Below are 144,179 nucleotides of genomic sequence, written 5' to 3'. Positions count from 1 at the left end.
ACACAAAGCCTCAGCTCTGGTAATCAGCTCTCTGGCAACAGTTTACAATATGGAAATGACAGAGTGACCTTGTAATGTAGTTGATACACCTATAAGCTTTGGGTTTTAAAATCACTTCATTTCATATATACAAATATACATTTATTTTCTTTTTACAATTCTACACGTTGTTAAATTTCTTTGAGTAAAATGTGTCTCAATATAATACTGACCAGAGTATCTCCAGTGTACAGTGTGGACTCTTCAGTCCAACAGAGAGCAGCTTCACTCCTGAATCCTGCAGGTCGTTGTCACTCAGGTCCAGCCATCTCAGACTGGAGGAAGTAGAGCTAAGAACTGAGGCCAGAGCTTCACAGGATCTCTCTGAGAGTTCACAGCCCTCCAGCCTGAAGGAAGATGGATGTGAAGGAAACCAGAATGAACCCAGCATGCAGGAAATATTTATTTATACAGGTAAAAAGTAGTCAGTAGTCATTAAACCAACCCTAACACTCAGTAGAGCAACTGATTTACAGTTTCCTCTCCTGCAGCAGAAAGAAAATATATAGAATGTAAATAGAAAATAGAACATCTTCAGAGAATTTTTTTCAGAAATTACTTTCAGAATTTAATCAAGGGAATATGACCTAGACATTATCTAGACAGCACACAAATAGATAGTATCTAGACAGAACACTTCATTTTCTACATATTATCTAGACAGAACACTAAATGATCTAGATATTACAGAACACTTACCGAGCTGTTAATTATCTAGATATTATCTAGACAGAACAATTCATTATCTAAATATGACAGAACACTTACAGAGCTGTTAATTATCTAGACAGAATACTTACACAGCTGTACTGTAGGCTTTGACCATTGGCAGCAGTCCCAGAAGACCCTCCTCTGATGCAGAATATTTCTTCAGGTCAAACTCATCCAGGTTATTTTCTGATGTCAGGCAGATATGGCCACATTTATTCAGCAGACAGATAATTTACAAAAATCAATCACCACTAGAGTCTCTCCACCTACTGTACATCAGGATAAATTAATTTAGAATTAATATTTAATTTACCAGTTTTAATGGGTCCAGATGCTTTGGAGGTTGATCCTGTCCCATCCCTGACTGCTGAAGAACAAATAAGACAAAATAAGTAAGAACACATCTATACAGAACAGAGAAGACAGCTGGAACACATCTACACAGAACAGAGAAGACAGCTGGAACACATCTACACAGAACAGAGAAGACAGCTGGAACACATCTACACAGAATAGAGAAGACAGCTGGAACACATCTACACAGAATAGAGAAGACAGCTGGAACACATCTACACAGAACAGAGAAGACAGCTGGAACACATCTACACAGAACAGAGAAGACAGCTGGAACTCATCTACACAGAATAGAGAAGACAGCTGGAACACATCTACACAGAACAGAAAAGACAGCTGGAACACATCTACACAGAACAGAGAAGACAGCTGGAACACATCTACACAGAACAGAGAGGACAGCTGGAACTCATCTAGACAGGCTGACAAGAATACCTGTTTGTAGATCTGCCACCAGATCATTCCTGCCAACCAGCTTCAGTATCTCCTCTGTAGTCTTCAGAGCTCCATCAGGACCATAGGTCTGCACCATCACCTCCATCATATCCAGTCTGATAGTGTTCTCTAGCCGGCATGTTGGGATGGGAATGTAGCCATGCCCTTTACCCTTCAAATAAAATATGAACTTCTTCAGCTCCTCCTTCTTCAAGTCATCCAGAATGGTGATGAGTTGATGTGACACCATTGTTGATCACTGGAGAAACAGAGCAGAGCTTGTAAATGTTCTCATATTGAGACCCATACTGAGTCAATTCAGTATTGAGAGCTTGGATCCAAGCTCTTTCATTCATTCTAGTTTGTTGTGTGAATTTCAAAGCTATTTTCTATCAACAATGCAGTCATTAGAAGTGTGCATGTTTGTTTGAATTATGACCAAGATGCATAATCTTAATTAATGAATTGGGCAATAAAGAATTAGAATCTGAATATATACTATGAGTAAAGTATAGTAAACAGGCCCGGACTGGCCATCGGGAGCACCGGGAGTTTTCCCGGTGGCCTGGCCTGTACAGATTAAAAAAAAAAAAAAAACGTATATAAAAAAAAGAAATTTTAATTATTTTTTATTATAATTATAATTATTTATTTTTTCCAGGCCATTGTTTCCAGTTGTAGCGGCGGCGAGGTGTGATAGTTAGATAACCATAGGTGGGTGGGGAACAACCAGGATTTTACTGTCTGCGTCACTTGCCGTCCCACGATTGGCGCACATGTCACATGACCAGAAACGTCAGTGGCCAATCAGATCGCGCAAAAGTACAACTGGCTTAGGGAAAGTATTCACGCGTCTGCGACAGAGTTGGAGAACTATCTAGTGAGCCAGGTAGTGAGGGACTCGGGAGAGATACAGTAGAGCGAAAGTCAATTAACGTTGATGTCAAGATGGACAGTGGAAGAAAGAGAAAGGGTGGAGCAGAGAGGGATAAAACAAAGAAAAAGAAAGGCCCTTACAGGAGATGCTGCTAAATCCGGCAACATTTATCAAATGTTTTCTTGCACCAAGGTCAAGGAACCAGCAGGTTAGTCAGTGATAAAAAATAAACATGTGGATGTTAGCTAGCTAACGTTACCATGCAATGCATCATCTCCCCTGTCAAAAGCCCAATGTTAAATCTGCCAAGAAACAAATAAATAATTTAACCCTTGTGTCTGAAAACTAAAGTGTTATACTCTTACCATATTAGGGGACTAAATTGAAAAACGCCATAAAAAGATTATATGTTGCAATAATTTCCCACTTTCTTTTCCATAAATATTTTATTCAACTTCAGATAAAAAATGAAATACTCCCACTTTTCTGAAATAAGTTGTTAGATCTGACATCAATATGTGGTGGTTATGATTGGGGCTGAAGTTGAATAAACAATTTATGAAAGAGAAAGTCAAAATAATTCCAAGATAATTCAAAGATTACACACCTTTGCCACATATATTGGCTACAAACATAATCACTGCAAAGTTATCAAAAAAATAAGAATCTGATAAGACACAAGGGTTAAGTTGTTGTTCCCTTTCTAATTTCCTCAAAAACATCTAGTTTAGTTAATGTGATCAATATTATTTGACAATTGATGCTTTTTGTTGGAAATTGAGCTCATACGTTGAGCTCATTTTATAGTTAAAATGATTGAGACAACGCAATCTTCTGTCTTCATTGTGCATGCATGCGTGTGCTCACCACACACGATACATGTGTCACTATTCTGGCAGTGGCTACTGTTATTATAGTATTGTAATGAAAGGTCTGTTATTTAATGTTTGTGTAAAGGGCTATTTTAACTGTTGGTGGGTAGTGCATCAGTAAAGTGAATATGGTATTGTGCTCTTGCTCTGTTTGAATAGGTGGAGAGAGTGGTTAACGTTAGGTTATAGCTATAACCAAGTTCTGTTAATTAGGGGTGACGCTTGGCATCACACTGCACTCCCTCGCGTACGTGCACGCGCACTGAATAAATTCCACAAATGTACCTTTAATACCAGTATTAGTCTGACCACACCCCTCATCAGCTTACCTTCATAAGCAGGTGTGTGGTCACCTGCTCTCCTCCTTCCCAAGCTTTCACCACAAGGTGAGGTCAAGGGCTGCAGCGGCCGTCTGATGCCAAGCGTCACCCCTAATTAACTGAACTTGGTTATAGCTATAACCTAACGTTCTGTTCCATTAGGGGCTCTGCTTGGCATCACACTGCACAAAGGGAGGCCAAGCGGAGCCGCTGGCTGACAAATACACCCCGCTGAAGGCCCCCCACAACCAACAGAACAGGGAGGGCCGAGCCCCCCCGACCCCCCCTAATGGAGGGCACCCTCCCTATTAGAGGTCTACCGAGAGGGCGACGGACCCGACCGCGCGAAGAGGCACTCAAGCAACTCAACGCACAGGGTGAGCAGACCGTGGCTTGACCCCACGACTACACCCACGCACAACCCGCATGCCACCCGGGAACGAACGTAGGAAACCACCTCGTTACTGCCCCCAGAATCACGGGATCAAGGGCAAACCCAACCCCGTGGCAAGGCCGTAGCAGCGGAGCGCGAAGGAAGACCCAGACCCACCAAAAGGACTGGACTCCCTGGAATGGGGGCCCGGAGAAGTCCATGATGCCAGCATCAAGACCCCACCAGGTGGGCACCTAGTGACCCCGCCCCCCACATCGCCAGCGTATTCGGACAAAGGCCCCTCAGCCGAGCGGGCCCTGTCCTCCCCAACAGTACACCGCCTGGAACACAGGCCCTGCAACAGGCAGACAGCATGGTCGTAACACACAAGAGTTAACCAACGGAAGCAGGCAGTGCACCGGGAAAAAAGACCAGGCAACAGGCTGTCAACCCAAGCCTGGAGACTGCGGACGAGGCAGGCGCCAGAAGGACAGCTGAACACAGCCGCCCCGGCGGAAGGGGCGTATGCTGGCGTTGTCGCATAACCAAGCCTCCTCAGAGAAGGCCCATACGATCGGCAGACGTCATGAACGTGCAGGGGCACCCTCAACCGGAGAACCGGGAGTTGACACTGCAGCAACACACCAGAGAACCAACCACCTAGGCATTACCCCATGCAATGGTTGGTCCCATAACCCCTCAGGAAAGAAACCCCAAAAACACACCTGCGGCACCGCCGCAGCCCGCGTTCTGGTTTCCAACAGGGCTATCCCGGGCCTACGGGGTAAACGAACATTACCCCGGACCGGGCCCGGTGATACGGGGAGCACAGGGTGCCCCGAGGAGGTTAAAACCACCCCAACAGGCCCCTCTGCGCCAAGCGCAAGAGAAGAGCGTAAAAAATGGAAGACCAGCCCCAGCACCCCGCACTCGGTATTCCCAGGAGGTCACCCAACCAAGTACCAACCAAGACCAACCAGCACAGCGGCCTAGATCCGACGAGATCGGGCGCGTACAGGTTGGCACGGCCGTAAGCCATTACGATAGTGCAGAATACAAACGCACCCAACAAGGGTTCCATAACGCTCAACCCTGTGACACCCGGACCGACCTAGCATTTTTCCCCCTGAAAAAAACCCAAGTCCCTCAGGGTACCAGAACAGCAGATCTGCATCCCCAGCGGACAACGGGTGCAACTGATCTGGACCAGCGCGACCAGAACCAGTCCCGTGCCCTAATCACGCCGACCTGCCAACCCCAGGAGAAGGGGCAGATATGCGTGTTGATCCCAACATAAAAAGAAGGCGCCACCCAGACGTGTCGGTACGAACCGCGCCCGGTGGCCCACCCCTAGGGCGTGAGACCCTTCCCCATATGTCCAGACCCATTCCGTCATCATCCCCTGACATGAACGGGAACCCATCGACAACCACACAGGGTGTCGGAAGAGGAAAAAACCCCCATCCCAATTGCTTCATAAAAACGCTGTTTCAACCCCAAGCAATCAAGGCGCGCCAGTCAGCCAATGGCCCAAAAGCACATCCTGAGCTAGCACTATGTGTGCGTTTTGACATCAACCCACATCAACAATAGGCCGTTTAGACCACCATATTGAATCCCCAAGACGCCCAGGGGAACGACAAGAGGGGCGAGATGCAATCAACTCCATGAATGAATGAATGAAAAAGTTTACCCAACAGACTGCAGAAAGGGTACAACCCAGTACGGCAATACACACAATTGGTTAAGGGGAGGCAGACCTGAGAAAGACGTTAGTCTTGTTTCCATCAGGGACCCTCATTTCCAATCCATATAGACACATTCAACTCTTTATAAAAATAAAGAAAAAGCATCACCCGTATGACCCAACTGCACAGCTGGGAGTAAAAAACCTGTTCTCACATGATTTTAATCCAGTCACTCTTTTTAATCAGAGTGTAAGACCAGACCCTCCCAGAAACACCTTCCCACATGAGACCATAGTCATGAAAAAGATATGTAAACTGTGAGTCACGTGACCAATCGACTCAAGTTGACACATAAATCGGGCGCAGCAGAACTGTGAGCCCTACGCCCTAACCTCGACATCTTTAAGACACCAGCTCATGGAAGGCGTCGCCATAGCAACACCGCTACAACGGGCGGGGAAACCTGCCGGCCCCTGTCATGTAATAGGAGTCGGTAGAATACCCCTCCCCCCCCCCCCCCCCCCCTGCCAAGCACTGGCTTGGCCCTGACTGGCTCAGCAGAAGAGATCAAAAATCCCCTAAACCAATCAAGTGGGAAAGGAGGGGTTTATTCGACACCCCCTCCCGAAAAAACACCCTTTATCCCTACACACAGAAAAACAACCGTAGCCATCTTGAAAAACCTCCGGTAGAAAGCAATGCATAGCGAAGCCAATACAATGTCCGCTACCCACAAAATGTGTAAAGGTTTTACAACAAAACACAAGTCGCCTGTGCGTGAATCCTATACCCGTTGACTATGTCGTACATAGGAAAAACGCTGATCGAGAGTAAACGGCTAGGCCGTGAAATGTGTGTGTACGAGTATTACTGCAACTAAACAACACAGCATTGTGAAACACATATACTTAGTTCAAGCAATGGAATAACACCAGTTCTACCTGCATGTGGAGGATCAAGCTAAATAGAACCTATTACCGAGTGTACGTTGCAGACCTTGCTTAACCTCGTAACACAACACGACTCATCCCACAACGTAAAAGGGCAGATTCATATATACACAACCCCACCATATGAATTGTTTGAAGAAACACACAGTTTGTTCGGCCAAAACACAGTCCCCCTCCATCGGGGAACTTTTTTTATTTAACTAATTAAAGCGTGTCAAGGCACAAAATCATAGAGGGGCCGGGGAGGGTGTAGAGGAGAGGGGACACAGAGGGGAAAAAGTCACTTTTGACGGCGTCTGCCACCTCGCGCCGCTCGAGTCTTGCCACCCCGAGGAGCCCCGGAGGGACGGTAGGTTACAGTCTGCTGGACACGACGTTCCCTACCGTCTCCTCCGGTCGTGGATGGGCCGGCGGTGGCAGAAGCGCCGTGTCGTCCCCTGGCCCTCTTGGCAGGGCCAGCAGCGGCGGCGGAGGCAGTGGTAGCGGCGACGGAGACAGCTCGACGTCGCGGAAGCCTTCTGACTCCACCGGCAAGGACGGGAGGCGGAAAATGGGGTTGGAGAATGGACCTCTCCTCTGCCATCTCTCTGCATGTTGAGGACATCAACCGCAGGGCCTTCCCGAATAGGCCAGCGTCGGAGAGGGCGGCCGTCAGAAGAGGAGCTCTCTTCTTCTCTGGCACACGGGCCTGCTCCAGCCAAAGGTGACGCTGGCCCAGGGTGGCCAGGGCGCGCACTTTCCCCATGGCTATGGCCAGCACCTGGGAAAGGTGCAGGACAGCTCCCGCAGCCTGGGTGATCTGATCGCATTTCACCTCGTTCAGATCCGTGCCGCCCGTCATTATCCCCGATACAAATCTAGCCAGGTGGGCGATGTTAGACGCCGCAGCTAGCGATTGTGTACCAGCGATGAATGACTGGTCACCCCAATAAGCCAATCGCCTAGCCGATTTCCCCTGGAGGACCGGCTTGCATAGTGGTTCCCACACCATATCCGGACAGAGGAGCGCGGCCATCGGACTGTCAAGCCGAGGCACGCCCTCCCCCATACCTTTGACCAACCCCGACACCTGCGTAACTGGTACGTAGGCAGGAGTTAGTCCCATGATGTTGGACACCGCCTGACCCCGACGAACATAGGCCCCCATCGATGGGAAAAATGGGTAGACAACGTCCACCCCTCTCACTGGGGGACGCTGCCAGGGATGGCCTATGAGGTCATCAGGGACAGGTGCAGGCAATGGCAGCGGCAGCGGCACGCCGTTTGCGGCGGCGGCTACCGCCATGAGCTCGGGAAACAAGGCCCGCAGTTCCCCCTGCGAACCTTCCTCCACCGACCCTGCATCCCTCACATACAGCAGGCTGCGACTGGTCAAGGAGCCACAGTCTGATGTGGCCGACAGTAGGGCATCCTGCTGATGAGGCCAAGGTGGTTCCTCGACATCCTCGAACAGGGCGCCCCATGGAGCCATTTCCCCCCCCTCCGGGGTCTCCTGAGGAGGGATACTCTCCTCCACGGGGCCCTCATACAAAAACCCATCCGCCTCGTCCATGAAGTCCTCAGTCTCCATTGGAAATCCAGAGCCGGACGCATCTTCGCTGGTCTCCAGCAGTTCCCCAAACCCAGGCCGTTCGCGCCTGCACGCCACCATCTTGCGACGTGAGCGAGCAGACGCGAAAAGTTTGCGTCGCAAATCCTCTGGCTCCAAGACAACCCCCCGTTCACCAACGGGCGATTCCCCAGAACCAGAGGAACCAGAGTCGAGATCAGGCCATCGCCGGAGTGACGGCACCGAACCCTCGGCTCTTCGGTGAGGCAAACTATCCACCGGCAGTCTCCCGGGCTGGGTCGGCAACCACGAGAGTGGCAACAGCCCAGCACCGAAGCGCACGACGGAGGCGGGAATGGAGAACCGCTGGTGAAGAGTAGGTCTAGCGGGTCTACTCTCCGCGGAATACATTATGACCCAACTTTTTCTTGTACAACAGATGTGAGAGAAGAAAAAATTAAGCACAATGTAAACCCGTCACAACTCTTTTCAACTAACAACACGTCAAGTGGGGTACTACCGAGGCACTTCCTTGTGGTGAAAGCGAGAAGGAGGAGAGCAGGTGACCACACACCTGCTTATGAAGGTAAGCTGATGAGGGGTGTGGTCAGACTAATACTGGTATTAAAGGTACATTTGTGGAATTTATTCAGTGCGCATGCACGTACGCGAGGGAGTGCAGTGTGATGCCAAGCAGAGCCCCTAATGGAACAGAACTGTATTATAATAGTAAATAGAAAAATATGTTGTGCTCTTGCTTTTTTCTTTTTGAAGGTGGAGAGAGTAGCATTGCTAGTGCCACAACAGTTTTATTTGAGGTTCATAACAGTACATTGTACTAAGCAAGAATGCAGAATGCAGGAAATTAAGTCTTTGTAACAAAAAATGTCCTGGTGGGGGACCTCCAGACCCCCCGCTTAAAAAGTGGCCTGATTGGGGCTATATTTTGGACTCATATCCCCCCAAACACTCAACTAACCGCCTCGGCCAGTCCTTCATACCAGCGGCCATCAGGTTCCACAACAGTGGGCAGGGACTGCTGCCAGACATCCAACTAGGAACCTAAACGGACAATATACTTGCATACCGCACCTAATGTGAATACTGTATACTTCATCAGATCATATTTAGAATTTAGCAGTTTAGCATTTAGCATTTTTAGATGATATATTAGATTATTAGATTATATATTGCATATATTTAGCATTCTAGCATTTCGTTTTTGTAGATTATATATTAGATTAGATTTAAATTATTAGATTATATATTGTAACTATATTTATTGTAGGGCAAACATTTTTAGAGGGCATACATACCCTCATCTCGTACCTTGTTGCCCATATGCGCATCCACTGTACTATAATTCTGTGACCTGTACCTGTATGTCTTCCACTACCTGTACCCCCCCCCTCCCCCATGCTGCTATTAGGACTGGACGGTATGGTCTAAAATGTATATCACGGTATAATTTGAAGCATAGATGGTAACAGTATATATCACATTATATTCATTTATCTTAAAATGTCTATATAAATGCTTCTGAAGGGGTAAAACACTGGCAGCTATTACTGTACTCTTGTATTACTAGGACATATTTCACATAGTACAGAGGTATTTTAAGAACATTTATTGTGCAAAACTTTTTTCATGAAATACAATAAAATCAAGTGGCCCAAAGTGAAAATAAAAACGACTGCAGGATAGGAGGTTTCTTTCCCTCAAATAACTCAAACACAATAAAATTCCCACATAACTTAACTTTAGTGTACTGTACATGTTTGACAACGTAGAGAGAGAGCGAGAGAGCGTGATGTAATATGTTTGAGTGTCCTAAGTTGCCGTAGTTGATGATGTCACACCAGGATGTCATTGTTAACACACAGAGTTGGAAATGAGAGCAGCCCGATGGATAAAGCGATATAAAGAAACGAATAGACAATAAATGTGAAGTTCTCTTCGAACCTCTGTTGTCAAGCATCGTCAACATAACCCCCCCGCCCCCCCTTTCCTCACTAATGGAACTGGTGCCGCAGAGTCACATTAGAACGTTAGCTTAGCGGCTAACGTTAGCCTGTTGCTGCACTAAAGCAAGTCTCTCAGCCTCCTTAGCCTAATTGAAATGCCCAAACTATATGGCAAGGTCCGTAAGCAAGTGGAGAAAAACTCAGTACAATTAAACACTATGCAACGACCACTGCAAATCAAATCATATCAAATGTATTTGTAAGGCCCGACAACACACGTTAATGTCCCCATGGCCCGCACACGTCTTCTTTAAACAAGTCAAGAAGAAACATCACAATGAGTGAAGAACAAAACAAAAACACCATAAAGTCACATTTTTTTAAAATAAATGCAACACTCCCAGACATACCCCACGCGAGGTAAGGAAAAACTCACTAAAACCTAGCAATAGGAAAAAATGCACCGCAGGCAATGTGGAGGAGAGAAACCTTAGAAGGGCCATTCAAGGGGGGATCTTGTTGTACAGTGTCCCCCACCCACCCACCCCCAGTGGCGAATCCTTATGGAAGCCAACGGAAGCCATGCCTCCCTATAAATTCATATCAAATATGAAATATGAAATATGAAAGAAAAAAAATATATATATATATAATTTTTTTTGAATATAGTTTACATTCTTTTTCATCTGTGAATCTGTGTTATATTTTTTTTTATTTTTTTTTAAATGTCTCCCTCTTCTCCTTCTCACTCCCTCTAACACACTGTCAGACTGTGCTCACTGCAGCTAGTATAGGAGAGAGGCAGTGGGTAGGTCTCTTTCTCCAGGCTTCCAGCATTATAGAGTCCAAATCCGATCCTAGCCAATCAGATTCGAGCTGACTGCCACACCCTAAAAGTTTAAAACGGAGCTGGGAGGAAAACACTCAGCATATTTTCCCCCCTGGAGGCGGGGCACTCAGAAGTTCACGTTTCCACCTGACTACCTAAAGTGACATCCCATTAGTAGTATAAAACTGTCACTCAGTCTAGTAGTCTACTACAAACATGTCTGAACATCATCCCCTCGCGGAATTGATTGAAAATGTTATTAACAGAGCGGGCACGTTCGAATCCTCTATTAGTATATCTAACATTTAGCACTTTAATAGTAACTTATTTTCGCCGGCGGGACATTTACTGAGGACCAGCAGAGCACACCACTGTGGATATTATGATTTAACAAATCTATCTGGCAAGAGGAGGACCACATTATTGACCAGGTAAGCACTGAGCAGCCTGACTGACTAACTAACGTTATCAGGCAAGCTTGTATACCCTTTCATGACTGCAATGCAAGCCAGGGGCTGGAATACGCAGTCACTTATTCCTCCGTAGTAGCCAGGTTAATGTGCACCATCAAGCACTGCTTAAAAGCTAGCGGTGGGTCCAAAATATATCGGATATAAATGTCAAAGGTACCCAGCGTTCCATTAGGGTTTCACACACAGATGCGGCGGGGTTTGAAAGCTCGGCGTTGCTAATAAACATTTTAAATCATTTTTATAAACGAGCTGAGGCTGAAATGGCTGCTTCCGCATTTTACAGTAGGAGCGCTCTGATGGCTGGGCGCGCCGCGCAACAGACACGTGAATGAATGAATGAATGAATGAATGAGAACTTTATTTAACAGATTGCAGAATGGGTACAATACAGTACGGCTCAATACACACAATTGTTAAGGGGATGCAGACCAGAGAAATACGTTTGTCTTGTCACGTTTGTCTAATAGACAGTCATATTCTCTCCCGGCCATATGTATATTTCTCCCCCACCCACCCACCCCCTCCTAATGTACAGTCCCCTCCCCATCATATGTATATACTCTGTCAGGATCTATGGGTAACAGTACTGTATATTTGATGTCATGATGTCTTGTATGTCATAAATGTCACTATGAATTGAAAATGGGGGACCCTGATGTAAACAAGACAAACGTCTTTCTCTGGTCTGCATCCCCTTATACAATTGTGTGTATTGAGCCGTACTGTATTGTACCCATTCTGCAATCTGTTAAGAAAGTTTGACTGGCCGCCGAGCCATACTGTAGTGTACATGGTGACTGCTTGACTTAAAAAAAAAGAAAAAAGAAAAAAAAATATTAATAAAAATATTTAATAATTTTTTTTAATAATTGTTTTTGGCTTCCCCTGTTATTTTACCCACGCGACGCCACTGCCCACCCCTCCTACCCAACCCCCGTCCCCCACCCACCCAACCACCTCCAATGTACAGTCCCCCCAACCCCACCCCACCCCACCTACCCAACCTCCTCCAATGTACAGTTTCTACGTCAAATGTATATACTCTCTTTTCTGGACTATTTTCGTATCACAAACAGTACTGTATTTGTCATGTATGTCATAAATGTATAGATGTAGCAGTACTGTCTATCTGTATGTCATGTATGTCATATTATGTTATGATGAATTGAAAATGGGGGACCCTGATGTAAACAAGACGAAAGTCTTTCTCTGGTCTGCATCCCCTTAACAATTGTATGTATTGAGCTGTACTGTACTGTACCCATTCTGCAATCTGTTAATAAAGTTTTCAATCAATCAATCAATCAATCAATCTCCCTTCTTAGATGTCGTCAGTCGGTGATAGTAGTGTTGCAGTAAAACAGGCAAACAGTTGGTAAGCATGCATTCATATGGGTGAGGAGACACAGATAAGTGCATGCGATAGCAACTGAACATTTTGTTTACTGAACACATTCTGCAAACGTCGAGTGAATTGTCAAGTAACGTTAACGTCATCCTACTGCTGTGACTAGCTGCTCTAGTCTACCGGTCACAAGATATGAAGGTATAGTCAAAATCCATACCGTAGCGCAAATTCATACCGTTTATACAGTATACCATTTATACCGTCCACCCCTAGCTGCTATGATATCGAATTTCCCCAAGGGGATCAATAAAGGAATATCTTATCTTATCTTATATGTTATGGGTCTATAGAGAAATACTTTAGTTAATACCTGGCGTATATGTTATGGGTGTATAGAGAAATACATTATATAGTTAATGCCTGGCTTATATGTTGTGAATTTATGGATAAATACATTACAGTATATAGTTAAACCTGTTTTATATGTAATGGGTCTATAAAAACACATTATAGTACATGAATAAAGTATTTGCATTGTCCTAGATGAATAAAGTATTTTCATTATTCTAGATGAATAAAGTCTTCATTATTCTAGATGTATAAGGTCTTTATTATTCTAGATGAACAAAGTATTAATTATTCTAGATGAATAAAGTATTTTCCTTATTCTAGATGAATAAAGTGTTTTCATTATTTCAGATGAATACAATATTTGCTTTATTCTAGAATGTTTTCATTATTCTAGAATAATCTAATATTTTCATTATTGTAGATGAATAAAGTCTGCATTATTCTAGAACAGCGCTACTCAACCCGCGGCCCGCGGGCCTCATGCGGCCCGCGCAACAGGTCACTGCGGCCGCCATGGTAATGTCAATAAACATTTTTGTTCTGCATTCAATCAATGTCGAATAAATATTTCTAGCTTTTCTAACCACAAGAGGGCGATAATGCGTAAGCTATTGAGCTGTTCTCTACCTGACAAAAAGTGTTGATCTACAAGCCCACAGGTAGTGTGTCCACAACGTGTTGATAGTTTGTAGATCGGCTCGCGTTCGGCACACAACGCCGTCATACGAGGAAGTAGGTGCACAACAAGTCACAGGGCGCGCAAAGAAAACAGGCTGCAGCAACATGGCGAAACCAAAACGAAAAATAGCAGATGAGCACAGAGTATTTCAGGAGAAGTGGGAAGAAGAGTTTGCATTCGTGGAAATAAATAACAAGCCAGTGTGTCTCCTTTGTCAGAGGCCAATTGCAGTCGCAAAACGTGACAATATTAAGCGTCACCATAGCACACTTCACGGGGATTTCGGTGATGAATACCCACCAGGTACCAACATAAGAAAGGATAAAATCTGCTCCCTTATTGCAGCCTTACATGGGCAACAAAACACGCTAAGATTCAGCTGTAAAGAAAGTGACAGAATTACAGAGGCGTCATACAAAGTGGCGTGGAATGTGGCGAGAAGCAAAAGACCTTTCACTGAAGGAGAGCTAATTAAAACATGTTGGCTGGACGCGAGTGAGTCACTTTTTGCCGATTTAAAAAATAAGGATGCTATCATCAGACAGATATCCAAACTGCAACTGTCTGACTCAACCCTCTGCCGACGTGTGGAAAACATTTCTGATTATTTGTTTTTAAAAATGATAGAAGATCTCAAGAAATCAAACCATTTCAGCTTGGCCATAGATGAGTCTACTGACGTGTCAGACACAGCGCAGCTCATGATTTGGGTACGTTTTTTTAATGGCACTTGTTTCAAGGAGGAACTTCTGGCACTTCTGCCATTAACTGGTCAGACAAGAGGAGAGGACGTGTGTTTGACAATCATGGACTTTTTCCGAGGGCCAGGGAGAGAGATTGATTTGGGAAAACTGGTGTCAGTTACTACAGATGGCGCACCATCTATGGTTGGGCGTGAGCAAGGGCTTGTTGCATTACTGAGAAAACAACCCGGAGTTCCTAACTTCCTTTCCTACCACTGTATTATTCACCAAGAGCAGCTCTGCTGCAAACTGAGGGGTGGTGGGTCCGTGTACGTTTTGATAGTTCGTTTTTCGTTTCAAACGGAAAAACGAAAAACGAAAAAAAAACTGAAATACGAGGTGTTTTCCTATTTCCGTTTGAAACCAAAATCGAAAAAACTGGGAAAAACTGAAATACGGAGCTGTTTTTCGTATTTTTGTGTCAGAATCAAATGAAAAAAAGGAGTAAATAATGGGCCGTGTACTTTTGATAGTTCGTTTTTCGTTTTTGATGTGAAGAATGGAGAATGGAACCACGTGACAAGTACATTTTTCAATGTAAAAGCCATTCACGATCTAACGTTAACGAATATGTATGTATAACGTTATGAATAAATACACATGCATACAGATCTATACCATTACCAGGGTAACGTTATATACATACATTTTTTGTTTTGTGCATTCCATTTAGACATGATATTGTATGTGAAGTAATAGCCTAATAATATGGAAATAGCCTGTGTGGTCTGTCCCAAGCAGTGTTGTCTAAACGCACGTTATACAGATATCCTAGTTCAGTGCAGTGGTCGGCAATAGGCGGCTCGCAGGCCGAAATAGGTCCGCCAGCAATAATATCTGCCGATCAGATTATTTTGAGAATATGATTTGTGATGAAGACTCGCTTTATTGTATCGGAATCGGGAGACTTAGGTAAAGTTAGAAAGATATTCACAGATTCGAATTTCCGCGTCAATAATTCTTAAGCGAAATGTTTTTAAAACACAAAGGACACCTCTTTCCTATCGTAGTAAGGTAGACAATGAGCTACAACCTTACTTTCACCTAAACGAGGCGAGCCGGCCTCGGAGCTGTACATTTAATAATGAATAATTGTTCTATCGCCCTGCTTTAAGACAAACTCTAACCTTAATCAACTTCGAAAGAGTGCCCGGTGAAAGAAACAGGCGTCACATGATTGGCCGCATATGTCACACGACCCTTAAACGTCAGTGGCCAATCAGATCGCAGAACGCGCACGCGGAACTGGAAATCCGTTGGTAAAAGTATTGACGCGTCCCAATTACACTAAACACAAATTATGACACAATTAAAAGACACAAAATGGAAGCCACAGACTTACAGATAACATCCAAAACAAAAGTCAAATGAAAGTATAACTCAATCCAGTTGATTTCTCTGTGAAGCTACTTACCGTTTTGACTGCTGCTGTGTGTGGCGGAGAGGCAGGAGAAGGAATGTGATCAACAGCAGTGTTCCTGAGGAAACAGAACAGAGAAGTGAGAGGAAGTATGATGGCTGAGCACACCTCCTGAAGTCATCCTACATCCTGAAGTCATCCTACCTCCTGAAGTCATCCTACATCCTGAAGTCATCCTACCTCCTGAAGTCATCCTACCTCCTGAAGTCATCCTACCTCCTGAAGTCATCCTACATCCTGAAGTCATCCTACCTCCTGAAGTCATCCTACATCCTGAAGTCATCCTACCTCCTGAAGTCATCCTACATCCTGAAGTCATCCTACCTCCTGAAGTCATCCTACCTCCTGAAGTCATCTTACCTCCTGAAGTCATCCTACCTCCTGAAGTCATCTTACCTCCTGAAGTCATCCTACCTCCTGAAGTCATCCTACCTCCTCCTCTCAGGGGTCAAACAGGACCACTGTCCACATTTAACAGCTTCTATTGTACATTACATTTCAAAACGAAATCATGTAAAAAAAGTATATATATATTTTGAATCAGTGTATCTATATATCACATTCATTTCGAATAATTAACTACAGAAAAACAAACCTTAAAAAGAATTATGCGTTTTATCACACGTCGTGGCATTTTGCTCCGTTTCTCGGCGAGTCGGCTCCGGGTTGCATTTTCGCCAATCAACCAATACATTGTTGGAAAGTTGAATTTGCCGCCTTTCAATCGTCACACCACTTAACCTATTGCGTGCTTCGGGTCTCAAGTTAGAAGACGAAACATCCAGCAAACGTCATTTGGCAAGCCATTCAGACGATCACGTCCGGTTGTGAGCGGTCTTGAACGAAGGTTATCCTATAACCCTAGTTATATGAGTAATAGCGAGTGCTCTGCTCTATTGGAACATTCCCCATCACATACTGTGAATTTGAAAAATGTCAGCAACAATGCACTTACACCTGTCCGGCCACACCCACACCCGCCCATGGATATAAGCGAGGGGTGTGGCCGTAGTCCTGCTCTTCCCTAGTCTTTCACCGTTAAAACGGAAGACCAAAAGGGGTCCTCAGTGAGTGAGCAGAGCGCTCACTATTACTCATATAACTAGGGTTATAGGATAACCTTCGTTATATTTCGTATAGCTTACGCTCTGCTCTATTGGAACACCAGAGCGGAGCAGAGCGGAGCAGAGCGGAGAGCCCGACAAATGTACCCGCTGAGGTCCTCTACAACCATCAGAATATCGGGGAGGGTCCGGGCCCCCCCACCCCCCCTAGTGAGGGGTGGGGGGGAACAGGATGCCGACTGTGCGAAAGAGGGGACAGCACCCAACAAACGCACAGGTTGAGCAGGCCGCGGGACAGAACGACCCGCGACTACGCGACTGCGTGCCCCGAACGCTACCAGGGAACGTAAGTGAGAAACAAAAAGCCTGCGTCACTGCTCCCACACCTTGTGGGGTTGGGTCGTCAGAGGTATTCCGAGGGGTCGGGATTCAAAAACCCTGACCCCGCGGGTCAAGTCAAGTCAAGGGTGAAGCCGTAGCAGCGGGCCGCGAAGGAGGTCCCAGCCCCAGGCCACACAAGGCGGACTTACCGCAGAGTCCGGGGGCCAGGACCCCCAGAAAAGGGGCCTGGTGAGGTCAACGAGGCCGTGGCATCGAGACCTCTCCAGGCGTTCACTGGTGACACCACCCTCTACACCGCCAGCGTATCGGACAGGGCCCAGAACAGGTGAAGGCCCTTCTCCGCCTGGCATGCCGCGAAGACCCCCTGAGGAAGAGGCTCTGAAATCTCCCGGAGGAGGAGGCTCTGTAAGGAGGTTCCCTCTCTGAGGAGGAGGCTCCGCTGAGGGGGGGAGGCTCCGAAGAACTTCCTGAGGAGGCTCTGAAACTCCCTGAGGAGGAGGCTCCGAGGCCCTCCGAGGAGGCCTCCCCTCATAATCCCGTAATAACCTGCGCCCGAAGGACTGCGAACTACACAGGCACACCTAAAAGGGCTGACTGTAAAAACAGTATCCCGGCGGGGGAGGGGGGGGGGGGGGGGGTGTTCGGCATGCCGTGCACAATGTCATAATCCCGTGGGGCCAGGACTCTGCCAGTAAACTGACCTCGCCACACACCCTGATCCCACCAATTTATTAATCCCGCGGGGTTGGGGTTCAGAGAAAGAATTCGACACAATTGGCAGATGTCATAAAACATGCAGGGGCATACTCTCGGGGAGCCGGGGTCCAACCCGGGCTCTACCAGAGAGTCGACTCCGCTACCGGCATACCGGGGAGACAACCATCCTGATAATGACTGATAATAAGCAGCCCCCCCCCCGACGGCCCCCTCCCATCCCCCGGTTGAGCGGGGAGGGAGGTCCGTGTACGTTTTGATGGTTCGTTTTTCGTTTCAAACGGAAATACGAAAAAACGAAAAAAATACGGAAATACAAGGTGTTTTCCTATTTCCGTTTGAAACCAAAATCGAAAAAACAGGGGAAAACCAAAATACGGAGCTGTTTTTCGTATTTTGGTGTCAGAATCAAATGAAAAAAAGGAGTAAATAATGGGCCGATTTTGGTCTATGTACGTTTTGTTAGTTCGTTTTTAGTTTTTGATGTGAAGAATGGAGAACGGAACCACGTGACAAGTACGTTTTTCAATGTAAAAGCCATGCACGATCTAACGTTAACGAATGTATGTATAACGTTGTGAATAAAATACATAAATACATGCATACAGATCTATACCAGGGTAACGTTATGATACATACATTTTTTGTTTTGTGCATTTCATTTAGACATGATCTTTTATGTGAAGTAATAGCCTAATAATATGGAAATAGCCTGTGTGGTCTGTCCCAAATAGTGTTGTCTAAACGCACGTTACCCAACAGATAGTTCAGTGGTCGGCAATAGGCGGCCCACAGGCCGAAATAGGTCCGCCAGCAATATTATCTGCCGGTCAGATTATTTTGAGAATATGATTTGTGATGAAGACTCGCTTTATTGTATCGGAATCGGGAGACTTAGGTAAAGTTAGAAAGATATTCACAGATTCTAATTTCCGCGGTCAATAATTCTTAAGCGAAATGTTTTTAAAACACAAAGGACACCTCTTTCCTATCGTAGTAAGGTAGACAATGAGCTACAACCTTATTTTCACCTAAACGAGGCGAGCCGGCCTCGGAGCTGTACATTTAATAATAATAATATTGATCTATATGTGCAGTCGGCCTTGAGGAAAGTGCGCAGCCAGGGACCGTCTAAAAAGTGCAACACCGAAAAGAGACACTGCAAAAAGATTCAATAACTTCACTGTCATACAGTGTATAGTGTCACCAAAATCACTGCACACATCATCAATAGTATCCTATTGGTTATACTACAATACTTAGATTTGAAAAAAAATATGCTTTTTCATAATTCTGGGGATTTTGTATTGGAAAAAAACATTAAATATCTTCACTCTTATAGAGTGTAGTGTCACCAAACTCACTTAACAGATCAATTTGATCCAACTGGTTATACTACAACACTTAGATTAAAAAGAAAAAAATATATATCAGGGATGCTCGATATTGGCTTTTCTTTCCGATATCACATTTTAATGCCAATATCGGCCGATAATATCGTTAGGCCGATAATATCGGACATCCCTAATATATATGCTTTTTCATAATTTGGGGGATTTTTTATTGGGGAAAATAGTATAAAATAGCTTACTCTTGTACACTGTAGACTAGTACCATCAAATTCAGTTAAAAAAAGCATTGCAAAATCATCACAGTAGAAAAAAAAGATTGCACATTGGCGGAAAATATTGCACATGAACCATTATTGCACATGTCCCAACATCTGTCATATTGCACATACAAGTAGATCATGAGAAACAGAAATATATACATTCGAAGGGGAAGAAACTGTACATTGGAGGGGGCTGGGTGGGGGCGGGGGTTTGGACATTTACAGGGGCCAGTTTTTTATTGCAGCCACCCGTAGGTGCTCTTTGAGAGCGGTTTTGAAGGAGGGTAGGGATCACGTTATTTTACAGCTGAGGGTAGGGTGTTCCACATTGATGTGGCATAATTGCGAAACGTTAGCCCATTGTTTGAGCCGAATCTGGGTTGCACATGATTTGTGGAACTCCCTCTGGTGTTGTGGTCGTGGTATGGTCGTGGTATTCACTGACCTTTGGGAAGTATTTCGACATACATGGGTATCTTAGTGGTGTAGTGTATCTTGTAGACCAGGCCCATTGCAAATTGCTGTACTCTGTGGTCTACTCTAAGCCATCCTAGGTTGTCAAAATGGGCAGGGGTGAGGTGGGTTTTAGGAGTAAGGTCAAGCAGTAGTCGGACCAGTTTGTTTTGTGATGTTTGTAGGCTTGTTTTTAGCTGAACAATAAAGTATAATATATTGTGTGGTACCCTGTCAATAACTTTGGCAGACAGGGAATATAATTAATTTTCAATACTTAAAAAAAAGTCCTCAACTATACTTTCTCTCTCTCGATGGATACTGTAATTTTGATTACTGTAGTTTGCCTGGTATGTAGCCTTGGTTGGTGGCTGCCCCACCAATGTTTTACATATAAAAACGCCACTGTACGTGCACGTGTGTGTGTGGGGGCCGCCTGTATTCTTAACCCAAACGGTGCATGCTTCCGCATTCCCGTTTTGCGCTCTGATTGGCCACTGATGTTTCTGGTCGCACCAATCGTGTGACGGCAAGTTCTTTCCCCGGTTAAGCTTAGGCACTCTTTCGAAGTTGGTTAAGGTTAGAGTTTGTCTTAGAGCATGGCGATAGAACGGTTAGGGTTAGGGTTTGCTGCTGGTCGAGGCGGAAATGGGTGCGTCATGCGATTGGGCGCACATGTCACATGACCAGAAACGTCAGTGGCCAATCAGATTCGCAAAACGCATGAACCGTTTGGGTTAAGAATAGACGCGTGGGGCAGTGGAGGCTGCTGACCAAATTTTTTGGTGAAGCACAAATTATTATATTATATATTAAATTATATTTTTTAAACATCCCCAACGCTGCAACACCCCCATTTCTCCCAGGTGTCAGGCTCCTCATTCGCTTCCATTCATTTTGGGGACCATGTTTAAATATCATCCTTCTGAAGTATAAACAAACTATACTGCTGTGACGATTTCAATAAAACAGACCTTTCTGAGTCAATGGTATGCAGTGGTGTTGCGCAATATGTCGGGGCCCCCCCGCAGGGCAGACCACTCCCCTAAATCAAACCAAGCAGACCATGGCTCGGCGGCCCGATCAAACCAAGCAGACCATGGCTCAGTGGCCCGATCAAACCAAGCAGACCATGTACAGTATACAGTGGCTAATATACTATCAATACTACTATTGAATATACATACACTATTAATTTCATTTACACTATACATTTCATCAAACCAGCATGTCATGTCTCCCTTAACTGTCGGTGAAAAGAGGGAGAACTACAATGACCAGAATGCCTGGCAATGTTTACTTCCTCCTCCACAGAGGCACTAGTCACTAGATCTGATCAGTGCAACGTACGCTAGCCTAGCCACAAGCTAGCGGCAAACATTCATTCATTTAGGCAGCACCACTAACACAGTGCAAATAAATATTATCTGCAGGCTGCATTAGCAGCCAGCAGCCAACGTGATACATTACATTGTGTTTATAATGTGACATAGCCAAGTTAACAACGTTTCATTCCCTTATTCAAGTCTCTAAACAATTCGACTAGCTAACGTTAGCCATTAGCAAAGAACGCTAGCCTAGCCACAAGCTAGCGCCAACATTAATTCATTTACACTAACACACAGTGCACATAAATATTATCTGCAGGCTGCATTAGCAGCCAGCAGCCAACGTGATACATTACATTGTGTTTATAATGTGACATAGCCAAGTTAACAACGTTGCAATCCCTTAATTAAGTCTCTAAACAATTCGACTAGCTAACGTTAGCCATTAGCAAAGAACGCTAGCCTAGCCACAAGCTAGCGGCAACATTAATTCATTTACACTAACACACAGTGCACATAAATATTATCTGCAGGCTGCATTAGCAGCCAGCAGCCAACGTGATACATTACATTGTGTTTATAATGTGACATAGCCAAGTTAACAACGTTGCAATCCCTTAATTAAGTCTCTAAACAATTCGGCTAGCTAAGGTTAGCCATTAGCAAAGAATGCTAGCCTAGCCACAAGCTAGCGGCAACATTAATTCATTTACACTAACACAGTGCACATAAATATTATCTGCAGGCTGCATTAGCAGCCAGCAGCCAACGTGATACATTACATTGTGTTTATAATGTGACATAGCCAAGTTAACAACGTTGCAATCCCTTAATCAAGTCTACTACAAGTATGTATTGTTCTCTAAACAGTTATCTAACGTTAGCATCCAGGCTAATCAGGCTTTCGTTTTACAAACACTACAACTTACTTTTTTCTGATCCAGGTGCATAAGTCCACTTCTTCATGTTGCTCAGTTGCTGGTTTATACTTTGGTCCTAATGTTGGCGCAAGTTTAATTTAGCCTACTGTGGCTGCGTTTACATGGACAGTTTATTCCCCTTTTCATTCGGAATTAACGTTAAATCCTATTTAAAGTTATCATGTAAACATCTGAAAATACTTAATTCCGAATGAAAATGGCCATTCCGAAATAAAATCCATTCCGATGTAAGTGGCCTGTTTATTCCGTTTATCATTCCGAATTAAAGCTTTTTCTGTCCATGTACCCAGCTTTTCACGCATTTTTCGGAATTAGTTCCCCCCGGTCTTTCTGCGCATGATCGCGCATAGGCTACAGTACACATAGATGATCGCGAACAGGGGCACATATTGTTCCATAGCATACGCCTTCAGTTGATCATGACAAATCCTCTCTTACCTTGACGATTAAAAAGCCTCCATAATTTAGTAAATAAAGCTGTAGCCAGCCAGCTAGCATTGATGCTATACAAAATGCTATCCACATTAGCTACATAGCTAACCAACTAAATACAATGGTATCCTGAGGTAACGTTAAATACAACATTTGCTAGTCGAAATGACTGGACACACACAGGGACAAGTTAAACATCAATCAATTAATTTATTCCAACATGTAGTTTGAGCTGCATGTGAGCCGCGGTATTTCTCTCCTCTCCATTGGAAACTAATGACCAAAGTTAAGTTAAAAAGCACAGAACCGGCTGACAAAAGTTAAGCTGCTAGCAACAGACACTATAATACTTCCGGTCGGGGGATTTCAAAATAAAAGAGCGACGTCTAAAAGCACCGGAAATACGTTTATTTTGTACATTATCTAACGTTAACACGAACCTAAACTAACTTTAGATTAGTTTAGGTTTGTGTAACGTTAGATATTGTAAAAAATAAACGTATTTACGGTGCTTTTAAACGTCGCTCTTTTATTTTGAAACCCCCCGCCCGGAAGTAAAAATTACGCTTGTTTTTCTGCTTGTTATCAATGGGTTGGTTGAGAAGGGAAGCGTCATCTATCTGGGAACCTAGCTACATACGGGGTACAATGTTACATAGGCTGTGCGTCGATGCTTGTTAACGTTAGCAGAGTAGACACGAGAGGTAGCATTAACGTTAGCAGAATAGACACACCGAGAGTCTGGTTAATGTTGTTTGGTACGCTAGCACAGTAGCTGAGAATACCGGTCGCAGCTGTTTGTTTACTTCCGGTAAACGTAATGACGTTAACATCCTGTTTACCCAATCAGAAGCCTTCCCAGCCCCAAACCTTACGATTAGACAGTGACTTTCATGTAAACACCTTGTCGGAATTAAGATTTGACATGTAAACTCGCATGATTTTTTTTTACATCCGAATGATTTGATTCCGAAGTTATAATTCGGAAATTAAAAGTCACCATGTAACCGCAGCCACTGTGTTGTTACAGCTGTACTGTAAACTACTAGCTACAAGTTAGCTTGCCTTCACTGTCCAAGATGGCACGTTCACGTCAACTACAACTACACTAGTCTTCAACTGAGATAAAAAAAAAAGATATATCACCCAGTGCACAACAATAAGTGAACAAGTGAATAAAGATCTTAAAATATGAATGATTATATTAGGCAAATTAATGTTCTTCTTCAGGCAAAATGCACACATGAGATGATGGAACACAACTTTGACTAGAACACTGACGCCAGCCCAGCTGCAGTTCTGCATGTATTTTACCAGGCAGACTCTGATTGGATTTGCAAGGCTGCCAATCATTCAACCTCCGTGTATTGGATGTCAAGGGCTGTCAATCATTAAATCCTCCATTCAATGGCAAGAGTTTAACTGCACAGTCCGTGCTTAGATGAAGTTAATAGCCTATTTTGATTGGCTGTTATTTATTATTTATTTAACAATGGGTCAACCTGTGAAGTATTCTGCATGAATAATTACTGCAGGCAATACTGCAGTGCAGGCCTGCTCAGAGCTGTCAATTTTGGCCATTTTTGAAGAAAAAATAATTCACTGGCATTTTTTTACAGAGGAAAACATTTATAATAAAAAAAAAAATAATAATTAAAAAAAAAATATATATATATATAGGTATATGTAAATTAATAATAATTATGAATTATGAGTGAATTTGTATTTCACGTGTTGTCATAGAGAAACCTCCACTGGCGTGGGGGCCTCCAAGAGTCTGGCCCAGAGGCCTCTGAATTCTTAATCTGGGCTTGAATATGGTCTGATATTAACATTCAGTATTCAATATTTTCTGATTCAATATTAACATTCAGTATTCAAGTAGAACAGCTAGCTAGCCGTTGTGGACACTCACCTTTCCACAGCAAAACGGTAGGCAAGGCACTGTGAAGGGTCATTTCACATTCTTAATCCTCTGGGGCCCCACAACAGGGTTGATCGTGAAGTCATGTTATCCTTCTCTCAAAAACTGTTAAAACACTATATCCATTCATTATATTCAGAGCAGGCCAGATAACGCTTGTATCCAAGGCCGCAGCGAGCCCTCCTCAAAAGCCCATTCCATTTGACTCCCTAAATGACCATATAAAGCCAACCCAATCAGAGACGATCAAGGCGTCTCTATTCCACTGTGTTAAAACACATGACACTTTTGCTTTTTGTCACTTTCACTCTGACAGACCTGTGAATATGCACTCTGACAGACTGAAAGTCCGTCCGTATGGGCATACTGTATATATTTTCTTTTCCAATAAACCTGTATTGTATTCATTTAACGTGAGTATTCCGGCTGTCTCTTTCTGCTCCTGTTTTATTATTTCAGAATATCTGATTCGCAGTGTGACACTGTTTTAGGCTGCTGGATGTCCGTGGAGAACCTGGTGGTTTGCACGCTGATTTAGGGCCAATCTCTTGTCTCTGTATTTCATTTAACCATCCCTGGAGACGTCAAAAATCCACCACATTCTTGGTGTCTGAAGCGGGGATGCCAACCGATCCTGCCGGTGCAGACGGGCTCTTCATCGCTCTACAACACAGCCACGTCTGGGACAGTGAGGAATTGTCTGTCTGCATCGGCTGGTCGGGACGGCATTCCACGGGCATTACATGCAGCGTCGCGGCGAGTTAGGTAAGCAGGAGTGGGGGGGGGGGGCCGTCTGAATGTAACTCTATCTGTGTTTAGTGCCGCGTAAAGCGAGGGATTCTTTCTGAATTCTCTAACCGTCCGCGCGTAAGAGCGTGAGGGATTCCGCGTGTGAATTCTCTAACCGTTCGCGCGTAAGAGCAATGTATTGAAGGTTTCAATGTATTGGAATTCTCTAACCGTCCGCGCGTAAGAGCGCTAGGGATTCATTGTAAATAATGTACTGTGTTTAGTCCGCGCGTAAGAGCGCGAGGGATTCCGCGTGTGAATTCTCGAACCTGCCGCGTAAAGCGAGGGATATCAATGTATTGAAGGTTTCAATGCATTGGAATTCTCGAACCGTCCGCGCGTAAGAGCGCAAGGGATTCATTGTGAATTCTCGAAAACTGATCGTGACAATGCGAGAAGCTCAACTCTGGGTGGGCTTTGGTCACTATCTGTGTTAAGATAAGCTACATACGTGCTTAAAGGGATTGGGTGACACTGCGAGAAGCTCAACTCTGGGTGGGCTTTGGTCACTATCTGTGTTAAGATAAGCTACATACGTGCTTAAAGGGATTGGGTGACACTGCAAGAAGCTCAACTCTAGGTGGGCTTTGGTCACTATCTGTGTTAAGATACGTGTGGGATAAAATCTATTATTTTATGTCCCTAGATACATGTATTTTATGTCTTCCTATTCTGTGGCCAAACTGAGGTGTCACAATCTATTTGTTACCGGAAGGGTCAGTGCAGCTGTTGGTAAAAAGCCACACAGCCCCAAGAACTGATGAGGTGACGGTTTTGGCTGACCACTGACAGGGAGCATTGTCAGGATCTAGAATAATGTATAATACCTATGAATCAATCCATTTATCTATTGTAAGAACCATAAGATATCTACAAATGTGTGTACCATTAAAATGTGTTATTATGATATGGTATTAAAACAGGCCTATGTGTCACCATGACCCCAGCTGTCTGAAACTACCCGGAGACAGATGTAATTCTAGACCCTTGTCATTTCAACTGTTTACCTTATATAGACATTGTTTAAAGTCCAGAACCTTTCTTCATGCTAATTTGGAAGAAAGCCACCTCATTCGCTCAGAACACCAACCAGCTGACTATAAAAATGACAATGTGATTCGGACCGGCCAGAGTTCTGCTCGGCCTTCACCAAAGCTAAGTTGAGCTCTCCACTCTCAGCTGTTTGTGTAAATACTCTGTAATATTGAATATTCACTCTGTAATAAATATTTGATTGCTAACACCCTCTCCTCATCTTTCAAGGTCAATAAAAGAATATGCCTTATCAGATGGTGACCCCGACGTGATTGACCTTGACGTTAAGGACGGACGAAAGGCAACTGGCGAACACTCGTAGAAACGGATCCATATAAAAACGGTGAGCCAGAGCCTGTTTAAACTCAAAATCTGCATAGATTAACTATTGTACATTATAATCTACGAGTGTTGGTCAGAGGCCCTGTCCGTGGGGTGATTTCTATAATTGGCTTAAGCAAAATGGACATATCAGCAAAGGAGTGAATAGACAATATTACAACCCCAGGTTTTCTTATTTTCTATTTTTAAGTCCTGTCGAAGGCCTGCAGCAGTACAATTAAGAAATCTCTCCAGAGGTCTATAGGAAAAGACCATAGTATAAACAAAAGACCTTAGGGCCTGGCTGTAATACAGGGACTTGAATCCTGCCAGAGTTATTAGTAGACAAAAAAATAGGATGGCTGTTCTGGAATGCGTTGGAATTACGAGCAGATTACGAGCGAGCGATTGATCTGCCTCGCTTAGTCCTGTATTAGTCTCTAAATTGCGTCAGCCAACTGCATCCTAGTCTGCAAAATAAGCTTAGTTCGATTAAAAAGGTTAGTGATAATCTTGATAATCTTAACTGCATGACGTGTAAACAGAGAGTAATTGGGTAGGTATTATTATATGTTCTGATGGTGTGAGCAATGGCTCAGAAGCAGTGGTTTTTAAACCTAACAGTGTCTATGCCTTGAAAACTCATGGAGTTCTCAAGATCAGGTTACATTGCAGTGATTAGGGAAGGGTGGGTTAAAAGACAAATCTCAACAAGAAAGACTGGATGAAATAGACATTCTTGATGTATTTGATTCTATCAAATATTAATAGAATTGAAGCCAAAAGCATTCAGAGGTTTCAAGATTTACACAGGGGAAAGGGGGGAATAGCATAGGCTTGACTGGCGAATTGGCATAAGTTGGCATAAATTGTTGTCTTTTCTAACAAGCAAGCACACACACACACACACACACCCACGCACACACACACACACACACACACACACACACACACACACACACACACACACACACACACACACACACACACACACACACACACACACACACACACACACACACACACACACACACACAGGGCATTATTGCCCTTAGCCTATAGTGCAAACAGATTACATATAGGAACACACATCTATAGCATGACAGTGAGATTCATGAGTCTGGAATGCATGGTGAGTGTGAATAAATGTGGAAATTGTTTTTTGTCTGCCTATGTTTGAATAGAATATCCCGGGAACAATTTAGTCGTGAATGAATGTAAAAAAGTTCCTTAGTTAATTGAATAGCCACTAATCAAACCTTGTTTTATTAGTTATTTTGAGCATGGCTCAGTGCAGTAAGTCAGTGTATACACTGTAAGCAGGAAAAGCAGTTATTTGCGCCACAAGTAATACGATCTCATAACAGGGAGTATCAGATGTCACTCACCTCAGACACCTCACACCTCCCCTGTATTCTTCAAAATCACCCTTTCACAATCGGTGTAAGCAATGTTAATATGGACTTCTGTTATGTGTGAGTCAATGATCACACCCGGGTTGTACCAAAACGTACATACATGTCCAAAACACTCGCTTGTTAAGAGTCCACACAACTGTTCGCTTGCGTATATCCAACAACAACATAACTTCCGGTGCCCGTCGTAACTTTTCACGCTGTCACACTTTATTCTTCAAACGTACTTCCACTCTGACACAAGCCAGCCAAACCAGAGTTTAGCCTTGCTAAATTGAGCACACAGCAAGCTTCCGGTTTAACAAAGTAAAAGTCCCATAGATAAATACACCGTATAACTAAAACATTGGAAATCCAAGTTCCTTTATAAAATTATAATTAGGAAACTAAAGTGGATCCTTTACAGTCTGTAAATAACATGTGTTTGTGAATGGTTGTGCTAATGAGTAATGGCATTAACGGTTCTCCTTTTTCGCTGGTCCCATCACTCAAAACATTTATTTCCGTCGTTTTCCAATCGCCCCCTCGCAACAGGAGGTGGTGGTGGGGGCTAGATCCATTATTGTGTTTTGGTTGTATTTGTGGACGTCAGACGCAGCTGTCGTCAGGCCACAGCGCCTGCTAAAACAGAAGTCACATTTCGCTTTTTATTTTTTTAAAACTATATTTAATCGCGTCTGGAGGATGGGGTGTTCTGCCGCAGCGTCTGCCCTCCCCCCCGTGCCAAACAAGCAGGCTAACTCCGCCAATATATATGATACGGGGAAACATAATCAGAGTGGACCATTCGCGCAAATATCATCCGAGTTTAAGAGAGGGGATCGGGGTCCGGCTAACCAGAATAACACACACTAACACTGCCTCTCGCAACTACAATTAAGAATTTATTTAGCCTTTTAAATGTTAAATAGCCTCCTCTTCCGCGGTACTACAATAAGCGACGTGTGGCTAAATCTTTCATTATCAAGAACTTCCTAGAAATCTGTGACAGATGCACACCGAAATACTGCATGTGGGGATTTTAGAATGCCCTGAATGTAACCAGTGTGCAAGGGTGTGAAGTGAATGGGTCAGTCACGTGTGAGGAGCAAGTGGTGGGTTCTAAAAAGGAGGACATCAGCTCTCCTAACCAAATGGATGAAACCTTATTATTATTTATATAACAAAATAATAGCTCTTTTCATACTGGACAAAATAAAGAACTGAAATAATATGAATACCTTTTCTGTATTAGAATCCAGCTTTAGAATATATATTTGTGTCCAATGTAATATGAATGGTAAATTATTATATCATAAGCATCTTATGTCACCATAAATCAAGCCAAACCATATGTTTTAGGAATAAAATAGTTTAAAGTTATTTCAACACTGCAATCAAAATGTCAATTTGAATACATTTATGGTCCCACCATTAGATTGATTGATTGATTGATTGAAAACTTTATTAACAGATTGCAGAATGGGTACAGTACAGTACAGCTCAATACATACAATTGTTAAGGGGATGCAGACCAGAGAAAGACTTTCGTCTTGTTTACATCAGGGTCCCCCAGATTAGATTAGATTATACTTTATTGTCATTATATATGCATACAAAATTCTGACTCAAACTTAAGGTGCAGTAATAAAATCACACAAAATAGGACATTAGTCATGCTGTGCTGAATAAACTCAATAACCCTTAGTTAATTTAATAGACTTTTAAGGCTGTTTGTTTATCACTTATCACAATAAAATACATGTACTTTACGGTAAAATGCTTGCCCCGGAGAGAGTGCTTTTTACAGTATAGAAAACAGTGAATAGAAAAGGAATGCCGTAAATCCTCTAATAGTGGAGAGGACGGGCCTCTTTGATAAATGCAGACAAAATAAATATAGGCCGGCTTCCAATACAAGGTCGCATGATCATGCCGAGATACAGAATGAGATAAACTCTTGGAAAATGCGGGTTAAGCGATGTCTCTCTCTACCGTTCCCACTACACTCTGACCAGGGCCGCCTGGGAGAAATGCGAGGCCCTGTGCGAGATTTAACGCGAGGCCCCCCCCCCCCCCCCCCCCAAAGGTAAAAAAAAAAAAAAAAAAAAAAAATATATATATATATATATTTTTTTTTTTTTTTTTTTTTTTTATATATATACAGTCAACATATTCTTAAATAATAGCGCTGCCCGAGGCGGGGCATGATACAGTCAACATATAGCAAAAGAGAGAGCGAAAGAGAGCTCCCGTTCTACAGTCAATATACAGTGTACAGAGAGAGAGAGAGAGAGAACATGTGTTTGTCATGTGTGTGTGTGTTAGAGAGAGACTAGAGCATGTATGACAGATTCAAAAGGACAAAGATCAAAAGAGAGAGAGAGAGAGAGGGAGAGAGAGACACATTGGAAAGAAATTGAAATGCTATTTGGCCCTAAACAGAGAGTACACAGTGGCAGAATACCTGAGCACTGTGACTGAAGATCCTTGAGCACAGCCTAGCCATCGAGAAAGGCCGCCATAGGCAGACTGTGTGTGTTAGAAAGAGAGAGAGAGAGAGAGAGAACATGTGTGTTTGTCATGTGTGTGTGTGTTAGAGACTAGAGCATGTATGACAGATTCAAAAGGACAAAGATCAACACTTAAATCCAACAAGAAGAGCAGGGTATACCAGAGAAACCAAAGCAAGGAGCCAATGGCCGACATCAGCTAAATAGGCTAGCCAGGTACTCTGTGACACCAGGCCACACACAGCTTTGGCCAATGGCCCAACGCTACACAAGCTACACAAGCTACACAAGCTACACCATTCACACACAGCACATGTCGTATCTCCAAATGTTGTGAAGTAGCATATGTTTTGCCTGGAAAAAAACATCGTTATTAACAAAACATTCGGGAGGGGAAGGAAGTAAGAGTGGGGTAATGTCATGACATTTTCATTAATCTTAGTTACCTGCACGAGGGCGCAGGTCGAAAGGCCGCAACACAGGTCTCCACGTTGACGAAAGGCCTCAGCGCGCCTCCCTCCACCTTCGCTCCCCACCCCCCCCTCCTGGTATAGTACGGGGGGCCACGGCTCCGGCCGAGGAGACTGGGTGTGGGGAGGACGTGGTGGGCCGACAGCCAGCCAGCCAGCCCACACATGGCGTCTGGCTAACAGTTAGCTCAATCAGGCACGTGGCTCTATGTAGCTGCATACAGCCAGGTGCTCTCACCACGAGCACCAGGCACACACCGTTAGCGTTAGCTACTAGCTCGTCGACCAGTTTGGCTCCAGATAGAGAAAGACAGATCCACGGCGGGTATATAATCATATGTTGACTCACGGTCACTCACCATAACGCAGTATCAACGTGGAAGGAAACTTTCTTGGCCCCACGGTGTAATTTCTTCTTCTTCTTCTTCGAGTACTTTCCGGCAGACTGGACACCTTTCGGCGTATTGCTTCTTTTGAAAAGACATCCACTCGCCTCGCCGCGCTCCTCTGGATAGATTAGCTAACGTAAGCTAGCTACTAGCCGGCGACAGCATCATGGCTATCCCGACTGAACCACACGGGATAGCACTCAATATTATAACGTAGCTAAAGCTAACTAGCTGTCCCTGTCTTTAGCCGGGATGGCTAGCCTGACTGAACTGTCTAACATGCAACAACTTTCATCTTCAGTCCATCTGCCGAACGATGTCCTCTTCTCTTCACCTTGGCTCGCTTCTTGAATAGCGCTGAATTATCTACCTCGTGTGTCTTCTTCTTCTATTTGGTATTACGGCGGTCGGCGGACGGGCCGGAAACACTATCCTAAAATCTGTAGAGCAGCAAATCCGCAGAAACCGGAAAACTGCAGTCTGCAGAGCCAGGAAGTCAGACACATTCTACAAACGTGTCTAATGTGAAATATATAAGCATATAAGCAAAACTAGATTTTAGGTCTGTGATGAAAAAGGGCCTCGCGGGAAGGGGGGCCTCGCAAAAAAATAAAAAAAAAATAAAAAAAAATTATAAAAAATTATAAAAAAAATAAATAAAAAATATTTTTTTTTTATTTTTTTTTTATTTTTTTTTTGCGAGGCCCCCCTTCCCGCGAGGCCCTGTGCGACCGCACTGCTCGCACACCCCCTGAGGCGGCCCTGACTCTGACCACATTAACAGGTTTCCCTACTCTCCAACTTCAGTGTGTGAATTACGTTAATCAATATTTAAATAATGTTAGTCTAAATAAATGAAATTAAGGCCTGCCTCTTATATAAGCCTCTAAAGGCCTGGTGCTCTTTGCAGCTGAGGTAAATACAAGACCTGTCCAATATTAGAGAAGATACGGTATACTATACAATACAAAATACAATCTGAAGTATGACTTAAAATCTAAATACAGTGAGGTACAATTATGCAGACAATACAAAACTTTAAGGTAAGGTGCAAATGGGTTATGAATATAGTACAAATCTCTTCAATAATAGATAAATAAAATGTAGTGTTAAAGTGCCTATAAAGTTAGTGTTAAGGTGAGTGTTTGTTTAAAAGATGGCCTGGGAAATTAATAGAAGTTTAAAGGACAAAAGATAGACGTGTAGAATAACTACTTCCCAAAAATAATAGATTATCCAAACGTCAAGTTCCAATACACTATCCTCGGAGGGGTGTGGTCTGCGTGCACAAGCGCCTGTGTGTCTCTCTAGCTCTGAGCAGACAAATAGACGCAAGGCATTCTGGAACTTGTATTTCTACCAACTAATGTGACGATGGACGTAAATAATAGTATCTCTTGGCTTTAATGTAATGTAAATATAAACAATAATCGATATTAACATATAAACTATAATTCATTAATCATGTAACCTGGCCTATTAAGTTACAACCAATAGAAGCACAACTTTGATGGGTGGATTGAGTGATTGAGTATTGACTGCTGACTGGATGAATGGGGTGTCTGATTGATAAATGGATGAGTGGGTGACAATTGAGTGACAGAAAGTAATTGAGTATATTTTTAGATCAACTGTGAGTAAGTAGTACATTGCGGATAAGTGATTTACATCATAATTTATATATTGACGGCTTCCTGTTGTACTGATTAGATGCTGTCATTCTTTGCATAGTTAAATCTCATTATGAAGTGTTCAACCTGGTTGACACGGAATGACAGCTCTGGGGGACTATTGATAAGAGATGTATTAATATGATGGACTACAATGGAAGTAGTCAGTTGTTGTCCTGCCTCTCTCTCTCTTGCCCTGCATGTTCAAACCATGTCAGGGATGGACGTTATATTGTCAGACAGTACCGCTTTGGTTCAACATTTTCTTTCTACCAAAAAACGAATGTCCTTTCAAGGGAACAATTATCAAGACGTTTTGTCTGGACGAGTCCAAAAATTCAACGCAATGACTACAGTGGAGCTAGGATTTTCTGGTGAAAAGATGGCCGCCGGCAACCAAATTCAAGTTAAAGGGGCGTGTTTAGCCTCTATTCTGGCCGGAAAAGATCCAAACTAACCTACCTGTACTGGTTCATCAAAAACTCTCCTACCCATACTGGCCCATCCTAACTTACTATACTGGTCCAATTGTTCATTAAAACAGGGTAAAAGAGGGGTTCTGATTAGGGGGTAAATACTGTAAGTCAACATTAGCATAGGTGTTTGGGTTTAAGGCTGGTTGACAACAGCAGCTGACCAGTGTCCAGGGACCTGGTCTCCTTTAGATTAGACCATTCTGGTAGTCATGGCACGATCGATGTCACTCTCTTTTGGGGAAAAGGTATACTGCAGTTGAATTTAGGTTTTTCATGGATCGGGTAATCAATCAAAAAGTGCATCCTATCATCCTGTCCTATAATTCCATATCTTAAGACTTGGTTCCGATACAAATTAGAAGACAGATAAAATAATTGATATTACCTAATTTTGGCCAAAATTAAGTTGTTTTAATTAAAACCGGTATTGCGATGCTTGGAAAGACAATACATTTAAAATAGGATAAAACCACAGGGATAATTTGGAATGAATAAATAGCTTAAGTATCTTTCATTTACTATGTTTAAATAATAAGGTCATCACAAAAGGGGGGTAAACCCTGAATTACCTTATTGTGCTCTGTTTGTCTGTCTGTTTGTTTCTTTAAGTGAGTCATTAATAAGTGTTTCAATGTGTATCTGTTTTGTTCCTTCTGCTTTTGAAAAATTGAGGAAGCTTGGAAGTAAAGAGTGTGAGGAGAGTATTGTAGGAATATAGAAACCTTTGTAGCACCTTTTTACATTTGTTTATAGGTTCAATTTGATTACATCATTGGAAAAAGAGATGGAATGTAGGAGAGCGATTAGAATAATATTAACAATAATAATTTGACATGGTTGTTCCGTTACCGCGCAGTTTAGATTACATTTTCGGGTTACTGTTTTCAGTGGGAGTAAATTTAAGGTAAATTTAAAGGGGGGGGGGGGATTCCAGGGACAGATACTAAATTAGATTAATTTAGAAAATTAAGAATATATAGACAGAGAATGCCACAATAGGAGACTTTATGGGAAATAGTTCCTAATTAATGGTGGCTATACTTCACTATATTTACTAGACTTATAGGTTGGTTTAGTACTCAACAAAATAATGAACAAGTTCAGAGGTCAATCCTGAATGGTTCTAGAATATAATCAAATTAGCTGAGGAGCCACTAACTGCCCAGAGGAAAAGGACCAAGAAACGTTTGGTTGCTCCATTGCTAGTGTCATCACACATCTAGAACATTTGGCTCACCGGAGGGAGAAGAATCCGATACATGTTACAGCCACAGCCAGGCTCTCTCCCTCTCTCTCTCCCCTGTCTGGCAGCAGTCTCCACGCCCCTTTTATGGGCAGCTTCCTGTCCCTCCTTCTCCACGCCATCTACCTGGTCAACCTACACACCTGAGGCTCATCAGATCATCACCGAGGCTGGATATGAGGCCTGTGCCCCTGCCACTCCCCATCCGAGGGAGGCTTCACCACCGTGGATCACACAAACCGCGGACTACTCTTCACTCGTGGACGTCTCCAGCCTGGACACAGCCCGGTGTCACATGGAGCGACCTCCTTGCTATACATTCAGCATGAAGCAGCGGAGAATACATGAAGGGGGAAAATATGTTGTCTCCCGCAGATTGCAGACTTGGGAAAGGAGTATGGTGTGAGTAAGAGCGGCCACAACACATGCTAGACTGTGAAAAGAACAATGTTGACCACTTTTGATATAGACAATTCATCACCAGTGACCCTTGGACCCTTCATCACCAGTAACCCTTGGACCCTCAACTACATTGCAGGAGTTACATACAGTATATATGTTATCAACAGCAGAAGACTATACTATAACAAGGAGATCATAGGATTTATTTCATTTATAAAAATGTCTCTGCCCCTGGAATCCGATATAAGGTTTGATATGTTATATGAATTAAACTGACGCAACCAGTTATGATATGAGTTATATACGTTATATTATCAGTACATAGGTAAGCAGATGTAGTCTATTTATGCCTTTTCATTTAAATTTGGAAACAGATATCACTGTTGCATACAAAGGTTTACATCGATTGAAAGTGAGTATGAAAAGTATGAAAGTGAACCAGATGGGAAGTCAATAAAGACTCCGGAACATTTTTCCACCCCAGGCTTGCCCTACTGGTAAAATGAAAGGAATTTTTGAGTGAATGAAAGTTCTCCTCATATTGATTGTCATTGCTATATTTTGATTCACCACGCAAAAGGGGGGTGGCATTTTATTTCAATACATAACTATGAGGGTCCCCGTTTTTCCATTCCCTTTTCCTTGATGATTTATAGAGCCAGTGTTTATTTCCTTGTATTATGGATGTGTTATACAACTGTACTATTGATGCTCTTATTGTGTACTATTGATGCTCTTATTGTTCAGTTCTATGCCTTATGTTCTACTGCTTATGCAGTCTCACCCTTTGTGTATTCTGAGGAATACGATCGCTAAGGCCAGTGGGATGGTGAGTAAGAGTTTCCCCTGCAAAAGTAACGACTGGTCGCAGGGGTTTTCGCGCTCATACAAAGGGTTGGAGGTTTTTTCCATATCATTATGGTTGGTGTTCTGAGAGTTTTGGTCATTTTGTTTTATATCTTTAGGTTGTTCACATCATTAATGATGTGAAAGGGGGGATTGTGGGATAAAATCTATTATTTTATGTCCCTAGATACATGTATTTTATGTCTTCCTATTCTGTGGCCAAACTGAGGTGTCACAATCTATTTGTTACCGGAAGGGTCAGTGCAGCTGTTGGTAAAAAGCCACACAGCCCCAAGAACTGATGAGGTGACGGTTTTGGCTGACCACTGACAGGGAGCATTGTCAGGATCTAGAATAATGTATAATACCTATGAATCAATCCATTTATCTATTGTAAGAACCATAAGATATCTACAAATGTGTGTACCATTAAAATGTGTTATTATGATATGGTATTAAAACAGGCCTATGTGTCACCATGACCCCAGCTGTCTGAAACTACCCGGAGACAGATGTAATTCTAGACCCTTGTCATTTCAATTGTTTACCTTATATAGACATTGTTTAAAGTCCAGAACCTTTCTTCATGCTAATTTGGAAGAAAGCCACCTCATTCGCTCAGAACACCAACCAGCTGACTATAAAAATGACAATGTGATTCGGACCGGCCAGAGTTCTGCTCGGCCTTCACCAAAGCTAAGTTGAGCTCTCCACTCTCAGCTGTTTGTGTAAATACTCTGTAATATTGAATATTCACTCTGTAATAAATATTTGATTGCTAACACCCTCTCCTCATCTTTCAAGGTCAATAAAAGAATATGCCTTATCATACGCTATATACGTGCTTAAAGGGATTGGGTGACACTGCGAGAAGCTCAACTCTGGGTGGGCTTTGGTCACTATCTGTGTTAAGATAAGCTACATACGTGCTTAAAGGGATTGGGTGACACTGCGAGAAGTCAACCCTGGTTAGGCTTTGGTCACTATCTGTGTTATTGATTATGTATGTGACAATGCGATAAGTCAACCCTGGTTAGGCTTTGGCCACTATCTGTGTTATTGATTATGTATGTGACAATGCGATAAGTCAACCCTGGTTAGGCTTTGGTCACTATCTGTGTTATTGATTATGTATGTGACAATGCGAGAAGTCAACCCTGGTTAGGCTTTGGTCACTATCTGTGTTATTGATTATGTATGTGACAATGCGATAAGTCAACCCTGGTTAGGCTTTGGTCACTATCTGTGTTATTGATTATGTATGTGACAATGCGATAAGTCAACCCTGGTTAGGCTTTGGTCACTATCTGTGTTATTGATTATGTATGTGACAATGCGATAAGTTCAAGGCTTTGGTCACTATCTGTGTTTATCTCTATCATGCTTTTCCAATGTTATACCTGCTCTGCCACTGCACAGCAGTTAGGCATTTTTTTATTTATTTTTTGGCCTCTATTCCAAGCACTTTTGAATATAAGTGCTATTCAAATGTTCTAAATTCCATAGACACTGTCTTATACAGCTTATTGAGGCACTTGTCTTTCCGCCATCACAGCGTTTGTAATACCAGCGTCCTAAAGTTGGATTTGTCATTCCTTTTGATATTTGATTGCATGTTACAACTTGTAACCCCTGGTGGTCACTATTTCCACATGTTTCAACTTGGGCGACAGCTAACTGTAAACAGTTTTTTCCCCCTTTGTTTCCAGCCAGTACAACTATGAGGGATATCCAGACATGTAACACACTGACCATGTTTGATTATTATTATTTTTTTTGTTGTTTGATTTCTTTTCCTTTGGCCGGCGAGATCATGCAACTCATTAACGCGACGCATGACATCCAAGATGCAGTACTAATCAATGCTGTGGAACTCAGATCTATGGAATGTGAGGGGGAGGATGGTGCGTTTCTCTCAGCGCAGGAGAAAGAAGATAACGAATATGCACCAGGGCCGTACTTCCCACTGCAGGGCCACGCTGTCCCTGGGCAACCACACCATCTGGGGGCCCCATCCCCACAGCAGGGCCGGTGCTACGGAAGCGGGGCCCAGGGATCAGTGGAGGCCCTGGGAGGGCAACTGGGACAGGAACTCCAGCTAAGCTCCCTGTGCGATAGCCCCGCCCTGCCACGAAGATAAGAACGCACCGCTGCTGGGATCCACAGGAACCCCTACCACGCACCCCAGTCGGCAATACAAGCCCTTTTGCATAAGTAGGACCTACCCCACCACGCCAACGACGGCCCCGGCCTGTACAAACTACGAATACCCTACCTCCCTACTCCCTGCACCTGGTATGCTGCTGTATTCAACTATGGGGAGATGACTGCTACTCTACTCAACGGCATCCAGCCTCCTTGCAACAGATATATATCGTTCTGTGTGTGAAGGAGTGGGAAGACACCTGACTGCTACTGAGGACGACAACAAGGGAAGCCAGTGTGCATATTAAAACGTCAAATTTCTGATTTAGATATGGGTACATATTCAGAGTTTGAAAATACTACTTATATTAAGACTGCTATTTTATTTTCTTTGTTTCCTATTAACTGCTGTTGGCGCTTCGGGTCACTGAGAAGCGCTTTATAAGGCGCCAGCGACCAATCTGTCCCCGGCCTGGGACTCCTCCCCTTTTCAATTTGCACCTGAACTTTTTTCCCCCTCTTCTTTCTTTCTCAAGAGTTATTGTTCTACCTTATTATGTTTTTTTTTTTTTTTTTTTTTATTGTACCTAAGGATGCAACATTTTGCAATTACCTGCTTGGAATTATCGTCCTACTTAGCCAAGTATGACATTGTGATGTATTAATGTTGATTGATTTGATGTTCTGCATGGTGTCTTGAGACTGTGGTTTGGTGATATTGATGGTTGAAATTACCAGGATGTGCCAAAAATGGCACAAAGTGGGGAATGTGAAGGGTAATTTCAAATTTTTCTCCCATCCCAATGTTAGTCGTATGCCAATTCCCAGTCCCTTCCTGGTCGCTGCGCACTTACCCCCCACAGTCAGATCATCTGGGAGAGTGGAGGCTACCACGTGCTTCCTCCGACACACGTCCAGCCAATCACCGCTTCTTTTCACCTGGCAGCGCGGATTCTCATCGAGAGGGCGTAGCGTGTGGGAGGACCACACTATCCCCCTCAAGTCCTATCCGCGCTTAGCAGGCGCCCCGACCGAACTGTAGGAGTCGCTGTTTACAACGACCCGGACCCACCCCGCCAGCTTCTCCCACCCTCCAATACAGCCAATTGTATTGGTGCAGACGGCCAGCCAAGCTGGTGACAACCCCGGAGCTGTGAGCTGGATTCGAACAGGCGAATCCAGCTCACAGCTCCGGGGTTGGTGACGAACGCAATCTCCGCTCGGCCACCTAACCGCCCGGTAATTTCACATTCTTAATCCTCTGGGGCCCCACAACAGGGTTGATCGTGAAGTCATGTTATCCTTCTCCCAAAAACTGTTAAAACACTATATCCATTCATTATATTAAGAGCAGGCCAGATAACGCTTGCATCCAAGGCCGCAGCGAGCCCTCCTCAAAAGCCCATTCCATTTGACTCCCTAAATGACCATATAAAGCCAACCCAATCAGAGACGATCAAGGCGTCTCTATTCCACTGTGTTAAAACACATGACACTTTTGCTTTTTGTCACTTTCACTCTGACAGACCTGTGAATATGCACTCTGACAGACTGAAAGTCCGTCCGTATGGGCGTACTGTATATATTTTCTTTTCCAATAAACCTGTATTGTATTCATTTAACGTGAGTATTCCGGCTCTCTCTTTCTGCTCCTGTTTTATTATTTCAGAATATCTGATTCGCAGTGTGACACTGTTTTAGGCTGCTGGATGTCCGTGGAGAACCTGGTGGTTTGCACGCTGATTTAGGGCCAATCTCTTGTCTCTGTATTTCATTTAACCATCCCTGGAGACGTCAAAAATCCACCATAGCACCTTTGGTTGAGAAATGCAGGTTTCAGTCTATGTGTTGTAGGATAGACAGTCTATCTATCCTGTCTCAAGATGCACAATGAGATCTTCTTCTTCTTCTTCTTCTTTAGAATTTCCGGCAGTGTAGACGCATCGTGGCGTATTACTGCCCTCCGCCCTTCTTTTGATGGTCTCTTCTTCTTCTTCTTCTTCTTCTTCTTCTTCTTCTTCTTCTTCTTCTTCTTCTTCTTCTTCTTCTTCTTCTTCTTCTTTCTTGGTGTATTTCTTCCCTCCTCAGTTCTTATACTACACTAGTGGTGTGCCATCTTTAGGCCTCTTCAACACACACTTTCTCCTTCTTCTCTGCTCCTCTTGCCTATCCAATACTAAGTAATCCACTTTCTTCTTCCTCCATGCTGCTGGCCCCCTCACTCTCCCTGTCTGTTGTCCGCCCCCTGCCTATCTGCCCACTTTTCTTCTCATTCTCCTTTGCCCCTAGTGCACCCCACTGTTCACCCCCACTTTTCTTCTCATTCTCCTTCTTCTCCTTCTCTTTTGCCCCTAGTGCACCACTCCTGTGTATCTGCCGTTCACCCCCACTTTTCTTCTCATTCTCCTTTGCCCCTAGTGCACCACTCTGCTGTTCACCCCCACTTTGCGCCTCACTCTTCTTTAGTACAGTGAGAATTGTTGAATATATAGAACACCAAATGTTCTAGAATGTTCTATTGTGACATCACAAATGTTCTAGAATGTGCTATTATGACATCATACTGTGACATCACAAATGTTCTAGAATGATCTATTATGACATCATACTGTGACATCACAAATGTTCTAGAATGGTCTATTATGACATCATACTGTGACATCACAAATGTTCTAGAATGGTCTATTATGATATCATACTGTGACATCACAAATGTTCTAGAATGTCCTATTATGACATCATACTGTAACATCACAAATGTTCTAGAATGTTTGATTATGACATCATACTGTGACATCACAAATGTTCTAGAATGTTCTATTATGACATCGTACTGTGACATTACAACGGACCATGTTTGAGTTTCATTTGAATAATATAAATAATATGTTTGGTAAGGCTGTCCCCGAAGCCTGTTTTTGGGATTCAAACTTTGTCAGGGTTCTTCGAACGGACGATCGAACCTTCGTTTTTAATAAAAGAATTTAAATTTAAAAAAGTATTCTAATTTTTTTTTTTTTTTTTTTTTTTATATCCTCAAACTAAATCCTCAATTTGAATAAAGTGATTAATCTGATTAAATTAGTCTTTTTTCTTTTATTAAATCAACTTTCCAACCCCCTGTCAACTGTCAAATGATGTCAACTGTCAACTTGAATTAACATTCAGTATTCAATATGGTCTGATTCAATATTAACATTCAGTATTCAAGTAGAACAGCTAGCTAGCCGTTGTGGACATTCACCTTTCCACAGCAAAACGGTCGGCAAGGCACCTTGGTTGAGAAATGCAGGTTTCAGTCTATGTGTTGTAGGATAGACAGTCTATCTATCCTGTCTCAAGATGCACAATGAGATAGTGAGAGAATTGTTGAATATATATAGAACACAAAATGTTCTAGAATGTTCTATTATGACATCATACTGTGACATCACAAATGTTCTAGAATGGTCTATTATGACATCATACTGTGACATCACAAATGTTCTAGAATGGTCTATTATGATATAAAATGTCCTATTATGACATCATACTGTGACATCACAAATGTTCTAGAATGTTTGATTGTGACATCACAAATGTTCTAGAATGTTCTATTATGACATCGTACTGTGACATTACAACGGACCATGTTTGAGTTTCATTTGAATAATATAAATAATATGTTTGGTAAGGCTGTCCCCGAAGCCTGTTTTTGGGATTCAAACTTTGTCAGGGTTCTTCGAACGGACGATCGAACCTTCGTTTTTAATAAAAGAATTTAAATTTAAAAAGGTATTCTAATTTTTTTTTTTTTTTTTTTTTTATATCCTCAAACTAAATCCTCAATTTGAATAAAGTGATTAATCTGATTAAATTAGTATTTTTTCTTTTATTAAATCAACTTTCCAACCCCCTGTCAACTGTCAAATGATGTCAACTGTCAACCTGAATTAACATTCAGTATTCAATATGGTCTGATTCAATATTAACATTCAGTATTCAAGTAGAACAGCTAGCTAGCCGTTGTGGACACTCACCTTTCCACAGCAAAACGGTCGGCAAGGCACCTTGGTTGAGAAATGCAGGTTTCAGTCTATGTGTTGTAGGATAGACAGTCTATCTATCCTGTCTCAAGATGCACAATGAGATAGTGAGAGAATTGTTGAATATATATAGAACACAAAATGTTCTAGAATGTTCTATTATGACATCATACTGTGACATCACAAATGTTCTAGAATGATCTATTATGACATTATACTGTGACATCACAAATGTTCTAGAATGGTCTATTATGACATCATACTGTGACATCACAAATGTTCTAGAATGGTCTATTATGACATCATACTGTGACATGACAAATGTTCTAGAATGTTCTATTATGACATCATACTGTGACATCACAAATGTTCTAGAATGTTTGATTATGACATCATACTGTGACATCACAAATGTTCTAGAATGTTCTATTATGACATCGTACTGTGACATCACAACGGAACATGTTTGAGTACCATTTGAATAATATAAATAATATGTTTGGTAAGGCTGTCCCCGAAGCCTGTTTTTGGGGTTCAAACTTCGTCAGGGTTCTTCGAACGGACGATCGAACCTTCGTTTTTAATAAAAGAATTTAAATTAAAAAAAGTATTTAAATTTTTTTTTTTTTTTTATCCTCAAACTAAATCCTCAATTTGAATAAAGTGATTAATCTGAATTAGTCTTTTTTATTTTATTAAATCAACTTTCCAGCCCCCTGTCAACTGTCAAATGATGTCAACTGTCAACCTGAATTAACATTCAGTATTCAATATGGTCTGATTCAATATTAACATTCAGTATTCAAGTAGAACAGCTAGCTAGCCGTTGTGGACACTCACCTTTCCACAGCAAAACGGTCGGCAGGGCACCTTTGGTTGAGAAATGCAGGCTTCAATCTATGTTGTTTAGTCTATCTGTTCAGTCCTGTTCAGTCCTGTTTCAAGATGCACAATGAGATCTTCTTCTTCTTCTTCTTCTTCTTTAGAATTTCCGGCAGTGTAGACGCATCGTGGCGTATTACTGCCCTCCGCACTTCTTTTGATGATCTCTTCTTCTTCTTCTTCTTCTTCTTCTTCTTCTTCTTCTTCTTCTTCTTCTTCTTCTTCTTCTTCTTCTTCTTCTTCTTCTTCTTTCTTGGCGTATTTCTTCCCTCCTCAGTTCTTATACTACACTAGTGGTGTGCCATCTTTAGGCCTCTTCAACTCACACTTTCTCCTTCTTCTCTGCTCCTCTTGCCTGTCCAATACTAATACATACACTAACGCTATATCCTCTGGTACAACTCTGAAGCATGCAGAAATGTCAGCACTGCCTCTGTGATCAGCTGGTGGTTCTCATTATCCATGCCAAAGAATGATTTAAGAGAGAAGGAAGAGACTCCCAGCTCTCCCAGACTTTTATAAAAGATTTCCCTCTCTTTCCTATACCTTTCACATTTTAGGAAGACATGCCCGACAGTTTCAGGCTCTCCACATTCACACACCCCATCTGGATGTTTGCCCACAATGCACAAGCTACTGTTCAACCCACAGTGTCCCAGCCTCAGTCTACACATCTTCACCCTATCACTCCTTGACCCATATCCATCCACCTTGATCTTGACCCGAGGCTGCAGAGAGAAATAGTGCCTTCCCTTGGTCCCCCTTTCCCACTCAGCCTGCCACTCAGCCTCAACTCCTTTCTTTATCTTCTCTCTGAGTTCTACTCTTCCCATTGAAATGCCTATCTCTTCCTCCCTTCCCAGGCTCTGTTTGGCAAGGGAGTCAGCCATCTCATTCCCCGCAATCCCAGCGTGCCCCGGGACCCAACAAAACTCCACTGACCAGCCTGCCTTCGCAATCCTATATAAAACCAACATTATTTCCTGAATGAGATCAGGGCGAGCTTTAGACCCACCTGCACTCAGAGCCATCAGTGCAGCAGCCGAGTCAGAGCATATAATCACCTGGCTTGGTCCCACTTCCTCCACCCACCACAATGCCCAGAGGATGGCAAGCAACTCTGTCACAAATACTGAGCTGCCATCGGATATTCTTTGTCCCTTACCGATCCCTAACCGAGGCACCCACCACCCAAATCCTGCCCTCCCACTTTCAGGATCCACAGAGCCATCAGTGTACACCTCCAGAGCCCCTGATTCCAGAAGGAACCTCTCTATTTCTTCCACAATCTCGCCCTTATCCTCCTCCTTCAAGAACCTAAGTTCAATGACTCGATCAGGCACTAGCCAAAATGGCACTGATAGCCACCGAGTGTGCTTCGCCACTCCCCCCTGATGCAATCCCAACTTCCTGGCCCACTGATCAATACTGGCCAAAAAATGTTTATACTTATCCCCATCTCCTCAAAGTAAACACCTAGCTGGGAAGGACAGACTTGTCCCACTCAATTTTGCCCAGTACTGTAGCCCTAACTTTACTCTCCTCAGGTTTAGGGGCAACTCCCCCATTTCCACCAATAGTGCTGAAGCTGGGGTGGTCTTAAAAGCTCCACAGCAGATTCTCAGAGCCTTGCACTGAAGCACATCCAGCTTTCGCAAATTAGACTTGGCCGCAGAGCCGTACACATAACAACCATAATCAATTATTGACCTGATCATCGCCTGGTATATCATGCACGTGGTCTCTCTATCCGCTCCCCACCCACTCCCAGCCAAACTTCTCAGCACATTCACTATCCTTTCACACTTTGCCAGGGTTTTCTCTATATGAACAGCCCAATTCAGTCTTTCGTCGAACCAAACTCCCAAAAATTTAAACACCTTTACTCTCTCTAAGGGAGATCCATACATAACCAGCCTTCCCCTAGGCACCCTCTTTCTAAAACCAAAAATCATATAATTAGACTTAGAGGCGGATATTTTAAAACCCCACTTGTCTCCCCATTCCTCTACATCCCCCAGAGCTCTTTGTACCTGCTTTAAACAATACTCAACATTCTTCCCTCTCTTCCATATGGCCCCATCGTCCGCAAATAAAGACAACCCATATCCTTTTCCAATTTGCCCAAAAATGTCATTAATCATCACATCGAAGAGGACCGGACTAATCACGCTTCCTTGCGGGGTGCCATTTTCTATTTTTACAGTTTTTGAGGTTTGCCCCCCCCACACGTACTTGGATCGTCCTGTCTAATAGAAAATCCTTTATCCAATTAAACAATCTCCCTCTAACTCCTAGGTCATACAATTTCAAAAGCAGCCCCTCTTTCCACAAAGAGTCATACGCCTTCTCAATATCCAAAAATACACTTATCACTACTTCCTTATTGTCAAAAGCCTGTCTAATGTCCTGGTCTAAAACAGCTACTGATTCCATTGTAGACCTGCCATTTCTAAACCCATTCTGATACCCAACATAAAGATCCTTACTTTCTAAAAAGTAAACTAATCTATTAGTAATCATCCTTTCCATAATTTTACACAATACAGACGTCAAGGCTATGGGTCGGTATGACCCTGGGTCAGCCGCTACTTTACCTGGCTTCAAAATAGGAATGATGACGGCATGCTTCCACTCCTTTGGCAAGCAGCCTTCTAGCCACACATTATTAAACAAACCCAGTATTTCAACCATTACAAATTCGTCCAAATTCTTAAATAATTCATAGGATAATCCATCTCTACCAGGCGTCGTATTTGCACCAGCCTGGATAGCATCCCCTAACTCTTTCATTGTAAAGTACAAATTAATCGGATTATTATTTTCTGAGCTCCTTCTCAACTTCCACTCATTCTGCGATAGCAGTTCAGTCCTCTTTCTCCCTCTCTCCTCCCCCAGACTCCCAGAGCTATGCACTGCCTGAAATGCCTCCACCAGCATGTCTGCCTTCTCTTTATTGGTTACTGCTTCTACCCCCCCCTTCTGAATCACTGGAATCAAGCTTTTTTTTATATATTCCAGCCATTCTGTGTACGACTGCCCACATCTGCCTCACAGAAGTCTCAGGGCCTAGTGTTTCACAGAACTTCCTCCAACTACTCTTTTTAGCATCTTTAATAACTCTTCGTGCTACTCCCCTTAACCTCTTATATTCTACTGACTGGCACAACCCTGGATACTGTCTCACCCTCTTATATGCTTTATTCCTATTCCTTACAGCTACGTCACATTCTTTATTCCACCAGGGAACCATCCTTCTAGCTCTGGGTTCCTCCTTCATAGGGATTGTGCCCTGCGCTGCCCTATGTATCATCTCACTAAGAGAAGCATTCCACTCGTCTACACTCCCCTCAGAGTCAATCTCTCCTATCCACTTTCGGGCCGCCTCCAAGAACTCTTCCCAATTAGCTTTCGAGAAATTATACCTGGGCACCCTCTCCTCGATTTCTATTATCAGATCCCTTCCAAATTTGCACAGAATAGGACAGTGGTCGCTTCCCATAGTATAACTATCCAGCGCTTCCCACTCTCCAACTCTAGCCAAACCTGAGGAGGCAAAACACAAATCTATATGACTGCAAGTATTCCTTGTGACATCAAACCTAGTCGGTCTATCATCATTTATCATAACTAGCTCATGCTTATCCAGGATCTCCTCAACCACGACTCCATTACTGTCCTTACTATTGCTTCCCCACAATGGGTTACGAGCATTAAAATCACCGACCCATATAACTGGACATCTCACCTTCTGCATAATTTCATCAAATTCAGGCAAAATAAGTTGTTTACACGGATTATATAAATTATGCACCGTTATGGGACTATGGCTCTGATTACTCCAAACTTCCACTGCCACACACTCAAGGTTAGATGTTATGTCCAATGCCCTATACTGGATCCCTTCTCTAACGAAAGTTGCACACCCTCCGCCTTTTCTACCAACTCTGTCTTTTCTTAAACACTCATATGCTGGAATAACAAACTCAAGGCAAGGTTTCAGCCACGTCTCCTGAATGCAAATTAACTCAGGTTTCACTATGACTTCCTCCACAAATCTTTTTAACTCCTGTCCATTAGCGATCAGGCTCCGGGCATTCCACTGAAGAATACAGAACTTCTTCTTCTTCTTACTTCTTATTTGAATTTCCGGCAGAGTAGACGCATCGTGGCGTATTACTGCCCTCCGCAATTCTTTTTATGGGCTCTTCTTCTTCTCCTTCTTCTCCTTCTTCACCTTCTTTTTCTTCTTCTACTGGACCCCGTCATCAACTACATTGTCCATTGGAGTGCAGCTACTGCTGCTACTTCCTGCCTGAGCCCCCCTCCACGGGACCCTCCTTGCCCCCTGCTATCTTATCCTGGGCTGCTTTGTCCCTCGCAGCCTTGTCCCTCGCAGCCCCCTCAGCCAATTCACTATACACCTCCTTCCAGTCCAGACCTTCCAATCCCAGATGTTGAACCGCTATCCTAACAATCATCTTCACCATCTCTGTTCTACCCTTAGCCTCTGCCATACCAGTAACTACCCCTGCCACGAAGGCCACAATACCTAGTTTCTCCTCCCTTCCCCTCTCTCTTTCCACCTGCTCTACCCTCACTGCCAAATGCCCTCCTTCAACCCCCTGCACCCTTTCTTGGCTACCCTGTCCTGCCCTGCTAACCGCCCCAGCATACGTCAACTTACCCTCCCTTCTCTCTCTCCGATCCGCGACCTCCTTCATCATCACCTCGCACCCCCGAAACGCTACACTATGCTCCCCACCACAACTACAGCACTTCGGCTTCACTCCCTCTCCACAATTCCCATATTCATGTTCCCCGCCACACCTAGCGCACCTCAGCCCCTTCCTACACGTGGTAGCTATATGGCCAAACCCCTGGCACCTATAGCACCTAAGAGGATTATGAACAAATTCCCTAACCCTATACATCCTACGCCCTACAAACACCTCCCTAGGAACAACCCCACCCTCAAACGTAATCACTACCGTCCCCGTCACTGCCCTCTCTGCTCCCCTCTTCATCCTTTCTGCACTCTTAACTATGCCATTACGCCCGTTCTCCATTAGCTCTTCCACCAGCTGCTCTACTGTAACCTCGACCGGTACCCCAGCTATCACCCCCTTACATCCCCCCCCCCTCTTCTCCCCTACTCTCGCCACCTTACTTATACCCACCCCCCCAATGCTCCGCATCTTCCTAGCCACCTCCACCTGCCCCTCACTACCACACCCTACGGCCAGATTCCCATCCCACAAAACGTTCACGTACTTTACCTCTCCTAATCGCTCGGCAATGAGTTTGGGCCACTCGAGCCTACCTACTTTCCTCTCACCCCTCTCCCCCTCAAGCCTGACCACTATATGGATCACTTCCGCTTTTGCCACATCTTTTCCAGCACCCTCGTCTCCCGGCCCACTTGAGCTATCGTCCCCCCCTTTCTTCCTCTTCCCCCCTTCTCCCCCCCTCTCCTCCCCCAGAACATTGTTGAATATATATAGAACACAAATGTTCTAGAATGTTTGATTATGACATCATACTGTGACATCACAAATGTTCTAGAATGTTCTATTATGACATCATACTGTAACATCACAAATGTTCTAGAATGTTTGATTATGACATCATACTGTGACATCACAAATGTTCTAGAATGTTCTATTATGACATCATACAGTGACATCACAAATGTTCTAGAATGTTTGATTATGACATCAAACTGTGACATCACAAATGTTCTAGAATGATCCATTATGACATCATACTGTGACATCACAAATGTTCTAGAATGATATATTATGACATCATACTGTGACATCACAAATGTTCTAGAATGTTTGATTGTGACATCATACTGTGACATCACAAATGTTCTAGAATGTTTGATTATGACATCATACTGTGACATCACAAATGTTCTAGAATGTTCTATTATGACATCATACTGTGACATCACAACGGAACATGTTTGAGTGACATTTGAATAATATAAATAATATGTTTGGTAAGGCTGTCCCCGAAGCCTGTTTTTGGGATTCAAACTTCATCAGGGTTCTTCGAACGGACGATCGAACCTTCGATTTTAATAAAATAATTTAAATTAAAAAAAAGTATTCTTAAAAAAAAGAAAAAAAAATTATATCCTCAAACTAAATCCTTAATTTGAATAAAGTGATTAATCTAATTAAATGAGTATTTTTTCTTTTATTAAATCAACTTTCCAGCCCCCTATCAACTGTCAAATTATGTCAACTGTCAACCTGAATTAACATTCAGTATTCAATATGGTCTGATATTAACATTCAGTATTCAATATTGTCTGATTCAATATTAACATTCAGTATTCAATATTGTCAGATTCAATATTAAAAAAAAATTTGTATTTTATTTTTTTATTTTTTTTAAACAAACGTATAAACAAACATGACAACACACGATAAGATATACAAGCATTGTTATCAGTGCACATCCAATGAAATCACTATTTAGTTACATGTCTTATACTGGATATACCCCCAATACCTGCCATCCAAAACCCTACACACATATGCTCCAGCTCGTACCCCCCCTCCCAGACCCCCCATTGGATAATCCATCCATTATCCCTCGCTCCTTACCAGACACTACCATTATATGCTAGCTTTTATTCTCTCCACCACTTCTAACCACATTGTCATTTTGGATTCATTGAGACCCAGAATTCTTGCTGTAGATATTTCTTGATAAATCACATCGAGATATGTAATAATCCAGACCTTTCGGCACATTTTTTCCGGTTGGAACCATCGTGATGCTATCAGCTTTTTAGCCACTGTGATACCCGATAAAACCAATCTCTTTAGCTGTGGATGTACTGCACACTCAAAAACATCATTCAACAGTAATACAGAGGGGTGTACAGGTATATTCCAAGTTAAGAGATTTGATAATCGCTGGGTCACCTCTTTCCAGAATGTCTTAACTGGTGGGCAGTCCCAGTACATGTGCATAAATGTCCCCTCATCCCCATTTGTACATAAGGAGCATTTGGAGTCTTGTATAAGACCCATTTTTTTTCAGTCTTATAGGAGTCAAGTATGTCCTGTGAATATAGTTAAGATTGATTTGTTGATGGTCCGGGTTCCTTGATGTAAGTTGAACATTCGCCCAGGCTTCTTGCCAATCAAAATCACTTTCCAGGTCTGGTATATCCCTCCTCCAGACAGAGTCTAGTTGGAGGGTTTCGTATGAGGATGTTAGTAATTGATGATAAAAATCTGAAACAAAACCTCTCGATGTCTCTCTTTCATAGAAGAATTTGTGGTATCTGTGGTGTTCAATTGGTATCTTTAATGGAACACTGTGAGACTTCAAACATAACAGTAACTGTGCGTAAAAAAGATGTGTGGACTTGGTGAGATACATTTTTTTGCGTATTTCTTCATAACTACAAAAACCCTGTTTGTTAAAAACATCACCTAATGAGTGTATGCCTTGCTTTTCCCATATCGGGAATCTTATAGGTCGTTTTCCAATCAAGAGTGCATTGTTATTGAATAAGGGAGTATGATTATGCCATTTATGTGGGTTAGCGTATTTTTTCTGTGTTTCACGCCATATCCGGATTGCATGAGTAATTATGGGGCCAAATTTCCGTTCGCATTGCTTAATTGATAATTTAGTGTATACTATGTCCTTCAGTCTATGTGGGGCTACTATATTTTCTTCTAGATTTCTTCAGGATACTAATGCTTGGGGATCAAACCATGTTGTCAATGGTCTTAAAGTGTACGCCTTAAAATAGTGGAAGAAATCTGGAAATGCCATGCCACCATCTGCTTTGTTTCTCTGTGCGGTGGATCTTTTTATACGTTTGTTATTCCAAATAAATGTGTATGTGGAGGACTGTAATTTTTTCCAGTAACCCTCTGGAGGGGGTAACGGTAGCATTGAGCTAAAGAAGTTGATTCTAGGTAGTACGTCATCTTAATTATTGATATCCGTGCCTGTACTGAATTTTTAAGTTTTGACCACCTGTTAAGGTCATCTTTGATTTTATTTTGGATTTTTGTGTAATTGTGCTTCACCGTTTGTCTTATGGTGGGGAATATTTCCACTCCCAAACATCTAAAGTGTTTTACCATAGGTATCTCTACTGGGAGGGTTATATTTTTTTTTTGCAGGGGCGTTAAGTGGAAGGAAAGCCGACTTCGGCCAATTTATCTTAAATCCCAATAAATCTCCAAAGTCCTCAATCAAATTGAGCAGGTGAGGCAATGTAATAATAATAATAATAATTTAGGACCTGCTCCGAGGTCACCATTTGGCACACATGCGAACCATGCATACAATGCGTATCTGCGATTAACCCATCCCGTCGTCCTTCCCCCCCAAGGGCAGCCGGGAGCAGACAGGCGCCACGTGAGCCGCGCCAGGGGACCAATCCAAGTGCTCCTGTCCGTCTTCGTCAAGGACGCCACAGCGTTAGCGATCTTGTTGTTGTGCATGTTTTTCCATTGGGTTTATCTTATCGGGGGGGGAAACCCTTGCGAGCACGGGGAGAACATGCAAACTCCACACAGAAAGGCCTGGGAGATACCCCACCTGGGTAACTGGCATCATGGAAACCTGGTCCCCAAGCGGGATTCGAACCCTGGACCTTCTTGCTGTGAGGCGACAGTGTTAACCACTACACCACCGTGGTGTTGGGATTTTGCATGAACAGTATTACGTCGTCCGCATATAAACAAATTTTATGTTGTGTGCCCTTGATTACGATTGGTTCTATGGATTGGGATTGTCTTATATATTGTGCTAAAGGCTCTAATGATAGATCGAATAGTCCGGGACTAAGAGGGCAACCCTGTCTAGATGAGCGTGATACCGGAAAGATTCCGGAGGTGATAATACCTGTTGTAATCATGGCCGAAGGGTCTTTGTATAATACTTTAATCATATCAATGAAACCTTTACCTAACCCCATCCTTTCTAATACTGCCCATAGATATGACCATTCCAACCTGTCAAAGGCTTTCATTGCATCCAGGGACAGCATCGCCTTAGGTGTGGTGTCATCCTTGTCAGCATCTAGTACGTGCGGTAATCGTCTTATGTTATCAGTGATCAAGCGGCCTCTTATGAAGCCAGTTTGGTCCGGATGAACTAAAGACGTCATATGCTTTTGTAGTCTGATGGCTAATACCTTAGAGTACAGTTTGATATCGGTTCCGAGGAGGCTTAGGGGTCTATAACTACCGCACTCGGTGGGGTCTTTGTCTTTTTTAAGGAGGACTGTTATGAGTGCAATATTGTCGTGCTTATGGAAGTTCCCCTCATTGACTGAGTATAAAATCATATTTAGTAATAAGGGTCCAATTATGTCCCAACAAGAGAGGTACATTTCTGGTGGGATACCGTCTCTTCCAGGAGCCTTACCACTTTGCATTTCGGATATGGCCTTCTTGAGTTCCTCTAGTGTGATCGGTGTTTCTAACTGTTTAGCGTCAGCCTCTGAAAGTTTAGGGAGGTTAATTTGATTAAGATATGTGTAAATTTTGCTTTGATCGAAGGTCGTTTCTGATTTATACAAGTTGGAGTAGAATTCTTTGAATGTCGCATTTATTTTTTCAGGGTCTGTAACAAGTACTTGTTGTGCTCTAATGGTAGTTATATCTGCAAATTTTGCATTAACTCTTAATCGCATAGCTAATAGGTGACTTGGTTTGGAACCTTGAGAGTACTGCTGTTGTCTTGTGCTACGTATTTGTATCTCAGATTGTTGTCTGTATATGGCGTTAATCTATTTTTTTAGTACATTAACTTGATTTTCCAGTTGAATCGAATTGTTGTATTGTAAAGAATTAAATAACGTTGAGTAAAGTGTTTCCAGTTCAGCCAGTTTTGAGCATCGATTCTTGTGCATATTGGAGGAAAAGCTATTAGTGTAACTGAGGGGTACAATTCCCTGACTGTATTAATCAAGTATGGTATCATTAAACCACTACCATCTTATGTACATTATACTGGCCATACCGTACACAAGTATATGATGAGAACACCTCCACAATGATACGGTTTCCACACAAATCTGGGTTAAGAATATTTATTACAGCAAAGGTAGGATATATAACAATACTTTACTTTCAATGCGCTTATAAGGCAAAGGAATGCGTAGGCAAATCAATAATGCATGTCCATTCTCTGGTTACGCAGGAGGTAATTATACAACCTGAATGTAAGGAATTATATCTAGGGGATATTGGTAGGGGGGTTCCACCGGTTGTAAGCCAGCAGGGGGAGCAAATGCTCTAATGCAAAGTCAATGGTCAGCGGGGACTCTAATGCAAAGTCTGCTCGGGAAGGCGGTATTACTCCCTGTATCAGCGGACGAAAGGCAGCTGTAATCCCAGGGTGCGAGCAGCACAGGTGGAAGCCGGTCAGTCTCTCCAATAGAGACGGGCTCGAGTGATGTCCTCACGGGCAGGTCCCACAGCAGTGGGTGTAGACGATTATTCTCCGCTCCAAACAGCCTGGTCCAAAGCAATAAGAATAATAATAATCCAGCCGGAAAGGGGCTCTGCTGGCGCCGGTGTAGATCCTCCGGTGCGCGGTACTTCACATTAACTATGTTGAACTTGACGTTGTTCAACCACGCTATGATACTTATCCTATTCGCACGCGGCTATAAGTGCTCTATTTAGACACACAATTGCTCACTTCACTTGGTCGTTGACTCGTAATGAAGGCTTACTAGTAAGGCGCGAACGATACGTTGAACAAACGTATTAGGATAAAACAAGACTATATTTTGGGGCAATACGGGCCCACTTCACCGCACGTTGCATAGTGGGTGAGGCTTCACTTGGGTAACTCGAACTGAACGGACTGCGGACTGAACTGAACGGAACTGAACTGAACTGTATCCACCTGCGCCATATTTATATGTTGGGCGAATAAACTAGTACCAATCTCATTTCTGTCGCCGTATCCCTGGGCAAGGCCGGGCATGTACAGACATGTCGTGTCGGTAGCTTTGAACTTGGCTCTAGGGGTAAGACACTGGCGCCTGTGGACCGCTGTCCAATAGGAGAAAGAAATATTATGGTCTGTAATAGGCTAAAGGGACATTCCGTGTATATGTACAAGGAATATACAAGGGATATCAAACGATATACAAATACTATGCAATATATATCAATAAATAAATACATATATTCGGTTTAATCTGACCCTTTGTAACAGCCGCCCCCTAATTAGTCCCACCTAATTAGCTAAGCAGAGACAGATTAACCGCACTGTCCACTACTCAATGTCCGTTGTGAGGGTAGGCAGTTCACAAAGTCAGGGGTCATGGTCGTCATTAAGCGAGTCGGGGAGCCTTGGCGACTCTATCAGCCTCGCCACGGGTCGGTTGTAGGTCCGCCCTTGGACGAGCAATTCTGCCGCTCTGACCTTTCCGTCGGCACCAGTGGTCACTTTGCTTACGCGGCCGGCCGGCCACGCAGCTCGGGGTAGTGACTGGTCTATGGTCATGACGACTGGACGGGATGAAGGGGGGCTTAGGAGTAAGCGGGCCTGAGACTGCTTTGATCTGTGCTTGGCTGTGCCTCCTCCTCCTCTGTCTGTTTCTCTTGTTTGCTCTGTACCCCGTCTGAGGAGGGGCCGGTCCCGGCCGCCCCGTCAAGGAGTCGCTTGGGGTGCTGGGTTCGAGGTCAGCTACGTCTGAAGCGCAGCTGAGGGGGGTGGAGTTCCGAACTCCCTCTGGTGCCCACGGTTCTCTCACGGGCCTCTCGCTTAATGTCAATAGCCTCTGCTGTACGGGGGAGTGGCCGGTGTCGCTCGCCTTTGTATGTAGGCAGCGTGTAGACGTGGGTTGACTGTCAAGTCCGTAGAGGGGGCCCTGGAGCGTCCATCCCAGTCGGGTCTGAACCGCGACTGGGCATCCTTTGGGTCCGATGTGGGCCGCCTCAATTGGGAGAATGAGGTCCGCGTGGTCGGAGCCGATGAGCAGGGTCGGTGTGGCGCCGTCGATAAGCGGTATAGGTAGTTGACGTAGGTGCACATACTTAGCCATCAGCTGTGGGATGGGGTAGGTGTACTGAGACAGGCCTATGTCGTGGCTGGTGAAGACGTTGGTTATACTATACTGCTTCTCGGGCTGGTCCACCGCTGCTATCTTGAAGGAGACCTTTTCACCTTTTATGGTCTTCTGGTCCCTTCTGATGGTGCGTATGGTCATGGTATCTTTGACACCCCGCAGGCCCAACTGGGCTGCTGCGGAAGCGAGGAGGAGAGTCTTTTCAGACCCATCGTCCAGGACGGCGTAAGTGTCCAGGACCTTGTCCTCGTAGCTCAGGAGCACTCTGACCACTTTGAGGAGCACTCGGGGGGTCCCGCTATGCTGGTCAATGTGGAGCACTCCTGTTGGTCGGTTGTCACCTGTCTGTGGTGACGCAGAATCTATATGGTGCGAGTCGCACCGTGACTCCCAGTGTCTGCTGTAGCAGTCGGGACACCAGGGAGCGGTCTGGTGGCTCTTCGGTACTGGTGCCACCGCCTCGGCATGGTACATTACCGCAACGGGCCCACTCTGTTGTCCTGGCTGACGCCTGTTGATGTCATGCAGGACCTCCAAGTGGGTGCCACCGCACCTGCTGCACTTCTTCTTCAAGCGGCACTCAGCTGCTAGGTGGCTGCGCGCGCAGCGGAAGCAGCAGCGGTGGTCCTTGATCCACTGACTCACCTCGTCCGTGGTCAGCTTCCCGAAAGTGTCGCATTGGTACAGCCGATGTTCTCCCTCACAGTACTGGCACTCAATCTTCCACTGGTCCTCTTTCGTCGAGGGGGTGTTGTGGTTCTTGTGCTGCGGTACTGATTCGGCTTGGTGCATAACGGTCACCAACCGGCGGTTATCCGTTGATCCCCGAGGTCCGAGTCTTGGGCTTGGTCCACTCCATACGAACGTGTCGAGTCATAGGCTACTGACCTCCCTGGCGAGGAACTCAGATAGGTCTAGGAGGGATGCCTCTGGGCCGTTGGGGTCGCGGTAGTCTCTCTGCTGCCTGAAGCGCTCTTGTCGGGCGGGAGGGAGCTTCTCTAATATCCTCTCTACATTAGAGTTAGCGTACAGTTCATAGATCCCCTTTTCCTTTTGGGCCCCCAGCATCCCTACCAGGGACTGTACCTTGATAGACAGGTCATCTAATGCTCTGTTGTCTCTGGCTGGGGGGAGACGGTCAATGTCTCTTATCTCCTGTATCACGTAGTCCCATATGCGTCCATAACGTTGGTCGAGGGCTACTAGAGCCGCGGTGTATGGGGTAGTAGAGCTGGCATATGCCAGCGCTATATTGTGCGCTCTGGGCACCTTCAGGTGCTTGAGTAGGATAGCATACTTGTACGGTTCATCTGGTACGTCGGACAGCATAGTCTCTAAGCACATTCTTAGCTCTGTGTACTGTGCTCTGTTCTCGTGTGTGAAGTCCGGGAACGTCGGTGTGCCAAGGTACGATGCCATGGATGACTGGCACATCGGTGAGCGTTGGGGGAGAGGCCTCCTAGGCGAGTCTCCTCTTACGTGTTGTCTTGGGCTGGTACTTGGTGGGTACCAAGGGCTGGGTACCCAGGTGCTGTTCCTCGGGGCTGGCGGTGCGTCAAACTCACCCGTGAGTTGAGTCGGGGGTTTGTAGCGCAGGGCCTCGGGGCTGACTTCTGGGCTGTACTGGACCTCCTGGTCCAGAGTACGTTGCTGCTGGTCGGGGCTGTACTGGGCCTCCTGGGCCAGAGTACGTTGCTGCTGGTCGGCTTGACCTTCCTCCTCTTCCTCCTCCTCTTCCTCTGCTAGGACCTGGAGTCTTCTGTTCAGTCTCTCGGCGTGGTCCGGTTGTTCCCGGTTGCTGGGTCTCGTATGGACCGGCCGGGGAGGGGGCTCGGAGACGTGGACAGGATCCTCCTGTTGGCGGGGTCCCGGGTCGCTTGGTCGGGTAGGGGAATGTGTCCTAGACCCGTGTCTTGACGATCTCCGAGAGCTCCGTGCGGAGTGAGGGGGTGTCGCCATGGCAACCAGTTTGTCTATCAGCTCCGCCTGCAGCCGGTCGCGCTCTGCCTCGCGCTGGGCATGGGCTGCGTCGCGCGCTGCTTCGCGCTGGGCATTGGCGGCGTCGCGCTGCGCATTGGCGCTGGCCTGGGCGGCGTCGCGCTGTGCGTTGGCGGCGTCGCGCTGGGCATTGGCGCTGGCATGGGCGGCGTGGAGCTGTGCATTTGCGACGGCGTGCTGTGCATCGGCGCGGCTTCTTTCAATGTTCTCTTCCGTCTGGAGGCGTCTGGTCTCCAGTCTTATGCGGTCGTCTTCACTCCTTTGTTGCGCCTGGAAGCGCTCTCGCTCGGTTGCAGAATGTTCGCGCTCGCGCGTCTGTTGCGCTTGAAGTCGATCGCGTTCGGTGGAGGCTGCCAGGGTGGCGAGGAGTGCCTGCGCCAGCATCTTGTCCGCCTCGCTGGGGGAAGACGCCGTTCGAGGCGATCGGCTCCCGGCAGTACTCGTTGGAGATCCGTTCTCCTGTCGCGTACCGAGGAGATCCATCTCCTGGGTGCGCGTCTCTTCTTGTGGTGGGTCGGGTTCCGTCCCGGGAGGGCTTTCTTTATCCTGGAGCTCTCCGGGGACTGTCCCGTTGGCGTTGTCTGGGGGTAAAGTCATGTCAGGTCCCTCCTGGTCCCCACCGTGAGCTTGGTCAGTTACGTTAGAACCCACTAGGGTCTCTACTGGCGGGGTAGCCTGGTCGATAGGGTCGGACATAATTTTACTATCTACTTTTTCCGCATTTAACTTCCCTTTAAAGCTAGGTATTGGACTGACAGTGTATGCCTCTAGATAGGGAGGTGGCTGCCGTCTGTGCTGCGGGCGATCTAGCTTAGGAGAACCGTTTGTGGAGTGTTCATCATCGGCCATGTCAATATTAATATTATATTAATATTACGCTAATTATTATCCGGGGCTCGAAGGACCAATTGTAACTGAGGGGTACAATTCCCTGACTGTATTAATCAAGTATGGTATCATTAAACCACTACCGTCTTATGTACATTATACTGGCCATACCGTACACAAGTATATGATGAGAACACCTCCACAATGATACGGTTTCCACACAAATCTGGGTTAAGAATATTTATTACAGCAAAGGTAGGATATATAACAATACTTTACTTTCAATGCGCTTATAAGGCAAAGGAATGCGTAGGCAAATCAATAATGCATGTCCATTCTCTGGTTACGCAGGAGGTAATTATACAACCTGAATGTAAGGAATTATATCTAGGGGATATTGGTAGGGGGGTTCCACCGGTTGTAAGCCAGCAGGGGGAGCAAATGCTCTAATGCAAAGTCAATGGTCAGCGGGGACTCTAATGCAAAGTCTGCTCGGGAAGGCGGTATTACTCCCTGTATCAGCGGACGAAAGGCAGCTGTAATCCCAGGGTGCGAGCAGCACAGGTGGAAGCCGGTCAGTCTCTCCAATAGAGACGGGCTCGAGTGATGTCCTCACGGGCAGGTCCCACAGCAGTGGGTGTAGACGATTATTCTCCGCTCCAAACAGCCTGGTCCAAAGCAATAAGAATAATAATAATCCAGCCGGAAAGGGGCTCTGCTGGCGCCGGTGTAGATCCTCCGGTGCGCGGTACTTCACATTAACTATGTTGAACTTGACGTTGTTCAACCACGCTATGATACTTATCCTATTCGCACGCGGGACACACAATTGCTCACTTCACTTGGTCGTTGACTCGTAATGAAGGCTTACTAGTAAGGCGCGAACGATACGTTGAACAAACGTATTAGGATAAAACAAGACTCTATTTTGGGGCAATACGGGCCCACTTCACCGCACGTTGCATAGTGGGTGAGGCTTCACTTGGGTAACTCGAACTGAACGGACTGCGGACTGAACTGAACGGAACTGAACTGAACTGTATCCACCTGCGCCATATTTATATGTTGGGCGAATAAACTAGTACCAATCTCATTTCTGTCGCTGTATCCCTGGGCAAGGCCGGGCATGTACAGACATGTCGTGTCGGTAGCTTTGAACTTGGCTCTAGGGGTAAGACACTGGCGCCTGTGGACCGCTGTCCAATAGGAGAAAGAAATATTATGGTCTGTAGTAGGCTAAAGGGACATTCCGTGTATATGTACAAGGAATATACAAGGGATATCAAACGATATACAAATACTATGCAATATATATCAATAAATAAATACATATATTCGGTTTAATCTGACCCTTTGTAACAATTAGTGAAATCCTTGATCATTCCCTTTACCGACATCCATAATATTCTGGGGTCCTGCACCGAATTTGCATTCCTCCGTAGGAATACTGTAAGAGCCTCTTTGAGTTGTGTAATGAATTCTTTGTTATTAAGCAGCATCGAGTTAAATCGCCATCTTGGGGCTCGAGAGGATAGTATACCAAATGTTCCTTTTAGGAGTAAATAACAGTGATCTGATAATGCATTGGGTATCATTTCCACTTCATAGTTATCAAATAGTCTCGGGATGCAAAGACATAATCTATTCTGGATAATGTGTTATGTCTCGCAGATCGACAAGAGTACTTTCGGGTCGTGGGGTTAAGTGATCGCCATAAGTCATTTACACCTGTAATCTTCGACCAATCCTTTAATGCATTAGATGAATTCTTTTGTTCGCTGGAAAAGGTGAGGTAAGATTTGTCCATCCTTGGATTCCAAATGGCATTAAAATCAGCACCTATTATAAATGAGTAATCGGGAAGGTCTAACATTGCTTTGGTTAGTGTAGTGAAGAAACCCACTTCGTACAAATATGGGGCGTATACCGCTACCAACGCTATTTTCCTGTTCTTGTGTACAATCTTAGCTATAGTTATCCAACCATCTACATCAGACCATACTCCCTTTAATTCAATATTCAACTTCCGTCTAACGACTATGGCAACACCCCGAGTTCTCGTTCCAAAGGAAGAGTGACTAATGTTATGATATGTGTTGTCCGCTAACGTATCTATGTCTTTCTCTAGAATGTGCGTTTCGCTTAGCAGAGCCACGTCAACCTGTTCTTTTTTCATCAGTGTGAGCACGCTTTTGCGTTTGTGTTGATTATTTATTCCCCCAGTGTTCCAGATCATTATATTCAAACTAGCCATAATCTTTTATTTTTTTATTTTTATTTTTTTTTATTATTGCAAAACAGAAATTATTAAAAGTCAGTACTCGACACACAATGCATAATGAAACTAACAGTCAAGGTGGCTAAAATTACATGCAAGTACAGAAACAAGACAAAAAAAAAAGTCTATAATAATATTTTACCATATACAGTGTATATCCAACGAAATTAACAATTATACAAATGCCTTATACAGGATATACCCCTAATACCTATTTTCTAAAACCCTACACACATATGCTCCAGCTCGAACCCCCCCTCCCGGACCCCTCCTTGGATAGTACCTCCATTATCCCTCACTCCTAACCAGACACTACCGTTATAGGCTAGCTTTTATTCTCTCCACCACTTCTAACCACATTGACATTTTGGATTCGCTGAGACCCAGAATTCTTGCTGTAGATATTTCTTGATAAATCACATCGAGATATGTAAGAGACCAAACTTTCCGGCAAATTTTTTCCGGTTGAAACCAGCGTGATGCGATCAGTTTTTTAGCTACTGTGATACCCGATAAAACCAATCTCTTTAGCTGTGGATCTACTGCAAACTCAAAAACATCATTCAAAAGCAATACAGAGGGGTGTACTGGTATATTCCAAGATACGAGTTTTGATAATTGATGGGTCACATCTTTCCAGAATGCCTTAACTGGTGGGCAGTCCCAATACATGTGCATAAATGTCCCTTCGTCTCCATTTGTACATTGGGAGCATTTTGAGTCTTGTTTCAGGCCCATTCTGTTCAGTCTTATAGGAGTCAAGTATGTCCTGTGAATATAGTTAAGATTGATTTGTTGATGGTCCGGGTTCCTTGATGTGAGACGGACATTTGCCCATACTTCTTGCCAATCAAAGTCACTTTCCAGGTCTGGTATATCCCTCCTCCAGACAGTGTCTAGTTGGAGGGTTTCATACGAGGACGTTAGTAATTGATAATAAAAACCTGATACAAAACCTCTCAATGTTAAGATAAGATAAGATAAGATATTCCTTTATTGATCCCCTTGGGCTAGATTATAACTAGCCATAATCTATACATGTTGTTGTGTAGTTGTTGGTAATGCTTCTGGAGTGCGAGGCTACAATAGATATACATCCAACTATTGAGGTCCCGTTGAGAGCCGAGCTTAAAAACATACATATATACAAATAAAAATCCCCTTTCCCCCCCTCCCACCGAGAGTCGTACAGGACTGTGTTCCATAGACACATCCTACGCGTATGACTCCCTCCCTTAAGCCACCGGATTGCCCAAATTGAGCTTTGTAATCCTACTCTTCCTATGCTAATTGCCATAGGATCTAAAACTTTCATTCTAATTCAATAGAATGTCGCTTTTGGTCTTGCGCCTTCCCATTAATGTACTAACAATAGTGTGAAAAATGAAAAATATACCTTCATTGATATATTCATTTGAACCTTCTACTAACTTATGTAGGAAACATCAGAAAAATGAAAAGAGTGGAGATAAATACTAACACCTTAAAATGAAAAAAAATAACAATGAAAGATAATAAAAAAAGGAGTGAGAACTAAAATAAAACTCATCAGAGAAAAACAAATAAAATAAAATTGAATAAAGAGAAAAAAGAGAAAAACAGAGACTTTTAGAGCTACATTGTGCAAATCTCTAAATCAGTGGAGTAATTATTTAAAATATTAGAATAACCTTGTCGTGCTTATACATTTAGATGTGGCTGATGTTTTTATTTTATTTGTTTTTTAAGTCTTATTAAAGCCTAATTAAACTTCAGTCATTGGAATTATGTGCGTGTGCTTTACCTATGTATATGTTTTATGTGTACATGCATATATGTGTTGTGAACGTGTGCATATGACCGTGTATTCCCTAGTAGCCCAGAGTGCATGTACAGTACCACTGCAGCCAAGAAGACACGTACAGTATCAATGTAGTCAAGTGGGCATGTACAGTATTATTATAGTCAAGAGGGCATGTACAGTATCACTGTAGTCAAGTGGGCATGTACAGTATTATTATAGTCAAGAGGGAATGTACAGTATCACTGTAGTCAAGTGGGCATGTACCGCATTACTGTAGTCAAAGGTATATGTACAGCATTACTGTAGTCAAGAGAACATGTACCGCACTACTGTAGCCAAGAGGACATGTACAGTATCAATGTAGTCAAGTGGGCATGTACAGTACTACTGTAGTCAAGAGAACATGTATAGTACCACTGTAGTCAATAGGACATGCACAATATCAATGTAGTCAAGTGGGCATGTACAGTACTACTGTAGTCAAGTGGATATGTACAGCACTACTGTAGTCAAAAGAACATGTACAGTATTACCGCAGTCAAGAGAACATGTATAGTACCACTGTAGTCAATAAGACATGTACAGTATTTACAATGCCAGTACCATCAGACAAAACAAGGCAGCAGTGGGAGGTTACTGGTAATGGGGAAATCCGGCGAGTACAGTGGTGGATAGTGCAGGCCCAATATGTGACAGATAGGGGTCCCAGATCTCATAAAAAGTGTCCAACTTGGAATGCAGCATACAAGTAATATATTCACAGGGGATACATTCCATTATGATATTGTGCCATGACCTTATTGACGGGACCTCGTCCTTGATCCAAAACAATAGGATGTTCTTTCTAGCAGCAAATGTCAACAAATTGAACAGTCTCTTATGCTTGGAATTGGTAACATGAATATCTGGGAGGCCCAGCAAAAGGCAGAGGGGATCCAGCTCGATGGGGGTGTGAAATATGTCAGACAGTTCTTCTACAACGTCGTACCAGTAGCTCTGTAGTTTTACACAGGTCCAAAAACAGTGGACGTGATTTCCAATCTCTATCTTGCATTTAAAGCAAAGTGGGGACGTATTGGGATCCATTTTACTTTTACGGGCGGGGGTAATATGAATGCGATGCAATATTCTAATTTGGATGGCCTTGGTGCGGTTACAAACCAAGATTTTTTTTGCGTAGGTCCACGTATCCTGCCAGTCTGCATCTGTGATATCTATGTCCAAATCCTCTTCCCAGGACTGTTTAGTAACATAGGAAGATAAAGATGAATTAAGGTTCAGAGTACTATAGAAGATAAGATATTTGTTTTTGGGGGATCTGTAAGGAGAGGGCTTTCTCCACCTGCGAGGTGGAGATGTCAGTTAAAAGTGAGGTGTCCTTGGTGATAAACTGCCTAATTTGTAGGTACCTAAAAAATTCCGCTTTCAATAGGCCATATCGCTGCTGCAGCTGTGTAAAGGACATTAGGGTCCGGCCATCAAACAGGTGGCCAAGATCGGTTATGCCCTGCTTATACCAGGTCTTGAAGCCGCCGCCGATTTGGTCTGGCTTAAAGTCGGGATTGCCTACAATCGGGGTAAGAGGAGAGGTCAGCTTGGCTCGGCCCTCCACCTTACGGACAGTCTTCCAGGCCTTGACGGAACATAATGTGATGGGGTTGGAGCACATCTTCCTCACAGACCTAAAGTCTTTGATAAATAGTAGGTTCCACAGGGGGGACTTAGATTGCGAGGATTCAACGTCCAGCCATATTGACAGTGGGTCTGCTCTGAACCAGCCGACCAGCACCCTAAGGTGTGCCGCCAGCTGGTAGTGTCTAATATTAGGTAGGTCTAGACCCCCATCTTCACTATCCATCTGTAAACAGAGGGAGTTAAATACAGACAAACAGAGAGACAAACAGAGGGAGTTAAATAGAGACAAACACAGAGACAGACAGAGGGAGTTAAATACAGACAAACAGAGATTATATAAAAAGAGTCAGATATAAGCTGCCGTAACAATGAACTAAATAGATGGAATGAACTAACTGTGTTCATGTCTGACTGAACCTATGCTCACCTGTACATTTGTTCTGATGCCTCGTTTTACTGGAGGTGTCACTAAAAGATGCTTCGCACCGCACACAGTAGAACCTCTGTCCTGTGTGTATTAAATTGTGTCTTGTCAAATGATCCTTTCTTCTGAAGGTCTTCTGGCACGTTGGACACTGAAACTGGAAGAAAACAAGGAGGGGTCAGATTGCTAGGAGCAGAAAACAAGGAGGGGTCAGACTGCAAGGAGCAGAAGACAAGGAGGGGTCAGACTGCAAGGAGCAGAAGACTTAGGCCAGGGTTACACGACAAGAAAACAGCTCGTGTAATACACAGTCAGGTTAGAGACGATCGTTAGAAGCCCAGGCGAGGTCAGACGGCAAGGATCTCGTAAGTGTGGGCAGGTACAGAATTCAACACTGAGCATGCGCGGGCAGGTACTCGTCGCAAGCACAGAGCTATAAACACAGAGCGCGCATGTCCGCTAGTCACTGTACAGGACAACAAGAGTAAGTAGCTAGTCACTGTACAGGACAACAAGAGTAAGTAGCTAGTCACTGTACAGGACAACAAGAGTAAGTAGCTAGTCACTGTACAGGACAACAAGAGTAAGTAGCTAGTCACTGTACAGGACAACAAGAGTAAGTAGCTAGTCACTGTACAGGACAACAAGAGTAAGTAGCTAGTCACTGTACAGGACAACAAGAGTAAGTAGCAACCAAAAGGATTCCTCGACAGGGAAAAAAAGGGTGAGCGTTGGTACACCAAAAGATATGTAACGGAATGAATCTATTAAACACAATAAAAATTTCAATAATATATATTTTTTTATTAAAGTTCCCCCTTACCAGTGGTTCCCTTGACGACCAGGGTGGTTACAGTGGACTTGACAGAAGCCGGGGTAACCGGTGATATAGAGGTACCGGTGCCAGACAAGGGCCGCTGGATCAGCTCCGGGACAACAATAGAGGTAGACTGGGAAGCGTCTATATTAATCCGAGCCGAAGAGTGCGTCTCGTTTCTCTGATTGGCCATGACGCCCATGTGACCGGATCTAATCTGTTTTAATTTAATCCGGATCTCTATCTGTGTCTGGGTCCTGGTCTCAGGTCGGGGGGGGATTTTTGTGTCTGGAGGGGCAATTTGCATGGATTCGACTAGGAGGACGGACTGGCTTCAAGGTTCCCTATATTTCCCTCTTGAGATCTCTCTGTGCAGAATCTTGAATTCCTTGTCTTTCTTAATCATTGAGGCCTGTTTGAGGAGAAGACCTCTTTTGGTAGGGTGTACAAGATCAGTCTCTATGATTTTGTTGAGCGTGATTAGTGCTGCAGGGCTCGATCTCGGTCTGAAGCCGGTAGCGTCAGAGGGTTTAGGTCTCTGCTCGCGGCTGCCTAGCTCGAGGCCCTCCAGCGTGGCCGTAACCCCGGGGACAGCTCCGACCTCTCTTTCCCTCGGTCTGGACTTCCACACTCCTCCAAGCTTGGTCTTGTGGGATGCGACTAGGGTTGCCTTTTCGGCGTTAGTATCTGGCTCCCCCTCTCTCACTCTCGCGAGGAGAAGGTAGGAGGATGCGATTATATCATGGGTCCTACGGGAGCTCAGCTCGCACTCTGTGACCCGTCTCTCCACTGCTGCCAGGTTGGCGAGCAATCTATCTTGGTTGTTTAGGTTGTCCTCAAGCTTTTGTTGATTCCTGAGTATCTCTGTAACCATGGCAATCCCGATCATCGTAAGCCTGGATGCATCAGGATTCATCTGAGGAGGCCGGGTGTCGGACGCTGAGTCCTCTACCGGCGCGGGAGTCGGTGCGTGCTGGAACAGGAGATCGATCCCTTGGTCATCGACATTGAGGTCCGCCAGGAACCAGCCGTCCTGGTTGTCCATCCGAGCGACATCCCCCCAGATGGGCCCAGTCTTGGCTGAGAAGATGGTTACGTCGGGTTCTTGCATCCAGGTCTGGACCTTGGTCGCGCGGTGTCTTTGGCTCCTGGAGAGAGTGCTCGTCGCGAGTTGACCCTTTTAGGTGTGGATCCAACAAACCTGAGGGAGTGGGATTGGAGCAGTGGCCTGGGAGTGCCGTGCATCTCGGGGCACTGGGCCTGAGGTATGTGAGTTGTTCTGAGCCGCGCCTTTCCCTTTCTTGGCCTCGGGACTGCCATCTCTTCTAGTGGTTCTGGGTAGGTGGTTTGATCACTGGCCCACCCTTCTGACGCTGGCTGGTCTCCTCTCAAAGGCCTCCTGTCTAGTCCAGAGCTGTCGTCGTCAAGGTCAGACTCGGTGCCTTGGGTCCCTTCGAGTTCTCTCATTCCTGAAGAGCCACCAGGTCCTTCCTGATCTCCTCTTCTTCCTCTTGGCCCACCGGACCGTTCACCCTCTGAGAGGGGGAAGGACATCCTTCTGTCTTGTTCCCACCCGCTAGCTCTGGGTGCCATGCTCTTCCCGCTCGACCTCCTCGGGCTCTCGAAGATGCCGAGCTGAGACGTGGATCTCCTGTCGTCCCGTGTGCGCTGTCGAGTCGGAGACCTCGGGCGAGAGCGACGCTCGTCGCTCCTTCCGAGGGCCTGGTCCTCTCTGCCGCCAGTGGCCGGAGACTGTCTTCGTTGGAGTTGGTTGTTCCAGTCGCCCTCGAGGCTGTCCCTCCCCCCTCGTGCACCCCCCCCTGTGATCGTCGCCGTCGTCTTCATACTCTGTCTGTTCCCCGAGCTCTCCGAATGATGCAAAGGCGCCAATGGCGCTTGTGAGTCTTCGGACATCTTTCTGATTTGCTCTGAGCTGTTTGACTGCTTCAGATGCTTCAACGGACTTCACGCCCCCGCTTGTGGTGTTATAGATGTACTCTAGGTGTTCGGCTATGTTAATGACCTCTTCGGATACCAAGGTAGTTGAGGGATCCATCTGTTGTCTCCGGGAGAAGAGATGGTACGGTGAGAAACGGGTTCTTCCCATGAAGGGTTGTACCAGTTCCAGACTAGGGGTGTGAAATATGTCAGACAGTTCTTCTACAACGTCGTACCAGTAGCTCTGTAGTTTTACACAGGTCCAAAAACAGTGGACGTGATTTCCAATCTCTATCTTGCATTTAAAGCAAAGTGGGGATGTATTGGGATCCATTTTACTTTTACGGGCGGGGGTAATATGAATGCGATGCAATATTCTAATTTGGATGGCCTTGGTGCGGTTACAAACGGAGATTTTTTTTGCGTAGGTCCACGGATCCTGCCAGTCTGCATCTGTGATTTCTATGTCCAAATCCTCTTCCCAGGACTGTTTAGTAACATAGGAAGATAAAGATGAATTAAGGTTCAGAGTACTATAGAAGATAGATATTTGTTTTTTGGGGATCTGTAAAGAGAGGGCTTTCTCCACCTGCGAGGTGGAGATGTCAGTTAAAAGTGAGGTGTCCTTGGTGATAAACTGCCTAATTTGTAGGTACCTAAAAAATTCCGCTTTCAATAGGCCATATCGCTGCTGCAGCTGTGTAAAGGACATTAGGGTCCGGCCATCAAACAGGTGGCCAAGATCGGTTATGCCCTGCTTATACCAGGTCTTGAAGCCGCCGCCGATTTGGTCTGGCTTAAAGTCGGGATTGCCTACAATCGGGGTAAGAGGAGAGGTCAGCTTGGCTCGGCCCTCCACCTTACGGACAGTCTTCCAGGCCTTGACGGAACATAATGTGATGGGGTTGGAGCACATCTTCCTCACAGACCTAAAGTCTTTGATAAATAGTAGGTTCCACAGGGGGGACTTAGATTGCGAGGATTCAACGTCCAGCCATATTGACAGTGGGTCTGCTCTGAACCAGCCGACCAGCACCCTAAGGTGTGCCGCCAGCTGGTAGTGTCTAATATTAGGTAGGTCTAGACCCCCATCTTCACTATCCATCTGTAAACAGAGGGAGTTAAATACAGACAAACAGAGAGACAAACAGAGGGAGTTAAATAGAGACAAACAGAGATTACATAAAAAGAGTCAGATATAAGCTGCCGTAACAATGAACTAAATAGATGGAATGAACTAACTGTGTTCATGTCTGACTGAACCTATGCTCACCTGTACATTTGTTCTGATGCCTCGTTTTACTGGAGGTGTCACTAAAAGATGCTTCGCACCGCACACATTAGAACCTCTGTCCTGTGTGTATTAAATTGTGTCTTGTCAAATGATCCTTTCTTCTGAAGATCTTCCAGCACGTTGGACACTGAAACTGGACGAAAACAAGGAGGGGTCAGATTGCTAGGAGCAGAAAACAAGGAGGGTCAGACTGCAAGGAGCAGAAGACAAGGAGGGGTCAGACTGCAAGGAGCAGAAGACAAGGAGGGGTCAGACTGCAAGGAGCAGAAGACTTAGGCCAGGGTTACACAACAAGAAAACAGCTCGTGAAATACACAGTCAGGTTAGAGACGATCGTTAGAAGCCCAGGCAAGGTCAGACGGCAAGGATCTCGCAAGCGTGGGCAGGTACAGAATTCAACACTGAGCATGCGCGGGCAGGTACTCGTCGCAAGCACAGAGCTATAAACACAGAGCACGCTTGTCCGCTAGTCACTGTACAGGACAACAAGAGTAAGTAGCTAGTCACTGTACAGGACAACAAGAGTAAGTAGCTAGTCACTGTACAGGACAACAAGAGTAAGTAGCTAGTCACTGTACAGGACATCAAGAGTAAGTAGCTAGTCACTGTACAGGACAACAAGAGTAAGTAGCTAGTCACTGTACAGGACAACAAGAGTAAGTAGCTAGTCACTGTACAGGACAACAAGAGTAAGTAGCTAGTCACTGTACAGGACAACAAGAGTAAGTAGCTAGTCACTGTACAGGACAACAAGAGTAAGTAGCTAGTCACTGTACAGGACAACAAGAGTAAGTAGCTAGTCACTGTACAGGACAACAAGAGTAAGTAGCTAGTCACTGTACAGGACAACAAGAGTAAGTAGCAACCAAAAGGATTCCTCGACAGGGAAAAAAAGGGTGAGCGTTGGTACACCAAAAGATATGTAACGGAATTAATCTATTAAACACAATACAAATTTCAATAATATAAATTTTTTTATTAAAAAAGTTCCCCCTTACCAGTGGTTCCCTTGACGACCAGGGTGGTTACAGTGGACTTGACAGAAGCCGGGGTAACCGGTGATATAGAGGTACCGGTGCCAGACAAGGGCCGCTGGATCAGCTCCGGGACAACAATAGAGGTAGACTGGGAAGCGTCTATATTAATCCGAGCCGAAGAGTGCGTCGCGTTTCTCTGATTGGCCATGACGCCCATGTGACCGGATCTAATCTGTTTTAATTTAATCCGGATCTCTATCTGTGTCTGGGTCCTGGTCTCAGGTCGGGGGGGGGATTTTTGTGTCTGGAGGGGCAATTTGCATGGATTCGACTAGGAGGACGGACTGGCTTCAAGGTTCCCTATATTTCCCTCTTGAGATCTCTCTGTGCAGAATCTTGAATTCCTTGTCTTTCTTAATCATTGAGGCCTGTTTGAGGAGAAGACCTCTTTTGGTAGGGTGTACAAGATCAGTCTCTATGATTTTGTTGAGCGTGATTAGTGCTGCAGGGCTCGATCTCGGTCTGAAGCCGGTAGCGTCAGAGGGTTTAGGTCTCTGCTCGCGGCTGCCTAGCTCGAGGCCCTCCAGCGTGGCCGTAACCCCGGGGACAGCTCCGACCTCTCTTTCCCTCGGTCTGGACTTCCACACTCCTCCAAGCTTGGTCTTGTGGGATGCGACTAGGGTTGCCTTTTCGGCGTTAGTATCTGGCTCCCCCTCTCTCACTCTCGCGAGGAGAAGGTAGGAGGATGCGATTATATCATGGGTCCTACGGGAGCTCAGCTCGCACTCCGTGACCCGTCTCTCCACTGCTGCCAGGTTGGAACAGGAGATCGATCCCTTGGTCATCGACATTGAGGTCCGCCAGGAACCAGCCGTCCTGGTTGTCCATCCGAGCGACATCCCCCCAGATGGGCCCAGTCTTGGCTGAGAAGATGGTTACGTCGGGTTCTTGCATCCAGGTCTGGACCTTGGTCGTGCGGTGTCTTTGGCTCCTGGAGAGAGTGCTCGTCGCGGGTTGACCGGTGTCGCCCCTTTTAGGTGTGGATCCAACAAACCTGAGGGAGTGGGATTGGAGCAGTGGCCTGGGAGTGCCGTGCATCTCGGGGCACTGGGCCTGAGGTATGTGAGTTGTTCTGAGCCGCGCCTTTCCCTTTCTTGGCCTCGGGACTGCCATCTCTTCTAGTGGTTCTGGGTAGGTGGTTTGATCACTGGCCCACCCTTCTGACGCTGGCTGGTCTCCTCTCAAAGGCCTCCTGTCTAGTCCAGAGCTGTCGTCGTCAAGGTCAGACTCGGTGCCTTGGGTCCCTTCGAGTTCTCTCATTCCTGAAGAGCCACCAGGTCCTTCCTGATCTCCTCTTCTTCCTCTTGGCCCACCGGACCGTTCACCCTCTGAGAGGGGGAAGGACATCCTTCTGTCTTGTTCCCACCCGCTAGCTCTGGGTGCCATGCTCTTCCCGCTCGACCTCCTCGGGCTCTCGAAGATGCCGAGCTGAGACGTGGATCTCCTGTCGGGTCGGAGACCTCGGGCGAGAGCGACGCTCGTCGCTCCTTCCGAGGGCCTGGTCCTCTCTGCCGCCAGTGGCCGGAGACTGTCTTCGTTGGAGTTGGTTGTTCCAGTCGCCCTCGAGGCTGTCCCTCCCCCCTTGTGCACCCCCCCCTGTGATCATCACCGTCGTCTTCATACTCTGTCTGTTCCCCGAGCTCTCCGAATGATGCAAAGGCGCCAATGGCGCTTGTGAGTCTTCGGACATCTTTCTGATTTGCTCTGAGCTGTTTGACTGCTTCAGATGCTTCAACGGACTTCACGCCCCCGCTTGTGGTGTTATAGATGTACTCTAGGTGTTCGGCTATGTTAATGACCTCTTCGGATACCAAGGTAGTTGAGGGATCCATCTGTTGTCTCCGGGAGAAGAGATGGTACAGTGAGAAACGGGTTCTTCCCATGAAGGGTTGTACCAGTTCTGAATCTCTTTGTTCCTACAACAAGAGTAAGTAGCTAGTCACTGTACAGGACAACAAGAGTAAGTAGCTAGTCACTGTACAGGACAACGAGAGTAAGTAGCTAGTCACTGTACAGGACAACAAGAGTAAGTAGCTAGTCACTGTACAGGACAACAAGAGTAAGTAGCTAGTCACTGTACAGGACAACAAGAGTAAGTAGCTAGTCACTGTACAGGACAACAAGAGTAAGTAGCAACCAAAAGGATTCCTCGACAGTATATAAAAGTAGAGAATGCTCTTACAGATTTGAGTCAGGTGTGTTATGAGGCGAAATGCATACATGACAATCTGTTGGGTTATACGTTACATGATGAAAAAGAAGAACAAGACACCTGGTTTAAAGCAAAAATGTTGTCAAACAATGAGTGTATTTCAAATGCAAAACTGTGGGTTTCAAATATTGAAGGTATAATGAATGTACATGATGAAAATGATGGTAAAACAACTGAAGGTGATTTGCATTTAATTGATGATGGTATTGCTCCAAATGACAGTGTGTCAAACATTGTGAGCAAATATTCAAAAACAAGTAGCAGGTCATCTGCCAGGATTTTAGCTGAAGCCGATAGAGCTGCACTTCTCGCTCGTGCTGAATCTCTAAAAGAAAAACATGCTTTGGAGGAGCAGGAGCAACAGTTGAAGGAGCAGGAACTAAAGTTGAAGGAGCAGGAACTGCAGTTGAAAAGAAAAAAGGAACAACTGGAGGTGGACACTGAATTGGCTGCAACCACTGCAAGGTTGGCCGTGTTGCACTCCTCTGAAAGTAAACATTCATCTCATGCACCTTCAAATGCAATGAATTCCTATTTTGAAGGGGAACACCACAAGGTCTTAAATCCTGTTGCAAGAGAATATCAACCTGGGACATTAACACAACGAAGTAAATTGACACAATTGTCAATACCACCAAACAAGCCTGTGGATGTGAGACCAAAGGAACGTGGTCAATGGCATAGCACTGCTACTAACCGCCAATATAACCACAACCACAAGGAACAGGGAAGCAGAATGGGAACAACTGATAATGTTCAAATCAATTCAAACCAACCTGCAAACATGCTTACCATCATGGAGAGGCAAAATGAGATAACTGCTGCTCTGGTGCAGCAGCAGCATTCCAGGTCTCACCACGAAATATCCCAACCTTTGAAGGTGACCCTCTCCAATATAGAACATTCATCAAAGCATTTGAACAAGGAGTGGAGGAAAAGGCAACAGAAGCTGATGCTTTGTATTATCTGGAGCAGTTCACAAGAGGACAGCCACAATAATTGGTGCGTAGCTGCCAGCATATGGCTCCTGAGCGTGGTTACGCAGTGGCAAAGGGTCTTCTTAAAGAACACTTTGGAAATCAGTACAAAATAGGAAATGCCTACATGCAAAAGGCCTTGGCATGGCAAACAATAAAATCGGAGGATGTCAAGGCACTTCAAGCCTACTCCTTATTCTTGCGTGGCTGCTGCAATGCAATGGAGGAGCTTCAGTACATGCAGGAGTTGGACATGCCTGTCAACATGAGGGCCATAATATCAAAATTGCCATTCAAGATGAGGGAGCAATGGAGGAGTACGGCTCACGGCATCATGGAAAATACCCAGGAAAGAGCTCACTTCAATGATATGATCAAGTTTGTGGAGCGACGCGTCAGTATTCTTTCTGACCCTCTGTTTGGTGACATACAGGATCCAAATTCTGGTGTGGTTGGCACAAAATCTCTCACCAGGTTTAAATCATATCCACCCAACAGAGTAAAAGGAAATATTGGCGCCACCACGGTAACAACCATGGACATATCTGAGAGAACCAAGGAGCTGACATCACCAACATCAAGTACAATGAATGCTAGGAGAGCTGGATGCCTTTTCTGTGCTCGCAGTCACTCATTGGAGGAGTGCAAACAACTTCAGGAAAAGAGGCACAAGGAGAAAATACACTTTCTGAGGGAAAAGGGAGTTTGCTTTGCATGCTTATGTGTTGGTCACATGAGCAGAGATTGCGAAAGGCGCTTGATATGCAAAGTCTGTGGTCAAACTCACCCCACCCTGCTTCACATCAAAAGGCAACCATCTTCTCCAGAACAGTTAAAGGAACCATCCAATAAGCAACCAACTTCACTGCAAACATGTGGACATACAGGGGCCGGTAAGGACCGGTGTGTGTTATCCATTCTCCCTGTACGTGTGAAAGCAGCAAAAGGAAATGCCATCATACAAACCTACGCCTTCTTAGACCCTGGTAGCTCAGCCACATTCTGCTCTGAACGCCTAATGCAGAGGCTGAATATCACAGGCAGAAGAACCAACTTCCTGTTGAGCACCATGGGGCAAGAGACAGTTGTTCCAGCTTACTCCTTGACTGGGTTGGAGATAGCTGGTTTGGACAGCGATGACTTTTATGTTCTTCCGGAAGTTCTCACACAGAAGAAAATGCCAGTCACGGCTGAGAACATGGTGACACCTGAAGAACTGTCGGAATGGCTATATTTGTCCAACGTACACATCCCACGCCTAAAAGCAAATGTCGACCTGTTGATTGGAACCAACGCTCCCAAGATATTGGAACCTTGGGAGGTCATCAACAGTCACGGGAATGGCCCGTATGCTATAAGGACGGTGCTGGGATGGGTCGTTAATGGTCCACTGAATGGAAACAGTGGTGTTGTGGAGACAGAGTTTCCCTCTGCTATGGTCAACAGGATCTCAGTGTGCAGGCTAGAAGAAATGCTGGCCAATCAGTACAATCACGACTTCAATGAAGTAGCTGTGAAGGAGAAGGAAATGTCCAGAGAAGACTTAAGGTTTCTGGAAATTGTGGAAAGTTCAGCAGTGCTTCAGGAGGGGAGGTACTGTTTGAAATTGCCTTTTAGGAACAAGGAGGTCTGTCTGCCCAACAATGTGGGAGTCGCTAGGCAAAGGATCCAAGGTTTGAGGAAACGGTTCCTAAATAACAAAAGCTTGCACCAGGAGTATGCAGCATACATGAACAAGCTTATTGGGAAGAACTATGCAGAGAAAGTACCGCAGCAACAACTGCATGGTGAAAAAGGAAAAGTGTGGTACATCCCACACCATGGTGTCTACCATCCGAGGAAAGGAAACCTCCGTGTGGTGTTTGACTGTGGAGCCACATTCCAAGGAGCATCCCTGAACAGTGAACTCCTGCAGGGTCCTAACTTTACCAGTTTACTGCTTGGAGTGCTAACTCGCTTCAGAGAGGAACCGGTGGCATTCATGGGTGACATTCAAGCCATGTTCCACCAGGTGAAGGTCGCTGAGGAAGACAGGGATTTTCTGCGCTTCCTCTGGTGGCCAGAGGGAGATGTCACTAGGGACATTGAGGAGTACAGGATGACTGTGCACCTGTTTGGCGCTGCATCATCCCCTAGTTGCGCAAGCTATGCCCTGAGGAAAACTGCTGATGATAATCAGGCTGAGTTCTCAGCTGAAGTCACCCAATCTGTCAAGCAGAATTTCTATGTGGATGACTGTTTGAAGAGCTCAGCGACTGAAGAAGAAGCTATCCAGATGATAACGGATCTTATTGTTCTGTGTCGCAAAGGGGGCTTCATCTTGGAGAAGTGGATCAGCAACAGTCGTGGTGTTTTACAGTCCATCGTAGCAGAGCAAAGGGCCAAGGATCTAAAGAAGTTGGATCTGGACAGAGACAAACTTCTAATGGAAAGGGCTCTTGGCCTACTATGGTGTGTGGAGACTGACTCTTTCAGGTTCAAGATCGAGTTGAAACAACAGTCTCTCACCAGACGTGGTATGCTGTCCATTGCCAGCTCAGTATACGATCCTCTAGGTTTCCTGGCACCAGTCACTTTGCGTGCAAAAATAATGCAGCAGGAACTCTGCAGAAGAGGATGTGGGTGGGATGATGACCTGCCACGGGACATCATACGCCAATGGAAAAGGTGGTTGGAGGAATTGGAGCAGCTGGCTGCATTCCATGCGAATAGGTGCATTAAACCAGTGTCTTTTGGGAAGGTCAGACATGCCCAACTACACCACTTTGCCGATGCCAGTGAAGGTGGATATGGAACTGTATTGTATGTCCGGATGTTGAGTCAGGAAAACCACATCCAGGTTACCTTTCTGCTTGGCAAAGCCAGAGTAACACCACTGAAAGCTGTAACTATTCCTCGGCTGGAGTTGACGGCTGCTGTCCTTGCTGTCAGAGTGGACTCACTGTTGAAGGCAGAGCTGAAGTTCCAGTTGGAGGAGTCGGTATTTTGGACTGACAGCACTTCAGTGTTGAAGTATATTAACAATGAGGACAGGCGTTTCCACACATTCGTAGCCAATAGGGTCTCGACCATCAGAGAAAGGTCTGAACCCTCACAGTGGAGACATGTCTGTTCCAAAGACAATCCAGCTGACGATGCGTCAAGAGGAATGAGGGTCTTGGACTTCCTGAATGGCAGCAGGTGGCTTGAAGGTCCTGCATTTCTTTGGAAGCCAGAAGAGGGTTGGCCCAAAACTGTGTTGGACGTCTCAGTGGATTCAAATGACCAGGAGGTCAAAAAGGAGGCAACAGTAAATGCCATCAGTGTGGGTGACATGGCCAGTCCTGCTTACCAGCTAATTTGCTACTTCTCAGACTGGAAGAGGGTGAAGACTGCAGTTGCCTGGTTCCTCAGGTTGAGGGTCATGTTGTTGGAACAGAGCCGTCTGAGAAAGCAGGCTGCAAGTCAAAGGCTCACAGCAACATCTATGAGCGGCACTTTGACGCTGGAGGATCTGCAGAGAGCAGAGGTTGCCATCGTTGGCTACTGTCAGCGACTGAGATTCAGTGAAGAGATTGCTGCTTTAACATCTGGGAAGGCAGCAGTGAGTCGACAGAGTCCCATATATAAGCTGGATCCAGTGTTTGAAGATGGACTCTTGAGAGTTGGAGGAAGACTGAGCAGAGGGTCAATGCCAGAGGAAGCTAAACATCCGCTCATTCTCTCCAAGGACCAGCATGTTTCAATGCTCATTCTCAAGCATGTACACCAGAATCTGGGACATGGTGGAAGGACTCACACACTGTCCAAAGTGAGGAAGAGATTTTGGATCACCAACGCCCATGCAGCTGTTAGGAAGATCATCGCTGAATGCAGCTTTTGCAAACGCTACAATGGCAGAGCAGTGGAGCCAAAGATGGCAGATCTTCCAGCAGACAGAATCCTTCCTGACCTACCACCTTTTACCAACACAGGGGTAGATTACTTTGGACCAGTCGAAGTGAAGAAAGGAAGATCAACCTGTAAGCGGTACGGAGTCATATTTACCTGTATGGCAAGCAGGGCCATCCATCTGGAGGTCGCGGTGTCATTGGACACAGACGCATGCATCAATGCTCTGAGGCGTTTTATCAGCAGGAGAGGACAAGTGGCGCACTTACGGTCCGATAATGGTACCAATTTCATTGGGTCAGAAGGAGAACTGAAGGAGGCTCTGGCCGTTTTGAATCAAGACAAGATTCATGGAGTTCTGGCACAAGTTGGAATCCGTTGGAGCTTTAATCCACCGGCAGGTTCACATCACGGTGGTGTCTGGGAACGGATGATCCACCTGGTGAGAATGGTTCTCAGTTCTGTCCTACGTCAGCAGAGGTTGGATGATGATGGGCTTCATACAGTGTTCTGTGAAGTGGAGGCCATTTTGAATGACCGTCCAATAACCAAACTCTCGGATGATCCCAATGACCTGGAGCCACTTACACCGAACCATCTTCTTCTCTTGAAGGGTAAACCAGCTTTGCCACCTGGAGTGTTTCGATCCACATGACCAGTATGTAAGAAGACGATGGCGGCAAGTCCAGTATCTTTCAGATCTTTTCTGGAAAAGATGGGTACGTGAGTACTTGCCCTTGCTTCAAGAGAGGCAAAAGTGGAACCAGAGGAAAAGGAGTTTGACAGCTGGTGATATTGTGGTCATCATGGACTCTTCAGCTCCTCGTAGGTCCTGGCCACTTGGCGGGGTTCTGGAGGTCTTTCCAGACAAACAAGGTCTGGTGCGGTCTGTGAAATTGCAGACTAAAAGTAGCACCATTGTAAGGCCGGTGACCAAACTGTGTTTGGTTCATGAAATGTAGATGCACTTAATCCATGACATGTTTTGGCTCTTATTTGTTTTGTCTATTTATTTTTTGAATTGTTATGTCTGCCTGCCTTAACAATTAGGGGCCGGTGTGTAATGGCCAAAATGGGTTTAATGTGCAGTGGATTTATGTGAACAGGGGGTGGCGCTTCTTTTATTTAAGAGTCAGGTACACCTGTATGAGGAGGAGTTTTGACCCGGAAAAGGGCGATGGTTTTTGACCGCACGCACGCACGCACGCGCGAACACGCCACAGGGCGAAATGTTTGTAGATAATTAGATATTGTATTCATTATTATTTAATCAGTTTAAGGAACAAAAGCGAGGATATTCTGTTTGCACGGTGAAGCAAATAAATATCATTTTCCAAGTAAAGCTGCCTGCATTGTGTCATTGGGACAAGGACTGTTTTGGTATGAGACCAGGAGTATAACGGCGCGTCAACCAGTCTAGCTGCGGGATCAAAACCGCTCAGTAGCTCCGTATAAGACGGGAGCTCCTTTAATAACTACTACTACTACTACTACTACTACTACTACTACTACTACTACTACTACTACTACTACTACTACTACTACTACTACTACTACTACTATTACTAGACTACTACTACTACTACTGCTGCTACTACTACTGCTACTACTGTACTGCTACTAGTGATGCACCGATGTGAAAATTGTGGCCGATACCGATATTAATATTTCTGTTCTGGTCGATACCAATATTTACCGATGTCGATATCTCTGTATAGAAAACACTTTTTTATGATAATCAAATAAAGAGCTATTTTCCAAAATGCATTTTTTTAAAACTTTTGTAACTTATTTTCAGAAATGACTGATATTTTGAAACTATTTAACACTTTGAGTGCCACGGACGCTTTTTGTCGTTAGTTCATGCCGCCAGTTGAATGCCAGCAACGCTATATAGCGTTTGTTTGTCGTATATTTTTTTATTAGCGATTAGAATTCATATTTCATCAATCGAGCCTCACGCTAGTGCTGCAGACTCTCTCTGAGCTCCATTGGGAAAATACCGCCCCTATCGTCTCTCCCTGTGGTACTGCACCCCATTGGATTAGACTGATGGGGGGGGGGGGTCCAGTTTCCTCATTTTACTTTTCCGTCAAGCCAACTGAAGGATCGAAGTGATTGCTGAGCCGCAAAACAAAGTGTAATACATATTTACAGTACCCAGCGCTGAATCAATAAACGTGATCGATATTTGGAATGGTGATCAGGAATTGGAATAATCTTTTTGAAGAACATCGGATCTGAGGTAAGCAATTTATTTTACCATCTTGGGGTAATCGGATCTACTTTCACAGAGATATCAGCGTTTGCCCCATGTGTGTGTGTGTGTGTGCTGATCAGGAAATGAGAGAATATATTTTTCAGCCCGCTTCTCTAGCGTGCATAAGTACACATATACTATCGATAATCTAGCGTTTATTTGAAAACTATTCACAAATAGGCCGAAAAATTACAACGTTTGTGTATTCCAGAATATTCCAGTAAATGCCGTTTATCACGGAATCTATATATTTTCCTGAAACTTTCAAGAAAACGAGGGCTTTTCAAAATGCTATCAAATGGAAATTAACGGATTAAAAAACAATCCGTTTCGACAATGTTTGTTGACTGCAAACAAGTCATTGATAAGCGACGGGCAGATTAGACACATAATTTAAGACATAGATTATGCATTTAGAGCGCTATCATTGAAGTGGGTGGTGGCATTCAAGGATAAATAGTGCACGCCACGTTGGCAATCAAAGTGTTAACACTTTGAGTGCCAGCGATGAGATTTCTCGTTAGTTCATGCCAACCGTTGAGTGCCAGCCGACGAGAGATATTTTTTTTACTATCGATTTCCATTCATTTTTCATCAATCTAGCCTCACGTTACCAGTGGGGATCTGTCTGAACTCGAACAGGGAAAATACCGCAATTTTTTTTAGTTTTTTTTATTCATTAATTAAAAAAGAAAACATTTGCAGTCAACGTATTCTTAAATAATAGCGCTGCCCGAGGCTGGGCATATGATACAGTCAACCGTGTATTCTTAAATAATAGCACTGCCCGAGGCTGGGCATACAGTCAACGTATTCTTAAATAATAGCGCTGCCCGAGGCTGGGCATATGATACAGTCAACGTATTCTTAAATAATAGCGCTGCCCGAGGCTTAGTGGCAATGCACCTGTACAGTCGTACACCTGGCAGTAACAGGGAAAATGCATAAAACACCCCTGGAACCTGATAAACAAGCTTAAAGCCAGGTTAATCTTTCAAGCACGACATGCAGATTTGCAGTTTTGCCTTATTTGAATCGAACTCTATAAGCTTAGTACACACGTCACAAACTGCACGAGCACAGTGTGAAATGTTCCCAGGGAGCAACTTGTAAAGCTGGAGTGATCATGTTGAGCAGTAATGTCCAGGCAGCAGAACAGTGCATAGCATTACTGCACATTCAATATTGATACCGGAGAAGACCCTGTTGCATGATGCAACACACCGAGTGAGAGAGAGAGAGACAGAGAGAGACCGAGAGAGCGCGCAAGAGAGAGAGAGAGAGAGAGAGCAAGAGAGAGAGAGCGAGAGAGCAAGAGAGAGAGCGCGAGAGAGAGAGCGCATGCGCGAGAGAGAGAGAGAGAGAGAGAGAGAGAGAGAGAGAGAGAGAGAGAGAGAGAGAGAGAGAGAGATCCACGGCGGGAACAGAATAGATTGCATTAAAAAACTCACCCTAACGCAGAATCAGGTCCAAGAGGAAGGAGACGACTGTGGAGATGACAAAGTTCACCAGTCCCATGATATTGTCCCCCTCGTTGGGATGAACTTGGGAGTCTGTTCCTAGTTTATCTGCCACACGTTAGCACTCGATAACGTAGCTAACGCTAGCTAGCTAGGTTAGCTAACGCTAGTTAGCTGTCCGTGCCTTTAGCTAAGCTACTAGCCGACATGGCTAGCCTGACTGAACGTTCTAACACGCAACAACTTTCATCTTCAGTCCATCTGCCAAACGTCCTCTTCGTATTGGCATAACATAATCACTATACTTGGTATTGATAAGCTTACGGCACGCTGCGTTATTTTTCTTGCTCCGATGCTGCACAATTGGTTTTCAAAAGTAGGATGCTCTTGGCCAAGACATCCACTCGCTCCCGTGGATAGCGCCGAATAGACCCCGTACCTGTACCCCCTCCCCTCGTGGATAATACCGGTCTTCTTCACATCTCTCTACCGACTACCAGACCGACGCCAACCAGCTCCCCCTAGTGTTAGTCCTCCCACGATGCTTTGCACAAAAGTAAACGGGTCATTGAATGAAACCAATAGTATATCTGCAGAGCCGCAGAGCCCAGAACACTATTCTACACACGTGTCTAATGTGAAATATATAAGCATGTAAGCAAAACTAGATTTTAGGTCTGTGATGGAAAGTGATTGTTAACATTCTATTTATTTTTATTTTTATTAAAAATATATATATATCTCGCGAGGCCCTGTGCGACCGCAATGCTCGCACACCCCTAGCGGCGGCCCTGGCTACTACAACTACTACTACTACTACTAATACTACTGCTACTACTACTACTACTACTACTACTACTACTACTACTACTACTACTACTGCTACTGCTACTGCTACTACTACTACTGCTACTACTGCTGCTACTACTACTACTACTACTACTACTATTACTACTACTACTACTGCTACTACCAAAAAAACATTTCATCAATGACAAAACTGAGGAAAACAAAAACAAACCCTGTGAACTTTTGGAAATTACTCAACAACCATACAAACATAAAGACAGAAAACACTCATTACAGACAAGCTGGATGTGGCCAAATACCTAAATATATTGTTTACAAACATAGCCACAACACTGGTTAAATAAACTACCCTCCCACTTAGGGCATTTTGGGGTAGAACACATCATAGACTACTACAAAAACCTAGGGGTCCGCAAAGACGACTTCGCAATTATGCCACATCAATGTGGAACGCCCTACCCACAGCCGTAAAATCTCGCACAGGGCCTCGCATTTCTCCCAGGCGGCCCTGATGATGACAGATTGACGTTACCATGTTGAAATGTAACCATTCACTTTATACATATATTGTTAGTTTATCACATTTCTTTCAAGGGTAGGAACTAGTGCTGTCAGGCGATACAAAAAAACTTATTAATTACAGGATTTGTAATTAATTAATCTAATTAATCGCATAGCCATTTTAGGCCTGATATTCTATATTCTATAATCATATTTCAAATTGCATGTGTCCAGATAGCAGAATTCAGTACTATATCTACAAAACCTTCTGTTTAATCATCTTTCCTTTATTCATTTGCTTAGATTTTTCAGGTCTGGTAAATTTTAGCATGGTGTTACGCACAGTCAAAGATAAAAAAAAATATTTTGAATTGATATTCTTATTTGGCTCATTACAATTTACTCAAGCCTAGTAACAGACACAGTATTTCTGACACTGGGATGGAGAGAGAGAGAGAGAGAGAGAGAGAGAGAGAGAGAGAGAGAGAGAGAGAGAGAGAGAGAGAGAGAGAGAGAGAGAGAGAGAGAGAGAGAGAGAGAGAGAGAGAGCGAGAGAGAGAGGGACTCACTCACAGATATACAGAGAGGGAGAGACACTCACAGATAGACAGAGTGAGAGATACAGAGAGAGAGAGAGAGACAGGGAGAGACACTCACAGATAGACAGAGTGAGAGATACAGAGAGAGAGAGAGAGACAGGGAGAGAGAGAGACAGTGAGAGAGACAGAGTGAGAGATACAGAAAGAGAGAGACAGGGAGAGAGAGAGTGAGAGATACAGAGAGAGAGAGACAGGGAGAGAGAGACAGTGAGAGAGACAGAGTGAGAGATACAGAGAGAGAGACAGGGAGAGAGAGACAGTGAGAGAGACAGAGTGAGAGATACAGAGAGAGATAGACAAACAGACAGTGACAGATGGAGAAAGAGAGAGACAAACGGAGAGACAGAGAGAGAGAGAAAGACAGAGAGACAGTGACAGACGGAGAGCGAGAGAGAGACAGAGACAGATGGAGAGAGACAGAGACGGATGGAGAGAAAGAGAGACAAACAGATACAGTGACAGATGGAGAGAGAGAGAGAGAGAGAGAGAGAGAGAGAGAGAGAGAGAGAGAGAGAGAGAGAAAGAGACAAACAGAGAGACAGAGAGAGGGAGAGAGAGAGACAGACAAACGGAGAAACACAAGACATACCGAGAGACAGATGAAGTGTTTACCTTCTCCGTAGTTCTTCCCGCCATTAGTGGACTTTGGTCCCCGGGGCACTGGTTGTCACGGCAACGAGGTCTGCTGTGTCTCAGGTTACAATAGTATATGGAGGGCACACACAAACACAAACACACACGTGCACACACACACACTAACTCACGCTGAGCGACGGCCCTCCCACTCAGCCTGCTGAACTTCCTGTTTGCTTCCTTGTTGTTTTCAGGAGAGCTGGGAGGGTCATCAGCTGATGAGGCTCACCTGGACGCGTGTATGCTTTTACCAACCCAGTTGTGTTTCCGGGTTCCTGTTTTGCGCTCTGATTGGCCACTGACCTACACGCGTACACCCCCCTCGCTATCGCCTTTGGGGCGTGAGATATGAAGACAGATTTAACTGGGTATAGGAAGGCAGTAATAATAAACACTCGAAACAGCTATTACCAGACAATTACAACAGCAGTGGTGCCTGCTTCAAATGTCACGTATTATAGGCTATAAGCCTGTGTAGATCTATTCGGAATAATAAACATATACACGACCCTCTAGCAAAACATGACACAATGTGATCCTATCTCCGATAGAGCGGCTGGTCGCAGAGACGCAAGTTGAACGAACACATCGGGAGGAGAATGAATGAACCTGATGTAAACAAGACAAAAGTCTTTCTCTGGTCTGCATCCCCTTAACAATTGTGTGTATTGAGCCGTACTGTATTGTACGATAGAGCGGCTGGTCGCAGTGACGCGAGTTGAACGAACACATCGGGAGGAGAATGAATGAATGAAAAACGTTATTTAACAGATTGCAGACATGCAGTACATGTACAGTACAGTAAATGAGGAATACATTTTTTATTTGAAGTGTTTCAAATAAATCCTACAATTTGCTGAGAAAGATGTCTGTATGTATGCATGTTTCCAAGTAATATGTTTTGATGAGAAATTCCATGAAGACACAAAACAGGCTATTTGATCTACTAATCATAATCATAGACACTTGATATTCTGTTGTCTCGAGAATGTAGTTTATTGGTGTAATTGGTTAAAGTTTTTTAATGTAACCGTCCTGAGGTCAGGATAGGGGTTGATGTGGGGGATTTACTCCATGATGTCATCACTGCTGCCACAGACAGAAGAAAAACATAGATCTCATGCTGAACCATCTCCAGGAAATAACAGGAGAACAGGATGGGTCTCGTACTTAGTTGACATGAAGAAATTAGGAATACATTTGTAATATTTTGAAGGTTCATTATGTTGTACTTCACTTGACATCTTGGCTGTCATTCAATTAAATTAGAAAAAGTCTTTTACTAGTATGTACTTTGCTACTATGTCTATACTACCATCTACTATGTACTATGCTACTATCCCTATACTACCACCTACTAATATGTCTATACTACTATGCACTCAGAGTGGAGCAGTGTGTAGTAAAACTTAGTTAGCTGCCAGAGTAGTTCCCCTCCTGCTAGTGGTGCTCATGTGCTACAAAACCCTCTTGCTCACCTACAAGTCCCTCCACGCTCTGGCACCTCAGTACCTCACTGACCTCCTCCACCCCTACACTCAGTCACGGTCCCTGCGATCCACGGACACTGGTCATCTCTCCATCCCCCGAACCAGACTGCTCTGGGGACAGAGCTTTCAGTGTGGCAGCTCCCACCCTCTGGAACTCCCTCCCCGCAGAACTCCACAACGCCCCAACTCTGGACTCATTAAAAAAAAAATCCTCAAAACCCACCTCTTCAACTTGGCCTTTAACCCCTAATTTCTCACTTTTTATGTTGTGTCTGTCCACTATGTTTGTTACTTTTGTTATTTCCCCCCCTATATAAAGCGACCTTGGGTCTTTTGAAAGGCGCTATATAAAATGAAGCTATTATTATTATTATTATTATTATTATTATTATTATTATTATTATTATTATTATTATTATTATTATTATTATTATTATTATTATTATTATTATTATTATTATTATTATTATTATTATTATTATTATTATTCTGTCTCCACCCATGGCAGAGGTCAGGGGTGTCCATTTGGTATGGCAAGGTATGGCACTCGCCATACCTTGGCAAAAAAAAAGTAAAAAAAAAAAAATTACAATTTTTTATGTTGATTTTGAATTCGAATGTCAACATTATGAACGAAGCTTCGAACTATTCGGTACAGCCCTAGCATGTTTTGATATTGTCAATTATCTCACTTTTACTAGGTGACTTTTGCTGTGACTAACTGAAATATGCCCCAAAAAAAAGGAAAATGGACATAGGGAAATTTTTTTATCAAAGAGCAGCAGAGACAATTGATACAGGGACACAGGTAAGGTCTGGCTTAGTGATTATAATAGTGCAGTTCAGCATTCAGTAACGCATACTTTTTGTGAATGTGTTTTTGATACTACATTCTGTTGAACACACACCTCAAAACCGTACCTAAGGAAAATTGGCTCAATTGCAAGAAAAGTAATAGACAGTTATGATATTACATTCTGCATAATTCGTATGCAAAATATTGTGGTTCCCTGCTTTAGTCTGTTGACACATTTCTATACTAAAAATGCTTGTGTAGTCCTGTGTCATACCTAAATGTCATATAACTGAATTGTATAGAAACAACTCACCAAAAGTGACTATTGCACAACTGATTTGACAAAAAAAAAAAACCCACCAAGGGGGGGAAACCCCCCCTTCACCCTCCCCACCCCACCCCCTCCTCGCCATACCTTGCCTTTTAGTGAAAGGACGCCACTGGCAGAGGTACTGGTGCTCACGTCTCCACCCATGGCAGAGGTACCGGTACATACAGGCTCTAGATCCAGGATAATAAGATACATACATCCTCTAGATCCAGGATAATAAGATACATACAGCCTCTAGATCCAGGATAATAAGATACATATAGCCTCTAGATCCAGGATAACAAGATACATACAGACAGACGGAAAGACTCAGAAGAAGCTTCTATCCCCAGCCCCAGGCCATCAGGATGCTCAACGAACAATAACAACCATCAAATGCACTCACAGCACACACATCCACACGCACACACTCACTTTAAACAAACAACTCACTGCAGCACCCACTTTACACACTTTAGAACACCTAAACACACTTTATATTTATTGGTAAAGAATTTGCCCTACAACCCATACCTCATTACACCTTACTGTAAATTGTACCTAAATTGTACCTCATCCCATTTCTGCTTTGCACTATATTGTATATTAGTATATTGTATAGTATATTGTATGGTAACTCAGTTACTTCTACTTCATTGAACATTGTACATATGTACATACTGAACACTTGTGCCTACGTACGTGACTTCTATTTTATACTTGCTATTGTAGTGACTACATTATTGGTTTGTGTTCTCCTCTGACTATGTTGTGTAGTGGGAGGGAACTACTAATCTGGCACCGCAGCCAGAGGGGACATCTATTGCGGTGGCTCTCGCTGTTGTCATTCATTACTGTGCTGGCGATTACATGTGCTGTTGTTCTGTGTTGACTGACGTGGCTTTGTACATTAAACAAGCATTACGTTACCTCCGTTTATTCCTCTTTCCTCCGGGCACTACACTGGTGACCCCGACGTGGATTTTTGTTACAGCGAATTGTGTACAATAATCAGCGAACGAACATTCTTACAAAATGTCCGGACGAGGAAGACGTTCTGGCCATCGGCAGCCATCACCATCCCCCGTCAGGGAAGCGCGTGGTGCACGCACGCCCACGCTCAAACTACCTGAGTTCTGGGAGTCGACTCCGGCTGCATGGTTTGCTATTGTGGAGGCAAACTTCAACAAGAGCAACGTAGATGATGACGACGACCGGTACAACCACACGGTGGCAGTGTTGGGCAGCTCCACCGCAGCTCGAGTGGTAGGTTTTTTGTCTGATCCCCCGACCGTCGCAGGAGAGCGAGGGATGACGCCAGGCCTGCTGGTCAGCACGGTAACGCAGTGGGCCATTGCTTCTTCCATGCCACGTTTGGCGCCAAGGCCAGACGGTGCCGCTCACCCTGCACCTTCGGACCTACGGGAAACGGCGAGGCCGGCGCTCAGTAGTTTCCTTTGCGACACAGGTGCCCAGTGGAGCATCATTCCGGCAGAGAGGTCGGATGTGGCAAAAGAAGAGCGCGGTCCGCAGTTGGCGGGTGCGGACGGCACGCCCATCCGCTCTTACGGCACAAGGGCGGTGGACGTATGCTTCGGAGGACAATGTTTTTTGTGGGATTTTGTCGTTGCGGCTGTCACATTCCCCCTCCTTGGCGTGGATTTTCTGTGCGCCCACAACCTGCTAGTGGACGTGGGGAACAAGCGCCTGGTCAACTCGCAGACTTTCGCTTCCTTTGCATGTACGCAGGGGGAGGCCGTCTACGGCGGGTGGTCCAATACACTCGCCGAAAGTGACCAGTACCTTTGGCTGCTCGCTGAGTTCCCCGACCTGGGCAAGCCCACTTTTTCCGCGGCCACGGTGAAACACGGGGTGGAGCTCCACATTGACACCAGCGGGCCTCCCCTCTACGCCAGGGCCAGACGCCTCAACTCGGAGAAGCTGGCCGTCGCCAGGGCGGAGTTTGCGCACATGGAGCAGGTGGGCATCGTTCGGCGCTCGAACAGCCCCTGGGCGTCTCCCCTGCACATCGTCCCTAAGTCAGACGGTGGGTGGCGCCCATGCGGGGACTACCGCCGCCTCAACGACGCGTCCAAGCCTGACCGCTACCTGGTCCCGCATGTCCAGGACTTTGCGGCGAACCTGGCAGGCAATCGCTTCTTCTCAAAAGTGGACCTGGTACGGGGGTACCATCAGGTGCCGGTGCACCCCGAGGACGTCCCCAAGACGGCCGTCGTCACGCCTTTTGGGCTTTTTGAGTTCCTGCGAATGCCGTTCGGCCTGAAGAACGCGGCGCAGACCTTCCAACGCCTCATGCACTCGGTGCTCCGGGACCTACCATTCCTCTTCGTCTACTTGGACGACATCCTCGTAGCGAGCGCCACAGAGGAGGAGCACCTGTCCCATCTCCGAACCCTGTTCTCACGGCTCAGCCAGCATGGGCTGATCGTCAACCCGGCGAAGTGTGAGTTCGGGCGGGGCGCCATCGACTTCCTCGGGCACTGGGTCTCCACAGAGGGGGTGACCCCCCTCCCCTCGAAGGTGGAAGCTGTCGCCGCATTTCCGCGCCCCCGCACAGTCAGCGAGCTCAAGGGGTTCATCGGGATGGTGACCTTTTATTATCGCTTCCTCCGCCACATCGCTCACATCCTGCGGCCTCTGTACGACGCCCAGAAGGGCAAGACGCTGAAGCAGCCGGTGGACTGGACGGCGGAGCGGGTCAAGGCTTTTCAGGACACCAAGGAGGCCCTGGCCCGCGCGGCCATGTTGGCCCACCCCTCGCCAACGGCGCCCACCGCTCTCACCACGGACGCCTCTGATTTTGCTGTGGGAGCGGTGTACGAGCAGTGGGTTGGGGACGCCTGGCAGCCGCTTGCCTTCTTCAGCCGCCAGCTGTCGCCCAGGGAACAGAGGTACAGCACGTTCGACAGGGAGCTCCTCGGGCTGTGGCTTGCTGTCAGGCACTTCCGTTTTTTGCTGGAGGGACGCGAGTTTACGGCCTACGTGGACCATAAGCCGCTCACGCACGCCATGTCCAAGGCGGCAGAGCCGTGGGCCGACCACCAGCAGCGCCAGCTCGCCTACGTGTCCGAGTTCACCACGGACATCCAGCACGTTGCTGGGAAGTCCAACCAGGTGGCAGATTGTCTCTCCAGGGCGGTGGTCGGTGCGGTGCAGCTGGGTTTGGACTACGTCAGCATGGCTGCGGACCAGGCCGCCGATCCTGCCGTCCAAGCTCTCAAGTCGTCGGACACTGGACTGCGCCTGGAGGAGGTAGTGTTCGGTGACGCGGGGGTTACGCTCTTGTGCGACGTCTCCATGGGTCAGCCGCGGCCGGTAGTCCCCACCAACTGGAGACGCCCTGCCTTCGAAGCCATACACGGCTTGTCTCACCCTGGCAGGAAGCCGTCCTCACGACTGGTGTCGGAGAAGTTTGTGTGGCAAGGGCTCAAGAGGGATGTGAGAGCCTGGGTCGACACGTGCACCGCCTGCCAGCGCGCCAAGGTGCATCGGCACATCAAGGCCCCCCTGGAACAGTTCTCCGTGCCCGAGCGGAGGTTCGACCATGTCAACGTGGACCTGGTAGGACCGCTGCCCCCCTCGCACAGATACAACTACCTTTTCACCATGGTGGACAGGATGACTCGCTGGCCGGAGGCGGTCCCGCTCTCCTCAACGACGGCCCCCGACCTGGCCCGGGCATTCATCGCGGTGTGGGTCTCCCGCTACGGCACCCCGGCTGATCTCTCTTCTGACCGTGGCTCACAGTTCACTTCGGAACTGTGGGCGGCGGTGGCGGAGAGTCTGGGGTCAAGCTCCACCGCACGACCGCCTACCATCCGCAGACGAATGGGCTCTGCGAGCGTTTTCATCGCTCCATGAAGGCCGCCCTTCGAGCCAGCCTCACGGACGGCGACTGGCTGGACAAGCTCCCGTGGGTCATGCTGGGGTTCAGGACGGTGCCGAAGGAGGACCTCCAGTCGCCGTCGGCCAAGCTGGTTTTTGGACAGCCGCTACGGGTCCCCGGTGACTTTATTCCCAGGTCGACAGAGCCCTGGTCTGCCGCTGCTCAGCGCGCCTCGCTGCTGGACAGCGCCAGGACTTTCGTCCCGGTCCCGACTACGCAGCATGGGGTCCCTACGTCGAGGATGCCCCCGGAGCTGCACTCGGCGAGGTTCGTGTTCATCCGTCACGATGGCCACAGGACTCCGCTACGTCCTCCTTACGACGGGCCTTTCCGCGTCATCGAGGCCAGGGCCAAGAACTTTGTGGTCGACGTGGGGGGTAGGCCTGAGTGTGTGTCCGTGGATCGCCTCAAGCCGGCCCACTTGGACCTTGAACTGCCCCTGGACTTGGCCCTGCCGCCGCGCAGAGGCCGGCCCCCGGTCCTACCTCCCCTGCCACGCCGTGGCCATTCCCCCCTGCGACCCCTCAGACCCCCTGCAGCTCGCAAGCGTCTGGTCACTGCCCCCCATCCTGCTCGGCAGGAGGATGTGACGGACGTTGTCACACCCCCTCCCGCACCTCCTGACTTTACCTACAATCGTTGGGGCCGGGCCATACGCCCTCCTCACCGTGAGGATTTAGTATATTGAGGTGAACACTGGGGGGGCTGGTGTAGTGACTACATTATTGGTTCGTGTTCTCCTCTGACTATGTTGTGTAGTGGGAGGGAACTACTAATCTGGCACCGCGGCCAGAGGGGACATCTATTGCGGTGGCACTCGCTGTTGTCATTCATTACTGTGCTGGCGATTACATGTGCTGTTGTTCTGTGTTGACTGACGTGGCTTTGTACATTAAACAAGCATTACGTTACCTCCGTTTATTCCTCTTTCCTCCGGGCACTACACTATACTTATTTTTTTTATTTTATACTTATCTATTTTTGTCTAGCACAGTCTCTGGGGCATAACAGAAAGAAGAATTTTGTATAAAAGTATTCTGTACTTCTGTATGACAACTAATAAAGAAACTTGAAACTTGAAACTGTGAGAAGTGGGTTTTGAACACAGCCCAATCGCTGAACACAGGAGAGGAGAATGGAGTGTTTCAAGGGGTTTTAATGGTATTTCCCAAGCAGACAAGTATTACATCAGGAATGTGCAACAGACAGGGGTTAGAATGTTCTTGGGGGGTGAGGACAGGTGCACTCCCAGTGCAGCTGTGGGCAGAAGACACAGGTCTGTGTCGGGAGAGAGAGCAAGAGCACTCCTTGTGCAGCACGAGATGTCCAGGCAGGAAGGTGCACTGGAGCGGAGGTCCTGGGCACAAAAGAAACAGGTTAGAGCAAGGAATAATCACAAGAGCGGGTTAGCAGGGCTTCAGGCCGAGACGTCGTACCTAGGTAGTGATACTAAAACCACAACGACTTCTGGTCAGCGCCGTCCGGTAGAAGTAGGGTCTTCATCAACGGGGGCTGGGATACAGCTGTGAGGAGTGAGGTGCCTGACAGCCTGTGAATCAGGGGGATGAAGTGCAGCTGGGCTGAGTGACGGGAAGTGAAGGGATGCTGGCCATATAAGGGCGTGAGGCTTCCGTGGTGGAAAGGAGGATGAAGAGGAGTGCATGGTGGATGGAAGGGAGGATGGAGAGGAGTGTGTGGTGAATGTGAGGGGAAAAGGAGGGGGAGTGAAGTACGCTCGTGCTGTGACTATGACAGAAACTTGAACTCTAGATCCAGGATAATAAGATACATACACCCTCTAGATCCAGGATAATAAGATACATACACCCTCTAGATCCAGGATAATAAGATACATACAACCTCTAGATCCAGGATAATAAGATACATACAACCTCTAGATCCAGGATAATAAGATGCATACAGCCTCTAGATCCAGGATAATAAGATGCATACAGCCTCTAGATCCAGGATAATAAGATACATACAGCCTCTAGATCCAGGATGATAAGATGCATACAGCCTCTAGATCCAGGATAATAAGATACATACAGCCTCTAGATCCAGGATAATAAGATACATACAGCCTCTAGATCCAGGATAATAAGATACATACAACCTCTAGATTGTGTTCCGCGACACAGATAACATTAATGCCTACACGGAGACAGTGCTGGACTATGTTTGTACTAGGGTGAAAGAAACAATCCCCACTACCAAAATGAAAGTTTACCCAAATCAAAAACCCTGGGTAGACAAATCCGTCCGTGAAGCTCTGAGAGAGCGCACCAAAGCATACAACGACGGCCTAGAGGCAGGCAACATGAATGACCACAAGGTGGCGCGATACAACGTAAGGAGGACAGTGTCAGAGGCCAAACGACGCTACAGGGATAAAATTGAACTCCAGTTTGAACAAGCTGACTCTAGAGCTATGTGGCAGGGCTCAAAACGATGACAGACTACAAAGGCGCCTCCCTCAAACTGAACAGTGACATCTCCTTAGCAAATGACCTCAATACCTTCTATGCGAGGTTTGATGCTGGTAATAACAACACCAGCTCACAAGCCTCGGCAATGGGGGGGGGGGGGGGTCGGCTGCTGATGGAGGCGCAGTGTTCAGGGTAACAGAGCATGAGGTGAGGCGGACCTTTAAAAAAGTGAATATCAGGAAGGCAGCAGGTCCAGACGGCATCCCCGGCCGCGTCCTAAAAGTCTGTGCCGACCAACTGGCCCCAGTATTCACTGACATATTCAACCTGTCCTTAGAACAGGCTGTCATCCCCACCTGCCTGAAGAAGTCCACTATTATCCCTGTACCCAAAAAATCCAAGCCTGCTTGCCTCAACGACTACCGCCCTGTAGCTCTCACCTCCATAGCCATGAAGTGCTTCGAGAAGCTAGTAAAGGGCTACATCTGCTCCTCCCTCCCCATCAACATGGACCCCCTGCAATTTGCATACCGCCCCAACAGGTCCACGGAGGACGCCATATCCCATGTGCTGCACACAGCAGCATCACACCTGGACAAGAGGCAGGGGAACTATGTGAGAATGCTATTCATCGACTACAGCTCGGCATTCAATACCATAGTCCCCTCCATACTCATAGCCAAGCTCAGGGACCTGGGCTTGGGCTATGACCTCTGCCAGTGGGTCTTGGACTTCCTGACTGGCAGACCCCAGGTGGTGAGAGCAGGCAACTGCACCTCCTCATCCATCACCCTCAACATAGGGGCCCCCCAGGGCTGTGTTCTGAGTCCCCTCCTCTACTCCCTGTACACACACGACTGTGTGGCTCAGCGGAGTAGCAATACAATCGTCAAATTTGCTGACGACACAGTGGTGGTGGGCCTGATCTCTGCCAACGACGAGAGGGCCTACCTGGAAGAGGTCAAGGTCCTGGCGGGATGGTGCCAGGAAAACAGCCTCTCCCTGAACGTCAGCAAAACAAAGGAGATGATTGTGGACTTCAGGAGGTCGGGGGTCAAGGACTACAGCCCCCTCAGCATCGACGGGGCACCGGTTGAGAGAGTCAACAGCTTTAAGTACCTCGGAGCCTACATATCCGAGGACTTGACATGGACCACACACATTAACAGTGTTGTGAAGAAGGCACGACAACGCCTCTACTTCCTCAGGCGCCTAAGGAAGTTCCAAGTCAGCCAGAAGATCCTTAAGAACTTCTACTCATGTACAATAGAGAGCATCTTGACCGGCAACATCACCTCCTGGTTTGGGAATAGCACTGCACAAGACCAAAGCAGACTACAAAGAGTGACACGTTCAGCCGAACGCACAATTGGAGGGGGGCTCCCCACCCTCCAGAACATTTACTACAAGCGTTGCAAGGGCAAGGCTAAGAGAATCATTAAAGACTCCAGTCACCCGAACAACTGCCTCTTTGAACTGCTGCGGTCAGGCAAGCGATACAGGAGTCTCAAGGCGAGCACAGAAAGACTCAGAAGAAGCTTCTATCCCCAGGCCATCAGGCTGCTAAACGAACAATGAATGAACACTACACAACAACAACCACCAAACGCACATAGCACACACATCCACACGCACACACTCACTTTAAACAAACACACTGTAGCACCCACTCCACACACTTATAGCACACACCCACTTTAAACAAACACACTGTAGCACCCACTGCCCACACTTTATATTTATGGATGAAAGATTGCACTACAACTCGTACACCTTACTGTAAATTGTACCTAAAATTGTACCTCATCCCATTTCTGCTTTGCACTAGATAGTACTGTACATTAGTACACTGCATAGTATTGTGTATTGTATATTATATGGTAACTCAGAACATTGTACATATGTCTATACCGAACACTGTGACCTCATTTTCTTCTTCTAAATTCATGCTATATTATGTTATTATGTTATTTGATACTATCTTGTCTAGCACAGTCTCTGGAGCGTAACAGTAAGAAGCATTTTGTATGAAAGTATTCTGTACTTCTGTATGACAACTATTAAAGAACTTGAACTTGAACTTGAACTAGATCTTATTTATATATATATATGGCACAGAGCCATCGTCTTGTATCGTATCCTGTATACATACGCGTGCAGTAGTTCTTAGTTCTATCTATTACTTAATTTCACAATTCTCTTATATACTTTGATTCTATTGCCACCATGAATGCATATATATGCTTACTACATGTATGTGTAGCACCCTGAAAATATGGCTATTATTCAGAAGTGCTGACTTGCCTTTTATCTCCCCTTGGTGCACTAAGACATGTTGATTAGTTTCCATTAATATTCCCTCGAACAATGACGCAGGCTTCTCCTCTTCTACCGGCTGGAATATGGATCATAAACAGTATCACTGGATCATATTCACTCACTCAGTTTCCCTGTGTGGCTAGTTGGCGACCAGCAGGGGGCGGTGGCAGGCAGAGAGCGTACGAGAGAGCCGGGGAAGCAAGTGAATGGAGGCGGAAGAGGGAAGACGAGCCTCTTCGAATGTGGACGTTGCTGTGATCAGACGTGTCTCGGAGAGCCCCCGTTGTGGAGCACACGGGCGGACGAATTGAACTTGAGTATGTGACGGGTTATCTTAGAAAAGTAACCATAGTGGAGCATTGCATGTTTTCCCCACTGAATAACCCTAGTGATATACAACGAGTTATCCTAGAAGAAAGGCGGTATAGCCAAGTGTGGCTTAAGTTAAAGATATTCCCTCTAGTGAGGTGCCCCGCCAGCGTGGCGTGAAGAGGACCGTGTTTAGAGACACCCTGCGTTATTATATATCACGGCTAGCAGGAGGGCTGTTTGGGACCCAGAGTGTAGCTTCAGTGTAAGGTAGGGCAAGTGTATGGATGCGCGTCGACCCAGCACCGGCCGTCTACAACCAGCCTTCGCCGGCGTCAATGTCGGCTCTGCACCGGCTGTCTTCGGGCCAGCACGGGAGTTCGTCCCGACCAGCAGAGGTCGCCATCACCCAGCACACGCTCTCAGCCAGCTACGGTCCCTCTGCTCCAGCCCCGCTTGCTAGCGCCCGAGTACAATAAGAGCGTCGATGCTCTGGATCTATTACACAGTACACAGTGTGGTGCGGCCTACGGGCGAAGCTAATGGTTGCTAACTACAGTTCAGAGGGGTACCCCATACACATTCTATGCCGGCATTAGTATAGGACTATTGTTTGGTACAGTGGGCCCACATTTTTGATTTCCTTTGAGTGTGATAACGTGTGGTTCTTTAATAATAATTCCCATTTAATTAACCCTTTCCCTGTGGGGAGGTTACAGACCTGGTGCATCATAAGTAAAGCCTTAGGGCCCGCGTCCACTTGGCGCATATTTCTGACCGCACGCATCTGTTTTCAATGTATTCCAATGGGGAGGGAGCGCATGCGGCCGCATGCGGCCGCCTCTAGGAAGTGCGCTGCCGTCGGCTTCTTTTCTCAGCTTTTTTGTGCGGCTGAAAGTTGAAACTTTCTCAACTTTCAGAGCGATGCGCTGGGCTCATTTTCAGACAACCAATCACAGCCATTCATCTACCACTCTGTTTGTAACCTGACACCGGAGCTGCCTGCCTGTCTGGCTGTCTCCCACAGACCATTGAGATTCGCGACAAAACTAATAATAATAACTACACGAATACACTACTAAAAAGCTAATAAAAAGCAAAGGGCGAACTGTGGTGTCAGGCAATAACTATATATATAATTAATATACAATAAAGTTATTCAAATATGCTATAATATGTGCAAAACCGCGGCATGGCTGTAGATTTATTTCTACAAGATGCGCTGCATGCCAGCGCTGCCGGCGCACTCCCAGCATGTTTCACGGAGAAATATGCGCTAGGTGGACGCGGGCCCTTAGAGAGGTATTATGCTTGCCATATAATTAAAGCCTGTTAGAGGTATTATACAGGGTACTAACCCAGACGTGGGTGATGAGTCGAGCATATATCCCTGGTACTGATCCAGAGGTGGGAGTAATATAAGTGTCTATAAGGTATTGAGTTACAAACGGGGTAATAGTATGACTGCATTCTATTTGACCATTCCTATTGAATCTTTGTAACTGAACAGTACCAATTAACAGTAAAGGCTTAAATGGGGTTCTGTGTGCGTGTCCATTCCTGTGCCTAGTCTTAACTCTTTTGGTGTGGGTAACGTATATACCATTAACCCCTTCCTACCCAACTCTCCCCTTTTCATTATAAGGTTTCTAGTGGTCATCAAGGGAGGGTACTGCTTGTGGGAGGAACGAATCTATTTATGCATATCAGTCACTAGGTGTGGGAGGGTTAACGGAGGTAATCAGGGAAGTGAGAGCGAGTTGGGGAGTACTGCTGACCGCCCCGGAGAGGCGAGGAAGACCAGAGTACGCAAACCAGGTTGGTAAATCCCGGGCCCCATTCACTCCCACTAACGGGCCCCAGTTTGACGCTCCAGACCCAAAGACGAGGGTGCAGTCAGACGGAGCTCTACTGTGTCCAGCTACCTTGTGACTGCCAGCAACCGTTCCCACTAAGCAGGGATAATCCACCCTGCTACATATGTATTGCTCCAACTCCACCCACTACAAACATGGGAACTCTCTAATCCCTGTCCCCATGTCTCTGAGTGGTTGTCTCGTAGTGTTGGCCAAGGTGGTGGATGTCTCGGGGTGATAGCCAAGATTGCAGTGACTGTTATAATAATAATTTAATAATAATTTAGGACCTGCTCCGAGGTCATCAATCGGCACACATGCGATGCATGCATGCAATCCGTATCTGCGATTAACCCATCCCGTCGTCCTTCCCCCCCCCAAGGGCAGCCGGGAGCAGACAGGCGTCAACGTGAGCCGCGCCAGGGGACCAATCCAAGTGCTCCTGTCCGTCTTCGTCAAGGACGCCACAGCGTTAGCGATCTATTGTTGTGCATGTTTTTCCATTGGGTTTATCTTATCGGGGGGGAAACCCTTGCGAGCACGGGGAGAACATGCAAACTCCACACAGAAAGGCCTGGGAGATACCCCACCTGGGTAACTGGCATCATGGAAACCTGGTCCCCAAGCGGGAATCGAACCCTGGACCTTCTTGCTGTGAGGCGACAGTGTTAACCACTACACCACCGTGCCGCCTGTTCTACCCCCACATTGGTTATGTGCACTACTGAGATCATGGATCAGCTTCTTACTGCCTTCTGTCCAGTGTTGGGACTAACGCGTTACAAAGTAACGCGTTACAGAAACGAAGTTACTTTTTGCCGCAACTAGTACTCTAACGCATTACTTTTGAAATTCAGTAACACTACTTACGTTACTGAATGGTGTGTTAGTTCGTTACTGCGTTCTTTTTATGTAGATTCATAGCGACCGTCCTTATTTCGCCTGCGTTTGTTTTGTTTACTGTAGACTGAAAGGCGCTATATAAAACGAAGTATTATTATTATTATTATTTCTTTCCGTAGCCTCATTCTGGTTTCGCACTTCTGATTGGCCACTGACGTTCTGAAAGAAATAGGCGCTCTCTACAGTAAACAACAAGAGGACGCTCGCTATGAATCTACATAATAAGAACGCAGTAATAATAACAAACTAACAAACCATTTAGCAACTACTTGGAGAGATAATTAATATACAACATGGAAACGAGATAAAGAACATGTTTGAAGGGCTGCTGGAGTCAACTGGACTAACGTTACATCTCGACCACCGCAGACTGGTGACGGTGAGTGCAATGTGTTCACTGAAACTCAAGATCAACGGATTTTGACTGTACGAAATCTGCCAGGGAATCTCATAATACTAATCAAACAATATAAATATAGTCCTTTCATGCACAATTGATATCCTAACTATTCTAACGTTGCAATGCTTTGATAACAACGCTGCAAGATGGTTATGAATGAATTAATGAATGGATGAATGAATGAATGAATGAAAACTTTATTTAACAGATTGCAGAATGGGTACAATACAGTACGGCTCAATACATACAATTGTTAAGGGGATGCAGACCTGAGAAAGACGTTTGTCTTGTTTCCATCAGGGTCCCCCATTTTCAATTCATATAGACATTTATGACATACACAACATACATGACATTTATGGCATAGGGACATATAGGTATTTAGTACTGATACATTTGTGACATAAGCGGTATTCAAATATACAGTACTGTTACCCCTAGATCCTGACAGAGTATATACATATGATGGGGAGGGGACTGTACATTAGGAGGGGGTGGGTGGGTGGGAGAGAAATATACATACAGCGGGGAGGGAATATATAATGAAACGCTCTAGACCACATTGCTTAGCAGAGTTCGGTGATGTGAATGGAAACTGTCAAGTTGATCAACCGATTTTGAGTATATGGGGCATGGGACTTGAGCAATTTATTTTTTTTATTTTTTTTTAAATAACTAAATAGTTACTTTTCACAGTAACTCATTACTTTTGGGTGTAAGTAACTAGTACAGTAACGAAGTTACTTTGAAATGAAGTAACTAGTAAAGTAACTGAGTTACTATTTTTCAGTAACTAGCACAACACTGCTTCTGTCTGACCTGCAGCGTCGAACCATACCTGCTCTGCCTTGACCTATTCTGAGTGGTTTCTCCTGCCCCCGGGGCATATGGCCCTGAGCCATCGTCTTGTATCCCATCCTGTATACATACGCTTGCAGTTGTTCTTAGTTCTATTTATTACTTGATTTCGCGATTCTCTTATATTCTCTGATTCTATTCACATATATGCTTGCTTATACAATGGCATGCAAATTTCTTGATTCTGATTGGCTGACACAGTCAAGATAGACGTTGTTATTTCGTATAACACACTCCACGTGACCCCAGATCCCTCCCGCAACCGAATAACTTTTTTTTTCTGTCTGAATGAATCCGCCATAGATAGACAAATTGAAGTATGAATAGCTTTTGAACAAATCCTCCAAAAAAGATAATCAACTGGAATATGTTAGTTCGTTACATACACATGCATTATGTAATTAATTTGTCATGACCCATTGTGAAACAAAAGAAAAATCGCGGACTGTATTATTTTCCTCGCTGTGTGAAAAACGACAGAACTTTGCGTCTGAGGGGAGTGGCCACTGGCTGAGTGCTCTCTGTCTCTGTGTCGGAGAGGAGAGAAGCACAGACAACATGAGAGAGGAAAGAGGAGACGCACCTAAATCCATTGCGGGGTGAAAATCTGCCGCAAAACATTAATATCTTTGGAACCGTGTGTGTTAAATTGTATCTGAATCGGAAGCTGATCTTCTCTCGTCACAATTGAAATTGTATTTCTCCGTTGCGCAAAAGCTGGCTGGCAGTCTCATTGAATAATATACACGCTCCGAAAGTCTGTAAACTTGTGCATAACGGAGTGTGGCTCTATAGCAGAGGTCCCCAACCATCGGGTCGTGGACCGATGTAATATTAGTTCGTTACACATATGTTGGATTATGTAATTGGTTTGTCATGACCCATTGTCAAAACAATAATAAATCGCGGAATTTATATGAAGTTGGTTGTTAGATGGCATGCTTTGTAGCACCTCCCTCTGCTTCAAAAGGACACTGTCACACAAAGCGATTTCACTGGATGTCCCGGACACAATGGAAGTATGGATATATTCGTAACGAATAATTAAAAAAAGATACAGTCAACTGGAATATGTTAGTTGTTTACACATGTTGGATTATGTAATTGGTTTGTCATGACCCATTGTCAAAACAATAATACATCGCAGGATTTATATGAAGTTTGTTAGATGGCATGCTTTGTAGCACCTCCCTCTGCTTCTAGACACGGAGGCAACTTTTCTTTCTTTTTTTTTACCTACTTTTCTGTGGATGGTTTTGTGAATAAATCTCCATTATGCTTCAATTACTGTGTGTTTATTGTATAGCAATAAGGTTGGGTGAATTTGGCCATTGTATAAACGCATTACATTTGTGGTATATTCTGTACATTTCTAAGGGTTAATTACAGTGCATTATAGGTTGCTAACTAGAGGGAAGAAGGACAGAATGATAGAAAGGTCCTCATCTGACTCCAAAATAGCCAGTAGAGAATAACGGTGTAGTCAGGACAAACAGAACTATAGTTCAACTCAAATGATTTATTGCCGCGGGCCTCAAAGAGGTGAATATAGCATTTACATACAGGGATTATTTCATATTAAATCAAACATGCTGTACAAAAGGATTGTTGAGGTTTACACATCAAACCAGTTTGTACACAAAACAGTAATCATGTTATGTCAATGAACAGAGAACATACTGAGCCATATACATGGTTAAACCTGGTCAAAGATACATTTACACTATATCACAACAAACAGTGGGTTTCCATGATTTACTCACATAGATGGTGAAGTAACAATTTATGTTCATATGGTCAATAGAATTGATATTATCGTGTATATTTGACTAATGGGTTATTCAACATTATTATAGCATTATTCAGAATGGCTAAGCTGAAAACAGACAACAGTTGGCTTGACTTTTGTAACCGAAGTGATCACACACCCACTCTATCTCACATAACCCCCCCCCCTAGGAACCAGTTTTGGCTGATTAACAAGAGACACACACACTAATGCATGTGACAGAGATTAAGACTCACACACCCGGGATAATGCCGTTACCATTGAGTGACAGAAACCCACATCCCAGAGACACACACACACACACACACACACACACACACACACACACACACACACACACACACACACACACACACACACACACACACACACACACACACACACACACACACACACACACACACACACACTCTGTTCCATGCGTCCTCCCAAGAGACACAGGACAAACAGGTTTTTAGAACAATCTGATCAAACACACCCCATGACCAATTGATTGACGACCCACACACTTTCAGCCATCAGAAACCCACCCATCCAGTTGGCCAGTAGTGGTAGCAAATTACAGAACAGTATAAATTTGGGGTGATCACATAATATATAAGGCAGTCATTTTGAACTGAGACACACACTCGGTAGAACCAAACTATCTGTGTCAAGATGGACGACTGTTGCTGTGTAACTTATGCTTGTGGTATGCTGAATTAAATCATCTTCTTCACCAACTGAGCCATTGCCTCTGAAAACCATCTCCAGTCTGAATCCTTCTTGAAACCAGCGCCCACTTTCAAAGAATCTACTTCAAATGGTGCCGAAACCAAGTCGCTTTTTAGCTGCTGCTGTTCTAACGGAGACACACCACCAGTTTTTTTTCCTTCAAATTTGAGTGAACCTGAAACCTTTCTTCAAATTGAATGGTGAGTGGACAATGTTAGAACAGCAGGGGCTGGCGAGACCCAGGGACAGGAAATGGAGGAGAGCGCTGATTTCAAGAAAGAAAAGCCGAAGGAAGAGGTTGGTGTATTTAAAAGCAGACAAAGTATGAATTGGTAAAGTACACAGAGTAAAAGTCTATCTTAAGTGCTCTCATTGTCAGGCGAATTGCCAAATAGTAGGAGTTCTAGAAATAGATTAAATTGGCTAGATCCGTGCTGTTATGAACTGGACCCAGATGGATCCAGACTAGGATTAACAGGTAACGAAGACAAATTATTAAATAGGTTAATTGGAAGAGCCCACACTAATAGAGATGTGATGACAAATATGATATACTATTGATAAAGAGAGAACATTGTAGTAAAATAGTGCCAGAGGAGGAAATGCGCCAACTCACGTTGGGGACGATGAGTTGTTTAATTAAGAGCTATTGGCATAATTCATTAGGAATATATGTTTAAAAAACCTGCTAAACTTGCCAAATTGTTTGAAATCTATGGTCGCTCCTGGGTGGGGAACTTTTTGCCTGTTTTAAGGGTTCTCAAAGTTATGGTTACTGAATACTCTGAATAATATAAATAATAATTATTTAATAAAAAGTGTAGATATAGGTTAAATTGGCTAGATCCGTGCTGTTAAGAACTGGACCCAAATGGATCCCAGGCTAGGATTAACAGGTAACGAAGACAAATTATTACTAATAGCTAGATCCGTGCTGTTAAGAACTGGACCCAAATGGATCCAGGCTAGGATTAACAGGTAACGTAGACAAGTTATTATAAGTAAATAGATATGTTTATTCAGAGGCACAGAAACGATGACGTTGACGGTAATTGGATGAATCCACGCTAGGACTAACAGGACGAAGTCTGATTGACTAGACCCTGTGTTGTTAGGAAGTGGACGAGGTCTGATAAGACGCATTTTCAAGCTCTGTGGAAATAGGAAAACATGGATCCATGTATTGTAATACTTATTTTGCAGAATAAAGACGTCCGTCCTGTAAATAAGGAAGTGTAAAATGGCACTTTATAATATAGCTTAGGAAACGAATGAATGAAAACGTTAGGTTATACAGTAGGTTAATTTACATTGGAATAAGGTAAATAAACAGCATTAGAGAAGATCGTGTGTATTTCAGGGTTTACTTCCTGGTACCATGGAGGGTTTGAATGAATGGAGAATGTGTTGATCTTTGTGTGTTTGTGCAGTTGACATTGTAGCGCGCAATTACTCTTGGAAAATGCTAGCCTTCCATCAGGGAATCTCGTGTTAATAATGAACTATTATAGTATGTTAGGAATTATATAATATGGATGTAATTAGGCGGAGATTTGCGCCCAGGTTTGAGCCGGAACTAAAGTGGGTGTGTTTTGGGTAAAATGTCCGTGCTTTTGAGTACCGGATATACGTGGTGATGCATTTCCAGAACTAGGAATTAATAGCTGAAGAAGAAAGCTGACGTTAATATGGAAATATAGCTTGTGATAACGTTAAATACATAGGTTAAACACAACGCCACGCTAGGAACATAATCTTTGGAAACATCACGATTAAGCATGATAGTATGAAAGTAACAAGGTGTGCGTTTAGGCTATGTATTCGACGGAAGAAATGCATATTACATTACAGCTGAACTTGCTGAAGTATGAAAAGGGTGAGCATATTGGCTTAATACTAACGTTATATGAGCTGTAATATCTGCATGGTGACGTTCGTAATTTAAATTTGGTTTTTGGTAAAATTAGCCATAGTATATTTGTTTAAATGTGGATGGGAGGGGGCAGAGGGGAAGTTTTTTGATTATGTGGATAGTTAATGTAGGAGTGACATGTGAGCTGATGGGTAATAATTAATGTCATGATGCTGACTGAGTTGAGTATGTGCATTTTGTTGAGACAATATCTATGTAGGCCACTGTGATGAAGTTCAATATTTTAGGCTATGTTGTTTGAATGTGTTTATTTGGTTACTTGGGACATAGTTTATTAAGTTAGAGCAAATAGTGTCATCATAATACACTGCATTAGAACATTTTAGATATACTCAGTACGTTTGACTTTGTGCATATACTGTAGGCTAACAAATCAGCTTGATAGAAGTAAATTTACGTATTAAATACATACATTAAAATACATACATACACACAACACCCATATTTATATTTATAAAACACAAGATACATAAAAGTGTACTCCATTTTCACTTCATCAGTACATTTAACAATCAGAGCTACCATTGGACACACATAAACACATAGAAACACGTGATTTTGTAAAGTATAAGTGAGTGGCAGTTGGATAGAAACCAGAAGTGATTGAATATATTCTATTTGTTTTTATTGATGGTTTAGATAATGTGTGCTCTTGTTGTTTGACTATGTTGTTGTGTAACAGTGTGCTGTGTAACTGATTTAGTGTGATTTTAAGTTCAGATATGATGGTTAATACTGGATAAAAGTGAATTGATCAATGCAACTATTTAGTTTCACTAAGCTTGTAATGATAGGAGACAGTTGAGACAGACACAGACTCTGCTATGGTTTGAAAAATATTCCACCCAAATTGTGAAATAATCCTCACTTGTAAATGAACGGATAGTCCAATCGGGTCTTCACCGAATTAACTTGTATATCTGACTATATTCAATATCCAAACTGTCATAGTTATCATAATCTATGAGAAAAAAACATCCTCCAAATGGTTTATTGGATGACTGTTGTAAGTCCACATCAAATTATGGCATTCAGTTTAAAACAGTAGATAAGTACTGTACAGAGATTGCGACTTACAAATAGATGGAATTATAAATAGATAGATAGATAGATAGATAGATAGACACATAAGTGTTGATTGCAATATTATAATACAGAAGAGATAGAAAACAATCACACAAGTGGCGACTGAGTTGAGAGGGTAACTAATTTACATATTTAAGCATTACATCACGCGCAGGAGTGGTTTGTGACCAATAAACCATGCCTAGGGGTGGTCGTTAGGCCCGAGGCGCAGCCGAGGGTCGTTAGACCCCCCTAGGCATGGTTTATTGGTCACAAATCACGACTACAAGTGGTGTAAAGCTTTTATACAACTGCCAGATTCATCCAACCTTATTTCTATACAATAAACACACATTAATCGAAGATTTATTGAAAAAACCCTCCGCCAGAAAAAGTTGTTCCCACAACTACAAAAAAGACAAGTTGCCTCCATGTGGAAGCAGCTTGAAGTGCATCCAACCAAACTAACACATCCAACTGTGTATTATTGGAATGATTGAGAGAAGTTGCCTCATGTGGAAGCAGCTTGAAGTGCATCCAACCAACTAACACATCCAACTGTGTATTATTGGAATGATTGATTGAAAATTGTATTACCAGATGCAGAATGGGTACAATACAGTACGGCTCAATACACACAATTGTTAAGGGAATGCAGACCTACTTTCCATAGAACTTCATTCTTAGATGCTTCTATATAAAGTAGGTAAAACAAATTAAAACATTTTCTTTGCCCTATAGGAAAAAAACGTTTTCTTCGCCCTATTTTTTTTTAAATTTCTTTTAGCCTAAACTTAACCAGTTGGAAACCAGGGGTACAGTAATAAAATTAGCAATCAACCAATCAATCAATTCAATAGACCATGCTCACTTAAAACAGCGCTGCTTCTCTCTCAGTCTGACTCCCCCGCTGTTGCAGACAGGAGTGTGTGTGTGTGTGTGTGTGTGTGTGTGTGCGTGTGTGTGTGTGTGTGTGTGTCACAGTGTGTGTGTGTGTGTGCGTGCGTGTGTGTGTGTATGTGTGTGTGTGTGTGTGTGTGTGTGTGTGTGTATGTGTGTGTGTGTTTGTGGGTACGCCAGCGTCGGACAGTGTGAGAGAGAACGCTGCAGTCAGTAGAAAGTAGGAAGGAAGAAATTTAAATCAATCAATTAATCAATCAATCAATCCGCAATTTTTCTTTTGTTCTAGATTGACTCAAGACCCATCAATTACATCATCCAACATTGTTTAAAGGACTAACAGATTCCCCTTGACAGAATCGCTTCATATTTAGTCGTTATGGTGCTTTCAACATAACCATTTGTTGTCCGCGATCTTGTTTTCTCCCGGAGTGAGCCGGGGAGTGATATGTGATTCGGTTGTGGGCGGGTCCTGAGCCCAGGACCGTGGATTGTTGCCAATAAAGACGTGTAAATGGCCAATCAGAATCGAGAAATTTGCATGCCGTTGTATAAATTGACAATAACTACTCCTGGGAGGTGTGAACACTTACTTATGCGACTGCAGGCTTGACACAAGACAGGAGAAATTACTTTAAGGAAAACTATATGTCAGATGAAATGTTTTATGATGTGTTCAATAATGCTGTGCTGAATATATACTTGTGACTGTACTAACCAATTATATTGTGCTGATTATGTGTTTAGGTGAAGTAGATATGTTTGGTTTACATTGCATGTCAATGAAGATAATATGCTCAAAATTCCGATTTCTGTGCTCATCAGAAATATAATTCATTTAGAAAAAGATTGTTTTGCATATAGTAAACAATAGTTTAGGTCAGTATAATGTTTTCACAGTAGGAACTTGTGGCAGGATTGACCATGCAAACTATCTATGTGTCATTTTATAGTTAAATAACTGCTATGCATTCATTTGGCAACATTGTATACCTTAAGATTATTATTTTAGATTATTGGAAATGTTTATTTCACATGTTTATTGATGTGTTATTGGAGTTTAAAATGTTTTTATTTGATGTTATAATGTATGATTGTTTATCCCACAGTACTAATTAAGCTGGTTCTTGATTTGTTTAGTGGATAGTATTCAACAAAAAATGGGGGTAATTGTCCTATGGGATGACTGTTCTTGTTTTGTAAAATGATAATATTATGAGAATATTATGATCAATGCTAGGTTTCCAGGTACACTTTTAAGGTGTGTTGGGTTGATAAGTAGGTAAGTGGTTGTGACATCGACTTGACGTCAACCAGGTGTAGACCCGGACATTTTCTTTTTTAACTGAATATTAAGATCAAATCAAATATTTCCAGTAGGGAAATATAGATACTTGTATAAGGTAGTAGCCCGTTGTGCAAACTACCAATCATGGATTTTCCTTTTTGCTACAGTGTTTCTGATTAACTCTTGCTGTGGCAGTAAGGAAAACGTAAGAGAGAATGGTATGGTGGACAATTTTGATGTCTCCCACCTGTACAGCCTGGCCAAGCTGCACAGATGGGAGAGAGGAAAATTGTCACCGCAATGGCTTTTGTGGTCATGTGGACTCTGAACTAGACAGAGTCAAAGAGAGGATATCAAAATGGACGGTTGATTAATCCGGATGCTTACAACCTGTCAAAATGATGACGACTAATAGACACAGAAGAAATGCAGAGGGGTCCAAATAATTTATGCTAAATCATTCTAACCTTGAAGAGGCCAGTGAATGGTTTCTGAAACAGGGAGAGTCACATTGGGAAATGGACGTGGTCCTATAACCTGCCAAAGTTACGGCGACAATGCAAGATTGCACACAAAATTCCATGGGCAAAAAAGTGAGAGACTATATTAGGAATGTTATGAATAACCAAAACGTGAATAATTTGTTCTTTTTCTGTGAAAATACAGGTGGAAGTGGCCAGTGGACTAGAAGTATCTTAGAATAGTTTAGAAAATAGGGAACGAAATCCAGGTGCAGAACGAACCAGCATGCTATATGAACAAGAAGACGACAACGAAAACAAAACAGTATCTTTATATTTCTAGCACAAATTCTCTCAATAAAAATAATGGTAAAAGAACAACATTTATGCTAAATTTAGAAGAAATTGTTTCTGAAATTACAGTTGTATATATAGTAAAACATGTCTCTTTTTGCCTTGTTCTGCTTCACAGCGTCTCACCGGGAGAACGGAGTCTGTGACAAACGTCCATCGAGTAAAGGCAACAACAGGGTCACCTAACTGAAGGTTTGTGTAAGAGAGACAAGGACTATATTAGAAACAATATAAAAACATGCATACATACACGCATACATATACACCACACACAAATTAGGAGTTACATTTTTCTTCTTCTGCCGAGTACAAAGGAATTCTCTGAAAAACAATCTGAACAGTCATTTAAAAAGGAAATAGGAGAAGCCTACTTAGCGACTACATCACACTTCTGGAGCAAAAAGGATAATGTTGAGAAATCTCAACTCAGACAATGATAAAGCAGGCCATTAAATCAGCAATGGCAGCGCGCAAATATGCCTCCCCTCAACAAGCGACGCGGTCCCAACGGGTATGCTGAAAACAGGCCGGTATGGAAGAATGATAATGAATTAATTCATTATATAGCCAAAGACGGGTAAGACTGCACGGAGAGAAACCCGCAGCAACCTAAGGCAGGCACATTCACGATTACATGAGCCGTAAAAATCACTGTGAGCAAAGACTCACTGAAAGAGTGAACACAGAGAAGGGGAGGTGAAGAGAGTGAAACACAGAAATTGCAATAGGCATTGAGGACACTATCAACACCGAATAAGTGACATCTCCAGACTCATATCTCTGGACTAATAATGCACCAGACAAAGTGAATACAAATTCAAAGATCTTGTGGGGATGAAAAAATGCAAAAAGCCTTCCTGCAATTAGGTTAGCCCAAAACTGGCAAACTATAATCATATTGACTGAAAATGTTTAATGGTAGTAGAGAAAAAATAAATACACAACACACAGAGAGGAAGGCCACTTAAGAGTAGGGCACAAATAAAGTAAGAATAGAAACATGACACAATGAGAGTTGATATAAAAACAAAGTGAACAGGATATTTGTCGCGGACCCCGTTTGCCTGGTGGGAGCTGATGGAAAAGAGTGCACAGGACAACAGAGGTGAGTACAACGAAAGTGAAATAATAAAAAATTAAGACAAGGTAAAGGAAATTAGGAAATATAAACTAACTTAAATAAAAAGCACAATAGACATAGTATTCAATTCAAAATAGCATAGAGTTAGTAATAGGCCAGGTCTGTGCAACTGAGCTGAGGTAATCAAACAGACACTAGAATACACTAATCAGAATAAAATAACACTACAGTGAGAGTCAGCGTCCAGGATGAGTGTGTTAACAGATTAACCATGTATTGTTGAAGACGTGTACAAGTAATTTTAGAAACAATAAGTAGGAAATAAGAATGTTGAATCAGAAAATTCTATAAGCAAATGGACAACAGAAAGATGATTCAAAGTGATGGAGAAATAACTAAAAATATAGATTAATTAGCAAAAGAAATAGTTAAACAGGGCTGAGAGAGAAACAGAAACAATCTGGAATAAAAAGTTAAACTATAAAACTGAATATTTAAGAAAGGAAAACCAATTAAGAAAAAGCATGCAGACAAGGTTGAATCAGAATATGAAATTAGCTGTACTATAGTTAGTTAAGTATTGTTTTTATGAACATAGAGTGAGAGTAGATAGATTAGGGAACAACTAACATGGCCAAGGAGTTTCTACAAATTATATGTCCACAAGGAAACTACACAGAGAGAAGGCGATCCTCCCAGGCACCCATGCACAGAGGTTCAACGACCCAACACGCCAACAGGGGATGACAAAAGCGTGTCAAGAGAGGTGGAGCCAGTGACAAGAGAGGTGGAGCTATATACCACATCGCATCAGAAACTCCGGGGGGCCGAGACGACCTGGTGATCCTGCAACAATTGGTATGATCGCCCACGAGGTCCCAGGGTGGCACACTGCAGGAGGAGGTCCCAGGGTGGCACACTGCACCAGACGACTGAGGACAGCAAAGAGGCTGTCATTGGGAGCAGCCCTCACAGAAAGACCATCGGCGGAGAACAACGGTGGAGATCGAGGGCATGGTAGAGAGGAGACACCTGACCGACAGCTGTCGGGAGAAAGAAAGGGAGACTCAGACGGAAAACGAGGGCTTCACTACATTGGATTCTGACGACACACCTGTCAGAGTGCAAAGACATCGAGAGGCCATAGGCCACAAAGAATGACAACTAGACCCAAAAGATACAGCGAGACTTGATGAAAAAAATCAAGGATACATTTTTATGATTTTTATATATATACTCGACACTGACATTCATACAGAGCTCCGGCCAACGCACTGGCCATACGGAGGAATCAGGGGGAGGCATCACTAAGGCCTGCGGTCATCCAACCGGGATTCCGAGCCCCGACCAAACATCAGACTGACATCAGACAGAGGCACCTGCCCCAAGAGAGGAAGACGTTTGTGTGCCATGAGACGATGTTTGATTGCCTTGCATGACGAAAAACAATATAAGAGAAAAACAATGCTATATTTCTCTTAACTCTTTCAGTGCCACTCACGAGATTTCTCGTGTTTTTTTATAGGTGGTTGCTAGCCACTCACGAGATTTCTCTGATTTTTTTTTTTTTTTTTTTTTGCGATCTGAAAAATTATTGCATCACCCGAGCCTACCCGAGTATAGCCGAGGGGCGCCGACGATCACTGTGAAAAAAAGCGCCCCCTGTCGTCTCCCAGATGATATAAGTCATTTTGGAATGGACTCAATGAAAATGAATGGGGAAAAAAATCCGGTACTCCACATTTTCCAGTTCACTGATCCAGCCGGGGTTACTAGAGTTCATTCTGGAGCCTCAGATCCCTGCGGATCATGGAGTTCTACTGTATCGCGTTGGATCCATACACGTATCGATTTTTTCGAATGGTGATCATGAATTGGAATATACCAGTTGGATACCATCTGATGTCAGGTAAGGACTCTATGTTATCAGTGGTAGGATAATCAGAGTAAGTTTGATGAAGTTATAAGCTGTTTTGTGAAATGTCTTCTTTCGGTTTCACTGTAAAGGTCCGAGAGGAAATCAACGAGGCGATTATCCGCGCGCGGCCGTAATGTGCGTGCGTGCACGTATAATATTGATCATCTAGCGTTTATTTGAAAACGATTCATAAAAAGGCCGACGAATATCAACGTTGTGGAATATTCCACTAAAAGACGATTTTCATAGAATGCTCCAGAATGAGCTGTTTTTTATATCAAAACGGGGGCTTTTCTAACTGCTCTGAAACGGCAACGACGCGATAAAAAACCAATCTGCCTTCACAGCACTGACTGGAAAATAGTCTTTGATAATGCGATGGGCAGATTAGACACATAGCCATAATTTAAAACATAGATTAGGCGATATTAACATTAACATTGGCGCCGATGGTGGCATTCAAGCGGTAAAACGGAAAACCAGGCGTGGCATTGAAAGAGTTAAAGAGAGGAGATGGACAGATGGACTACAAACACTACAAAATGAACAAAGGATGACCATAAGACCAACGACAAAAGAGCGACCACAATTTTTTATTTTTACAAAATACAATTTTATGACAAATAAAACTATAATTTGTTTACTAATTTCTTGGATTATTATTTCTTGTATTAATAATGTTAACATTCTTTCTTTATTTCTTTTCTTTATTATCTTTCCCGATATTATTCTTAGTAATATTAACTTGATTGGTAGTTCCTTCTGTTTACATTTTATTATTATTATTTCTGTTATTATGAATTTTAGAAATTACTCTTCTGATTAATATTAATTTTCATCTAAAAAATGTCTAGGAAAACTGAATATAAATGTTATCTTACTATTGATAGGTTACATACATTGAAAGATATTAATGGTTTAATTTAGTTAAGCTAAATATAGAAATAACTTAAAAATAACGGTAACCAATATGGAAAAATACAAATTAGGATATGAGATTAAAACATAAATAATTCTGCTTGTGTGGATCCTATTGATCCACAAGAGAGGAAATGAAGTAACAATTTATGTTCATATGGTCAATAGAATTGATATTATCGTGTATATTTGACTAATGGGTTATTCAACATTATAGCATTATTCAGAATGGCTAAGCTGAAAACAGACAACAGTTGGCTTGACTTTTGTAACTGAAGTGATCACACACCCACTCTATCTCACATACCCCCCCCCCCCCTAGGAACCAGTTTTGGCTGATTAACAAGAGACACACACACTAATGCATGTGACAGAGATTAAGACTCACACACCCGGGATAATGCCGTTAACATTGAGTGACAGAAACCCACATCCCAGAGACACACACACACACACACACACACTCTGTTCCATGCGTCCTCCCAAGAGACACAGGACAAACAGGTTTTTAGAACAATCTGATCAAACACACCCCATGACCAATTGATTGACGACCCACACACTTTCAGCCATCAGAAACCCACCCATCCAGTTGGCCAGTAGTGGTAGCAAATTACAGAACAGTATAGATTTGGGGTGATCACATAATATATAAGGCAGTCATTTTGAACTGAGACACACACTCGGTAGAACCAAACTATCTGTGTCAAGATGGACGACTGTTGCTGTGTAACTTATGCTTGTGGTATGCTGAATTAAATCATCTTCTTCACCAACTGAGCCATTGCCTCTGAAAACCATCTCCAGTCTGAATCCTTCTTGAAACCAGCGCCCACTCTCAAAGAATCTACTTCAATGGCAACAGCATTGGCTCTGGCAGAACAGTGGATCAGTAGTGGAGGCGCAGAGCCGGGGGGGGGGGGGGTCTGGCCTGCCTCTCTAACAATGCGTTCTGGTTTATATACTATGGCATCAACCAATCAGTTACATTCTATATATGGAGTTGTTCCAATCAGCTGTCTTCTGGGGGGGGGGCTGTCTGCCCCTGTCTCCTCGTCGTGTCGGCTGGTTTGCTCATGCAGCACAGAGGGGCGTCTGCCTGTGGCCCCCTTTGTGCACGTCAGGGAGAGGCTCATTTTCTCCCCTCTGGATGAATCAGACATTTTAACATTTTAACATTCCTTTTATATTATTTGATTTTCCTATATCCATGGTTCGTGCAATGAATCATATATATCTAGTATCAACCCAGTACAGTCGTTGCTTCTAGGTTAATACCAAATAGTCCATAGGAGTTAGCACCAATCCTGTATTTTCCAGCCTGAACCTTTGTAATATAACTGTGATAAATATACCAGGATTCTTAATATCTATATAGATGTTTTCTTGGTTTTCTATATAGAGTTGTCAATCCAATCTAAGCCAATCAAGTATCATGCTTTTTCATTTCACTTTGAAACATGTCCTATTGATTAATGATCTTTATTCCTGTCTTATACTTATCAGAGCCAGTTAAATTACTGTGATCTTGTTTGTGACAATTTCCATGCAGCTTGAGCTATTTCCAGAGGCAGGTCAGGTCTGTGATCAGACCAACGGTTCTCTGCCTGTAATCTGTTCAGTGAGGTGTGGCCGGTTGTGACCACATTAACATACAGTCAACTAGAGTTCCCCTACACTGAGCGTGGAAAGATCTAATCTTTCACATATCATAGATGTACCCTGATGTACCTCTAGAGTTTCTAGCTCCACCTTCTCAGAATATTCTCTTTTTTTTTGTTACATAATGTAAAATTACAGATTCATACCTTCAAAATAAGCCATCAATTGTCAAATTTGAGACGATAGTTTTCAATCAATGTCCTATCAAACATTCTGGTAAAATCCTAACTACTTTTCAGGATAGGACTTGAACTTGATCCAAGTTCATTCAGCTATCTGATGAGAGAACTACACTCCCAGAATTCAATGTGATCATTGTCACTAGAACCATTTCACACCTGGAGCAAAGGCCCAGTCATTCCTTTGTTATTCCAGTGAATGGACCCAGCAGGAGGCCTAGCCTAGCGACAAGCGGCCACTACATAGTTGGGTATTGAAAAAATGCTCATATCCAAAAGTAGTAGAGAGAGAGAGAGATAGAGAGAGAGAGATGGTATTTACAGTACTGTACCATATCAAAAAAAAGAAGCAAACCAATAACAATTTGTGGTTGTATTTCTCTAGAATGACTAGAAGACCTTCTGGGGTGGACACCAAGCCTGTTCACACAACAGCAGGAACTTGCTGCACAGCCGCATGAATTTATTTTCATTGATGAGGCTGGATTCAACCTAAGCACATTCAAATCCAACCCTAACTAACCTTACTGTCATGCACTTGTCCTAATATACTAACCTACACTGTAGCACTCAACACTTTGATGAACATTGTTAGTTACTCAGCTGATAGAGTTGTGCCCTTCCTGATGACTTGTCGTACAGAACTTGTAAGTCGCTTTGGATAAAAGCGTCAGCTAAATGACTAGATGTAAATGTAAATGTGTAAATGTGTGTGTGTGTGTGTGTGTGTGTGTGTGTGTGCGTGCGCGCGTGTGTGAAAGTAAGACATCATTGACTTAGTAAACTCACTGACAGCACGTGTGGCAGATTTATATCCAGCTTTTAATTTGATCGTTTGTTTGTGTGTTTCTGTGTGTCTGTGTCTGTCTGTCTGTGTTATGTGTGTGTGTATGTGTGTGTGTGTGTCTGTGAAACATGTCTTGTACTCATTTACCTCACTAAATACAGCAATGTGTAACTGTAGATTTCAAGAGAGAGAGAGAGAGAGAGAGACTCACTCACAGATATACAGAGAGAGAGAGACAAACTCATTTATAATAATTATATTATTAATTAGTTTTTTTACACACACACTAATAACATGATCATAACCAAACCAATTTCAAATGTATCATCAAGTACACAATAGATTTGATCGTAATATTTATGAGAATGCATGTTTTTTCACACTACAGGAGGAGTATGTCACAGTATGATGTCATAATCGAACATTCTAGAACATTTGTGTTCTATATATGCAACAATTCTCTGAGCATTTCCTGGCATTTTTTCAGACTACAACATCAATCCAGACTGGTTTGACCCTACTCAGATGGTATTTACAGTACTGTACCAACCACCGTTATAGTTGATCATGACACTGCCAGAAAGGATGTAGTATTCCTTCTAGATGGTTCTGACGGCACAAGGAATGGATTCCCAGCTATGCGTAATTTTGTTGAGAGAGTGGTGGAGAAACTCAATGTGGGAGAAAACAAAGACCGCGTCTCTGTGGTCCAGTACAGCAGAGATAATATAATAATAATAATAATGACTTGGATTTATATAGCGCGACAGTGCGGGTGAGCAAACTCGTCACACAGCAGCCAGTGATCATTCATACCTCGTATACACAGACGCACTCTGCCATACAGTAGTTCATGTTAAATAAAGCCCATTTGAATTGAGAGAGAGCGAGAGTGTGTGTGTGTGTATAGTAAGCTTTTTTTTTCTTTATCTGAGAGAATGTCCGTGAATGTCCTCAGACTCCTCACGCATGAGAAACGACTGCAAAAAGTCGAGTCCCGTGGATATTATTGCAACAGATAATTCATACATATTATGTTTAGAATTTGGATGGGGGGGTAGGCTCTGATACCAGTCTCACGCCTCTGCGGGGGTGTAACACCTATTCACAGCGCACACGCCGCTATTGTGTGTGTGCGCGCGTCCATGTATGTGCGTTTCGTGACGCGATGTAGTTCTTATCGCAAATGGAGATTATTACAATCATACCATCTAGCAAGAATTAAACGTATTTACAAGTCGTATTAGGTTTAGCAAGTTGGGGGACGTATACCTTCCATGTCAAAGCACTAGAAATGGCAATTTTTCTATTTTTATCGATTTCTGAAAAGATGTCCCTTTTGAGCATTTAAGAGGGATTCTAATTCTTTTGTTGTCCGCCGACGGGTTCAAAGCTCCAGCGTGACCCCTAAGGGTTAAGGCATTACTTGAATTAGCTATTATAACAGATATTTGCAGTTTCCGTGATGATTTAACAGTCTGGTTGTCTCTTCTGTAATTGTATGGATTTTATCAGTTTTACACATTGGTCTTGTTTCACAGAAACATATCAGCTTAATTTAGCCTCTTTCTCCCCGGTGCAACCGTCACCCCCTGGAAGGTGTTGTTTGTTCTATAGATTAGCAGTTGCTTGAGTGGGGGGTTTTGTCTAGAGGCTCTCACAGAATGCGTCACAAACAATCCAGCACCATGGGGGTTGGTGATCACCCCTTAGTCAGCTGTTCAAACCACGTTGTTCTAACAATAGCTCCCATTATGTTTTTGCATAGTTACCTTACACAGACATATTGTTTATGAAATGCCAGTCAATGGTACCACACATCACTTGATGTCGTGTGTGTTATACGCCTGTCTAACGCCTGTCCCCGTCTCCCTGTGAGTGGATGTCTCGTGGTGATGACCGGAGTCGGAGTGGTGGACGTCCCGTGGTGATGGCCGCCTCTCCCCATACATCAAATGGATCCGTCATCAGCTCTATTCTATTTTCAATCTTTAAAAATCTTCTTATGTACGCCAGTTTCTATTGCATGTACATATTTGTGTTTCATTACACGTATATGTACATACTTACAAACTGTTTTGCCTGTTTTATACAGTAGTAACACTACTATCACCCACATCTAAGAAGGGAGATCCCCCCTTGAACGGCCCTTCTAAGGTTGTAGCGGCAACATGCCAGAATGCCGCTTCTTGGTGTAGACGGGGAGTGAATCCATACGCGCTCAACGTCCAAAGAAATAGTTTTCCACACATTAAGCTCCGTTATCAGACACCGATGTGGTGACCCGATTTAATTAGAATAAGTAGGTTACATGGGAGGGTTGATCACAGTGATCCTAAAACGTCATATAACCTGGTCTAATTGCTTAAAGTGTAATCTAAACAGTTTCCGAAAGCGTCCTGAAGCGGTAAGAAAATCATATGGTTTCCCCATCGGCTACCGCCCAACAGCTGATTCCTATCACCTATCTAATGATCTCCGCTGCGCTGTGCCCGATCACCCGACAGGTGCAGGTGATCCACTCACAGCGCCACAGAGTCCACCCAACAGGCTACACATAATCATAACCTTCCCCTCAATCATAACATTCCCCTCAATCATTACATTCCCATAAATTGTAACCTTCTATTGATAAAAATAATGATAATGATAATAATAATACTAATAATATTAGTAATAATATTCTCCCCTCCACATTGCCTGTGGTGCTTTTTTCCTATTGCTAGGTTTTTAGTTTGTTTTTCCTTACCTTCACATGGGGTATGTCTGGGAGTGTTGCATTTATTTATTTGACATTTTCTTTTGGATTTCATGGTGTTTTTTGTTTTGTTCTTGATTTAATGTGATGTTTCTTCTTGACTTGTTTAAAGAAGACGTGTCCGGCCCATGGGGACATTAACGTGTGTTGTCAGGCCTTACAAATAAATTGGATTTTATTTGATTTATGTCTGCAAATACCTGCATATAATCCCTTTTACATATATTTATATACTATATCTGTACATATCCCATATGTAGTTCACGCATAATACATGTTTCAGGACCTCAGAGACCTATATTAACTTCAACTCAATTCAATTCAATAAAAAAAAATGTATTAGTCCCTGTTAAGAGCTACAGGTGTCTCTATCTATCTCAACACCGATTCAAGATAAAACCCTGTGGCCGCTCGATATCCCTCAGCGAGGTGCTAAACTCGCCAAGTTCTCGAGTCAATTCCCAATCCTAATCACGCCATGTATTAAGCCACAGAACCTCTGATTAGTTCAACAAGTCCATGGACCACTTAGCCTTGGTACCCCTCACCACAGCGTCCTGTTGTGAAGAATCTCAAGGCCGCTGGATACATTTCATGTACCGGCGGACACAGAGTCTCTTGTGCTTGCTTGGAATGCCTTCCAGGAGATTTGCTTAATTCTTCATGGAAGTGGCCAAGTTTGTATTTGATTTAATTCTTATTTCATAGTCACTTGTTAGTTTTATCCATTTCATATGAAATATAAACTTAGAAGTAGGGATGCTCGATATTGGCTTTTTTACCGATACCGATATACCGATATTGTCCAACTCTTAATTTCCGATACCGATATCAACCGATACCGATATATGCAGGGTTCCCCCCCCCCCCCCCCCCCCCCCAAAAATGGAATAATTTCAGGTAATTAACATTACATAGATAGATAGATAGATCTTTATTTGTCATTGTTGGTACAACGAAATTTGTTAGGAACATCACCACTGGCATACAAACATAAGATATAGCATGTGAAAAATAATAATGTCAATAATAATAGTAATATAGTAATAAAGTATCAATGTCCCAATGTCCTCAATATATAACATACCAATACCATCATTGTCCCAAGTGCATTTAGTGCTAGTGCAAATAAATTAATAAATATAAATATTTCAGTCCAGTGAGTTGATGGAAGGAGGGGGGGGGGGGGGGCGTTGACTTGCAAAGGATGAAATATTGTATAGTGCAGCAATGCAAGTCCGGTTCACAGTTATTGTTGTAATGTGGGAGTGGGAGTTATGTCACCGGGGGTGGGATGCGGGGGGGGGGGGCATTAACACTACATTATGCATACTTTTGACAATAAATCAAATCAGAATTTGTTCTTACTTGCTTGCCTGGGTAAATAAAGGTTATATAAATGTAAAAAAAAAGACAATTATTATTATAAATTTTTTTAAACCGATAGATATTTTCCGATATCACATTTTAATGCCGATAACGGCCGATAATATCGGTAGGCCGATAATATCGGACATCCCTACTTAGAAGAGTTGTTAACCTCTTCATTGTTTGTAATAAACAGAATGTCTGCTTGGGAAAACTCCTTTCATTGAATAGTCATATTCACAGCAATACTATTTAATAGGTAGTACTATTAATAATAGTGTAATATTAGTGTATAATATTAATAATTAGGGATGTCCCGATCAAAATTTTTTCTCCCATCCCAATTTCTCACATTACATTCACCCTGAATGTTGATGTTATCCAGGTGAAAAGTTAACTTCATTCAAGCGAGGCATTGCAACCGGAGTAATCTAAAAACTCCGCCTCCAACCTGCTGCTTCATGAGAGCAATGGCGCCATCGTCTGTAAAAATCAGGTGACTGCCAGTTCTGCAACTAGTGGATGTCCCTCATCCTTGACATAAATCATTTGATGTATTTTTCAAGTCAAGAGTTTTATTTGTCACGGCATACAAGTATACAATGAAATGCGGATCTATAATTAAATCAAAGGAAATGCGTTTGTTTTGGCAAAATTCTTCTGCTCTGTGTGACAATAAATAAATGAATGATGATATGGAATTTAAAACCAAAACTAAGGCCTCAGTATGAGTTTAAGACATGAACATGGTCATAACAATAATTTTTTTTTTCTTTTTTAATCCCGATTTTTTTATATATTTTTCTGATCCCGATCTTCTGAAAATCACGTGATCGGCCCCCGTTCGCGATCACGTGATCGGATCGGGACATCCCTATTAATAATCAGCATCAGAGCCCTACTTTTGACTCCAACCCGGGTACAGACGTAAGGATTACTGAAGTCATTGGTATAACTTTAGCTAGAAGCAGTAACCAGCAATTGATTGAATCTGTAATCAGGCTACCAGGACATAATGATTCCAATCAATTCCATCCCGCTTACCTCAGATGAAAGCAAGGCGTGGCCAGCGTTTTGAAAGATCATGATGGAGCTCGTAAAAGAACGTGGTCCAAGAGTTGAATAAAAGTATTTAACAAAGTTTAATTAGAAAAAGTAGTTACAATAATACTGTCTTGGAAAGATCCAATCCAGGAAAATAATAAAACACGGATACAAAAACTCATCAAAGTCGAAGTCAACATCTTTTGCCTGAAGAACAATAAAAGTTCTATGGTTTAAAAATCATCACAAAAGATCAGCTAAGAGCCTAGCACAGCTCTTCAAATCTAAAACAGAAAAGATAGTGCTGCCATCCTAGGGAAAAGCTCACATTCAAAACATCCATATTTCAAAGTCCCAGTACACCGCACAACTTTGAAATGGATATAAAAGAGTCACAAAAGCAAGCCCAAGAGCTTTTCATGCGCAAACATTACTTCTTATACACAGTTCCGTAGCGTCATATTGCAAGCAAAGATAAACACTCCTTCTTTCAACTGTGTCTTGCCATTGGCTTATCGCTACTCCAATGGTTAGTAACTTGAAAAAGTAAAAGTACGTTTAACTGAAACAGATTACTGTACTTCAGAATTCCCCTAGGATCCCTCTCATCAATGTCATGTGCTTCCGCACTGGTCCCTGGCCTTATCAGCATGCTAGTGAGGGAGACTGGTCTTAGAGGGATAGCCTGTAAGCTTATAGATATATACAGATATATATGTACTATACAGGCTTATACAATAAACATATACTTAATCATGTTTAAGCTTAATCATCACCTGTTGTTTTAAACACACGTACAACATTGTGCAGCGACCCTCGGTAGTGTGATAGTAAAGGGTTAAGTCTCTGTTGCACCAATCAGTGAGCTGCATTTTAGGATTCTTGGGAGCGACCCGAGGTCGAACTGTTTGTAAAGTGAGACAGCTATAACTCTTCTTCCGAGATAAGGTCATAGCGACCAATCAGCACACAGCGGTTTATAGGGTCCTGGGGCGCCGACCGGAGCAGGCTAGCAGGCTTACAAGGTCATACACAAGGGAGGGAAAGATAATACTGATACAAGCCTTCCTGCTTGGCAGTATGTATATAGTATGTAAGTATACTAAGTATTGATTATACTTTCTAGTTTATTTAACATGTGCAATCAACATATACTGATCATTTTAGTTATACGTTTATACACAGCGTGAAAGAACGTAGTGTAGGCACAAAGCGTAACTGTCCTTGTAAGAGCTCCTCATTCTGCCCTTTGGAATGTGCCCTGCAGTAGATAGGACCTGTCCGGGGGAGGAAAGCACACAGTGGAAGCACACAGTCCTGAAGCACACAGCATTAACAGAGAACAAAACAATTGCACTGCTGTGATATACAAGAAAATACATGTTCTTTAATCATATCATCAATGGTGAAAGAAAAGAAAGTAGGCACAGAGGTCACTGTCCTAATAACGTCTGTGAGGGGGAACAGGATGGCAAATGCTGGGTCACGCTGGCTGTGACTCTCAACAGTCCCGCAAGGGGCAATTCAGAGCATGGATACGGAAAACAGCTGCACTTCTACACATTCAAGACAAAACAGGGGACAAGAGACATACATGACACTACCAAAGCACAATAGACATGACACTGCCAGAACGGGATCCCTACATTGTTGATCTGTCAAGTCCAATAAATAAATTCGTTCAGTACAATTTTTAATTTTTTTTTACTTAATCAAGGGGTCAAAAGGTGCATGACATGTTAGTAAACTGACCATTCCTTGTACTGTGGCCATTCACCAGTCGAATGGCCTCTGGAACAAACCCAAACTTCCTTCTGTTTGTTTTACAGGCAGGCTGTCTAAAGCGCTTTCCTGAGGGCAGCAGGTCAACACACACATGAAAGACATGTGTGGAGTCACTAATTATCTTATGTGCTTTCTTGAGCACTTGAGCTGTAAAACTGCACTAGGGATCTGTGTGTTCTGGCGATAATCTTTGAGCTAAGGTTGACAACACCTTGCAGTTTGTTCTTGTTTCTTTGACAGAGGGATGTGAACCAGCATACAAATTAAAAGGTTAGAATACTTTCAATAAAGGAAGAATAAAATGTTGCCAGAATTCTCTGGTCGACTCCAAAGGAGTTTAGTTTACGAAGACAGTACAGACGCTGATGAGCCTTTTTTATTATAACATCTGCATTGTTGCTAAATTTGAGTTTGTCATCGCTCGTTGAAAGGCATAGTAAAAGTATAAGAAAAGAGAGGTATAATATGTTACCTTTATCTATTTAACATGTAAGAGGATGTTATTACATACATGTACATGTGTGGGTGTGTATATGTTTGTATGTGTGTGTGTGTGTGTGTGTGTGTGTGTGTGTGTGTGTGCCTGTGTGCGTGTGTGTGCGTGTGTGTGTGTGTGTTAGACATCAAAAAGGTCAGTGAAATCATTCTGACACAGAGACAATGAGGAGCCAGATGACCAGACACTAAACCCAGGATAGAGCTGTTCAGAGAAGCTGCAGTAGAAGGTGTGGAGGTGTGTCCGTCTGTCAGAGGAGACTTTAGAAGGTGTGGAGGTGTGTCCGTCTGTCAGAGGAGACTCTAGAAGGTGTGGAGGTGTGTCCGTCTGTCAGAGGAGACACAAATCTGGTGGAGACACACACACACCTCATTACTAGTTCTGTACCGTAATGGATCTCGCTCGGCGTCACTTCCGCACTGTACCTCGCTTGTGCACGCTCACTGAATAAAAATTCCACAATGTACCTTTACATCCCAATATTCGTCTGACCACACCCCTATCGGCTTACCCTCATAAGCAGGTGTGTGGCCACCTACTCGCCTCCTTCTTCGCTTTCACCACAAGGAAGTGCCTTCGGTAGATCCCCACTTGATGAGGTTGCTAGTTGAAGAAAGTTGAGACGTGTTTACATTGTGCTTATTTTTTTCTTCTCTCATAAATTTTCAAGAGAAAAATCTAAGTCATAATGTCTACCTCGGAGAGTCGTAGACCCACTCTTCACCAGCGGTTCTCCATTCCCGCCTCCGTTGTGCGTTCTGGTGCGGGGCTGTTGCCACTTTCGTGGTTGCCAGCCAAGCCCGGGAGACAGCCGATGGGTAGTTTGCCTCTCCGAGGAGCCGGTGCACCGGTGCCGTCGCCCCGGCGATGGCCTGGTCCCGACTCTGGTTCCAAGGAATCGTCCGTTCTTGAGCGGCCGGTTCCTTTGGTCCCGGAGGATTTGCGACGCAAACTTTTCGCGTCTGCTCGTTCACGTCGCAAGATGGTGTCCTGCAGATGCGAACGGCCTGGGTTTGGGGAATTGCTGGAGACCAGCGAGGATGCATCGGTCTCTGCATGCCCTATGGAAACTGAGGGATTACATGGTAGAGACGGACGGATTTTTGTTTGAAGGCCCAGTGGAGGCGAGTATCCCACCCGTCCAGGTAACACTGGAGGGGGGTGAAATGTCTCCTTGGGGCGCCTTGTTCGAGGATGTCGGGGAACCACCTCGGCCTCATCGGCAGGATGCCCTGCTATCAGCCACATCAGACTGTGGCTCCTCAACCGGTCGAAGCCTGCTGCATGTGAGGGATGCGGGTTTGGTGGAGGAAGGTCAGCAGGGGGAACTGCGGGCTTTGTTCCCCGAGCTCATGGCAGTAGCGGCCGCTGCAAACGGCGTGCCGCTGCCGCAGCCATTGCCTGCTCCTGCCCCCGATGATCTCATAGGTCATCTCTGGCAGCGTCGCCCGGTGAGAGGGGTGGACGTTGTCTACCCATTTTTCCCCTCAATGGGGGCCTATGTTCGTCGGGGCCAGGTGGTGTCTCACATCATGGGCCTTACTCCCGTCTACGTACCAGTTACGCGGGTGGCGGGGTTGGTTGAAGGTATGAGAGAGGGTGTGCCACGGCTTGATAGGCCGATGGCCGCTCTCCTCTGTCCGGATGTGGTGTGGGAACCGTTATGCAAGCCGGTTCTCCAGGGAAAATCGGCTAGGCGATTGGCATATTGGAGTGACCAATCATTTGTCGCGGGTACACAGTCGCTGGCTGCTGCGTCTAATATCGCACAGCTGGCTCGATTTGTATCTGGGATAATGACGGGCGGCACAGAGCTGACCGAGGTACAACACGATCAGTTCACCCAGGCGGCAGGAGCTGTCCTGCATCTGACTCAGGTGCAGGCCATAGCCGCTGGGAAAGTGCGCGCCCTGGCTACTCTGATCCAGCGCCACCTTTGGCTGGAGCAGGCCTGTGTGCCAGAGAAGAAGAGAGCCCCTCTTCTGACGGCCAACCTCTCCGATGCTGGACTGTTCGGGAAGGCCCTGCAGCTGATGACCTCAACATGCAGAGAGATGGCAGAGGAGAGATCCGTTCTCCAACCCCATTTTCCGCCTCCCGTCCTCGCCGGTGGAGTCAGAAGGCTTCCACGACGTCGAGCTACCTCCGCCGTGCCTACCACTGCCTCCGCCGCCACTGCTGGCCCATCAAAGAAGGCCAGGAGGAGAGATGGTGCTACTGTTGCAGCCGGCCCATCTACGACCGGAGGAGACGGTAGGGATCGACGAGACCAGCAGCCGATTGTCTACCGTCCCTCCGGGGCTTCTCGGGGTGGCAAAGCCCGAGCGGCTCGAGGCAGCAGACGCCGCTGATTAGTGACTTTTTCCCCTGTGGTCCCCTCTGTACCCCTCCCCGGCCCTCTCATATATTTTGTGCCTAAATAAAAAGTCCCCTTAAAGGGGGACTGTATTTTTTGGCCAAACAAACTGTGTGTTTCTTCACCAATACATATGATGAGGTTGCGAAATGTGAATCTGCATTTGTATACATTGAGGGATGAGTTACATTCGTGTTATGAGATTAAGCAAGGTCTGCAGCATACACTCAGTTATAGAAAGGTTTCTATCTTGGCCTGACGCTCCACATGCAGGTAGAAGCTGGTTGTATGATCTGTTGCTTACACACAAAGTAATGTTGATCCACAACACTGTTGTGTTAGTTGCAGTAATACTCGTATACACACGTTCCACGGCCTAGCCGTTATACTCTCTGTCAGTGTTTTTCTATGTACAACATAGAATGCGGGTGTAGGATTCACACACACACACGACTTGGTTTTGTTATAAACCCTGTTCACAGTCTGTGGGTAGCGGGCATTGTATTAGCTTGCGCTATTGCATTAGCATTCTACCAAAGGTCTCATATGCTACGGTTGTTATTGTGTTTAGGGGTAAGGGTTTTTTGTGAGGGGGTGCCGAATAAACCCCTCCTTCCCACTTGATTGGTCAAGGGGGTTTTCTCATCTCCTGTTGAGCCAGTCAGGGCCAAGCCGCTCAACGACTTGGCGGGGGATGGGGGGGGGGGAAGGGTTGTCCTGACGCGGCTCCTATTACAAACAGGAGTTGTGTGCGGGGTTTCCCCCCGTCATAGCATATACGTTGCTATGACGACGGCTTCCGTGAGTTAGATCTTTACGTAAGGTCTGTGGTGTCAAAGTGTCGGGTTAGAGCGTAGGGCTTACGGGTCTGCTACGCTCGATTTTATGTGTAAACTTGAGTCAGTTGGTCACGTGACTCACAGTTGCCATGTCTTTTTCATACTACGACTCATGTGGGAAGGCTTTCTGGGGAATTTCGGTCTAAACCCTCTAAGTAAGGGGTGACTGGATGTAAAAATATAAACAGTTTTTACTCCCGGCTGTGCAGACTGGGCTTTATGCTGTTGGTGCTTCCTTCTTTTTTATTAAAAAGAGTTGGGGTTAGGGAGCATCACACCCCTCTTGTCGTTCCCCTGGGCGCCTTGGGGAGTCAATGACAGGTCTAACTAGCCTGTTTATTGATGTGGTTATGTCCCGATGCACACATAGTGCTAGCTCGGGGTGTTCTGTTGAACATCAGGCGACTGATTGGCGCGCCTTGGTTGCTTGGGGTTAAAACAGCGTTTTTATAAAGCAACTGGGATGGAGGTTTTTTCCTCTTCCGACAACCTATGTTGGTTGTCGACGGATTCTCGTTCATATCTGGGGGATGATGACGGAATGGATCTGAACATATGTAGAGGGGTCTCACCGGGGTCCCACGGGGGTGGGCCACCGGGCGCGGTTTGCACCGAACGGCTGGGTGGCGCCTTCTTTTCATGTTTTAAGATCAACACGCATATCTGCCCCTTCTCCTGGAGTAGGCATGTCGGCGTGGTTAGGGCACGGGACTGGTTCTGGTCACGCTGGTCCAGATCAGTTAAACCCGTTGTCTGCCGGGGATGCAGATCTGCTGTTCTGGTACCCTGAGGGACTTGGGCTTTTTCCAGTGTGAAAAATGCCAGGTCGGTCCGGGTGTCACAGGGTTAGGCGCTATGGAGACCCTTGTTGGGTACATTGTACTCTGCACTGTCGTAATGGCTTACGGCCGTGCCAACCTGTACAAGCCCGATCTCGTCAGATCTCGGCCGCTAGGCAGGTTGGTCCTGGTTAGTACTTGGTTGGGAGACCGCCTGGGAATACCAAGTACGGGGTGCTTGGGGCTGGTTCTCCATTATTTTCGCTCTTCTCTTACGCATGGCGAAGAGGGGCCTGTTGGGGTGGTCTTTGACCTCCTCGGGGGACCCTGTGCTTCCCGTATCGCCGGGCCCGGTCCGAAGTAATGTTTCGTTGACCCGTAGGCCTGGGATAACCCTGTTGGAAACTGAAACACTTGTCCTGCGGTAGTGCCCGCAGGTACGTTTTGGAGTTTTTCTTGAGGGGTTATGGGACCAACCACCGCATAGGGTAACGACAGGGTGGTTGGTTCTCTGGTGTGTTGGAGCAGAGTCAACTCCCGGGTTACCCGGTTGAGTGTGCCCCTGCACGTTCATGACGTCTGCCAATCGTGTCAGCCTTCGCTGCCTCATACCCGCTGGGGGGGGGGGGGTTTAAGGGAGGCTTTGTCATGGTGATCAACAACGCCAGCATACGCCCCTTCCGCCGGGGCGGCTGTTTTCAGCTGACCCCTCTGGCGCCTGTCTCGTCCGCAGTGCTCCAGGCTTGGGTTACAGCCTGTTGCCTGGTTTCCCCGGTGCGCTGCCTGCTTCCGTTGGTAAGCCTTTTTTGGTGCTTACGGCCATGCTGACTGCCTGTGCTGCAGGGTCAGTGTGCCAGGCGGTGTGCTATTGGGGGGAAAGGGAGAGGGGCTTTATCCGAATACGCTGGCGATGTGGGGGGCGGTGTCACTAAGTGACCACCTGGTGGGGTCTTGATGCTGGCATCATGGACCTCTCCGGGCCCCTGTTTTCCAGGGGATCCAGTCCCTTTGGTGAGTCTGGGTCTTCCTTTGCGCTCCGCTGCTACGGCCTTGCCACGGGGTTGGGTTTGCTCTTGACCCAGTGATTTCTGGGGGCAGTAACGAGGTTGTTCCTTCCGTTCGTTCCCGGGTGGCATGCGGGTTGTGCGTGTGTGTAATCGTGGGGTCAGGCCACGGTCTGCTCACCCTGTGCGTTGAGTTGCTTGAGTGCCTCTTCGCACGGTTGGGTCTGTCGCCCTCCCGTGATCCTCCAATAGGGGGGGTGCCCTCCATTAGGGGGGGTCGGGGGGGCTCGGTCCTCCCTGATCTGATGGTTGTGGGGGGCCTCAGCAGGGTGTATTTGTCGGCCGATGGCTCTCGCTCGGCCTCCCTTGTGACGCCGAGCGAGATCCATTACGGTACAGAACGATAGGTTATGACTATAACCAAGTTCTGTTAGTAATGGTGACGCTCGGCGTCCGAGCCCGCTGCAGCCCTTGATCTCACCTTGTGGTGAAAGCTTGGGAAGGAGGCGAGTAGGTGGCCACACACCTGCTTATGAGGGTAAGCTGATAGGGGTGTGGTCAGACGAATATTGGGATGTAAAGGTACATTGTGGAATTTTTATTCAGTGCGCGTGCAAGCGTGCAAGCGAGGTACAGTGCGGAAGTGACGCAGAGCGTCACCATTACTAACAGAACTTGGTTATAGTCATAACCTATCGTTATCACCATACAAACACACACACATACATACACGCACACCTAAACACATGCACACCTAAACACACGCACACCTAAACACACACGGACGGACGGACACACGCACACACACACGCACACGCACACGCACACACACACACACACACACAGCACTCTCTCACACACAAACACTCACGTTTCCTCTGTCCAGATTTAATCTTCAGCAGAGTCCAGACTGTAGAAACAAGAACAGATAGTAGCTAAGTTTCCATCCACTTGTCAATTGAATTTAAAGCCAATTATTTGAAGTTTGCAAAAAACATTAAAGGAGACCTGCATTGCTATTCCTAGCACTATTTGGGCAACTTTACACAATTCCTGTGAGTCTATGGAAGACATCTGTAAGATTTATTAAAAAAAAAAATCATTGTTTTATATTTCTAATGGAGTACTCAAAAGCATCATTTTCCAGCCTCAAGATTTAAGCCTGTTATTGGCTGGGCTCCGCCCATAAGCACTTTCAGTGACAGTCATCCACACAGTCTGCGAGTGGCAGACAGAGAGAGAGAGAGAGAGAGAGAGAGAGAGAGAGAGAGAGAGAGAGAGAAAGAGAGAGAGAGAGAGAGAGAGAGAGAGAGAGAGAGAGAGAGAGAGAGAGAGCACTGTGTAAACACAGCTGCATGCGATATATGCAGGTCCCCTTCTCTTTCTCTCTCTCCCTCTCCCGTTTGAGGAAGTCTTCCACTGTGCCGCGCGCTGCTCCCAAATCGAGAGAGAGAGAGAGAGAGAGAGAGAGAGAGAGAGAGACAGACCGAGAGACGACAGCGCGTGTGTGTATGTGTGCGAGGGTCTATCTGATTCTCCCTCTCTTTCTGGCTCGCTCTCTGTCAAACCCTGTTTGGTGCGCTACAACCACAGAGCCAATCGGATCACTATCCGCTCCATCCTCGCCATGTGACGTCACCATGCGAGTCAAATCAGAACGGCCTGATTAAAATGGACCAGGAAATTAATTACCTGAATGACGGCAATCCGCCAATATGGTATTTAGAGACACAGACACATTGATACTAACTCCTATTACTATAATACAATGCTAGACACTGAAAAAAGACATTTATAAAATATATATAACGGTTTTCAAATTAAATTTTTTTTTATTTTATTTTTTTTACATTTCTATAACCTTTATTTACCCAGGCAAGCAAGTAAGAACAAATTCTGATTTTATTTATTGTCAAAAGTATGCATAATGTTGTGTTAATTCCACAACAAGAGATATGTAATATTAATTACCTGAAATTATTCCATTTTTTGGGGGGGGAAACCCTGCATATATCGGTATCGGTTGATATCGGTGTCGGAAATTAAGAGTTGGACAATATCGGTATAGGTAAAAAAGCCAATATCGAGCATCCCTAACGATATTGGCTTTTTTACCTATACTGATATTGTCCAACTCTTAATTTCCGACACCGATATCAACCGATATATATATGTGTGTGTGTTTGACTAAAGTGGATAGAAAACACAGTACTGTGCAAAAAAAAGGCACCCAAGAGTTTTTATATAAATGGTCTTAGATGTAAATACATTCTTTTTATATTAGTCGACTACTCTTAGTACATTTTCATTAAATTATTTTTTAAAGCATCTTCATGGTTTAATAATGCAAACATATGTTGCAGGGACTATTATAATCATCATATTGGCGTGACTGTATGCATCAAAGGGTTAAATCAAGCATTTTTAAGTGCTTTAGAGCAGTGGTTCCCAAACTGTGGTGCGTGCATTTTTATTAAATAAAGAAATTCCCTATCCATAGTCGCCGTGGGAAGAGATAAAATAAAAAAAAAATCTGTGCACGGAGACCAGCAACAATTTTTTCTAACAGAAACCCATTGGGGGGTGCGTCAGTTAGGTCGGGAGGTGACAGGGGGTGCACGGCCAAAAAAGTTTGGGAACCGCTGCTTTAGAGGAAATGTCAAAATATCGCGATATCATTTAGAGGCCATATCGCCCAGCCCTACTATAATGGTAAAATAGTTATTTAAAAATGTGCCCCTAAAAAATATTCTTTGCCCCTAGTGTGCCCCTAGTGAAAAAGCTTAGCGTACAGCCCTGGATCTGAAAAATATATTCTCTCATTTCCTGATCAGCGAGCACACACTCACAGTCACACACACACATATGGGACACGTTGATATATAGGTGACAACAGATCCGATTATCCCAAGACTGGTCAAATAGATTCCTTACCTCATATCAGATGTTCTCCAAAAAGATTATTCCAATTCCTGATCGCCATTCCAAATATCGATCATGTTTATTGATTCAGCGTTGGGTACTGTACATATGTATTCCACGTGTTTTCCGGTTCGGCGAATCACTTGGGTCTCTTCAGATGCCTCGCCGGAGAGTAACATGAGGAGACTGCCCCCCCCCCCCCCCATCAGTCTAAACGATAAGGGGCGGTATTTTCCCAATTGAGCTCAGAGAGAGTCTGCAACACTAGCGTGAGGCTCGATTGATGAAATATGAATTCAAATCGCTAATAAAAAAAAAATACGACAAACAAACGCTATATAGCGTTGGTGGCACTCAACTGGCGGCATGAACTAATGACAAAACGCGTCCCTGGCACTCAAAGTGTTAAGAAGGATTTATCAACAACCATAGAACAAGATGAAATTGTGTGAATAAAAAATGTATTACACCAGTGCACACAGTGAGAGGAAGCATACTTTTCACTCCTGTCTGTGATTCTGTCTGTGTATCTGTTAGGGATGCCCCGATCGATCGGCCAGCGATCGGTATCGGCCGATAATCAGTATAAATATGCGATCGGGGAATTCCGATAATGAGTCATATTCGCCGATCGCGTAAACTGATCAAGTGGAGCTCTCACACTCGCTGTCTGTCTCAGACGCACAGGACCTGCAAACTGCCGCTGCTCCCTAGCCCCGCCCGCACCCGTGTAGTTTGTAAACACAGAGGAGGCGGCTCCTCTGCATTCGACCTGAGCTAACGTTAGCTACCTAGCTATCGTTACTGTTTAAACAAAAGGACCCAGTCAACTATTCACTTTTAGTAGGCATTGTCTAACGGTATTTAGCCGGCTAGCTACTGATAGCTCCGGATATCAACAAATGCCCCAGGAAGTCTAGTAGTCCATGTTGATATCTCCGTTAGCTTGCGTTAGCTTGCGTTAGCTGACGTTAGTTCTCTGTTCAAAACGAAATGTCCCATTGAACTAAAGTTCTGTCTTAACGTCATCTAGCCGGCTAGCAGTAGCTACAGATAGCTCTTGATATCAATGTCTTATAACATTGATTCAATGCGTATTGGAGCTGAGGGCTTGCTGAATGTGAAATGACCAAAGAACCGTAACGTTACCAATAGGGTCCAGCTGCAGCGCCGGAGAATCCTTTTTGGAGCTGGAGGCTACTAGAGTACACAGACAGTGGAGCTGTTTGCAGATAGCGAGAATTTTGACTTGTCTCGCAGATAATACAAGTACAAGTCTAATTATATAATATATATATTTTATAAAAAAAAATAAAAAAATGTATATAAAATAATTTTTAATTTCTTTTTAATCAAAAACAATCGGTATCGGATCGGTATCGGCCGATATGGCTCACGACGATCGGTGATCGGTATCGGTGGCAAAAAACGTGATCGGGGCATCCCTAGTATCTGTTATACCAGCCATACAGTAGCTCCTTCAGTTCTGATCCAGTTTGGGTGAAATGTCACACATATTGTATAGGCCAACAATTCTCAAATATGTTTAAAATCAATCAACGACAAGTATTATATTTTAATTAATCTTCATCATTGTCAATTGAAATCAATATTAAGGGTAAACATAAACGCACAAGGGTGATGCTACACAAAGCCTCAGCTCTGGTAATCAGCTCTCTGGCAACAGTTTACAATATGGAAATGACAGAGTGACCTTGTAATGTAGTTGATACACCTATAAGCTTTGGGTTTTAAAATCACTTCATTTCATATATATAAATATACATTTATTTTCTTTTTCTTTTTACAATTCTACATTTTGTTAAATTTCTTTGAGTAAAATGTGTCTCAATATAATACTGACCGGAGAGTCTCCAGTGTACAGTGTGGACTCTTCAGTCCAACAGAGAGCAGCTCCACTCCTGAATCCTGCAGGTCGTTGTTAGCCAGGTCCAGCTCTCTCAGACTGGAGGAGGTAGAGCTGAGAACTGAGGCCAGAACTTCACAGGATCTCTCTGAGAGTTTACAGTCATCCAGCCTGAATGAAGATGGATGTGAAGGAAACCAGAATGAACCCAGCATGCAGGAAATATTTCATTATTTATACAGGTAAAAAAGTAGTCAGTAGTCATTAAACTAACCCTAACACTCAGTAGAGCAACTGATTTACAGAGTTTCCTCTCCTGCAGCAGAAAGAAAATATATAGAATGTAAATAGAAAATAGAACGAAGATGATTAAAAATATATATATATATGTAATTGTCTTTGAAAAGAAAGGATGAGAAAGTACATGAATATTTTTTTTGATCCACTTTTTCTCCCATTTTTCTATGTTTTTCTCCCATCCCAATTTCGTATCATCCAATTCAATCCTCCCCTGTCATGAACGCTGTTTCTTGCCTCCCACAAGCCGGCTGCAATGTGGACTAAGTCATACATAGCACAAGTCCCCTCCGGTACTTGAGGTAACAGCAGTCGCATCTTTTCACCTGCGCAGCTCGATCTCTCAGTGGCGAGGAGTAACACGTGGGAGGCTCACGCTGCCCCCGACACTTCCTGATTCTACTGCGCAGGCGCACCAACCGACCTGTAGGAGACGCGGTCCAACGCCCAATCCCCACCCTTCAGTTTCCCTCCCCGTAATACGGCCAATGTGTATTACTGCGGACGACCAGCTAAACTGAAAACAATGTGGAGAGCTGGATTCGAACACGCGAACCCAGCGTCTCCACATTGGTGGCGAGTGCCTTGCCCACTACACCACCTAGCCGCCCTAAAGTACATGAATATTAAGAAGGATTTATTAACAACCATAGAACAAGATGAGGTTGTGTGAATTAGGAATTAATTACACCACTGCATACAGTGAGAGGAAGCATTGTTTTCACTCCTGTCTGTGATTATGTCTGTGTATCTGTCTGTACCAGCCATAGCTCCTACAGTTCTGATCCAGTTTGGGTGAAATGTTGCACATATAATGTAGGCCAACAATTCTCAAATATGTTTAACCTGTTAAGCCTTAAGGTGCTTTTCTTTATCATAAATCGATCAATAGAGACCGTATTAGATCCCCAATTATCATATCATGGGGTATCATTGGAAAGCTCATTGGCTACAACCCTGTGCAAAGATTTTCGAGATCGCCAAATGATTGACGGAGCTACAGTAGAGCCCCGGGAGTCGGGGGTGTTAATGTATACTTTTGCGTACTTTGGGGCACGCCTCACATATCGGCATGTAACTCGAGAACCGCTGAACGGATTTTGTCACCTGGAAGGGCAATCGACAGGCAACCAATAGGGCTTTAATTCTATCTATATTGTATTAAAAGAAATGCACACCCGAGCCACTAGAGGTCGGCAAAGAATCGTCCACATGTGGGCCCTTGGATGTTAAGAGGTAAATGTTTTTAAATATTTCTTTTTGTAGCCAAGAGTAAAGACCTTAACCCTATCAAAAACAGTAGTCAAAGTGTATATTTTCATTTTTACCGATGTTTTATATGTTTTATTGGAAATACAAATCTATCGGAAAATGCTAATTATCGTAAAAAACCGCAAGAAATGACTAAATCCAGATTCAACCCTGCCATTGGAAAGAGGAGCATTTTCCCTATTCATAGATGTATGATTTGGCCATAATAAGGTCAAGCTCAAGTTCAAGGTCAAATATGAATTTATAATTAAAGTCGATTATCATTAATTACTGTATCTACAAATCCTTCTGTTTAATCATCTTCCCGCGGTTCATTTGCTTAGATTTTTTGTACACATAATCTCAATAAGGTGGTGAATGAGCTCAGTGAGCATTTTCTCATGCCCTGCATACATTTTTGATCATCATCATCAAAATCATAAATCATAATTAATTTATTCATTACAATTTACTCAGCCTAGTAACAGACACAATATTTCTGACACTGGAAATACATACCCCCAGGTCCCTAGATGTTCCTAGATACCAAGAACATGCAAATTGACCTTGCAGAAGTGGAGCAATCTTCCATTTACTTAGGCATGTACCTTTTATGCGAAAACGGTCTACAGATTAACAGGTTAAAATCAATCAACGACAAGTATTTTAATTTAATTAATTTCCATCATTGTCCATTGAAATCAATCCCCCGCCAAAAACGTTGTACAACGTGTTTCAAGGTCATGCTAATTCCGCCAATCCACGGCGTACGACGTTATTGAGATCATATTTAATTTTTCGCCATGGTATTCATAATTCCCTCACGGAGCCTGGTCTGATACAGTGGGAGCCTGCACAACAGTGCAACGCTTCAATACCACCGCCTGGTGGATGATCGGGCGAGTTACCAAACCGGAAATGGATCCAGAAGATCTCCGTGATCTAGGAAATCCATCCGGCAGTCACATATTGTCGCGGGACTCTATATGGATCGCTGCCATAACTCAATAATTGATATGATTTGGGGGCGTTTATTCCGCCATACAAACCGGAAATGGATCGAGTAGATTGCCGTCAAATAAGTGGGATCTTTTTCCTCCAGTCTTATCGGCGAACGGTAAGAGGACGCTGACGTCATTTTCAAGGCGATTGTACATTTCTTTGTTTACAAACCAACTGATCAATAAATCAACCCATACTACATAAAGCATTTACTGACGATCACGGAATTATAAATGACCCCCCCCCCCCGTTCAGCCGCGCATGATCAGTCATAACGTTTAGGATCGTATACAGTTGGATTTTTTTAATATAGCGTGTATAGGGAATAGACTGCAATCGATAATCTATATTATGCGTTTAGGCCTATAACTAGCGTTCTAGGAATTACTGCAGAAAACAATAAAAATATTAATGAAAAAGTATAACGTTCCTACATCCTGAACGATAGATAATCGATGTTGAATGGACCGTAGTAATGTCAATTTAGCAATACAATTAAAAAAGTTATAGCCCTGCAAAGAAGGTGAACATCTCTATAGGCTTAGAGTGGTGGCAGAGAGTGGTATGAGACGGGCAAACTGCCCAGCGGGCAATGTGTTAAGGGTAAACATAAACGCAACAAGGGTGATGCTACACAAAGCCTCAGCTACACTGTAAAAGAAAAAGTTTTTCACATTCCTTTACAGCTTTGGGTAGGGCGTTCCACATTGAGTGGCATAATTGCGAAACGTGTTTAGTCCCTTGTTTGAGCCGAATCTGGGTTTTTACATGATTTGTGGAGCTCCCTCTGGTGTTGTGATCGTGGTATTCACTGACCTTTGGGAAGTATTTTGACATGTACATGGGTACCTTGGTCGTGTAGTGTATCTTGTAGACCAGGCCCATTGCAAGTTGCTGTACTCTGTCGTCTACTCTAAGCCATCCTAGGTTGTCAAAGTGTGCAGGGGTGAGGTGGGTTCTAGGAGTCAGGTCAAGCAGTAGTCTGACTAGTTTATTTTGAGATGTTTGTAATTTGGTTTTTAGTGCCTTTGAAGTGCTTTGGTACTATGAGGTGCAAGCATAGTCATAGTACCCTTGAATGAGTGCTCCTGCCAGAGTCTTCAGGGTATTCTTGTTTACCAGAGAGGAGATCCGGTACAAGAATCGAGTTCGTTGGTTGACTTTTTTTTATTACATTGGATGCCATTTTGTCACAGGAAAGATTAGCCTCTAGGATGGAACCCAGGTAGGTAATTTCATCTTTCCTTGTGACAATATTGTCACCCACTGTAACTGAGAAGCCGTCGGTCTTGCTGAGTTTGTTATTTGAACCGAAGAGAATGGACTCTGTTTTGCCCATGTGTAATGATAGTTTGTGGTCGGCGAGCCATATGCAGATTTTGCCTAGTTCCGAGCTGAGGGTTTTTTCAACCTGTAACGTGTTCTTGTCAGAGACCAGCAGGGCTAAGTCGTCCGCAAACAGGAACAAGTTGTAGTCACAAGCTGACGACATGCATTTGCATAAATTAGGAACAGTAGCGGTCCTAGTATGCTTCCTTGTGGAACACCACAGTTCACTTACTTACTTACTTTTGTTTTTCTACTTTAAGTGTAAATACCATAACAATACAGTAAATAACATTTGATACAAATATTAACCATTAAATAAAGGTTGTAATCTGTAAATTGATTTAATAAGAAATTATCTTTTTTTTACAGGATTATTCCATTGCTTAATTGTCTTGAATGTTAAATTACATGTAAAACCACCTAGAATATACATCCTTTTACTGTATGTGAAAATAAGGCAACTTTCAGTTTTTTTGCTGTTAAACTTTAAATGTAATGTTACATAATGTTAAAAAAGAAAATAATATAATTTTTTTTAAAAACAGTAAAAACCTTCAGTTATTCTACAGGTACTTTTTCTTAAATACATGTATTTGCTTAATTGTGTTGAATGTTAAATTACATTGAATTATATGTAAAACACATAAGATACTCATCATTTTACTGTACAGTATGTGAAAATAAGGCAACTTTCAGTATTTAGAAATATATATTTTTAATACAGATATTTGCTATATATTCTCTGTATTTTTACAGCCCAACTGCTGTATAAAAACTCAAAATTACATTCAAATTACCCTATTTGAAATCCCTTAAAAGTATCTTGTCAGCATTACGCTTTTACTTTCCCATCTATTTACAGTAAATTCTATTAAATATTGGTTTTATACTGTACAAAAAAGTAAGATCATGTGATAATAGCTTACAGAAAGTTAACCAACTTTACTTTATATAGACATTTGATAGTAATTACTAGAAAGGGTTGTCATAAGACAGGGGCACGTCCCCAAGGACTTCAAAATTGCGAGAGTGACCCCTCTACACAAAAAGGGCAGCAAATTAGACCCAGGCAACTACCGCCCTGTTTCTATTCTTACCTCCATCTCGAAAGTCATGGAGAAAATAGTCTACGAACAGGTCGAAAAGTACCTGGCGGAAAAAAACCTAATCTACGAATTCCAATCTGGCTTCAGAACGTCCCACTCCACTGACACATGCCTCCTCTATTTGAACGACCACATCAAACAAGAGGTGGACGCTGGCAAATACTGCGGCATGGTCATGCTGGACCTACAAAAGGCCTTCGACACTGTCAATCACTCCATTCTAATGGACAAGCTAAAAGCAATTGGTTTTGATAGCCTATCAGTGAGCTGGATGCAATCCTACCTGGAGGGGAGAGAACAGATGGTAGAGGTAAACGGTACTCTATCCCCCCCCCTCACAGTGAGCTGTGGTGTTCCACAAGGAAGCATACTAGGACCGCTACTCTTCCTAATTTATGCAAATGACATGTCGTCAGCCTGTGACTGCAACTTGTTCCTGTTTGCGGACGACTCAGCCCTGCTGGTCTCTGACAAGAACAAATTGCAGGTTGAAAAAACCCTCAGCACGGAACTAGGCAAAATCTGCATATGGCTCGCTGATAACAAACTATCATTACACATGGGCAAAACAGAGTCCATTCTCTTCGGTTCAAATAACAAACTCAGCAAGACCGACGGATTCTCAGTTACAGTGGGTGACAATATTGTCACAAGGAAAGACGAAAATACCTACCTGGGTTCCATCCTAGAGGCAAATCTTTCCTGTGACAAAATGGCATCCAATGTAATAAAAAAAGTCAACCAACGAACTAGATTCTTGTACCGGATCTCCTCTCTGGTAAACAAGAATACCCTGAAGACTCTGGCAGGAGCACTCATTCAAGGGTACTATGACTATGCGTGCACCTCATGGTACCAAAGCACCTCAAAGGCGCTTAAAACAAAATTACAAACATCACAAAACAAACTGGTCAGACTACTACTTGACCTGAACCCCAGAACCCACCTCACCCCTGCCCACTTTGCCAACCTAGGATGGCTTAGAGTAGACGACAGAGTACAGCAACTTGCAATGGGCCTGGTCTACAAGATACACTATACGACCGGGGTGCCCATGTACATGTAAAAATACTTCCCAAAGGTCAGTGAATACCACAACCACTACACCAGAGGAAGCTCAACAAATCATGTTAAACCCAGATTCGGCTCAAACAAGGGACTAAACACGTTTCGCAATTATGCCACAACAATGTGGAACGCCCTACCCAAAGCTGTAAAGGAATGTGAATCCCTGCCCACATTCAAAACCGCCCTTAAAGAGCACCTACGGGAGGCTGCAATTCGAAACTGGCCACCGTAAATGCCCAAAACCCCCACCACCTCCTAATAGACAGTCTCCTCCCCACCGCATGTATATATTCCCTCCCCGCCGTATGTATATTTCCCTCCCACCCACCCACCCCCTCCTAATGTACAGTCCCCTCCCCATCATATGTATATACTCTGTCAGGATCTAGGGGTAACAGTACTGTATATTTGAATACCGCCTATGTCACAAATGTATCAGTACTAAATACCTATATGTCCCTATGCCATAAATGTCATGTATGTTGTGTATGTCATAAATGTCTATATGAATTGAAAATGGGGGACCCTGATGGAAACAAGACAAACGTCTTTCTCAGGTCTGCATCCCCTTAACAATTGTATGTATTGAGCCGTACTGTATTGTACCCATTCTGCAATCTGTTAAATAAAGTTTTCATTCATTCATTCATTCATTCATTCATTCATTCATTCATTCATTCATTCATTCATTCATAGAATCCCTAAAAAGTTGTCTATGTGTGCTTTGGTGTGGCCTTCAGTGGTGTGAGCTGCAGAAAATAGAATGAACATGAAAAATAGTCTTGGGAAAGAAAAGATGAGAAAGTACATGAATATTAAGAAGGATTTATCAACAACCATAGAACAAGATGAGGTTGTGTGAATTATGAATTAATTACACCAGTGCACACAGTGAGAGGAAGCATTGTTTTCACTCCTGTCTGTGATTCTGTCTGTGTGTCTGTCTGTACCAGCCATAGCTCCTACAGTTCTGATCCAGTTTGGATGAAATGTCGCACATATACTGTAGGCCAACAATTCTCAAATATGTTTCAAATCAGTCAACGACAAGTATTTTAATTTAATTAATTTCCACCATTGTCAATTGAAATCAATATTAAGGGTAAACATAAACGCACAAGGGTGATGCTACACAAAGCCTCAGCTCTGGTAATCAGCTCTCTGGCAACAGTTTACAATATGGAAATGACAGAGTGACCTTGTAATGTAGTTGATACACCTATAAGCTTTGGGTTTTAAAATCACTTCATTTCACATACAAATATACATTTATTTTCTTTTTCTTTTTACAATTCTACATTTTGTTAAATTTCTTGGAGTAAAATGTGTCTCAATATAATACTGACCAGAGAGTCTCCAGTTTACAGTGTGGACTCTTCAGTCCAACAGAGAGCAGCTCCACTCCTGAATCCTGCAGGTCGTTGTCATCCAGGTACAGCCCTCTCAGACTGGAGGAGGTAGAGCTGAGAACTGAGGCCAGAGCTTCACAGGATCTCTCTGAGAGTTTACAGCCAGCCAGCCTGAATGAAGATGGATGGGAAGGAAACCGGAATGAACCCAGCATGCAGGAAATATTTATTTATACAGGTAAAAAGTTGTCAGTAGTCATTAAACTAACCCTAACCCTAACCCTACTCAGTAATACAGCTGATTTACATAGGGTTCCTGTCCTGCAACAGAAATACAAAGATATAGAATGTAAATAGAAAATAGAACGAAGATGAAAAAAAAAGAAAATAAAAAAAAAAATCTTGGAAAAGAAAGGATGAGAAAGTACATGAATATTAAGAAGGATTTATTAACAACCATAGAACAAGATGAGGCTGTGTGAATTATGAATGAATTACACCAGTGCACACAGTGAGAGGAAGCATTGTTCACTCCTGTCTGTGATTCTGTCTGTGTGTCTGTCTGTACCAGCCATAGCTCCTACAGTTCTGATCCAGTTTGGGTGAAATGTCGCACATATACTGTAGGCCAACAATTCTCAAATATGTTTAAAATCAGTCAATGACAAGTATTTTAATTTAATTCATTTCCACCATTGTCAATTGAAATCAATATTAAGAGTAAACATAAACGCACAAGGGTGATGCTACACAAAGCCTCAGCTCTGGTAATCAGCTCTCTGGCAACAGTTTACAATATGGAAATGACAGAGTGACCTTGTAATGTAGTTGATACACCTATAAGCTTTGGGTTTTAAAATAATTTCATTTCATATATATAAATATACATTTATTTTCTTTTTCTTTTTACAATTCTACATTTTGTTAAATTTCTTTGAGTAAAATGTGTCTCAATATAATACTGACCAGAGTCTCTCCAGTGTACAGTGTGGACTCTTCAGTCCAACAGAGAGCAGCTCCACTCCTGAATCCTGCAGGTCGTTGTCATCCAGGTGCAGCCCTCTCAGACTGGAGGAGGTAGAGCTGAGAACTGAGGCCAGAGCTTCACAGGATCTCTCTGAGAGTTCACAGTCGGTCAGCCTGAATGAAGATGGATGGGAAGGAAACCGGAATGAACCCAGCATGCAGGAAATATTTATTTATACAGGTAAAAAGTTGTCAGTAGTCATTAAACTAACCCTAACCCTAACCCTACTCAGTAATACAGCTGATTTACATAGGGTTCCTGTCCTGCAACAGAAATACAAAGATATAGAATGTAAATAGAAAATAGAACGAAGACGAAAAAAAAAGAAAATTAAAAAAAAAATCTTGGAAAAGAAAGGATGAGAAAGTACATGAATATTAAGAAGGATTTATTAACAACCATAGAACAAGATGAGGCTGTGTGAATTATGAATGAATTACACCAGTGCACACAGTGAGAGGAAGCATTGTTCACTCCTGTCTGTGATTCTGTCTGTGTGTCTGTCTGTACCAGCCATAGCTCCTACAGTTCTGATCCAGTTTGGGTGAAATGTCGCACATATACTGTAGGCCAACAATTCTCAAATATGTTTAAAATCAGTCAATGACAAGTATTTTAATTTAATTCATTTCCACCATTGTCAATTGAAATCAATATTAAGAGTAAACATAAACGCACAAGGGTGATGCTACACAAAGCCTCAGCTCTGGTAATCAGCTCTCTGGCAACAGTTTACAATATGGAAATGACAGAGTGACCTTGTAATGTAGTTGATACACCTATAAGCTTTGGGTTTTAAAATCACTTCATTTCATATATATAAATATAATTTTCTTTTCTTTTTCTTTTTACAATTCTACATTTTGTTAAATTTCAAGTTCAAGTTCAAGTTCTTTAATAGTTGTCATACAGAAGTACAGAATACTTTCATACAAAATGCTTCTTACTGTTACGCTCCAGAGACTGTGCTAGACAAGATAGTATCAAATAACATAATAACATAATATAGCATGAATTTAGAAGAAGAAAATGAGGTCACAGTGTTCGGTATAGACATATGTACAATGTTCTGAGTTACCATATAATATACAATACACAATACTATGCAGTGTACTAATGTACAGTACTATCTAGTGCAAAGCAGAAATGGGATGAGGTACAATTTTAGGTACAATTTACAGTAAGGTGTACGAGTTGTAGTGCAATCCTTCATCCATAAATATAAAGTGTGGGGAGTGGGTGCTACAGTGTGTTTGTTTAAAGTGGGTGTGTGCTATAAAGTGTGTGGAGTGGGTGCTACAGTGTGTTTGTTTAAAGTGAGTGTGTGCGTGTGGATGTGTGTGCTATGTGCGTTTGGTGGTTGTTGTTGTGTAGTGTTCATTCATTGTTCGTTTAGCAGCCTGATGGCCTGGGGATAGAAGCTACTTCTGAGTCTTTCTGTGCTCGCCTTGAGACTCCTGTATCGCTTGCCTGACCGCAGCAGTTCGAAGAGGCAGTTGTTCGGGTGACTGGAGTCTTTAATGATTCTCTTAGCCTTGCCCTTGCAACGCTTGTAGTAAATGTTCTGGAGGGTGGGGAGCCCCCCTCCAATTGTGCGTTCGGCTGAACGTGTCACTCTTTGTAGTCTGCTTTGGTCTTTTGCAGTGCTATTCCCAAACCAGGAGGTGATGTTGCCGGTCAAGATGCTCTCTATTGTACATGAGTAGAAGTTCTTAAGGATCTTCTGGCTGACTTGGAACTTCCTTAGGCGCCTGAGGAAGTAGAGGCGTTGTTGTGCCTTCTTCACCACACTGTTAATGTGTGTGGTCCATGTCAAGTCCTCGGATATGTAGGCTCCGAGGTACTTGAAGCTGTTGACTCTCTCAACCGGTGCCCCGTCGATGCTGAGGGGGCTGTAGTCCTTGACCCCCGACCTCCTGAAGTCCACAATCATCTCCTTTGTTTTGCTGACGTTCAGGGAGAGGCTGTTTTCCTGGCACCATCCCGCCAGGACCTTGACCTCTTCCAGGTAGGCCCTCTCGTCGTTGGCAGAGATCAGGCCCACCACCACTGTGTCGTCAGCACATTTTACGATTGTATTGCTACTCCGCTGAGCCACACAGTCGTGTGTGTACAGGGAGTAGAGGAGGGGACTCAGAACACAGCCCTGGGGGGCCCCTATGTTGAGGGTGATGGATGAGGAGGTGCAGTTGCCTGCTCTCACCACCTGGGGTCTGCCAGTCAGGAAGTCCAAGACCCACTGGCAGAGGTCATAGTCCAAGCCCAGGTCCCTGAGCTTGGCTATGAGTATGGAGGGGACTATGGTATTGAATGCCGAGCTGTAGTCGATGAATAGCATTCTCACATAGTTCCCCTGCCTCTTGTCCAGGTGTGATGCTGCTGTGTGCAGCACATGGGATATGGCGTCCTCCGTGGACCTGTTGGGGCGGTATGCAAATTGCAGGGGGTCCATGTTGATGGGGAGGGAGGAGCAGATGTAGCCCTTTACTAGCTTCTCTAAGCACTTTATGGCTATGGAGGTGAGAGCTACAGGGCGGTAGTCGTTGAGGCAAGCAGGCTTGGATTTTTTGGGTACAGGGATAATAGTGGACTTCTTCAGGCAGGTGGGGATGACAGCCTGTTCTAAGGACAGGTTAAATATGTCAGTGAATACTGGGGCCAGTTGGTCGGCACAGACTTTTAGGACGCGGCCGGGGATGCCGTCTGGACCTGCTGCCTTCCTGAGTAAAATGTGTCTCAATATAATACTGACCAGAGTTTCTCCAGTGTACAGTGTGGACTCTTCAGTCCAACAGAGAGCAGCTCCACTCCTGAATCCTGCAGGTCGTTGTTATCCAGGTACAGCCCTCTCAGACTGGAGGAGGTAGAGCTGAGAACTGAGGCCAGAGCTTCACAGGATCTCTCTGAGAGTTTACAGCCAGCCAGCCTGAATGAAGATGGATGTGAAGGAAACCAGAATGAACCCAGCATGCAGGAAATATTTATTTATACAGGTAAAAAGTTGTCAGTAGTCATTAAACTAACCCTAACCCTAACCCTACTCAGTAATACAGCTGATTTACATAGGGTTCCTGTCCTGCAACAGAAATACAAAGATATAGAATGTAAATAGAAAATAGAACGAAGATAAAAAAAAAAAAGAAAATTAAAAAAAAAATCTTGGAAAAGAAAGGATGAGAAAGTACATGAATATTAAGAAGGATTTATTAACAACCATAGAACAAGATGAGGTTGTGTGAATTATGAATGAATTACACCAGTGCACACAGTGAGAGGAAGCATTGTTTTCACTCCTGTCTGTGATTCTGTCTGTGTGTCTGTCTGTACCAGCCATAGCTCCTACAGTTCTGATCCAGTTTGGGTGAAATGTCGCACATATACTGTAGGCCAACAATTCTCAAATATGTTTAAAATCAGTCAATGACAAGTATTTTAATTTAATTCATTTCCACCATTGTCAATTGAAATCAATATTAAGAGTAAACATAAACGCACAAGGGTGATGCTACACAAAGCCTCAGCTCTGGTAATCAGCTCTCTGGCAACAGTTTACAATATGGAAATGACAGAGTGACCTTGTAATGTAGTTGATACACCTATAAGCTTTGGGTTTTAAAATCACTTCATTTCATATTGTAGCTGAGGGGTACAATTCCCTGACTGTATTGTTAGATATGATATTTAATACCACTACCTCATGTACTTTAACTTCTGGCCACCCAGTACAAGATATAAGTATGATGAACACTTTCCCACCTGATGAAACGAACCAACACAAATGGACCAAATCGAATATTTAATACAGCAAAGGGTGTACACAATATTCACTTAATTACATTTATGATTTGAAATGTTAAGTATGCACTTTTATGGCAAATGAGTATTCGTAGGTAAATCAACATTGAATGTCCAATCTCTGGTTGCGCAGGGAGTAAGTATACAACCTGGAATATTTAGGAAACGATAGCGATAGTACTTAAATAATTATAGCTGGATACACTAAGGGGGGGGGGGGTCCCGCTGGTTGTAAGACAGTAGGAGGGGGGGGGTTAGAGAAGTCGCTGGCGGTATCCCATCTGGCCGACGGTGTCTTGGGAGAATCCAAAGTCTTAGACCCAGTGCCCACAGAACCTGGGGCCGTAGACGAACACAGCTGGACCCTCTGTGGAACGGTATCTGCCGGTCCACAACGGAGAGACGTGGTGCGACCTCACGTGTAGAGCGCCGCCTCACCTGTAGTCCTCTCCGGGGGGTAATTCCAACACTCGACAGTGTTGGCCTTTATCCATGGAATAATCAAAGCACATAAAGCATAATCCAAGAGCCGTGGAAGGCTCGCCGTCGTCGGGTAGAGTAATCCAATATACAGGTCCAGTCGCTCTTGACCCGGAGCTCCTCGGATGCAATCACCACTAGGGGTCTGACCAGCCTGGATAAGCGTCCAGATAACGTCAGGAACGATGGGGGTACTGATAACTGTAGGACTCGAACCGAACGATGCACCATACATAAATAGACTATTATTAGCTTAATAGAATACGTCCAACTCGACGGTATGGTGCCAAACTATGACCATTCAACTATTAATCTACACGATATCTCAATGCCTATTCTGGGCCAAGTAGGCCCTACTACACCGCACGTGCTTCGTGGGGAGGCTTTTGCGTCTGTCACTCTGTTGGAGGGTAAAGAACTGGACTAAAAGAAAGTTCTACTTTACGAGCGTCATATATATATATGCGCTATGAACAAATAGTACCACACGTATTTCGCCCGGCATATTACTGCGCGGAACCGGGGGCTGCCTCGACATGTTAGGCGGCACGATTGAACTTGAACCTAGGGGTATGGCAACCTGGCGCCAGGTTCTAGTCCAATGGTAGAATGAAACTATTATGGGCTGTTTAGTAGAAACGGGGATATTCAATGCATATTGTACAAGGAATATACAGGGGATATCAAACGATATACAAATACAATTAAATATATATATATAAATAAATATACATATTCGGTTTAATCTGATCCTTCACAACAGCCGCCCCCTAATTAGTCCCACCTAATTAGCTAAGCAGAGACAGATTAACC

This window comes from Notolepis coatsorum (genome assembly GCF_963971535.1).
Source record: "Notolepis coatsorum genome assembly, chromosome: 16".
In the NCBI taxonomy this organism is placed as follows: domain Eukaryota; kingdom Metazoa; phylum Chordata; class Actinopteri; order Aulopiformes; family Paralepididae; genus Notolepis; species Notolepis coatsorum.
This window is presented reverse-complemented; position numbering follows the sequence as displayed.